Raw genomic sequence first — 143414 nt, 5'->3', positions numbered from 1 at the left:
ACACTATTTTTGTTCTGCAGCTTTTTGATGGTGTTTGGGGCCCACCCTGATAATCTCCCCATCACGGCATCCTTGATTTCTGAGAATCTAGAAGCAGATGCCTTTGGCGGCTGCTATTGGCTTGGCCAGGAGAGGGAGGACTGCATAAGTCCAGACAGTGGGAACCCAGAGTCCCTCCAGAGGACAGGAGCATCCTTCCCTGCTCCCACCCCTATTCCCGCTCCACTGCCTCAGGCCTCTGAGGTAAGAGGGGCCCTCAGCATAGTATAGTCTGACCTTGGAACTTCATGCAATTTTGAGAACTTGCAGGATGGAAGCCAGTTCTTCGCGTTAATTGCAGTCTGTCCTGGGCCAGATCCTTGGGGTGGGGTGGGGGGTTTCATCACCTCCGCCTGAAGTTTAAGGAAACTGGGTGAAGCTGGTAGGCTTAGGTCTAGCTGTGTCCCCTGGGATGGGTGTTCTCATATAATCTGAGGCTGGACTCTCCATTGCTTCCACACACAGCAACCCCCTCCACCTGCCCCCTGCCTGTGTGTGACTGGGTGGGCTCTGAACTTGGTGGCACACTTGGCACTGTTCTTGAATGGCTTCATAATGTGTTAGCAGCCCATGTGGCAGAGATTCGTGAATGAGTGGAGGGTGGGAAGGGCTAGGGGTTCCCTAGGATCTACCTGCCACCCACAAGTGTCCTTGATTCCTGCTTTAATCAAACATATTACACTATTTTTCTGCATCCGTTTGCATGGGCATCCATGTATGTTTGAACACAGAAACCATGCTTTCTCTCTGTATCTATTAGAAGGACCACCTCTTATCTTCTAAGGCTGAGGAACGGCCAGGCCAAGCTTCTCCCCAAGCTTCTCCGTGTGTCAAGTTACACCCAGGGCTGTGCCAAGCAACAGCTGCCCTGCGAGAGAAGCCCTCCTGGTGTGGCCCTCCACCTGCTGTGAGTGAATGGCCTTCCAAACTCAGGTTTCCGTAGCTGGCCACAGATCCTGCCTGCCTTTCCTGTGTATCTGAGGCTGGCGTGGCGCCGGGTCCTGGCTTGCAGGGATGGACCGAAACCATCCCTCCCTGGAGAAGCCTGCAGCCAGGTGGGGAGGCAGAGCTGCTAACAACAGTACAGTGGCTTGTTCCTAAGAACTGGAAGGGGAAGTGGAGCCCGCTAGGTGGAGTCAGGGGGGGAGGGGAGGCAGGGCAGGGAGGGTTGAAGGAGGTGCTGATGAGATGCGGACTTAACTGGAATTGAGGGGGGAGCCCTGAAACATTGCATGACGGCCAGGCACCTGCCCCCTGCTTGCCTCTCTTTGGGTTCTGCAGCGTCCCAGAGACCTTGGAAGGTATGCATAAGAGCAGTTCCAAGAGTCTCCTTTCTGGCGAGAGAAGACCTGATTCAGATGTTGGTTGTGATTCTGTGATTAGATTATTATAATAGTGTTTGATACAGTGTCTGATTCCTTTTTTTTTTTTTCCTTTGGTTGTTCGAAGCAAAGGTTCTCTGTGTAGCCTCGGCTGTCCTGGAACTCACTCTGAAGGCCAGGCTGGTCTTGAACTCACAAAGATCTGCTTGCTTCTGCCTCCGGAGTGCTGGGATTAAAGGCCTGAGCTCCCATCGCCTGGCTAGTATCTGATTCTAAGATGCTGTGTACCACAATCATGGAGAACACAAGATGCATTAAGATGAGGCAGGTGAGAGCACTGGCTGTTCTTCCAGAGGACCTGGCTTCAGTTCCCAGCACCCACATCCAACAGCTCACAGCTGCCTGTGACTCCAGCTCCTGGGAATCCAGGGCCCTATTCTGATCTCTGTTGGAACCTGCATGTGTGTGTGTGAATGGGCACACGTACACATGAATTAAAAAGATGCATTGAGATTTCACGAAGACTGTGATATGTCTTGGGCAGAGATGGGCGGACGCATCTTAGAGTCAGGGAATCAGGGATTCTCTTTGTAGGCAACACAAATACAGTTCCATGCAACCATTCTTCAAGTGTAGCTCAATAGCACCCCTGGGTAACCCCTAAGACTGAGGAAGTCTGCAAGCCAAAGCCATTTTCAGGGGTGAAAATTTGGTTGGTAGTGTATGCTTAGCATGCAAGGGGGCCTTGAAGTCCACCCCTAGCACTGAATAAGCCAGGTGTGACCCCGTGAGCCCCGGGATACCTGTGACACCTATGACCCCAGTACTTGGGAGGATCAGAAGGTCGAGGTCATTCTCTTCTACTTAGTAAGCTTGAGGTCAACCTAGGATACATGAGACCCTGTCTAAAAACAAAACCATGTCAGGCGGTGGTGGCGCATGCCTTTAATCTCGGCACTCAAGAAAGAGGCAGAGGCAGGAAGATCACTGTGAGTTCGAGGCCAGCCTGGTCTACAGAGTTAGATGCAGGACAGCCAGGATTTGTACACAGAGAAACTCTGTCTCAAAAGACCAAAAAACAAAAACTGGGTTTTTTTTAATGATTGATTGGTATTTATTTATTTATTTTTTGGTTTTTCGAGACAGGGTTTCTCTGTGGCTTTGGAGCCTGTCCTGGAACTAGCTCTGTAGACCAGGCTGGTCTCAAACTCACAGAGATACGCCTGCCTCAGCCTCCCGAGTACTGGGATTAAAGGCGTGTGCCACCATCGCCCAGCTGATTGATTTGTTTTTATTTTATGTGCATTGGTTGTTTGCCTACATGTCTGTTAGTGTGAGGATGTTGGCTCCTCTGGAACGGGAGTTGCAGACAGCTGTGAGCTGCCATGTGGATTCTGGGAATTGAACTGAGGTTTTTGGAAGAGCAGTCAGTGCTCTTAACTGCTGAGTCATCTCTCCAACCCCCCAAACCATTTCTATAATGCTGCAAAGGCCATATTGGCATGGTGTTTTCTTCCTCTCACTGGGACGCAGTGAGGGTTCCTAGGCCCTTACAGTTACCACGTGCAGAAGCGAGAGAGAGATTCTCTACCAAGTAAGCTTTTCATAACTGTAGAACAGTGATAAACTTCTCAACAAACACTTTGTTTGGGGGAAAACACAGCTGCTTTTTTTCCATAAAATAAATGCTATCATAGCACTGTGTGGTGGGTTCATTTTTAAGTGAATTAAGAGTTATTTCTGAAAAGTTTGGTTTCAGACAAAAGCAGTCTAATAAGGAATGCCCTTCAGGGGGGTGATGAATGGAGGTGTACAAAGGGGTCCTGAGAATATCCTTAAGCAGCTGGTCTATGGCATCATCCCAAGCCAGCCTGGCAGACTGTTGAAAATTCATGTGGGAACATTAGCATCAGCCTTGAACGGGGAGCATGACAGGAGTTGGGATGGCTTCAGGCCATTTGCTTACTCTCTCTCTCTCTCTCTGATCCTCCACGACCTCCTCTGCACAGGGGACAACAACACAGACACTTCAGGGGCTCCTAGAGGACCGAAGACAGGCTGGGGGAGGGGCGGGAATGGCGACTTCTGAGCCACTGATTCTGTGCAAACAGGAAGTACTTCCCTGCAGTCTATTGGCTCCCTACAATACCCTGGGTACCAGGAGCCTGAGGGAAGCCACAGCAAATAGTAGATGTTTTCTCCTGCTTCCTACTGCCTGGACCTGGTCCCACCCCAGCACCCGACCTATACCTGAGCAGGTGAGCAGGGGACACTGCCTTGGTGCATAACACCGGGTGCCATGCTGGAAACAGTCCTCTGCTCTCTGGGCTTCCGATGTCTGTGAACACTCAGTGCCGTGCATACACAGGCGCAGAAGGGTAAGCTCAGCCAGGAGGCTGTACGGAAGGAACACTGACTTGGAGCCTGAGCCTGGTGCAGCAGGGGGTTAGTAGCCACAGGCAAGTCTTTACTTTCTCCCAAGCCTCCATCTGCCCAGACCCAGGATTCAGGCTTCCCGAGAGACCTCACCTGGGTTCCCAAGGCTTCTATCAGGAAGGTGTCCATAGACTGAGCCTAGGTTGTTGCTTGGCTCCACCTGGAAAATAGGACAAGGGTGTTAGCCAATGCTCCTGAGCTGTGCCATCTGGCACCGTGTGGCACCACCCCAAGGCTAACACAGGAACCTTATCTGGCCAGTCCTGCCCAGATCTCCCCAAACCTGGCAGGTCAGGCTAGGAGTGTGAGCGTGCAGCTCACATGCACACCCTGCCTTTGTTTATGTCAGGGCCCCTCACCGACTTCAAAAAGGAGTAAGAGCCAAAGACCTGCAGACAGCTGTTTGGCTCCGGCCTCTGTGGAGAGCCTGTCTCTAAGGACCTGCTGGAAAGGGACAGGAGGCTTCCTGGGCTCAGGGATGGGGATGCTCTCTAGAGTCACAAGGGCCAGACCTACATTGTAAAGGTTGTGTTCTGAGGCTTGTGGTCTCCAAGGGCTGAGATCAGGCTCCGTCCTGGATGAGAAGCCTGGACTAGTCACCTCAGTGGGTGCATGCCACTCTGCATGTATCCTATGTAAGCATGCAAGTGTTTGAAATGATATTCCCAGCTAAATTTCCCTAAGGGTGAGATCAAATTATAAAGCGTAGCTAGGATACTTTCTTCTGGTGGCTCACGCCCCATCCCCCACTCCCACCCTGCCTGTATCTTCCTTGTACTACATGGATACAGATACCAACAGTAGTAGAAGGTCCCTGAATCCAGTCAACTATCATCAATTCATGCTAGCCTTTACCCTGGGTATCCTCTGGGGCCTGCATTCTGTCCAGGGCCTCTCCAGGTGAAGAGCCCTGAAGTGGGGCTTAGAGGGTCCCCAGGGCTCAGCCCGATGGCCATATGGTGATGGCCGTATGGTGATGGTGGCCGTATGGTGATGGCCGTATGGTAATGGTGGCCGTATGGTGATGATGGCCTTATGGTGATGGCCGTATGGTAATGGTGGCCGTATGGTGATGATGGCCTTATGGTGATGGCCGTATGGTAATGGTGGCCGTATGGTGATGATGGCCGTATGGAGATAGCCGTATGGTGGCCATATGGTGATGGCCGTATGGTAATGGTGGCCGTATGGTGATGATGGCCTTATGGTGATGGCCATATGGTAATGGTGGCCGTATGGTGATGATGGCCGTATGGAGATAGCCGTATGGTGGCCATATGGTGATGGCCGTATGGTGATAGCTGCATGGTGATGGCCGTATGGTGATGATGGCCGTATGGTGATGATGGCCGTATGGTGATAGCTGTATGGTGATAGCCATATGGTGATGGCCGTATGGTGATGGCCGTATGGTAATGGTGGCCGTATGGTGATGGCCATATGGTGATGATGGCCGTATGGTAATCCCACTTTTGAAGGAGGAGACTGAGACAAGGCGAGTGTATGAATAGGAGAGGCGTGGCCAGCTTCTTCAGGGCTCTGGTGATCACTCTCTGGTTGCCTCTTGTACTGCAGTGTCCCGTGCCCACTGTGGCCTATGAGAGCCTCTAAGGACGGCTCAGACAGGAGCAGGATACCCCGCCTCTGTCCTCCCTCCAGAGTCCGACTTCAGTCAACCTACCACAAGGACAGAGATGATGAAGGTTCTGGCAGCAAAGCTCTTTAAAGCAGCTCAGGTGACGCCAGGCAGATCACTCCCGGTGATCTACTGGTCCTGAAACCCAAGTCCCTAACTCCCATCCCTGGTGCCCCTGTAAAAAACGGGGTGTGGCAGCACAGTGATCTCAGTGCTAGGGGGACAGAGACAAGAGGGTCTTTAGAGCTTGCTGCGGCTAACCTGAACCCAGGTCCCCTGTCCCTCCTTCCCCGTCCTGGTCTCAAAACAAAATGTAGGATGAGTCCAACAAAGTTGTTCAGTGAATAAGAGCACTTGCTGCCAAGCCCGAGAACATGGGTTCAATCCCTGGGATCCACAGATGAAAGGACAGAACCAGCTCCCACAGATTGTCCTCTGATTTCCGCATGCGTACTGACTGTGGCAAGTACACAGACACGGTGGGAGAAGGGTAAAGAACTGTAATTTTTTTTTTCTGAAAAGGGACAGCTCTTGAGGATTGACGCCCAAGTTTGATCTTTAGCTCCACATGCATCCACATATAGATGAACACAGCCCCCCCCCCCCTCCCCAGGTACCCTCTCCTGCCGGTACACAGCAGAGAACACCACAGCCCCTGCCTTCTCTCCTTCCTTCAGACTTCGAGATTCAGTTTTTCCAAACCCTCATGGCCTCACCATCCTTTTTATCAACTCCTGTACTGGTGGTTGGGTGATTTTTTTTCTAACTTCCTCCTTCTCTTTCCAGTTGATTTAACTTTCCATGCTCCAGGCCAAGTTACACACAAGCCACTCCCTCTCAGTCACCAGGCTTCACTGAGGGCTGTGACTTCTCTCCTACACACAGAGTCCCTTGCCCCACCCCTCCCTTACTTTGTCAAGAGGACCGCAGTTGGCATGGGTGTCCCCACTCCCTGGCATGGGTGGATTATGCCCCTTCAAATTCACAGCTGTAAGTCTTGTCCTCAAATTCTCAGGGTATGACTGCACCGAAGAAGTCTCTAAAGGTCACGTGGGTGGGGTCCTAATCCTATAGGAGTCTTTATCAATAGATTAGGTTGCAGGCACCCAGAGGTTGGAGAGACAGCAATGAGGTGGCCTTCTGCAAGGCCAGGAGAGAGGGCTCAGTGGACAGCCGTCCTGATTTCACCTTGACCTCAACTGTCCTGCCTCCAGGGCTGAGAGACAATAGCTTAAACTGTTTAAGCTACCTGGTCTGGTGTACCCTGTCACAGCTACCAGCCCTGATCCACGTACTGCCTTGAGCCCACCCTGCTGCCTATGGCGACTTGTCAGAACTACATGAGGGTTCACTGGGCTCCATGATGCTGAGGTCCCACAGTCTATGTCAAGACCCCTTTGCTGCTCTAAGGTGGGCCTTCCTGTCGTGCTTGTGTGCTTGGGCCACAGTCTACTGTGTCTGCTCTCTCTCTCATTCTCACTCTAAGTTTTATGTTGCATTGGTGTTTTGCCATAGGTGTTAGGTCCCCTGGAACTGGAGTTACAGTAAGCTGTCATGTGGGTGCTGGGAATTGAACCCGCCTCTTCTGGAGGAGCAGTCTGTGCTCTTAACCCCCGAGTCCTCTCTCCAGCCCCTGGTGTCTTCAAGAGAAGGCTCAGTTGATTCTGCTCCCAAATAGCCGGTACGAATGGTGCTTGTTAACACACGATGCACAAAATGGTATCTCTGCTCCATAAATGCGGATGCAAAGAACAGTCACCTCTGTGAATCCTCAACTAGATTCTTTGAAAGTTGTTCCTGAATGGTAAATTGTTCCTTGCGTTTGCTGCTGAGTTCCACATGGTGTGAAGTCAGTCTCCAGGTTCCTACCCAGTGACTTCTCCCCTTCTTGGAAGTCAAGCTGTTCCATAGTTCCCCACAGGCTGAATCAAGATAGTCGGAATGTGGTGTGTGGCTCGGTTGGTAGAGTCCTCGTGGTACAAGCATAGGACCTGAGTTCAGATCCCCAACACACATGTAAAAGGTCATTGCAGCAGTCTGTGCCTGCAGTCTTAGCTTTGGGGAGGTAGACACAGAAGGATCCCTGGGGCCATTGGAAGCCGTGATGCCCAGGCTCACGGAGAGACCCTGTCTCAAAAAGTTAGGTAGAGTACGGTTGATGAAGACATAACATTGACTTCTGGTCTCCACGACACATGTGCACATAAATACACACAGGCAAACATGCTCTGGAGAACAGCTCTTTGTAGCATCCTTATAAGGAAGAGCTGAGATGTTCTTGAGACTGTGGCTCCTCTCAGCTCCAGCAGTGCACCCCTCCCCCATCACCCAAACTGCCTCACCTGAGCAGACTGGTGTGGTCCAGTTCTTGACCACAGCCTCTGGGAGAGAATAAGGGGTGGCTGCCGCAGGGCTGTGTGGTTACCTGTGGAGTGAGGAAAGAGTTGCTCTCAGTGGAAGCGACACTCGGCTTGCTTCATGAATGTTTTCAGCTCTTGCTGCCCCCTAAAGAAGTGGAAATTAGAAGATCTGAGCGCCACCCCAGCCAATGCTCACTCACCCGGACTGAACAAATAGGTTACAGCTACATCAAAACCAGAGTGATAAATGGGCGTAATGTATGGTTTATGTTAAAAAGAGATTCTGGCTGGGCATGATGGTGTGGCTGAGGGTACAGAGCCAGGTGCGCAGCTGTGCATTTGAGGCCAGCCTGGTCTACACGGTGAGTTACAGGCCAGTTAGGGCTCCATCAGGAGACCCCGTCTCCAAAAAAGCCTTTTGTTAAGCAAAACAAACATCAGTTCAAAATTCTAGGGAAAAGCATGTTTCTCCTGGGTCCTAACACTACCCGTAGGTGACGATTTGTCTGAAGACCTGAAAGGTTGTCCTAGCAATCTGACTTAAAAACGCGAATGATGTCCCATGGAGTGGTTTTTTCCTAGCAAGTCCATCACAGAGGCCTAACCGAGACACAAAACAAAAAGGCATTGAAGTCTCAGTGTCCATCACAGTAGACAGGCCAGGCGAGAGAGTCCCTGGCCGGAGGGGTTTTCTGCCTTGGCAATATTCCCACCTGCTGCCCAATGCTTGAGGGGACTTAGGTTTCTGTTCTGTGTTTACATGAATGGCTGGTAACTCCCCTACCAAGCAAGCTTCCTTTTCACTCTCCCGAGAGGCTAGAAGCTGATCCTTACAGATACCTGCTATGTCAGCTCTGCTCCTGGCCTTGTCCTCTCTTGAGGAAGTTGTGTGAACCTGGTGGACGAAATAATCACACACCTGATCTTGCCCAGTGGATGGAAGTTCCCAGCCAACCAACTGACCAAGGAACCCTTAAATTTGTTTTTTTTTTTTTTGTTTTTTTGAGACAGGGTTTCTCTGTGGTTTTGGAGTCTGTCCTGGAACTAGCTCTTGTAGACCAGGCTGGTCTCGAACTCACAGAGATCCGCCTGCCTCTGCCTCCCGAGTGCTGGGATTAAAGGCCTGCGCCACCACCGCCCGGCGGAACCCTTAAATTTGGACCTGAAGAAAAGACAGAGTCAGGGTAGAGGTAGGAGAGCTGGGACCAGGACATTTCAGGCAGGAGGAGCAGTGGCCATGCAAGGGCCTGAAACCAGATGCTGAGGGTGGGGGGGAGGAGTACCGGTGGTTGGATGAAAAAGGACAGCATGAACCAGGAACCAGCTGAGTCTGGACTTGTGGCTTGCAGCCTCAGGTGGATCATGTGCTTGCTGTCAACCCAGGGACCACAGGGAAGTCATCCAGAAAGGACAACTGGGGGCTCTGAGGATGTGAATGAGAAATGTTCCCCCCTAGGCTCATGCGTGTGAAAACTTGGTCCCTGGGAAGTAATGAATGTTTCAGAACATGGAGCCTTACTGGAAGATCAGGTCACTGGGGCCGGGCTTGGAGAAGTCAGAGCCAAATCCACTCCAGTTTTCTCTCTCTTTCTCCCTCCCTCCTTCCCCTCCCCTCCCCACCACTTTCTGCATGTGCTCTGCCATTGCAGACTCTCGCTTTGGAACCATAAGTCCAAATAAACCATTCCTTAAGTCACTTTTGGTCAGACTGAAGTGACTGGGGACCTGAGGGGTGATTTATCAGAGCAACAGAAGAGCAAATAACACAGAAGAATATGTAGCTGGGGCATAACTGCCTGTCACTGAGATGACAGTTTGAACCCTTCTTGAGAAGCTGGGTGGAGGCCACAGTTGCAGCTGAGGAAGCTGCTGGCTTGTGAGAGATCACAACTCTAGGTTGTAGGCGGCACCTTGGGCAGATCCAGGGCAGGAGAACTTCTGCAGGAGGAAGGACGAATACTCTAATTATAGGCTCTGATGACACCACCCATGGTTCTGAGGAAGTCCGGTCTTGAAGGGCAGTAGCCCATTGAGAGGTTATTGGACCTCATCCCGTGAGTTCTGTATCAGGGGGCAGGGGAGGAAAAACAAGCAGAGGAAGAGCCCACCCAAGCTAAAGGGATGGAGTGCTTCAAGATGGAGCCAGAAGCCCCAGGAAGATCTGCCGGACTAAGCCCTATGGAGCTCTGGGTTGGCTGTGGACCAGATGTTGCTGCAGATGCAATGGAAGTTACTAGCAGAAACTGTGCGCATGGCAATGTCTTTGCCATTATGAAATGCACAGAAACTGAAAAAGGGACCCTGGAATTCTAAGAGCTTGGTTCTTCTCCCTCCCCCTGTGTTCAGAACAGCGTGTGCATCTGTTGCGACTGGGTTTGGTTGGGAGTGAAGCAAAGACGTAAATTTCACTTAGAAAGGATGTTCAGAGTGGGTGACTCCGCTGGTAATGTTGACCGTCAACTTGACGGGCTCCACCATCACTGAGGACACCAACCTCCCGGCAGATTTTCAGGTGATTTCCAGACTGGGTGAATGGAGGTGAGAAGACACACCCTAACTATGAATGGCACTATCCCGTGGGTGCTCCAGTCACCTCCATCCCCAAGTGTTCACATCCTCCTACCCATCGTCTTAGCGACTACTGACTGTGCCCACTGACCAGACCTTTGCCAGCCCTTCCCTGCTGCCCCACATCTGTTGCTAAAGAGGATGAGAATGGACATGGTCGACCCCTGGTTGCCTCCGCCTCGTCACACTGAAATATTAATGAGAAGTGCTAGCATTGCAGAGGAAGGAAGATGATTTAGGTTTCAGATTCCTGAGAATCAAGAAGGCCCATGAGGGGATTGCCCCAGGCCCCAGGCTTTAGCAGAAACACAGTCCACACTCCTGCAGGGGGATGCGGGGACACTCAGGTTTGGAGACAGGGCGGTAGGAAGTGAAATTCTTTTTTTTATCTGTTGGTTTCTACATCCAGAAGAGATGCCTCTGGCCTGAATGAGGTGTGCGAAAGAGACCAGAGGATTTCAGAGTTGGGAAGACATTAAATACTCATTAGAGAAAATGAGAAAGTGGGTGGAAGAGAGGAGGGGTGGAGCCACAGGGCAGCTCCAGACAGACGCTGTGGGAGTCACATGAGGAGTCTGGCATGCTAGGAAGTGGGCTGCGTGGTGAGGTCATGATGGCTCAGCAGGTTATGGCCCTTGCCACCACGTCAGATGACCTGAGTTTAATTCCTAGGACCTACGTGGTGGAAGGAAAGCACTGGCTTCCACAAGTTGTTCTCTGAGCTCCCATATGGGCACTGTGGCACGTGTGCATGCCCAAGTATCTGTGTGCACACCCGCAAAAATAAATAAATGTAAAACACTTAAATTTTGCTTAAAGGAAAAAGAGAGTTTGAGCTTGGGCAGGGAATTCTGAGTTGAGACATGGGAGGACCTGGTGCCCAGGATGGAGAAGTTGGCTCATGGGAAGAGCCAGTTGCTAATGGATGGAGGTCATGTGGCCAAGAAGAGGAGGTGGGGGGCTAGAGAAATCACAGCGCTGCGTGGGCCATCCGTGTGGGTAGGTATTTACTGCAGGACGGGGCAGAATGTAGGTGGGAAAAGAGTGTAAGAAAGGAAGTTAATCATGTATTCACAGATGTGCCCATCTAGGGGTCTTTTTTTTTTTCCATCTAGGGGTCTTACAAGGTTGAAATGGCAGAATAGTTAGCAATTAGCTGCTTAGCAACAAAGACCCTCCCCTCCACAGTATCCCAGCAAGTCGTCTTTCCCTAGCTTTCCTTCCCTGATCCAGCTAGCTCAGGGCTCATGGGACCACCCGCCTGTTCCTCATTGTTCCTATTCAAGACCTCCAGCATGCAGATGTACACCTCAATCCTAGTCTGGCATTTGGGGCACATGCTTGAGAGCATCTGAATCCAGTTCTGGAGCCTAACCTTAAGAAATATGCGGCCTGTTGTGTGGTTTCCTCTGCTGAGTGGAGATGACCATGGGACTCTCTACAGACCTGGAGCACGGCAAGTGTGTGCCTGGGCTGTGTGCTTGCACTCCCTGCTATCATTACAGCCGTCCCTCTGACCTCCTCCTACCCTCCCGGATACCCTGACTTTCTCTCAGAAAGCCCTTTATTACCCCCTCTCCCTTCAGTACCCACTGCCCTTGCTTGGCCGTCCCTTTCTTCCTACTCCTGTTCAGACCAACTGGGCCTTGTTCTCACAGCCAGAAGGGCTCCTGCTGACTGACTGACTGCTTTTCAGATGTAAAAATCCAGGGCTGGATCAGAGATAGGTGAATCTCTGTGAGTTTGAGGCCAGCCTGATATACATAGTGAGTGCCAGGCTGGCCTGGACTACATGGTGAATGCCAGGTCAATTGGGCCACATAATGAAACTCTGTCTCAAAATAACAAGACCAAAACTAGAAACATGCAGAAATTCAGACTCAGAGAGACTGTGCAACGTACCTGAACCTTCACAGCACTGAGCATATCATCAGGAGATCAAGACTGAGGGGCCTGGCTGTGATCTCACGATGACATCTTGAAAACATCAGGACCCAAACCTGGAGAAGGCATTCAGGCCTGGGGTGGTGTGGTTGAGGAATGGATCGTCAGAAAGAAGCTGCCTCTAGGGCTGAGTCACCCTGGCCCCTGGCTGACATGTAACAAGAGGAAGGTGGCTACCCAGGCTTCAGAGGCCACTCAGCCCTCTGCTCTCCCCAACCCATGAACCTATGGGTCCCACATGGCTTTGTAAGTGTCAGTACATACAGGGACCACCACAAGGTCCACCCCTTTCAGTGCCTGTGTAACCAGCCTCAGGGGTATGCGTGCTCTTAGTTGGGGTTGATCCCATAGGCTGTCATCTCAAAGTACAGGATGTGAGGGGAGGCGCTGAGAACCAGAAGCATAGGGTTCAGGGGCTCCTGTGGAAGCAGCAGATGCTGGCTGGAAGTGTCAAGCTGCCAGCAGGAGGTAGAGCTGGGAGTGAGGGTGGGGGATAGAGAGATGGGAGGGGAGAGAGAGGGCACAGCTCCTGGGTTCTAGAGGGGTGGGCTGAGCACAGTGGCCTCTCTTTCTCTTCACCTGAGTGATATGACATCAGAAGAAGCTTCCTAACTGTGGCAAGCCCTGACCACCTGCTACCTGCATGGAGACATTCTTATGCAGGAGACAGAAGACAGTGGGGAGGCAGAGGACAGCAAGTTCCTGTCTTAAGATCAAAGAGCATGTTTGGAAAAGCCAGAGAGGCACCATGTGTTCACGAAGGCCAGAAGACCATATCGGCTTCAGACCCCACTGGGGTTTCTACCTTCCGTGTTCTCACCTGTCACGGAGTTCTGAGTGGGGTCCTCTTAGAGAAAGATGCGGAACAGAGGTGAAGAGAGGCTTGGTGGGTAGAGGGAAGCTTTATCATGTGACACCATTGACAAAGTCTGGCCTCTTTCTGGACTTGCCTCCTTGCCTCCACCCACAGCCAGCAGCTCTTGAGCAGTCTGGCTTCCCTGAAGACTTTACTCTCTTACCCTACCGTGGCTGGATCTTCCCCAAGGTTCCAGGGCCATGAGGACTGGAAAATAGGCCACTGTGAATGGGGACCCAACCGAAACATCACAGCAGACTGAATGTGATCATTGCTCCTGATTCCCGGACACAGTTCCTGGGCCCTTGGAGCTGTTGAAGAGGGCAGTGAGGGCCTGTGGGACGCCCAGAAGCAGTAGCAGCCTATGTTGGAGGGCATCAAACCGCCGCCTCCCCTAGACGGTTGAGTCCCAGCCAATCTCTCAAGTTCACAAGAAAGCAAGTGGTGGGGGGTGCTCTCCTAGCCACAGAGCATGCTCAGGCTTTCTCTGGGAGCCTGCCCTTTTCCTCCTGAAGAGAGCAATGAGGTCAGCTTCTGCCCCAAGACGCTTGGTATGGAAGGCTGGAGCCAGACGGCGAGCCTTTATCCTCAACAGGCTTGCCTTCCTTTCACTCTGGCCTGAAACCATCTCCCCTTCCTTTACCAAACCTGCCTCAGATGGCATCTTCAGACTCCGGTGATGCTCTAGAGAATTTCCCCAACCTTCCTAACGCTATAGCCCTTTATACTGTAGTGCTCCTCCAACCGTAAAATGATTCCCATTGCTACCTCATAACTGTAATTTTGCTACTCCTACAAACTACCAGTCGATACATCCAGCAAGTATCTCTAGGGACACTCTGTGTCCCTGCCTTTGCAGGTCGCTGGCCCCAAGGAACTCACATCTTGATGGTAGAGATAGGTAAATACCGAGGTTTGGAACAAAACAACATGGTCAGACATTCCCTGAAGCAGATGTGGGCACAGGAGGGGAGGGGAAGGCTTTGCAAGGCAGGTGTCAAATCTAACCATCCAGAGAAATGCCGCCTTGACATTCCTCAACTCTAACTTAATGTAAAAGCCCATGCTGAGAAAAGTATGCAGAGACGTATGCAGACTGTTTATTTGGTGACCCTGTGTCTTGTACACTGGGACTTAATATCTCCCAGTGGGCTAATGAGGACATAAAGCCCCTTGAATACGATTAGTGTGGCCGTGGGTTGACAATAGCATGTGACCATCAGGGATTCAGGGCTTTCTATGGATGGAGTCGTGGCTTTTGGTGTGAGGGCTTCTGTTCTTGTTCATAGTGAGAGATGTTTTGGAAGTAGCTACTGAACACCTGATTTTTTGCAGCCTCAGGCTCCTGTCCAGTGGGTCTGGGCACGATTCTGGCCGCAGAAGAACTGGAAGGTTTTCATGGAAGGAGGCGAGATGGGAAGGAGGTCTCATGAGTAGGGTGCAGTGTACGGAAGGCCAGCAGGCAGACACGCCACACAGCTGGCCTGCACGCAGATGTGGGAGAATGAAAGAGAAAATTTCTTAATGCCTTGACTGAGAGAAGGGATTTGGTTCCTTCACCAAAGGCGTGTTTCATGGCTTTCCGTATCTTCCCACTTACACCGTTATCACCTCCGAGAATTTTAGAACACTTCATCAACCCCAGAAGAAACCGTATACGTTTTAGAGCCTCCCCAATTCCTTCTAAACCTGGCCCAGCTCTAGAAAACCGTGGCTCTATTCCAACAGTGAAATGACTAGACGTTGGATCTTGCAGGTTCTGTCTCAACAGCATCAACCCAGAGAGTACCAAGGCTTGGACCTCATTGGAAAAACCTATCCAACCCATTTTTCCTTTCTTCCTACCTTCCTCCCTCTCCCTCCCCCTCTTTCTTTCCTTTCTTCCTCCTCCAACTCCTCTTTCTTTCTTTAAGGCAGGGTCTTTGCCCTGACTGGCCTCAGACTTACTATGTAGACCAGGCTGGCCCCAAACTGTCCTCAACCCTCCCTCCTTGGATTTCAGGTGGGAGTCACCTTGCTCCTTGTTGTGGTCATTTTCTGACGCTGTCTCTTTTAAGCTCACACACTACCCAAATTGAACATCCCTGTTCCAAAATGTTTGGGACCAGAAGTGTTCTGGATTTTGGTACAGTTTTCAGATTGGGAAAAAATAAGAAAATTTTGTATATCCATTAATAATATAGCTTAAATTTGGAGCATGCCTTTAACTCCAGCACTTGGAGGCAGAGGTAGGTGGATCTCTTGAGTTTGAGGCCAGACTGTGTGTGTGTGTGTGTGTGTGTGTGTGTGTGTGTGTAAGAGAGAGAGAGAGAGAGAGAGAGAGAGAGAGAGAGAGAGAGAGAGAGAGAGAGAGAGAAGAGGGGGGGGTTGGTGCTTGGTTATGGGACCCAAGTCCAGAAAAAGGCCTTCCTTTGCTTTTTTTATACCTGATACACCCAGCCTGAAGGTAATTTTACCCACTGTTGTTAGGGAGCCATGTTTTGACTTCACTTGCCTTGCGTGCTGAAGGCTTCAGTGTGGAATCTTCTGCTGTGGCATTGTATTGGCATACTAAGCTTTTGAATTCTGGAACATTTTGACCTTTTGTGCTTTTGGATCAGGGATCATCAACCTATATTTTATTTTACTTTTTACATACTTTCTTTTCAGCTTTTTTAAATGTATTTTATGTGTATAGGTGCTTTGCCTGTATCTCTGTCTATGCACCATATGCATGCAATGGCCTCAGAGGCCAGAAGAGGGTGTCGGATCACCTGGGACTAGAGATAGAGATGGTGGTGAGCCTCCATGTAGTTTCTTTCTGAGCATTAAACCCAGGTCTTCTGGAAGAGCAGCCAATGCTCTTAACTTCTGAGCTGTCTCTCAAACCCCTGATTTTACTATTATTTATTTATTTGTTTTCACATTTTTTTATTTTTTATATGTATGAATGTGCACCCCCTGAGTGCATGGGATAGCTGTGAGCTACCATGTGGATGCTGGGAACTGAACCCAAGTCCTCTGCAAGAGCAACAAGCCATCTCTCTAGCTCTGGACTTTACCCTTATTTTATTTTTAAATGTGTGTGTGTGTGTGTGTGTGTGTGTGTGTGTGTGTGTGTGTGTTTATCTGTGTGTCTGTGTATGGGTATGCACATATGAGTGCAGTGCCCTCAAAGGCCAGAAGAGGGTGTCATATCCTCTGGAGGTGGAATTCCAGGCTTCTGGGAGCTGGTCTCTATGGGTGCTGGGAATGGAACTGCAGTCCTCTGCAAGAGCAACAAGTGTTTTAAGTACTGAGAATCTCTCCAGACCCTCTACCTGTACTGTATTTCACCACATCCACACTGTACTGTTTCTGAGCTACTGAGTTCCTATCCCTTAGGACAGGATCCTGAGTTTATCTAGACCTGCAAAGATTCTAGTTATAAGCTCATTCCTTTTCCATCCTTTCTTATAGGAAGACCTAACCATCTCTCCTTGAACCCTTCTCTCTCTCTCTCTCTCTCTCTCTCTCTCTCTCTCTCTCTCACACACACACACACACACACACACACACACACACACCCTGGCTGACATGAAACTGGCTATGTAGACCATACTTATAGAGCTCTGAGCTCTATCTGCTTCTGCTTGAGATTAAAGTATGTGTTCTGTGCCCTGTGTTTACTATCTCTTTAGAAAGGAGGCTAAGTTCGTTCTCCTTTTTCTTCTTCCAGCTGGAATAAGGCTATAAATGCCACAGTTTTTGTAGCCGCTCTGAGTCATGGCATGGCTTTGTAAATAAAAACCATACCACTCAGGGGAACAAGAGACAAAAGACTGGGTCCCTGTCACCTAAGGGTGACATTTAATCTTGGGTTTCCTACCTCTGGGCTATTGTTTTTGTTTTTTTAATTATTGTTATTAAAATCAACTTCCTTGAATTATAACAGACAGAAAATGAAAAATCGCCTATTTGGGTGTGCATGTCTCATGATGTTTAAAGTCTAAAGGTCAGCTACAGTGTTGTTCCTCAGGAACTGTCCACCTTTTTGAGACCAGATCTCTTAGTGGCCTGGAGCTCATCAATTACATTAGACTGGCTGGCTGGCCAGAAAACTCCAAAGATCTACCCATGTCTGCCTCCCTTGGCACACACCAATGTACCTGACTTTTTATGTGGGCTCTGAAGATCAAACTCAGGTCTTCATGTGTGTGCTGTGTGCTGGCTAGTTTTAAGTCAATTTGACACACACTAGACTCATTTGGAAAGAAGGAACTTCAATTGAAAAAATGTCCCTAGCAGACTGGCCTGTGGTGCATCTTCTTGATTAGTCGTTGTTGTGGAAGGACCCAACTCACTGTGGGTAGTGCTATTCCCTAGGCTGGTGGTCCTGGAAGTTATAAGAAAGCAGGCTGAGCAAGCCACAAGGAGTGAGCCAATAAGAAGCACTCTTCCATGGCCTCTTCTCCAGTTCCTATTTCAAGGTTCCTGCCCAAGTTGAGTTCCTGCCCTGACTTCCCTCAGGGATGAACTATGATGTGGAAATGAAACCAAAATAAATCCCTTCCTCCTCAAGTTGCTTTTGGTTATGACATCTCACCACAGTCATAGAAGCCATGACTATGACATGCTGCAAGAAATTTCCCCGCTGAACCATCTCTCCAACTCTGAAAAGCACCCATTTAAAGTGTTCAGTTTAATGAAGTTTGAGAGATGTTCATCCCATTTAACTAGTACCTCAAGATACAGGATGTCCCCAACCCTCCCTAAAATTCTTTGCATCCTTCATAGTCAGTCGCTACTCCCTAGGTAACAACCGTCAATTCACTTCCTGCCTTACAGATTCATTCCAACAGCACGCATGTGCGCTCACATGTGTATGTACACATATGAGTACAGATGCCTGCAGAGTCCAGAAAGGAATATCGGATCCCTGGGAGCAGTTATGAACTGCCCACTGTGGGTACGGGGAGCTGAACTCAGGTCCTCTGCATGATGGAGGAAGGTCACTGGTTAAAAAATAAAGAAACTGCTTGGCTGGCCCTCATAGGTTAAAACATAGGTGGGAGGAGTAAACAGAACAGAATGTTGGGAGGAAGAGGAAGTGAGCTCAGGCAGAGACGCCATGCTCCCCTCGACCAGCCAGATGCACACGATGAAGCTCCAACCCAGGATGGATGTAGGCTAGAATCTCCCTGGTAAGCCACCTCGGGGGCTACAGCAGATTATTAGAAATGGGCTAGTCCAGGTGCAAGAGTTAGCCTAGAAGAGGCTAGATAGAAATGGGCCAAGCAGTGTTTAAAAGAATACAGTTTGTGTGTTGTTATTTCGGGTAAAGCTAGCCGTGCGGGCGGCCAGGGTGCTGGGGACGCAGCCCCACCGCTCTGATTACTACATCTGCAAGCACAGTATGTGATTTTAACTGTTGAATCATCTTCCCAAGGCCGCCTCTGAGCTGATTTTACCTGAGGAAGAACTAGATGGGCTACCTTGCTGAAGTCAACATTTTTCAGAGCTCTTTATTTATGACTGATGGTGAGAGAGCTAAATAGAGACATTGTCTACACAGCTCGGCGCCTAAGCAGATCTGGTGTTTGCTTAAATCCCCATGCTTTCTTGGAGAATCTTTGATTTTCCAACCCCTAACCCCCATCCCCCATGCTTTAGGTCAGTTCCCTGGGGAACAGATCTGGAGTGAAGTTCACAGACATGAAGGTTTGTTAGAGAGGCCCCAGTGTGTTAAGGTGCCTGGATTGGGACGGCTACAACAGAGACTGCCCACCCCACAGGGAATTCTGTTGCTAGAGTGACCTCAGAGTTGCTCAGGATCTTAGTATGTCCAAATAGACCTGTCTCCAGATATAGGCTACCCCGAGTGCAGGTAGACCTTAGGTTAGGTAGCCTTTTCCACTAGCCAACAATTCCCAGGGAAAAGTCAAGAGCCATTGTAGGCAGATACATTGGTTTTCTGGCCGCCCGGATGCAAATAATCATACAGAAACTGTATTAATTACAACACTGCTTGGTCAATGACTTAGACATATTTCTGGCTAACTCTTGTATCTTAAATGAACCTATTTCTATTAATCTATGTATTATTATAAGATTGTCGCCTGCCGGTAGGCGTCTTTCTCCTTAGGCAGCTTTTTACCCTCTGTGAAAACAAAAGAAGAACCTCTTTTCCAAAGCAACATATCCTTAGACCCAAATTTTGAAGTCATGATACCTTTAAAATATATATGTTGGTTTAGCTTAGCAACCTGTACAATGAAATGTCTCTCTGTACTTAGTTCATTCACAGTCAAAAAATTCAAAGAAAACACAATAATATACATAATCGAGACTGTCTGTGTATTTTCCATCTTTATGTGGCTTATTTTATTATCTTTACTCCTTTAATCTATGATGTCTGTATTTTGTCTCTGTCTGACTTTGTTTTATTCTTTAAATTTTTTATAACTGTCTATACTATTTTTCTTCTCTCTCTCAAGCCTACGTACATTTTTAAAAACACACTGTGACCTGTTCAGAGGTTTACTTCTGTCTGAATCTGCCTTTATTGCAGATCTGTAATCATTTTCTGAAAAGGAGTGCTTTTAAAATGGTAAGCAGCTTGGGCGCAGTGGCCCTGGATGCTGGCTCTGCCTCTTTCAGCCTTCCAATATGACAGAACTACCTTCACTATCAGCTCTGGGACCTGCAGGTGGGAACCATGCTCACCACCTCAACTCTGGTAACCAGTTGGCTCATGCTGCCACCAAGTAACTTGCAGCATATTGCCCACAAACCCCATTTAAGTGCTCTACTTCCTGAAAGAGCCAAAACTGTTTGTGCAACTAGCATGAACCAGGAAGCCTTAAAGGAGCTGTACAGTTTTTGTTGCTACCACTGAGTCAGGAAGCCTTCTCTTAAAAGAATCGTGCTTCTGTTTGTTTCTAGCAAACAGAGCCCATCTGAGAAAATGCTGCTACCATGAAGCTGTGCTTAACTCTGTTTCTTTTGTGTCTAGAATTTCTTCCCAAGCTCTTTCAGGTTTTATGTGGATCTAGTTGGCCCATGTTGGTGTACCATTGTATAGACGGAGACTGCTCATTCATCTCCCAGCCACTCAGACCTGAATAAGAAACTATATTAATTACAACACCATTTGGCCAATAGCTCAGGCATATTTCTAACTAACTCTTATATCTTAAATTATCCATTTCTTTTAATTTGTGTGTCACCACAAGTCTGTGGCCTACCAGTATGGTTCCAGCTGGCGACTGATGTCTTTCTCCTTCAGCAGTTACATGATATCCCTTTACTCCACCTACTCTCTCTCTATATCTCTGTACGGATTTCCTGCCTGGCTTTACTCTACTAAGCCTTTGGTCAAAACAGCTTCTTTAATAACCAATGGTAATAAAACATATTCATAGCATACAGAGGGGAATCCCACATCAAGCCATAAGTCACCAAAGCGCACAGCAGCCGAGAAAATGAGTGTTATGGCTATGGTGGGAATCTAGGGGGTTCATCCTAGCAGCTGTGACACAGTGTGTGCTGGTGAGTGTCCTCAGAATCATTTAGATGTGTGGGAGCTGTGTGCATCCATCAGTCATCATTCCTCACTGTGTTCCACACCTGCCCCGGCAACCAGGCATCTATGGTGAGTCTCCATGGATTTGTGAGTCATACCCCTTCACTATGCACCTTGGGGAGAAAGCCCGCTGGGGAGATGCATGGTTCCCCATGGGTCAGAGGTCCCCTCTTGGGGACCAGCATTGCCTGGCCTCCTCTATGTCTGTTGTGTGCTCTTTGCTACCCTCTCCCCACATCACCCACACCTGAGAGGCTAAGGGTTCTGATTTCTTTTTCACCCTCATTTGTCCAGTAAGCTGGCCTTAGTTAGGCCTAAGTTTCTCCAGCTGTCATTCCTGACATTTTTCCCAAAGGTGACTGTCCCTGCCTCCTTGTCTTGGTCCTTTCTTATTTTAAGCATCATTCACGATGCCTTCCCTGGACCTAATTAAAGCCTGTGACATTTCACTTCCTTCTGAGTCACATTTTTCCATCCACTGTGTCTAAGATTCTGCCTTACTTTCCCTACTTTGTCTGAGGTTCAGCACTACCCAGTGGTGATTTGAAAGAAAGTGCTCCCCCCCCAGGAGAGTGGCACTATTAAGAGGTGTGGCCTTGTTGGAGTAGGTATGGTCTTGTTGGAGTAGGTATGGTTTTGTTGGAGGAAGTGTGTCACTGTGGGGGTAGGCTTTGAGGTTTCAAATATGTTCTGGATATCTCCCAGTATCTCAGTCCACTTCCTGTTGCGTTCTGATCAAGATGTAGACATCACCATGTCTTCCTGCATGCCACCATGCTCCCTGCCGTGATGATAATGGACTGAACCTCTGAACTGTAAGACAGCCACCCCAATTAAATGTTTTCTTTTGTAAGAGTTGCCATGGTTGTGGTCTCTCTTCACAGCAATAAAAACCCTCACTAAGACACCCAGCATGTGGTCTCACAGGGGTGCCTCCAGTCAACAGTGTTACCTCTGACTAGTTAGAGGGATGGCTCCCCAGTGATTACTGTCCCTGGAACATTGACATTCATATGACCTGGGTATGGTGACACACCCAAATCCAGACTTAAAAAATGAAGGAATGCTCAAGGGAGGGTATTCATGTTACTTTAAGAATTATTTTAGGGGCTGGAGAATAGGGCTAAGGCCTCAAGAGCACTGACTTCTCCTGAGGACCAGGGTTCAATTCCCAGCACCCACATGGCAGCTCACAACTGTCTGAAACTCCAGATCTACCACTCTCACACAGACATACATACAGATGAAAGCACCAATAAAAATATTTAAAATAATTATTTTATTATTTTATATGTACGCATGTGTGCCTTAATATATTAGTGGATCAGGTTTTCATCCACAAACAGGAAGTGGGAAAGGGGGAGATAAGAGAAAGTAGGGTGAGGTTATCAACACTCAGGTCTGGACACATTTCCTCCAGCAAAGCTCCACCTCCCACAGGTTTCATAGCCTCTCCAAACATTGCCACCAACTGGGGATGAGGTATTCAAACACACCAGCCTGTAAGAGGACATTTCTTACTCAGACAATCACCAGGACCTTTAATACGTTTGTAGCGAAGCGAATATACTTTGTATCATGATGTACAAAGACAAATAGTAACGCAGTTCAGACTCGCAGCCTATTCTCCTGTATTAGCTTTGAGATCTGCCCGCAGATACTGGCATTCATCTAATCGATCTGACCTGCAGGCTCTGGGAGTCTGTGGTTTCCATGTCACCGGCTTCAATCAACATTAGTTCCTCCAGAGTTTGCGGTGACATGCTGGCACTGGGCTGTGGGGCTTCTGCAGCTCTGTCAGGTTCTCTAAGGAGAAGCACAAATGCTGTCCTGAGTTAGGGGACTGGCCTCCAAGTCTCTCCTGGATGTGCCAAACAACTCTTCCAATTCATGATTCTTATGACAGCATGGGGTGTACCCTTGCCCAGAGGTCTTCTCAAACCCCACTGTACTATTGCTTATATTGTCTTTCCTGGCCGCAGAGGAGGCTGAGAATCTTGCATGTGTTTATTGCCAATGCCTACTTTTGTTTTCTTCAGTGAGATCCTTTTTTTGTTCGCAAGAGGCTTTTCAAGCCATGTCCCTGTTATACTCATGACAGCGGAACCCCGCAGGTCAAGTGAGGCAGGGGGAAATCCACTTAGATGTCTGTATTCTGGTGCCTACCTCCCACTTACCATTTATTATTTATGACTTGAAGTAAATGTCTTCCTCTCTGATGTTTCCAGTTTATTCATTCGTGCAACGCACAGCTCGGTAGGTTTTTGTGGATGTACAATGTATGAATCACCGCCTGATGTCAAGAAGAAACCCTGTACCCAGCAGCTGCCATTCTCCTCACCCCTTTCCCATCAGCCCCTGCAAACAGGAATTTGTGTCAGTAGTCTCTGTGGGTTATCTTTTCTGGGCATTATGGAAAGATAGACTGTACAGTACATGGTCTTTTGTATCTGGCTGCTTTCACTTGGCATGGGGTTTCAAGGTTCAACACCTCACAGCAGGTAGCTGTAGCCCATCACTTTGGTCCATTGATGACCCTTTCTTTGTAGATAACACTTGGTTAACACATTCGTTAGCGGATAGATTTGGGTGGTTTTTAGTGAATCCTCGACTGGATTGTACACACATTTTGTTATTTATGGTCCTCAACCTGTGGGTTGTGACCCTTTTGTCAAACTTCTATCTCAAAAAATATTTATGCTATGATTCATAACAGTAGCAAAATTACAGTTATGAGCTAGCAGTGAAAATAATTTTAGGTTGGGTGTCTCCACAACATAAGGGACTGTATTAAGGGATCACAGCATTAGGAAGGTTGGAACCACTGCTGTTCAGAACCCTGTCCCATACAAAATGGACCTGATGGGTCATAAGGTGACCTGTATGCTTAAGTTGTTGACTGTCTAACTGCTCTCCATAACCAACACTGAGCTGCATTCTTGTTGGCAATGACTTTCAGTCTTTAGTGCCCAGGTCCTTATCTTTATGATCCTAGGCATACTGGGAAAGACAGAGAATTCACCTTTATATTCTTCGAAGTCTTGAAAATTTAAATTATACTACTTACTTATTTTTTTTATTATTATTTGCTTGTGTTTTGGTTTTCTTTTGAAACAAATCTCATGTAGTCCAGATTGGCCTCAAACTCCTTATGTAGCCAAGCCTCTGATTTATGTTTCCCGATGTGCCATGGGGTCAAAGTTTTTTTTTCATTTGCTTATTGGTCATTTATATAAAAAGATACCAACCTTCAATTTCAAGTCATGAACACTTAAAATTTTTTCTATGAGTTTTATAAGTCATTGATCTAGTTCGAGTTACTTTTTGTATAGGATATGAGGTAGGGACCTAAATTTATTCTTTTTCTGTTTGTTTGTTTGCTAGATTTATTTTTGAGACATGTCTCATGTGACCCAGGCTTGCCTAGAACTTGCTGTGTAACTGAGGATGACCTTGAACCTCTGGTTCACCTGCTTCTCCTGAGTGCTGAAATTACAGCACACACACACACACACACACACACAGACAGACACACACACACCTGGTCTTCCAGGTGTCCCAGCAGCATTTGTTGAATACACTGTTCTTTCTCCTATTGAATTATCTTTATAGTCATGACAAAAGTCACTTGACAATGTGCCAGGGTTTATTTCTGGACTTTCAGTTTTAATCTGTCCACCCAGATGGTAATTTTGACACCAGAACCACACTGGCTTGATTACTATCGCTTTGTAGTGATGACGCTGCTCTTCCATATGGGAAATAGAAAGTGCATTTACTACTTGCCTTGGAGGAAGAGGTGGCAGGTGGTTCTTAAAGTGTAGTCCCTGGACCTGCAGCATCAGCATCAACTAGAGCAGTGGTTTCAAACCTGTGGGTTGCAGCCCCACAGGGGATCACCTATCAGATATCCTGCTTGTCAGATATTTGTATCACGAATCAGAACAGTCGCAAAATTACAGTTATGAAGTAGCAAGGAAAATCATTATACAGTTGGGGGGGGGTGTCACCCACAACATGAGGAGCTGCAGCGGTAGGAAAGTTGAGAACCATTGCTCTAGACACTGGTCAGAAATGCCCTCTCTCAGGCAGTGCCCCAAGCTTGCTCCACTAAAAACTGGGCCTGTGGCCCAGCAGTCGGCATCCTAACAGGCTCTCAAGGGATGCTGCTGGGTGCTAAGGCCTGGCATTCATTGCATTGCATCTGCACTGTCTTGATGTCCACGGAGACAACCGCAAACACATATGGTTATTGATTGAGCACTGGGGTTGTAGTCAATCCAAACACACTCAATTTCAAAGTTAATGTGGAACAAGAATAAAAAATACCTCATTCATGATTCTCACATTGATTTTTCACATACGTACAGGATTAAGTAAAACGCACCATTAAAATTGATTTCAGGTTCCAGGGAGATGGCTCAGTGGTTTAATGCAATTACCAGACAAGCACGAACACCTGAATCCACATCCCTAGATCCCACATGTTTTAGTTCGCTTTCTCTGTTGCTGTGATAAAATATTCTAACCAAAAGCAGCTTAGGGAAGAAAAGGGCTTATTTAGTTATACTTCCGTGTTACAGTCCACTGAGGGATGTCATGGCAGGAACTCAAGCAGAAGCTTGAAGTAGAAACCGTGGAGGTATACTGTCTGCGGTGGATACTTGCTGGATCAGTCTCTGGCTCACTGGCAAGTGGTGGTGTGCACCTATAATTCCAGCGCTCAGGAGGCAGAAGCAGGCAGAGCTCTGTGAGTTCGAGGCCAGCCTGGCCCACATAGAGAGTTCCAAGCCAGCTAGGACTCCACAGTGAGATATTCTTTCAAAACAAACAAAAACAAACAACCCCTCCAAAAAATTGGGTGGGGGTGCTTGCTGGAAAGATGGCTCAGTGGTTAAGAGTGCTAGCTACTCCTGCAGAAGATTTAATTCCCAGTACCTACACAGTTGCTCACAACTGTCCATGACTCCAGTTCCCAGGGATCTGACACCCTTTCCTGGCCTCCAAGGAGCCCTGGCGTGCACGTGGCGCACAGACATATATTCAGGCCAAACAGCTATACATATAAAATAAGTTTTAAAAAAGAAAGAAAAAATCAAAACCAAAAAACCCCTGATCCCTGTGTGAGGCATGCACTAAGGTCTCAGGGCATCAGCAGCTCAATTTCCTGAAATAGAGACTACACTGAGAACAAGGGGTGGGTGGATGGGGGGGGGGCTGCAGGCAGGTCCTTCCCAGTTTACACTGGTTCGGAACAGTGGTCAGGGCCATTGTTTGTATTTAACTTTGGAGTTTAACTTCTCCCCGAGGGATCTGATGTCACACAGAACCTGGGCTAGTTCTCATTTTCAGACAAGGAAAAGCCATCAACGCAATGCACGCAATGCACAGAGCAGAGCCTCGAGTCAGGGCTTCTGATTCCTGTGGGCGGATCCTGACAGGCTGGGGACTCTCCCTCCAGCCAGCTGTCAAAATCCACAGTAGCACAGACCTGTAAACCCAACTTGGTGACCGTGGAGTGAGTGCTCCAAGATCAACATTTGCAGTGGCTGAAGTACACTTCATGGTTTATGGAGCTATTTCCCACTCCTTAGTGTGTCTGAGCCGACCTGCCTCTCATCAAACCTACCTGATGGTGGAGTAATCTCAAAGCCATCAGAGTCTTATCCTGTAACACTGACCAAACATGGTACAGCTGGGGCTAGCCCCGGGCCTCCTAACTGACATGTTGGTTTTCTATATATGTGCTGCGTGGTCAGGCTGATGGAAGAGGACATAGTGGGCCTGGAGGAAGAGGCCAATGAAGAGGAGAGAAATGAGCCTATCATTTCCTGGATACTTACTACGCTGTAGGCCCTGTGTGTACACCACCTGTTTAAAAGCATCAATATCCATCCACATTTAGGAACTAAGAGCAGGAGGGGGAGCAAGATGTCACAGTGGGCAAAGGAGCTTTTCTGCCAGACTTGCTGATCTGAGTTAAAACCCTGGAACCCACGTGGTAGAATGAAAGAACCGGCTTCTGCCAGCTGCCCTCTGATGTCCACACACATGTCGTGGAACATGAACACTCACACATGCACACACAAATAAATAAATGTAAAAAATAAAAATAATAAAGGGATGCTGGAAACCTCGATCCTGGGTCCGTTGGGGTGACTGCAGAGAATGTTCCAGGCCTGTCAAAGCAGGGGTGGGAGGATGGTAGCTAAGAAGAGATAAGGGAGGGAATCGTTATGTCTCCCAGACACCTCATGAGGTATGTCTTAAGTCCTGAAGGTCCCGTCCATCTGTCCTGGTGCCTCAGCATCCAAGGTAGGACAGAGGAGTCCCAAAGATGCAGGGGTAAGACCTCCTTAAAGCCATGAGTAGGTTCTGGGGCCCTAGCATCAAGACCAAGGAGGGATGATAGGTATAGATTAGACTGGCCAAGTGCTGGGCTTGAAGGCAGGCCCCACTACATATAGCTACAACCAAGTTTCTTTTCTTTTAATCTTTTTTCTTCTTCTTCTCCTTTTTTGTTTTTTGTTTTTCAAGACAAGGTTTCTCTGTATAAAAGCCCTGGCTGTTCTGGAACTCATTCTGTAGAATAGGCTGACTTTGAACTCACAGAGATCTGCCTGCCTCTGCCTCCAGAATGCTGGGATTAAAGACACAAATGAGCCACCACCAACCGGCTACACTCATGTTCCTTAAAGTACTATATAAGTTAGCTTTTTATTTAATCTTAACATTAAATTTATTTACTCTGTGTATGTGTGTGTGTTGTTTGACTGGGCATCCAAGAAAATCATAACTCCCAGAGTCCCTCACAACCAAGTAGGTCCATATGACTAATTCTGGATGTGAGCGTAAGCAGAGATAACTGGGCTAAACTACTTCCGGGCCTGGCACCCCAAAGGCCTCCCTGAAGTGCTGCTGCTGCTCTCTTGGCGTCCTCTTAAAGGATGTTGCAGACTGGTGGAGGCTGGAGGGTTTGCTGACATCCCTAGAGAGAAGCTAGACGGTTTCTGAATGTCTGAGTGGGGGCTCCCTCTTCCAGGCTGAACTGCATCCTGGAAGTGGATGAGTGACCATAGTACAAAGCACCCTGCCTGGACCGACTGGATCTCTGAAGTCCTCTGCCTCTGTCCTCCACTTGCTGGGGTGAGGCTGCCGAGGGCTTCTTACCTGTAACCCGACATACCTGTGCAGTTGGAAAGGGACAGAATGACCTTCAATAGGGCCTTTACTGGGTAGGAAGTCGTCGTGGTCCACGGGACCACGACAAGCCCGCTAGCATCATTGGACAGGTGCCCTGTAACCCTCGCAGCCATCACCCCCTTGCGTCTTCTGGGTTTAGCTTTGCCCTGCTGCACTAGAAGCTGGAAGGAATGGAGGAGGCCCTGGGGCTGCCCTTCACTCTCCTAGCCGCTCCACTACCGGTTCCCCTGGCAGCCTCCTGTATAGTAGGAGTTCACCCGCATGTTTTTGTGGAGGAGGATTTGAAGGAGGGATTTGAGTTTTTCCCTAGAGACGCCAGAGAGACAGTTTTGTCTCTGCACAACAGGCTCGCCCAGCTCCTCATATAAACTGTTTCTGTGGTTACCTGTCTTCTGGGATGTTTGCAGTGGGTGGGCATGGCAGGTGCGATCTGCCAGGGTATGCCGGGAGTTGATGAAGGAGCTACCGTGCCCCTCCCTGGCACCCAGAAGGCCAGCTGTCCCTAGTATGGGAGATGTCAACCAAGCCCCCCTCCTCACCAGGAAACTGAAACCACACTGAATGTCAAGGGAGGCAAAGCCCCAAAGAAAGATCCTGGCCCTCCTCACTGTCTGTTTTATAGGTGGGGAAACTGAGACTGAGAGAATGAATCTAAGGGTTTTCTTGGCAAGACCATTGAATGAGTTGGGAGAACTTCAACGGGAATCCAGGTCCTTCTGCCTCCAGGCCAGGCTCTTCTCTTTAACGAGGCGCGGGAAGGTGGGTGATAGGTGCACACAGGACTGGCGTGGAGAGGGAGGGAGGAGGGCCTGGCGGGCGGCCCAGAAGGTGCTGGGGTGCCTAGGGCGACTCAGGCCTCTTTTCCACTTCCCTGGCCACCAGGGCCGCACTTCCTGCCAAGAACTGTGGGGGCGGGGGGCGCTGGAGTAAAGCCGGCCCCTCCGGGCGCCGCCTCTCGGCCTCTCCCACACCCGCAGGCTAGAGGCCAAGGGTGAGGGAGGTGGGACCAGCGCTCGGCCCCTCCCCTACACCAGAGTCCCGTGGGACTGACACCCAGCCGGGAATCTGCGAGCGGTCAGGGTGGTGAGAACCAGGGGTCGCGAACCGAGGGTCCAGCAGTGGGTGTGTCACAGGACGGGGGCGTGGTCGGATTGCAGCCGGGGAGGGGCTAAATCTGAGGGCGTGGTTGCGGCGTGGGGGGCGGATCCTTAGGAAACTTGAGTGTCCGCCCCCGCCGTGTGCCCCGCCCCGGCCTCCGCCTCCGGGTCCCGCCTTCTCGTCCCTTCCTTCCCGGGCTGGCGGCGGCTGCGGGTGGTGGACCTGCGGATCGGCGGCGGTAGCCCACACCTCGCTCCCTCCTGAGCCGGCGGATCCTTTTGTCTCTTCGAGCGGCGAAGGTCGCAGGGCCGACCCAGCGGCTGCGGGCGCACGGACGCCCGAGCTCCCAGTCACTTCCCTGGCCTCAGCCGCCGCCGAACTTGGTCTCGAGAAGCCGGCGGACCGCGTCCAGTGCCGGAGCCGGTAGGAAAGGGGCTACTGTGGGGCCGCGGGGCTGCGTGGAGGGAGCGTGTGTGCAACTGCTCGTTGCGACCCAGCTGTGTGAGTGCGCGGGTGTGTGCGCACCGGTGCTGATGGTGCCTGTTTCTCTGCGTGTTGGACTTGCAGCAGACCGCGGACCATGGCGTGGCTCTAGAATGGCGTGTCCTCGTGGGGATCGGTGTGCTCGGTGGGATGTACACTTTTCAGACTGCGTTGGTGAAATTGTGTGTCGGGGTGCAGTTGCCGGTGGGGACTAGTACAGGGCAAGTATGGAGGGGGAGCCGCTGTGCGCAGCGTGGGAGTGGAGGGGTGGGCGTAGGCGGTCAGGCCCCCGCAAGCTGAGCCCCCGGTTGTTGTCGCTCGGCGCAGTGCGTAGCTCAGGAACATGATGGTACGGTTAGGACCCGACCTGCACAGTGCCTGCCTCATGGGTAGCGGGAATTAATCCTTCCCCACGGGGGTGGGGGGAGGCCCACAGGGTCCACGTGGGACGCTTGTGGGCTTCTAAAAGGGATGGGGACCCACGCGGTAGTGACCAGCCCTGGGACAGTGGGAAAGATCAACCCAGCCCTGGCCTTGCCGTTACCAGCCCTGAGACCTGAGCCAGACACGCCACCTTCTTGGGTCGCAGTTGGCGTCTCTATCTTATGGGTACGGTCCCTCTGGAGCTGTCCTTTATGGAGCTGAGAACGCACTATGTGCAGTTCTTGACACAGAGTCTTGCACACAGTAGGTGCTCTTCACTGGATTCTCATCTCTTTAAAAAGAAATTTGTTTTGTCTATATTGTGGATGACGCTCTCATTTCCTCCTCTGCTGTGGTTTGTGCCTCCTTCCTGGCTCTAACTTGACAGTGAAAGCTTGGGAGATTCGAGAAAGTTTAGGCGGCTGGGTGCGCTGCCTTCTGTCCTTACCGCGGGCTGCGTGGCACGGCCTTCGCGGGTGTGGAAGCCCGCCGTGCAAGGCACCACCCAGCGTCTGCGAAGGGTTCCAAAAGCCTGCGACTACAGACTGGAGCCCTTTTGTTCAACAAGTGCCTGGAGGGATGTCGCTCTTGGAATTCGAGTCGCTGTGTGAAAGTGGCGGTCTCCGTAGACACGCAGTCTATGGTTCCTGGAGCCTTCCTCCCCGCCTGGTCATTGGGGAGGCCACCCTCTGTTCTCCGAGCCACTACCGAGTCCCCCCCACCCCCCAAGAGGAGGGTATTTGCCAGGACTCCAAACCCTGTTAGACACCGCCCCCCACCCCCAAGCCCCAACTGTCTCTGCTCCCATGCAGTCATCCCGATGCAGGAGGCCGAGGTCCGCGAGGCGCCCCTTCTTCCAGTTCCACTCCTTGATTAAAAAAAAGAAAAGAAAAAGATATATTTAATAGTATTAAAACATGGTTTAAAAAACGCACTGCCTGGATATGCATACTGTTCTCTACTCAGCCCATTGCCTTTCAACATTTGCTCTGTGCCAGTCCGAGCTGCCGCGGCCCTGCCAAGTCCCTTGATGGCTTTCCTTCGCTGCCTTCTTCTTCTTAGTACCCTTCCCAGTTTAAAAACAGCCTTTTAGCAAGGGAGGAACAGAACCTTTTGGTGTCAGGGACTCTCAAAACGGAGCTCTGGTGGGGACTGGGCTGGGCTGGGGATGCCTGCCACCTGCCCTTGTATGGGATGCTCCTAGGTGCTCTCACAGAAGACCTAGCAGGCACTGAGACACGGAAACATAAACCTCTGGTTTGGGTCCTTTGGTTTGTCTCCAGAATCCTGAGGTCTTTGAGATGATGGCCATCCAGGGATGTCAAGCTCGTTTATCATCCTGATTTGATGTCGGGGACTTTAGAAAGCCACCTGTTCTGAGCCTTAGCAAATTATTTTATATCCTAAAGAGAAAATGGCTTTTGACTGGAATCTTATCTCCCCCAAATCAGATTTAATAATCATTTAAAAAAATCAGTCTGACTTTCTCGGCTCAAAAGACAGACCCAAAAGCTGTCTTGTTTTGTTTTGCTTTCCTGGTTAAAGCCAGCCCTTTGTCTCAAGCAAACCAGTATTTTGGCCTTCGATCTATTTCTGTTTCACTTTTGAAAGCGCCTGTAATTACGGAGCTCTTGAGGTTTTATTGGATAATGTGCCAATGGGAAGGCCCAGGGGCTGTGCCTCTCCCTGTCTCTCAGGATGTAGTGCCACTGCCTAACGTGGATTCCTTTGAGCCCTGCTTTTACAGTGTTTCCTAGGTGAAACATAACTGTCAATGTGTCTTAACAGGTCAGAAGCCATGTCTTTGAGAATGGATGTCTGGAGGCTGTTGGCTTGTGAGAGATCGGAGCAGGTGGACAACCCAGATGAACAGGGGTTTGCCCAAACTCTGGCTAGATGCTTGCTTATGACCAACAGTGTGGGGGAGAGAGAGACAGAGAGACACACACACACACAAACACACACACACACACACACACACACACACACACACACAGAGACAGAGACAGAGATAGAATGGAGAACTTGAAGGAATTGTTTTAGATGTAGACCCAGTCCCCCTCTCTGGCCACAAGGCTGTGCAGAATTAGAAATTCCCATGGAGAAAGAAGGTCCAGGGCCTCTTGCTAGGTTAGCTCCATCCTTACCCAGAGACGCTGTTTTCTTTTGTTAGGTGGTAGACCTGTTTCTCTTAGGCTTTTTGAACTCAGCACTCAGGATCCACATCCAGTTCCACACTGGCTAGGCAGCAGGATGCTTTCTGTGGCTTCCTCTCAAACTTCCTCTCAGACTCTGTATTGCCCCTGATAAATGGTGGGACTCTGGGTGTACCTGTAATCCAATGATAATCCCAGGCTGTCCCAGGGAGCCTCGGTGTTTCCTTGGGATTGAAGGTTAAGCTATTTGGCAACTTGGTTCTTTACCTAGGTTAGGATCTGGTTTGTACTGGGTCCCAAGCCAGGCTTGTTTGGTGTGAGGGATGCTTTCAGTTTACGAGTTGCTGGCCCAGGCTTGATGGGGATTATGTATGTTTTTGGAGTTTGTCAGGATCTGATGTAATCGTGCTAGGGAAGGGAGGGCCCATTTGGAGTTAGGATGAGCCGACACTTGGAGCTTTTAGTTGTGCTCTGCTTTGCCCCCCTCCCGCTCAAACCTACAGTCGTTTGGGGCTACTTTGGGGTGTCTGTGTGTCTTTAATTCTCACATTGTTCTTGTAGTGAGATCCTTTTAAGTTGGGTTCTTAATCTGTGGAGGATGTAATTACATATGGAGGTATCAGGATGGGCTGAGGGGCTAATCCCTTAGTGCCCCTTGTTCTACGTAAGAGGAGAACAACATTCACTTCAAAACCACCTACTAGTGGGGCTGATTGTAATATATAACTGCAGATAATATAGTTTGACAGGTAAGATGTTTCTTTAGTGCTGATGAGCAAGGCGTGAGCTTAAAGAAATTACACACACACACACACACACACACACACACACACACGTTAGAGAGCCCTATCTTGACCATGTTGGTTCAAGTAAAAATGAATTTCCAAGGCAAAGCTTTACACCTCGGCATTTATGAACCATGACTAACTGAACCCTCTCTTCTCCCAGGCTTTCCCGGCTCACTGTCTCCCGCCAGCCTGAGGGTAGGAGGCGGCGCTGCTGGGAGCTCTTTTCTTTACCTTAATGACCCTGGCGCAACGCTCGCCAGCCTAGTGGTTCTGCTTTCCTGGTACCCTATTTGTTTCTTTGTGGTGTTTTGGGTGCAGCCTAAGTTGGCAAGCAGCCAGGAGCCTGGAGGTGGAGGTGCCAGTTCAGCTCTACCTCTTTCCATTCCGCAGTCTTCTCCAGGAGCCGGCAAGGGGCCTCTGACTAGGAAAGCGCAAGACTGGTTACCACAGCTCCGTGAAGATTCCCATGATCCTAAAGAAAAGGAAGAAAGGGAGTGGGGCTGTAGCTCTGCAGTAAAGCTCTTGCCTGCCTTGCCTGACGCTCTAGGCTCCACCCCCAGGATTGCCAATTAAATTTAAAATGGAAGAAGGCCTGGGTCAGGGGGTAGGGGAATTCAACTTGCACAGCCTTCATGGATTTTGCTTCAGTATCCTCGGGTCTCTGTTGAAACCCTTCCTTGCTCTAAGTCTGCCTCAGCCGAGGCTGAGTCCCTCAGTATGAGTAGCTTAGGCAGTGCACCTGCCGAATCCCCTAAACTGGTAGGTGACACACATCTATGTCAATCCATGTTCCGGGATAGGATATAGGGTTCATGATACCCATCCCAGCTGGTCCAAAACTGTGTTGAGCCCACATCTTTTACGTATCATAACTAGACAATCTTCTCTCCTCAGCTGTGGAAGCTCTGTGTCGCAGGTAGGGATGAGGGCTCTTTTCTGTCCCTCATTGCTCTTGGTGAATCTTCAAAGTGAATCTGGACTGCCTGCCTCTTCCCCTCAGCCAGAGTCACCTCCTCCCTTGTACCGTGCCTTCTGGTGGTCTCGCTACGGCATTGCCACAAGCAGCTCTATGTAGGGGTGCACATTCAGGCATCTTGCTCCCCCAATCAGGTTTGTCCTCTTACAGAGTAAGTGCTATTTCCCATGCCTCCTGCGAGCCTCTTCCAGTCAGGGTCTGGGAAGGCTTAAGCTGAGAATGGGGTGGGCAAGTCATCAAAAAGCCTTTGGAGGTCAAGGGACCCATGTAGGAGAGCCTCTGCCTAGGAGAGGAGCAAGGGAGCTTTTGGGGGGTCGGGTGGGGATGCCTTCTAAGTGGGAGATGTGGGGAGAGTAGAGGGACTGGGTGGTTGCTAACCTCTCTCTCTCCTCCAGAATTCTGTAACTACGAGATTCCTACCTCTGCAATGCTGTACTATAACTCAAATAAAGTTATGGCCCTTTTAAGTGTACAGCTCAATGATATTTCTCTCAGTCTACAGTTACATAACCACCACCATCATCTGGCAAAGGCTCCTGAGTCTTTTCCGAGTGAGACTTCATGCCCATGGGCAGTGACTCCCTGGCCCAAGCTCCATCCACACAGCCTCTTGTCACCAGATTCCCTTGCTTTTCCTTTTCTCCCTTCTTCGTCTTCCTAGGTTTGAACCAAGGGAGCTCTTCCTCGGGGTCATTTTGGAGTCTTCCAGGTAGAAGTGACTTGAACCGGGCGCTTGTCCATCTCATTTCTACATGGCGAGCTCTCTTATTGGCTTCCCTGGCCTGTACCTGGCATAGTCCTGGTCCCTAAGCTGGACTCCGAGGACACGTGCCGGACTGACTACAGTTCTTTCATCTAATATCTAGTAGACGAGTGCACAGCGGAGTGTTGGAATTTGGGGTACAGGGTATATGTGCCTGAGATGCTGTGGGGGCCTTGCTGCAATTACCGTCTCCTTCATGAGGAACCTGGGAAGCAAATGGCATCAAACCCGTCTCTTAGAGATAAGAGCAAAATAAAGAGCCTCAGACTGTCTGTGTCCCGAAAGGTGAAGACCCAGAGCTAAGCCAGGCCTTGTCCCCTGCTTTGGTTGTCATTATCTGCCTGGTGTGACCTGGCCTGGGCTGTCTTCTTGTACGGCTCGTCATCATTTCCTAAGCTAAGGTAGCACCTTCCGGGGCGTGAGTGGTACACAATGTGTCTTCGTTTGCCTCCATGTCTGGTCCAGCTGGCAGCAGTAGCTGGACTGTGGCCATGTAGAGGGTTCTCTTGGGACGTAAGTGGCGAGGGTGGGCATCCTTGGGCGGGGGAGTGCTGGAGTATTGAGGTGTGCTCCAATGCTTTCCACATTTCAGAAGGAACACTCTCCTTGCACTTGCGGGTACTAAGGAAGCCAGCAGAGAAAGGTGCCCTGTTTGACCAGGCACACCAGCAGAGGCATGAATTGACACAGACACCCATGCTAGCAGTGCTCAGACCTGAGACCTCCAGACACACCGTCAGGTCCCAGGCTGCTGCTTTCCCATTGATACGGGCAACTCTCATGGTAGACAATGAGGATGTCTTGTTTCCTTCCATTTGTAAAACAGCTTGGGAGAAGACAGGGACCTCTGGCCCAGCCACAGCGTGTGCTTTCTGATGTATTGTCTGGGAGGGTTCTGGGCCCACCTGGACCTTCAGAAGAAAGGTGGCAAGTCTGTGGTCACTGTCGCTGGTTAAGCCTCCTTGGATGGCAGCACCTCTGTGCCGTTAGATATTTTTCTTCCAAATTCATGTTGTGTGTGTGTGTGTGTGTGTGTGTGTGTGTGTGTGTGTGTGTAAAGGCTACTGGAAGGGAGCCGGGAATGTCTGGGTTTGGAGTTTGGAAGACCATTTTGGGTCTTCTTGATCTCGTGGCTTCTGAAATCCCCCCTTCTTGGGTTTCCTCTTGCATCTACAGGGTCGCTAATATTGGGGCTTCCAATATTCCAGATGACTCTGCAAGTTGCTTCTCATGCTCAATGAGGCTGGGCCTCCTGCCCCTTGCCCGGGAGTCTTGGAAAGCCTGTGTTGATGTGTTTTCAGGCCGAGGAGGTTTGCTTGCAGTGCTCACAGTCAGACCCAGAGCGGTGTGCTCACGAATCATACCATGCTCCTTCTCAGTGAGAGAATGCTCTGCGCTCTGCTTTCTGTCTGCAAAGGGTGGTGCTGCCTGGAAGCAGAACCAATGGCAGTCCTCACCCCTCCCTGTCACTCCCACCCACCCTTCCCGTTTGCTTCCCTGTACATAATTTTTGGAGGGAACTGAGAACCTCTTAAAGATCGGTCATTTCCAGCACCATGCAGGGTTGTTTTTCATTTGTTTGTTTTCCTGTTTACTGTTACTATTGTTAATAAATGCTGTCCTGGGGCTGGAGAGGTGGCTCAGCAGTTGGGAGCACTGACTGCTCATCCAGAGGACCCGGTTCAATGCCCAACACCCACATGACATCTCACAACTGCCTGTAACTCTAAGATCTGACACCCTCAACACATACATGCAGCCAAAAACACAATGAACATAACTATAAATAAATAAAAAAATAGATGCTGTCCAGCCTGGGGTCCAAGCAGGGTTTTCCCCCACACTCTTGCCCAAGTGTAGCTGGGTAGAGATGTCGTTTGTTAAAAACCCCTCCACAGTGTCTGCGTGGGTCGTGTGCTTGGTGGCTCAGCCTGGATAGGGGCACAGCCATGGCTTCCAGGTGCGGTATGTGACCTGCAGCTGCTGCCTTGGCATTTTTAGCTAGTGAAGTTAGAAGCTAGCCCGTCTGGAAGACAGCCATGTCAGAACTCTGGCCTGCCTTCATCCTGGAGTCTTAGACAAAGACTCGCTATCCTCTGTTCCCAATGCTATTCTCTTGCTGAATCTGACATAGTGTGGCCTGATGGTCCCCTGACCCCACTGTCAGGTGAGATCCTGGAGTTTGGAGATGTCAGTGAGAATGGGACAGATGAAATAAAAGCACAGGTGAGGGGTTCAGGGCCTCTCAGTCAGGAGACCCCACAATATAGGGGTTCCTTGCACCAGGAGCTCCCTCCCATAGCTTGTCTTGGGGAAGTTACTGGCTTTCTAGGAAAACCATGTCACTAGGGTCATCACTGTCCTCACCACCAGACATTACCATCACTGCTCATAGTTGTTACCACCACCTACTGCCACCATCAGACCCACCGTTATCATTACTACCATCACGACAGTCATCCGTGTTATTATCCCCAGTCACTGTCACCACCACCACCATTGTTGTAGTCACCACCACCACCACTACCACCATCATCATTGTGGTCACCACCGCCACCACCACCACCACCACCACCACCATTGTCGTAGTCACTACCACCACCACCACCACTACCATCATCGTTGTGGTCACCACCACCACCACCACCACCACCACCACCACCACCACCACCACCACCACATCACCGCCACCACCATCACCACCACCATCACCACCACCATCACCACCACCACCACCACATCACCACCGCCACCACCATCACCACCACCATCACCACCACCATCACCACCACCATCACCACCACCACATCACCACCACCATCACCACCACCATCACCACCACCATCACCACCACATTACCACCGCCACCACCATCACCACCACCACCACCACATCACCACTGCCACCACCACCACCATCACCATCACCACCACCATCACCACCACCATCACCACCACCATCACCACCACCACCACCACATCACCGCCACCACCATCACCACCACCATCACCACCACCATCACCACCACCACATCACCACCACCATCACCACCACCATCACCACCACCATCACCACCACCATCACCACCACCACATCACCACCACCACATCACCACCACCATCACCACCACCATCACCACCACCATCACCACCACCATCACCACCACCACCACCACATCACCACCGCCACCACCATCACCACCACCACCACTACCATCATCATTGTGGTCACCATCACCACCACCACCTGTATTTACCATCACCACCACATCACCACCACCGCCACCACATCACCACCACCGCCACCACCACCACCACCACCATCACCACCACCACTACCATCATCGTTGTCGTCACCATTATCACCACCACCACTACCATCATCGTTGTGGTCACCACTATCACCACCACCACTACCATCATCGTTGTGGTCACCAGTATCACCACCATCACCATCACCATTATTGTCATAATCATCACCTAGTCTCGGCATTGACTCAGCCTTTGGGCCATGCTCATGCCTTGTGGTTACTGGTAGTAATTATGAGGGACCTTGCATAGGATGACTGTAGGCATAGGTATCTCGAATGGATGTGTGGTGGAATATTATTCTGAGACTGGCTCCAGAATTACTGATCAGGAAGCTTCTGGAAAAAAAAATCCATCCATTTTTTTCAGGCCAGTATTGTTTGGCTTGTGTGTTCTCTATGCCCCTCTGGAGAGCCCAGCTGTACTGGTTAGGCACTGTTTGCCCACCTGTCCCGAGGCAGTGGGCCTCTGAAGCTGGAACCCTGTGGATTCCTCCTGGTTGGCATTCCCTTACTGGAATAGAGCCAGGAGCACGATGGATGCCCAGATGTGTGCTGGAGCATCCCCCACTTGCTCAACTATAGGATGGTGATTGCATTGAATTATTTAAAATCTCCACAGCTTGCCTGAGGGGTTGTTCTGCAGGCTTGCGTGGCCAGGCCAGTGCACTAGTGGCATTTCCTATGTGTGTCACTGATGGGTGTGTGTTTGTTCTGGGCATTTGTTAAAACTGTGACATAGCGGTCTGGGAGCCATCGAAACTTATGGGTTGCTGAGATGACCCCTGTCCGGCTAATGTCTGGCTTTGACTTGGCATAGGAAGCTTTCCTCTCTAGATTTCAGTCTCCTCATTTGTCAAATGGGAGTTTATGGCTGGATAAGTTCCAAATACCCCGTCAGCTCCACAGTTCAGGAAAAAAAATGGTTTAAAAAAATGTAAACATGTGTGGTAAGACATATCCAGTGAAGAGCGTACTGAGAAATTTATGTAGCTAGACTGACTGCAGAAAGAAAGAAAGAACAAATTAACGAAGAACCTCCTAGAAAATGCAGACACCTTGGCACCCGCTATGTTGAGCTGCGGCACAGCAGAAAGTGATACTGGGAGGGGACCCACGAGTGGGGCACAGGCAAGACAGAAGCAGGAGTGGGGGGTGTGGAAGCCGGGGAGCTGAGCTCTGAGGCTTTTCTCTGCTGGTGCCACCATCCAGCTTTTGCTCTTAGCTCCGTGGCAGGTGGGATAACAAGGCAGGGCTCCTGGGCAGGAGGTGGATGGCAGCCTTGCCCACAGTGGGAGGCCACCAGAGGTTTGCATGTAAGCTCAACCCTTGGGCTCTGGACTCAGTGCCTTATTTAGAAGCTGTGTGCTCTTCCCACTGGATGCTTTAGCAAGGAAAGCCACTGGCCAGGATGCGGTCCTCCTCATTCTAATGACGGGTTTTCATACTTGGGAGAGTCTATGCTGATGATCTAAGAGACTGGGAGGCGGTGCTTCTTATTGTGATTAATTGTTAATTAGGGACATGGCAGCTCCATGAAGTATTGCAGAGGACAAGTAATCATACTACTTTTCAGACCAAAGTATATTTAGTGATGTAAAACTCTGACCAGATTTTGCTTCAAATTCATCTTGTGAGAGAACTCCTAAGAATTCCTTTAATATTAGCGCACAGTCGGATAGTAGGAGTTAGTTCCTGGAGTAGAACACCGGGAGTTTAAGCGTTTCCTAAGTATGGGGTTGGGAACCAAAATATGCAGTTATACAGATAGCTTCATTTTACTTATGTTTGAGAGGGAAAAGCCAGAGGAGGCCCATGGGAAGGAGGTGCTAAACTGAGAAGAACAGGCATTGAGTATGGCTGGGAGCTGAGTGGACATGTCTTCCCTGCTCCTCTGTGTTTCTGCGTAGTCTGAGTTTTCCGAAAGTCTGTGACTTTTGTAATTAGAAAGAAAAGCAGGCTGGAGAGATGGCTCAACAGTGAAGAGCACTGACCTGGGTTCTGTTCCCAGCACCCACATAGTGGCTCCCAACCATCTGTAACTTCAGGTCCAGGGTGTCTGGTGCCCTCTTTTGTCCTCCACGGGCAGAGACATACACTCAGGTAAACACTCATTCACATAAAATAAATAAATCTAAAAAAGAAAGAGAAAGAAAAGGAAAGAAGTAAGTAAGGAAGAATGAATAAAAGAAAGGAAAGAAAGAAAGAAAGAAAGAAAGAAAGAAAGACAGGCGCCATATGTTGTGACCCATGCTTGTAATTCCATCTCTTAGGTGGAGGCAGGAGGGTCAGTAGTTCAAGGCCAGCCTCAGTGTCAGTGAGTTTGAGGACAAACTGAATCTTGTCTAAGAAACAAAATATCACCACCACCAACAGCAAAAAAAATGAAAGGAGGAAGGAAGGAAGGAAGGAAGGCTGGTTGGCTTTTAAAGGAGCCTTGACACAAGTCTTCCTTGCTCATCTCTTCCGTGGCTTACTCTCTTTAATTTGTTTACCCGACTTCCTCCTTATCCCCAGACTGTCTGGAACCCGCACGGTCCATACTTGTGGCTGTGTGAATTAATGGAAATGTATCATAAATACACCATTAGAATTTGCTAACTCAATCTAAACTCAATACGGAGTAAAATGCATTAGCTGGATATAAGGGGCAATGTCCAGAGTCCTCCAAGAAATCGGTCTTGTCCCTGCAGCCGAGTGCAGTCTGTTCCTGATCCACACTTCTCCACTCCTGCCTTGTTTGTTTGGATTTGAGCATTCGCTTGTCTCTTGATCTGAAGAAGGCTTCCAGCTCCTCATGCTTTTATATGGAGCATTAATTAAAAAAAAACTTACTTATTTTGTGTGTGCATCTCTGTGTGTGCAGTGTGTGTGTGTGTGTGTGTGTGTGTGTGTGTATGTGTGCAGTTTTGGAGGTTAGAGGACAACCTGCCAGGGCCAGTTCTTTCCTTCCACCATGTGGGTCCAAGGCATCAAACTCAGGCCGCTGGACTTGGCAGCAGGCACCTTTATCTGCTGAGCCATCTTGACAGCCCTCACTTGGGGTATTTTGAAGCCCTGGTGCCAGGGGTCCCAGTTCACTTTTTGCTGTCCTTACTTCTTCAGATACTGTCTCTCGTCCATCTGCTCATCAGACTGGCTGATGTGCCCAGTTTCCCTTTCAAGAGTAACCTTTCCCTTATGATCTGGAGGTGGGACCTGCTGGCATCCTGCCTTGGGAACCAGAGGGCTCCCCGTGAGAATTCTTCATTTTCTCCTTTGACTGAGATGGTGCAGGCTGCTGCTGACTGGTGCGGGGCCATCTCAACCTTAGTTTGGGTCAGGCCAGACTTTTGGTGGCGTCCCTCCAAAGGCTGTTATTCCCTGATGTTTCTCAGTAGTTCAGCCTGCCAGGGTCAGGCTGTTGAATCAGCAGTGGAAAGTTAAGGAGATGAGGCCTCCATGAGAGAAATGGGCTAATATAAAAATTAACTTTAGGGTGAATGAGGGAGAGAGGTGCTGGGAGCTGGGCTGCCTCCAGGCAAGTAGCGTTGCTGTGGCGTGTGGGAAACCCAGGGTTGCCTGTGCGGCCAGTCAGTGGCTACTTATTGTTTCTTGGATTAGATGTGTTTCAAAGCACAGTTTGAAGGCCTCGTCTCTGTATTTATGATACGGAGAAAGAAAACTGCACTTGTCAGCAATATTCCACTTCAAGACCTTCGCTGTAAGGAAACCAATTTAAAAAAAAAGAAAGAAACTGAAAAAAGAACAGGGCTCTGGTGTTCAGAAATCGCTCTTCCTCATGCTGGGTCCTCTGGCAATTCCAGCACCAAGGCAGGAAGTCTGCCTGCCCATCACTGAAGACAGGTATGTTTCTATGGCAACCAGGTAGCGACTGTGGTTTCCTGGGTACCCCAATCATCCCAGAAACGGAAGAAGCCCCACCTTAGGCATGTGCGTGAATTAACTTTCTCTAGGCAGAGGCGATCTGTTCATTTTACTCGCAGTGTGGTTTCTGACGTCACTTTGCTTTCAGTTCTCCTCTGTTTAATTATTGATAGCTCCCTTCTCTGCCAGGAACACTTGAATGCACTGAGACCATCTATCCAATACAACACACCTTTGGAACCTTTTGCTAGAGCTAGGAAGCTTGTTTAGTGAGAAGGATGAGTTCCCTGTAGATCCCAGCAAATGAGTTCAACCATTACGGGCTGTGAGCCCAGCCTTGAGCCAGGGCCCAGTATACTATAGGAGCTGGGCTGCTGAGCCTCTGTTATGACCGTCGTCCCTACATTCCCAGTGTTCTTCCATTAAATACCCGAGAGAATATCCTTAAAAGGCCAGGCGTGGTGGCACACACACACACACCCCTTTAAACCCAGTACCTGGGAGGCAGAAATGGTGGCTCTCTGGTGACTTCAAGGTCACTCTAGTTCTGTCTAGTGAGTTTTAGGACAGCCAGAACTACATGGCGACAGCCTGTCTCCAAACAAACAAAATGTCTTGGAAGACAGAGAGGGGCCAGCAGATGGCTTAGTTAGTAAGGACAATTGCTACCAACCTTGACAACCTGAGTTCCATCCCTGGGCTTGCATGGTGGAAGGAGAGAATTCACTCTACAGTTAGGTATGACTTCTACAGGCAGTAAATAAATAAATGTAAAATTAAAAAAACAGAGGTGGAGAGGTTTATTAGGGTTCACTATTTCAGAGGTTTGTGTGACTAGTCACTTGGCCCTGTGGTGTGACACAGGAAGTGTTGTGGTTGGGGGGAAACAAAGGGAGAGGAAGATGCCAGGGTCCCATTGTTCCTTTTGGGGACATGCCCTTGATGACCTACCTGACTTCCTTCCACTAGGCCCCACCTCTTGACGGGTTCACCGAAGCCTGCAGTGTTGCCATGATTGGGTTTTATCAACCTGACCCAAACCTAGATAAGGCTGGAAGGAGGAAATCTTAATGGAGAAAACGTCTCCATTGGATTAGCCTGTGTGCACGTCTGTGGGCATCTTTTCTGGAGTAATGATTGGTATGAGAGGGCATGCCCACAGTGGGCAGTGCCGCCTCTATGCAGGTGCTCCTGGGCTGTATAAGGAAGCAAACTGAGCATGTCAATGAACAGCGCTCCTCCACACCGTCTGCTTCAGTTCCTGCCTCCAGGTTCCAACCCTGTTCCCTCAGTGATGGACTGTGATCTTAGCATTCCAAGATGAAGTAAACCCTTTCCTCCCTAAGTTGCTTAATGTCCCGGATTTTATCACAGCAATAGAAACCTTAATTAAGACGGAAATGGGTACCGGGCTGGTGGGGTATTTCTGTGACCAACCTGATCACATGTTTTGGGGGAGGATTTGGGTTGAAAAGGCCATTGAGTGCTCAAATTTTAACGGGCTGTTCTCTGGGAGCTTATGTAGTTTCAGAGGGAAGTAAAGACTATCAGGGCTGTATCAGTCATATTTTGAGTTAGAGTCTGTGGTTCTGGCCAGCTGTGATGAACGAGACCAGAACCACTCAAGTGAAACCTTTGCGCAGCTGAGACAATCAATACTGGTTATCTGGGGCTGAAGAGTCAGCCGTGATTAAGAAGAGACCAGCATCATTGAGGAGAAGTCTTCCGGGAAGTGTTTTCCTCAGAGTAAACATATAGAAGCTGGCGTGCAGATAGGCCAAGGCTGTACCTCATGCTTGTGGATGAACTTCATAATGTTTAGGAGTCTTCCATGTGGTACAAGTTTTGAAGGCATGAAGGGGTCGTGGAGAGCAGCTGAGGTCTGGCCCTGTGAGAGGCCAGGGGAGGCCACTGGTGCGGTGCAGCCTTAGTTGCAATAGAAACCTCAGGATTGAGAAGATCATGGAGAGAGAAGTTGATGCTTGGCAGCATGTGGCAGGGTCAGAGTTCCTGAAGAGAGTCTGTTGGTGAAGCTGCAGCCTGGTTGCACTGGAGACCCCAGCATTTTGAAGATGCTAGTACCGTGGGGTGACCGCCAAAGGGCAGCCACAGGTGTCGAGTGGAGCCAGCCTGAGCTGTGAGGTGAGAACTATGTTCTGTGCTGGGCAGAGCCGAAGAGGTGGAACTGCACAGGCCTAGAAGATGACGAGTGAGTCCCAGAAGTCTGATAGTGAACATTTTTGGACTTTGATTTCAATGTAACTGTGTCCTGCTTTCTTCCTCTTAGAGTAAGAAATTATTGAACTTTTTATTTTACAGGAACAAAATAGGGTGTTTTGAAGAGACTGGAATTTTAAAGTATTGGAAAATCTAAAGGCTGTGGAGCTTTTAAAGTTAAGCATTTTTTTTATTGCTATATCAATAGCCGATCTTGGGGACAAACGAGAAAGGAAAGGTTGTAGTTATAGTGATGTGTCTATTTGTCAAGCTGGACGCAGCTGAGGGAATCTTGAGAAAATGCCTCTTTAACAGTGGCCTGTAGGCCAGGCGTGGTGGCACAAGCTTTTTATCCCGGCACTTGGGAGGCAGAGACAGGAAGAGCTCTGTCGTTGGAGGCCAGCCTGATTTCCAAATAATTCCTAGGGTAGACAGAGCTACACAATGAGATGCTTTTTGTTGTTGTTGTTGTTGTTGTTGTTTTGGTTTTTCGAGACAGGGTTTCTCTGTGGCTTTGGAGCCTGTCCTGGAACTAGCTCTGTAGACCAGACCAGGCTGGTCTCGAACTCACAGAGATCCGCCTGCCTCTGCCTCCCGAGTGCTGGGATTAAAGGCGTGCGCCAGGTTGTTGTTGTTGTTTTTTAAAGTGACCTATAAGCAAGTCTGTGGGTGGGGACATTTTCTTGATTAATGGTTTCTGTGGGTGAAGCCTCCCTTGGATTATACCATAAAGCAGACAGAGCAAGCTGCTGTTTCAGTTCTTGCCTTGGCTTCCATTGAAGATGGGCTGTGACCTGTCAGCTAAAATAAACTCTTTCCTCCCCAGATTGCTTTGATCTGGGGGTTTAACCACAGCAATAGAAAAATTAACGAAGTATATGGCCTTTGGGGATACTTAGTCTGAGCCATCATAGCCAGGGGGCTCTATGAAGATGATAGGCTCTTGGCTCCCTGCCGACCTGTGGGTGGAGAGGGAGTACATGCCTTGCTGGGATGATCTAGCAGCTGTGTGGTGGGTCTGTTGTGATTCCTAGGCATCTCCTGTGTATTATCTGTCTGCTTGCTTATGGTTATTTTATATATACTCGGCAGTTCATGCCTACCCTGGGGAGCCCCCTTCACAAAATTTCTCCATATCATCTTCTTCTTCTTCTTCTTCTTCTTCTTCTTCTTCTTCTTCTTCTTCTTCTTCTTCTTCTTCTTCTTCTTCTTCTTCTTCTTCTTCTTATTATTATTATTATTATTATTATTATTATTATTATTATTATAGTGTAGTGTCTGTGCTACTAGGTGTACTACGGTCCTGTAGCACCTGAACTATGTGTACTACACCTGTAGCTGAGAAAGGGGCTGGAGATTTAAATACATACACACACAGAGACAGAGACAAGGAGACATGGGTCATCCTTGAATTCCCCAAGAATGCCCCCTTTATTGAGTTCCAGGGGAGCTTATATATGGATCCTTAACTGATAGCCACGCCCCAGCCAAACCCACCAGAAAACACTCCCCTGCCATCAGGAACTCCTGAGAGTCTCATGCTCAGAGCAGCTGCAAGCACAGGAAAACAAGTTGTTTACTCTGGCAGGCAAGGGGGTCACAGGAAATTCAGGGTCTGAGGGTCTACAGTCCCCAACATTATAGTTTTATTTATTTTCTGTGCATCTGTGCATGTGTATGAGTGCATGTATAAAGGTCAAAGGACCTGCAAGAGGGTTCCTTCCTTCCACAATATGGGCTCTTAGGGTTGAACTCAGGTCATTAGGTTTTATGCATGGAATCATCTCGTTGCAACCCCCTCCCCCAACATGAATTTCTAAAGGCAGACATGAATGATCAGCTGTGCAATGATTGGCTGGGCTCTTGCAATGCTCAGGTCTCTTCCAATACTGGCATTTCCCTTTCTTCTTTCATCCTAGCTGGGCTTTAGAATCTTCCAGTCCATGGGATCAACATCCTTAGCCTCTGTGGTAGAATCTGAGGTGGGTACCTCCCTCTGCCCATGTAGGCAAAGGCTGCTTGTTTGTTTCCGGCTACCCAGACTTGAAATAATCACACAGAAACTATATTAATTAAAATACTGCTTGGTCTATTAGCTCGGGCTTCTTCTTAACTAATTCTTACTTCTTAAATTAACCCATTCCTATTATTTTTGTGTTTTACCATGAGGTTCATGGCTTATTGGTAAGGTCCTGGGCATCTGTTTCCTTCGGCAGTTACATGGCATCTCCTCGACTCTGCCTACTCTCTCAGAGATGTACCTCTGTTTGGATTTTACTCTCAGAGATGTATCTCTGTTTGGATTTTCCTCCTGGCTTTACTCTGTTAAGTCATTGGCCAAAAGCAACTTCTTTATTAACCAATGGCAATAAAGCATATTCACAGCACACAGAGGGAAGCCTACATCATGCCCACGGGATGCTGCTACACTTCTGTAGCACAATTAATAAAAACCCAGAGACAGAAATTGGGGATCAACCTGAAGGTCAGAGCCATTGGCTCTTACCTCTACCTCAGTCTGAAATGGTGATTCTGCCTCCAGGAATCTAAAGTAGTGATATTTCATCTGTAGCTCGTCTGAAGTTCAGAGAGTAAAACAGCCACACTGATCAGCCTTACAGACCAGGCAGTGGTGACACATACCTTTAATCCTAGTAACCACCCTAGTTTACCATGGAAACCAGGTGGCATTAGTGCACGCCTTTAATCCCAGAGGAATATAAGACAGGAGTAGGCAGGTCTCTGACACAGTCTCATTCTGAGATTCCTGGAGGCAGGATCGCCATTTCGGACTGCGTTAGAGGTAGGAGCCAGTGGCTGGCTGGCTGTTTTGCTTTTCTGAACTTCAGGCAAGCATTATTTATTAAAATACAAATGAAATATTACTACATTTCCTCTTTTTGTCTAAAAATAAAAAAGAAGGCTATAACTAATATAAGAAAAACTATATACAATAAGTACAATGACTATATACAATGTATACAGGCAATAAACATCAACAATATCTAGTTCATTTGCATTTGACAAATTCAGAGAAAATATTCCATATATAACCTGTCTCATTAGGTATGTTTTCAAGATCAAACAAAGATATATTTTAGATAGACAGATCATCTTCAAACACTTCAGAGATCTACAGAATATGGCATTTAAGATGTTTTAATAACATAGTCTTATGTGATACTAGAGAAATGACCCAGCAGTTAAGAGCACTTGTTGCTCTTATAGAGGGCCTGAGTTTGATCCCCAGCATCTACACGGTGTCTCACAAACACCTGGAACTCCCAGGCACTCATGTGGTACATATTCAAACATATAAAATAAATCATAATTTTATAAATGCACAATTCTGTCATTTTTAGTGTACACACAAAGTATATTGATACAAATTGATACTGTCTGCTTTTGCTGTATGTCCATCACTCCAGAAAGACATCTGGTAGGCATCATCAGTCCAGTCTCTCTTGCCCTAGGCCTGCAAACCCATCACATATGTTCTGTTTGCATGGATTTGCCAGCTCTGGACATTGCAAGTAAACAGAACCATCAAACATGTAGCCTTTTGTGTCCAGCTACTTTTATTGAATATGCTTTGGTGCTTCTTGTGGGCATGTAGTACCACATGCAGAGGTGCTCTGTGGCTTTACATGGCACTGTAATAGTCCACTGCAGGGGTGTGTGTGTGTGTGTGTGTGTGTGTGTGTGTGTGTGTGTGTGTATCCCTGGATGATGACTTTGACCTGTAAGGTAAAATAAACTCTTTCTTCCCCAAATTGCTTTGATCCAGTTATTTAACCACGACAATAGAAACCTAACTAAGACTAGTATATGGGTCTTTGGGAATATTTAGTCCTAACCATCATGGCCACAGGCTCTATGAAGATGATAGGCTCTTGGCTTCCTGCTGACCTGTGGGAGGATATATGTGCACACACACACACACACACACCTTTCTCTCCTTTGGATTGTTGATGAACATTTGGGCTGTTTTCACTTTGGGACATTTGCTTACAAGTCTCCATGTGAACATAGGTTTTGTTTCTCCTAGGCATATAGTGAAATTCACTTTCATAGAGTGTGACCCAGGGAGGCGGACGGAAGGTGATCTTTGAGGCTATTGGCTGCCTGCAAGCCTCAGTTTGTGGGGTTGCAAGTGCAGAAAGCCCTTCTGCACAATATTGGGAAACAAAGCCTGCCCTTAGCCACCCCCAGCCAGGGAAGCCTAGACAGTTTAGCTAGGAGACATTCAGGGTCAGTGGAAAGGACTCCTGGTTCCAAAGAAAGCCCCCAAATCCCAAGGGCTTTCAGAGCATCTATCTTATCCTTCCTGGAAAGCTGATATAATTTCTGGAAGTTGGGTGGCCTTTTTGTGACTTTATGACTGATGATCCTGGATCAAGACCAGCAAAACAGATAAACAAAGTAGGTCTTTGCTGGCCTCTTCCACTCTGAGTGTTGTAGTGTAATATAGAGAAAACCCCTTTTCTGTCTACGCCACTGTTTGTAACCAAATGTGTTCTTCCTGGATTGCATGCTCAATGCAGGGTGTTTCATTTCCAGGTCCCAGATAGATCACTGCTGCTAGGCACGTATCGTGGCCGGCTTGGGAGACTTTCTGGTCCCTTCTGTTATTTCCCTCCCCTTAGCAGGCTAGACTGTCGGTTGGTCACCAGGGTGAGGGGTTCCCCCAGACCGACATAAAGGACTTTGATAATCACCATTTTGCTGCTTTGTGCTTTCGTACATAGTGTTCCTTCTGCTGGGAACACCATTCCCCCTCCACCTATCTGTACCTGGCAGTTGGCTATGCATCCTTCTGGTGCTGTGCTGAGGAATGGCTCAGTGGGCAAGATCACTTGCTCAGACATCCGAGTTTGAATCCCCAGCAAAGTTAGACATGGTTTGTAACCCCAGTGCTGGAGGCTAAGCAGTAACAGGGGGATCTCAGGAGTTAGCTGGCTGCTAGGTTCAGTGAGAGACCCTGACTGGAGAGAATAAGGCCGCATGTAATGGAACTGGATGCTAGACCTCTTTGGCCTCTCTGTATGGACGGGGGTGTGTGGATCCGAACACACACATTCTAATAGACCACACAGGCAGACACTCGTGCACACAGATACAAATTTAACAAGATCCAATGCCAAAGGCCATGTCACCTTCTTCCTGGAGTGTCCTGTGTAGCTTTTAATCAAAATGGTGGAATGGCATCTTCTAAAGAAACTGACTTTCTTCCCAGTTGATGGAGTCCCCAGAAGTCCCCAGAGAGCAGGGCCCAAACAGGCCCTCTTCTTCTCTCTGCACCTAGTCTTGCTCTGGTCTTCATTCAGCCTGGGATGGAAGGAGCTGAGGCAGAGGGAGGCTGAGACTATTGCAGACGCTGATGTGTTAGGTACACACACACACACACACACACACACACACACACTCACACACACGCACACCTGCTACCATGTGCCCATACTCCAAAGCGCCCTGCTTTAGCAGCCATGAACTACAGCAGCAGTGACAGAGTCCACTGTCTGAGCTTCTTGTGTGCTAGCCTGGGCAATGGTACCTGTTCATCACACAAATAGGAGTGCCTACCGCATGCCTGGGCTCCTTCCAGGCCTTTGGTTCTCACCAGTGGAGAAGCATCCTTCTCTTCTCTGAACGTCACTGTGGCTCCTTCAGAGACACCCTGGGTGTTGGCTCCTGTCTTCTTATCTTTTGTTCCTCAGTAGGCTCCAAGAACATGGTCTAAAGGATGGACTTCAGGGGCCAGCGAGATGGCTCTCTGGGGAAAGATCCTGCCTCTAAGCCTGATGTCCTGAGTTCAAACCCCAGGACCCACATGGTGAAGGGAGAGAACTGACTCCTGCAAGTTGTCACCTGAGCACCACACGTGTGCCATAGCATGCATGCAAGCACACACATGCAATAAATAAATAAATCATATATAGATATCCCCTGTAGCGCCTGCACTACGGGATGGTACGTGGAGCTAGGCTGGAGATTTAAAAACACATGCACACAGATAGAGACACGGGGACACGGGTCATCCTTGAAACAAGAATGCCAAGAATGCCCACTTTATTGTGTTCAGGTACAGCGTATATAGTGCTCTGGGATTTTTTTAGCTGCAGCCACCAGAACCCACTCCCCTGTCTCGTGCTCAGAGCAGCTGCAAACACAGGAAAACAAGTTAACGCAGATGAGGGCAGCTCCGAGCATCTGCAATCAAGTTGCTTACAGGAAATTCAGGGTCTGGGGGTCCACAGCCCCCTACAATTCCCCAAAGGTTGAACATCAGCAAACTAATAGCCGCCTCAGGAAAAGGAAAGAATATTGAGCACAATGAGCAAGTCCCATTGTTGCATCATGGCCTTTGAAAAGGACCAGCTACATCTTGCTGGTTTGGGGGTTGGGGTGTCTGGTGCTGTAGATTCACTGGTCCCTGTCTTTAGGGGTGAAACCTAAAGATGTTGTTATGTAAAATCCAATTAAAATAAAAATTAAATGCAAATACTGATTCATTGTAATGTTAATTTTGAGCCCTGGATCAATCAGAGGCTGTGGAAATGCCAAAGTTGTTAAGGCTGTGGTTGCCATGGTGACGGTGCTGCACAGACGGGGGGGGGGGGGGGGGGGCTGTGCAGAGCCCTTCTGGGGGATTGCTGTCTGCTGACCTCTGCAGGGCAGGGTAGGGCTCTGCAATTTGGCCTGGGTGTCAGGAGACCTTGTGAACATGCTCTCAAGACTCGGTTCACCTAGAACTACCTGGTTTTCTTGGGAGAGAAAGTCACCCTTTCTGCCTCAGTTTCCCGTGCTTTAGAAGTAGCCACCCGGCAGTTTGAGTACCAGAAGCCATCGAACTTACTAGGAAATTATGGTGTTTATTGGTTCTGAATATGCCCCTTAAAGTCCTTAGCTCAGAGGAGGGCAGGGACAGACCCTGCCATCCTGTCCAGCTACCCTTGATGACAATGGCAGTGTTTCTGTTCTATGGTCCATGGGCAGATCTCTACGAGAGGTGGCTGCTTCTGTGGGCCTCGCTGGGTTTTGACTCCCAGTGCCCCTTGCCAAGCATGAGGACCTGAGTTTGGTTTCCATAATCCATGTAAAAAAGCTGGATATAGTGGTTTGTGTGTGCAATCCCAGCCCTGGGGAGGCTGAGACAGGTAGACTCCTCTGGGCTTGATAGCCAGCCAGCTCAGCCACTTGTTGAGTTCCAGGCCAGCAACAGATCCCGCCTCACGAAACAAACTGGATGGTACCTGAGGAATGACTCCTGAGGTTGACCTCTGACCCCTCCACATGCATAACTAGTACATGCACACCCTTGTGTACCTGCACGCTCCACAAAAATATTGGGGTTCGGAAGGTGACTTGTCTGTGTTTCCTGGGCTTCATGGTGGCAGTGCCAGAGTAGGCATGGGGTCCCAGGCTTTGGTAGGCAGCGATGTCTGCTGCTATACCGCTTTACCTGCCTCTGTATCACTAACACACACGCTCTCCTATTCTTCCTGTCCTTAGAGTGAGTCTGCGGAGATGTTCGTTTTAGTGTCACGTAGATTGGCTTGGCGTGGAACAGTGCTGGATCCAAGACGATCTTGGTGTGTTTGAGGGAGTGGGTCTGCTGTGGCTTCCCGCCGCAGCCTGTGCCTTTAAGATGCGTGGCGCACAGCTGCAAGCACATACTAAACACCTGCCTGGGGTGGACCTGGCTCCCAGCCTTTATCAGAGGCCTGCTTTTTCTGCCTCAGCTGGGGCTAATTAGTGCCTCTACCGGCTGGCATTGGGTCCACTTACTGGCTGTGTGAAACCGGCCTGGTCTTTCTCCATGCTCCGTGAGGCCGTTGGGAAATGAAACAGCTGTTGGGGGACTTTTAAATTGTGTGGGAAATAGACTGCGGTTCTGATATCTAACCGGCACAGCCTCTGAACTGTCGTCTTCAGTGCGGCTGTCTTTCAGGGCCCTGGTACTAAAGAATGGATGGCGGTCCCCAGAGTGCTGTGCTGTGTCCCCCGCACACAGCGACTAGAGTCCACAGGGCCCTCATGAGAATGAAACTGGGAGATTACAGGTTCCACAGGGAGCTTTGCTCGCAGTCTGGCTTGTGGTTGTCAGGGTTAATTAACAAAGCTGTCTTTCCTCTGAGTTTCTCCTCCATGTGGGTGCATGTGGTGGGGGTGGTGGGGTCTTCCTACCCAAAGGCAGTGGCCAAGAGGCTATGAATAGATGCACCCAGCTTGCCGGGTGGAAAGTGACTTGGGTGTGTGTTAAAGGAGACTGGCATGTCACCCTCGGGTTGTGACAGGAAATGGCAGAACCCTGTGATAGGACCTGCTTTGAAAAATCTTAATGGCCCCTCTTTGGAGGTGGGATTAGGGACAAGGCTGGGAATTAGCCACATGAGAGTTTACGCTGGCCTGCCTTCATCCATATTGCTGCCCTGATCTTACCCCTCACCTGTGAAGGTAGGCGTGTTGGCTGGTTTTATGTCAGCTGACACAAGTTAAAGTCATCTGAGAGGAGGAAACTTCGATTAAGAAAATGCTTCTATAAGATCAGGCTGCAGACAAGCCTGTAAGGCATTTTCTTAATTAGTGATAAATGGGGAGGGCCCAGCCCATGTGGATGATGCCATCTCTGGGCTGGTGGTCCCCAGGTTTCTGTAAGAAAGCAGGCTGAGCAAGCCACAGGGAGCAAGCCAGTAAGCAGTACCTGCATCAGCTCCTGCCTCCAGGTTCCTGCCCTGCTTGAGTTCCTGTCCTGACTTCCTCCTATGATGGATCACCAAGTGGAAGCCTACACTGAATAAACCCTCTCCTCCCCGAGTTTCTTTGGTCGTGATGTTTCATCACAGAAGCAGTAACCCTAAGACAGCAGGTGAGGCCATCTTGGCCAGAGCTCCAGGTTAGGGTAAACTGGCCTCCTGCCTGTTAGCTGAGTACTAGCCCAGGAGGAGCTTCCACTGAGCCTCCCTGGTACTTGTTTCTCTCTCTCCAGCCTTAGTAAGGAAACGATACTCTTGTGATTGCTCCCTTTTGAGCAGAATTTCGACCACGCACACACACACCCCAACCCTGTGTGTTAGAATTGGCCAGCACTTGCTAACAGATGCCTGAGGCTGCTAGCATGGGCGGCTGGCCATCACAGCCTCTCCTCCCATGTCCACCCTGTCTCCCAAGGAGTTGGACAGCCGCCATTCACCAGATGTACACCCCTCCCGTCAGGCCCCCAGCTTTTGGTCAATTCATGCCCTTCTTCACAGAAAGAGTACCTCGGCCTGGGGGACTCCCTCCATGAACCTGTGGTCCCTATACTGCAGAGGAGGAGGGAGGGAGAGAAGGAGGGAGGGAGAGAGGGAAGTACAAGCACCTCTTAGCAGCAGTAACCCATTCTGTGGCCTCCCTGTGACCTCACACTCTGTACACCGCACTTGGAATCTCGCCTCACCTGCCACTCCAATGACGTGCAGCCGGAGTTGAGCTGAAGGAACGCTTCTCAGTGCTCAGCTGGAGCTAAGTGATTCCAAACGCGCATTCTATAGCGCTTAGTCCTGCTAGGGCAGACTTGGCAGTGCCATCCCTGGGGTCATTGGCTCTCTGGAGTGACCTGTGGGAGGCCCAGGTACTTCTCTCTGTTCCTACAGAGTGGAGAGTGTGTTGGAGTTGGACCTCTCTTTGTTTCCTGAGTTCCCAGTCAAGATGCATCTCTGAGCCTCAGTTTCCCCATGTGTGAATCATATTGACTTGCTTGGAGTGTCGTGGGGGATTCTATGAGCTTTCTTTTTTTATCATGCTCATGTGAGTTCCTTATTTCGGTAGCACTGGAGAGGGGTTGATTTTTTTTTCTAATTTTTATTTTTAAGCCCAGGACAGATCCAGTTTGTCAGAGTCATCTGTGGGTGTTGGTAGCCTTACCTTCAGCAGGACTTGAATTTGGCCAAGAGCCCTGGCTTATTCCCGCGGAGAACGGAGTTATTTAGAGCCAAACTGTGGGGGGCTTAATTCTCTGGGAAGCATTTGCTGCAGACAGCAAAGACGTTAATGACTTGCTATATATGTCTTCACAGGGGAGTGATTTGTGGCCAACGCCAGACCCATAACTTCCCATTTCCCGAAGCTTCATTTTTAATGGCCCCTTAGATTTAGGAAGTGTGAAGGACTTGAGCTGATGGGGTTTTGGAACAGGACTGCTGTGGGGGGAGCTGGTCCTGTGGGACACTGAGGGGTAACCACAGAAGACATCACTATCTCTTCAGGAATGGTCCGCAGTGGGCAATTGATGGCCAGAAACCTATATTATGGAAAAGGACCCAGAGACCGGGGAGGTTCAATGATTTGACCAGGTTAACAGCTCCCAGGTGACAGGACGGTGACACCTGTGACCCTCAGTCTGAAACAGAGCTTCATGCAGGGCAGCTGTGACGTTTGTGTTCCAGCGTGATGGCTTGTTCACATGCCAGCTTGCCTGGGCTAAGGGGTGTCTAGGTAGATAGTAATGTGTCATTTCTGTGTGTTGCTCTAGAGAGCAGCTCAGGAGCCAGCAGATAGAGCAGAGGCATTTGGATCAACAGATTCCTCAGAGTGAGTGAGTATGGTGTCTAAATAGACACACTAACCAAATGTATTGGTTATTTGTCTTGTTGATATGACAATATAATTTACAAAAGTGTTTACTTGGGTTCGCAGTTTGAGGGTACAATCCTTCATCGTGGGGATTCAGGACCTTGAATGGGCTGGTTACGTTGCATCCAATCAGGAGGCAGAAAGAGAAGCAGTGTGGGATGCTGGGCTGGTACTCAGCTCGCTTTTCATGTTTTGTCCGGGTCCACATTCCAGCCAACGGGATGCTGCTGCTCACATCGGGGTGGGCCTTCCCATCGGGGTGTAGTCACTCTGGAAACGCCCTCTAGATACACCCCGAGTATACCACCAGTCTCCATGGTGATTCTAAGAAGTTGACAATGAAGATTAATTATCACCCAGCGGGGAGAGTGGACATCATCGCTCCTCTTTGGACACCAAGGTCCTGGTTCTTGAGTCTCTGTTTCCCCTGAGCTCCAGTTTGTGGGCAGCAGGTTGTGGGACCTCTCAGCCTCCGTAGCCATGCAGACCTCATCCTCTTGCTGTAGGTCTCTAGCTTACAGCCCCTGGATCCTTGAAAGCCCTCACCGGTCACAGCCGGATTTGAGTTACTTTCCAACCCACACCTTCTCCATTCAGGATGTTTGGTCATGGGACAGGGAAGTGTTGTTGGGGACCTAATTATGAAAATCAATTGGCTTCTGCCGTCCTGGGGCTCGGGGTGTGACATGGACTTTGGGGGAGCACACTCAGCCTCTTACACATGAAAGTGATAGTTTGCCTAAATAAGCGGCAGGTAGCATTAACCCTAGAGAAAGGTACCTGTCTTGTTCTCTCTAGGAATTAGCTCCCTGCCCACCCCTGTTACCTGTTGAGACAGTTTCCTCCAAGCTCAGGATCTGCCCGTCTCTATGTGTGGAAATGCAGAGTCCCCAGACCATGCCTGGCTTTGCCAGCCAGTAGCTGCTGGCGGCTGAGCAGTTTACACCTTCAGTGTAGATTCTCAGCCCTCTCAGCAACTCCTGGAAACTCCCCTCTTCCCTGTGACAACCCTCGCTGTCATAGCTTGGGACAAGGGCTGTCCCCACCAGCGCTGTTCTCTAGCCCTGTGTGAGGCACACAGTCCTCAGACCGCTCTTTGGAGATTTGCCTGCAGGCCGCAAAGTGCAGTCCCCTCTCTGGGACTGGCTGGCATCTTTGTGCTACACTTGGGGTTCTGGCCACTTTCCCAGGAGTCCCTGGCTGCCTGCTGTTAGCTGAACACACAGCCTCCTGCCTTTGGAGCCTTGCCTCCTTGCCTCTGCCCTCTGATCTTGGAGACTTTTTTTTTTCTCTTCTATCCCAGAAGAAGAAAGGGTACCATCTCCAAGCACAGGACTGGATTCTTTCTTTAGTGTTCTTGTCACCTGGAGCCGCTGAGAAGTGTTAGCTTATAGGATAGATGAAGTCAGTGTGGTTCTCGGGGGCGGGAGATGTATTCTCGGGGAGCGGGCCGGGGCTTTCCCTTAGAAGCAGTAGCATCCAGGCCCTAAGATAGCTCTGGTGTGTGCATCAGTCTGGGTGCTCTGTCTGTCTGGGTAGTTCACTGGCCTCCACTAGGGCTCCAGCACACTCCTCTGCTCCCTTTCTCCTCCCAAGGAAGTCTTTTTAGTCATCTATGAACCTGGAAATATGGCCATGGGATGGTGTTATCACACTGACTCTCAGCCCCCAGCTGAGCTGACTGTCCCTACTGGGCTTTGGCAGGGAGGGGAGCCCTTGTCCCTGATACCATTTCACAGGGTTGGATCTGCTATGCGGGTCCCTAGACTGCCGGCCCCCCGAGGCTCTGCTTTCCCTCAGGCTTGTGAAGGGCTCACAGAAGGAGCTGCTTACTGTCTGTCTTTCAGCTGCTCTGAATGGGGGCTGCTGGGGCTGCAGAGGACCAGGGCATTTGAATGGGCTCACTGGCTCTGGCCCTCCAGAGTGTGTGTTTTATTCATGTTCCGGAAAGGTTTAATTAATACAACCCTTAGCCCAAGCTGGCGCTGTAACTCAGTTGGGAGAAAGCTTGCCTGGCATGCCTGGAGCCCTGCATTTAACTCTTGGCACTGCAGAAGCCAGCTGGGGTGGTGTGAATCTATAGTTATATTCCAGCACTCAGAGGTAGAGGCAGGATGAAGTTCAAGGATATCCTTGGTTACATAGAGACTTCAGGGATAACCTGGGCTATATGAACCCCTGTCTCTGCTGAAGTTTGGAGACCACTAAGCAGGACAATCTCCAGGCCCTTCCACCTCTCACCCATTGCTCTGGAAACCTGTGTCTCTTCTTTTACACCTTCTGGTGTTTCCAAGACGTCATAGGTTAGGCTGGGCGGCCTTGGGTCTGTGACAACCCTGACAGCCATGTAAGATAGTCAACAAGCAGAGTACTTGGTATGTGGGAAGAACCTGTGACAGGGAGATTAGCCTCTGTCCCTCACATGGCCTCCCCACACGTCCCAGGCGGAAGACACTCTGTAGAGGGGCAGGCAAAAGCCACACTCCTGCTCCAGGGCGGTGGCCAGGCCTTGGGCTGCCATTATCACTGACCCTCTGCCCTCGGCCTTGTAGATAAGGGCTACCCTAAGAGGGGATGAACACGGCTTTGGGAAAGAGTGACACATGGGTCCCCTCTGAAGCTACATGGAGGTGGCAGATGCTGGGAGCAGGATGCTGCCATGTTCCCTGGTCACTAGGAAGGACACCAAGAAGAAACCTATGATGTTTCCATCTCACTGACAAGACCTGAGGTAAACTCAGCTCAGTGCCAAGTGAGCAGCTTCCTCAACAGAGCCGGTGTGGGAAGGCTGGGTTCAGAAGCCTTTAGTCAGGGGGGTTTACTCTGTCAAGTGCTTGTCAGTTCTCTAAGGACAGACACGGGGCACCTCAGTCAGGGCTGTGAGGGGATTGTAGAGTCACAGCCTGAGGGGTTCCTGGGACATTGATTGAGCTGGGCCATGCCTGAGGCCTACTGCAAGAGGCCCACCCTGCTTGGCCTCTGCCCCTGTTTTTCCCCAGCCCTCTGAGCCCTGTGGATGATAGACAGAATTTTCTCATTTTAAAAGTGATTGATTCCTCTGGACTCTAGAGGGTTGGACCGTAAATCAGGTGGCCAAAAGTCATGGTCGGGCCTTTCTACCTGAGCTCAGGGGTAGAGTTTAGTGTCTTTCTCACCCCTGTTCCTGTTGGCCTAAGTTGCAGGTCCAGCCACTGCTGGAGCATGACTTTTCACACCTGCCCACACCTCTAGGTCAGGGACTTCCTGTTCGTCACCTGGCCACACACCCAGAGTGGGAGCTCCCTGTGTTCCACGTCTTCACTGCTCAAGGCTCAGGATCTCACCTCTGCCCCTGCTATCCGGTTTGAGCTGGAATTCCTTAGCACTCACTCTCAAAGACCCTGCGTTCTGGAGGTCAACCTGGCCATTTTGGTTTTGATTTGGTTTTATTTATTCTTTGACACAGTGTCTTATGGGTCACTCTGGGCTGGCCTGGGACTTGCTATATTGATAGACAATGCTAGCCATGAACTCACAAGATCTGTCTGTCTCCTTGTCACTAGTTCTGAGTGAAAAGATCTGATCTGACACTATGCTCAGCCTTGGTTTTGATATTTGAAGAAAAAAAATTACAAAATTTTGTTTTGGTTTTTTGCTTTCTCTGCTTAGCCCTGGCTGTCCTGGAACTAGCTCTGTAGACCAGGCTGGCCTCGAACCCACAGATGTCCACCTGCCTCTGTCTCCCAAGTGCTGGGATTCAAGGCGTGCCCCACCACACCTGGTTTGAAGAAAAATTTAATTCAGTTCTTACATACAAATTTTGGTAAGACTAGAAAATGCAGAAAAGCAAATTAAAAGACAATATAAAGACCCTTTTCTCCATGGCCAGCGAGTTGGCTCAGCAGGGTAAAGGCACTTCTGTATTACCTGTGACAACCTGAGCGTGTCCCTAGGATATGCATGGTGGAGAGAACTGACTCCTGTATGCTGACTTCACACATGTGCTTTGGTGTGAATCCCCCCAGACACATAAACATGCACACACACCACACACACATACAGTTCTGACAAGTCTTCACAATTCTCCCGACTGTCTTGGTTGTACCCTGACTAGCATGCTGTTTAGCTTTTCTCTCCATTTGTTTCTGTCCATGAAAGGAGTTCCTCTGTCTGGAAGCAGAGCACACAGTCCAGAGGCCTCCAACGGCGCCCGGCTGGGAAGGGGTCAAACTATCTTATTCTCGCCCAGGCTCCGTGGACACCCGAACATATGATAAATCAGTGTGTGTGTGCTTCAGCTAAAACCCGAGCCTGCTTGCCCTTTATTCTGGTGGAGTGTCCTGCGGAGACCAGTACTATCACAGAGTAGACTCCCTGCCTCCCTCGTGCCTTGCCCTATGCCTGGGGAGGAGCGTGGGCCACACCCACATGACTGTATCTTCTCTCCACACACGTGCAGAACCGTAAGTGAGACGCAGCGTCTGCACGTTAGATGTACCTGTATACCACTCTTCCTGTCAGATTGTCTTTTGCCCAGACAGAGCATTCAGTGATGTTTCTGTCTTGTCCATGTTGACCCTGTGGTCCAGGGTTGGGGGGGGGGGGGCATGTGGTAGACAGTGCTTTGCAAACATCGGTTCCTCTTCTCCCTTTGTCGTCTGCATTTGGGTTGGTTCAGTAGCTGTGATGAACATCTAATTCTCATGCATGGGAGACTGCCTCCCTCTGCCTCCCTGTGTCTGCACCCTTGTGTGGTCTTCATCTGGTGTGGCCCGGCCTTAATGGTTTGAGTCTAGAAAATAAAATACTGTGGGGAACAGGTATCACTGATACCAGGGTCTAAGGCTGGGGCCATCATGCTGGGTCTTTATTTCTTTTAAAATTTCTTTGTAAAACTGGGATGGAGCCCAGGACCTCATGCATGCTGCACAAGACCTCTGTGTTGAGCTATATCTCCAGCTCCTCTTATTTTCTCTGGGATTGATTGCCCTGGAGGAAGCCAAATGCCCTGTAGAAGAACCTCATGTAGAGTCCCTGCCTGTGGGAGGACCCATCAGAGGATGAGCTCAGGGCTGGCATTAGAGCAAGGCTTGGACCCCGCCCCCTCCCTGCACTTGACCTACACGGCTGTGGTTCCAGGGTCTGCTGCAAAGCTCCAAGTGCAGGCAGGACCTCAAGAAGGCCCAGCTGTGTCCCCACAGCACCATGGGGGCTGCCCTCTGGCAACCAGTGATTTGCAGCTGAACGGCTTAATCTGCATTAAGGTGTTGCTGAGCATCCTTGGGCTTGGGGGACAGATTTGCTATTTTTAGCAGGGAGTGTGATAAATCCTTTTAGTCTACACAGTGGAAGAGAGGGGTTGTTTATTGCGAAGAGTGGCAACTATCACGACGACTCTTCTATGAGACCCTGCCTATGCCACCCCACTTATATGAGATGTTCCAGGTGGACCAAGGTGGACCTGTTGGAATTTCTGTCCAAATGCTGAAATGCTGTTCAGATCTCCGACCAGACTCGTTAATTTATATTTCCTCCTGGGACCCCATGAAACTTCAAGTCTCTGATTTGGGGGCCAGAGGAGAAACTGAGCCAAGAATAGTGTAGCCCGGGCCTTCCTGTGTAGGCTCCTCATCTTTGCGAGTCTCGTCTCTAGCTGTCCTTACACGGCTGCAGTGATGAGCTTCAGGGACAACACAGCAATACAGTGTAAGCTCCAGATGTCGTGTGTCACCCCAGGATGGTTCGAACCCGGCCCCGACAATGACAAATGACAGTGGAGTCATCGGGACCCTTGTGCCTTGCCAGAGAGAGTGAGAAGCAGTGCAGCTGCCTTGAGAAGCCCTTTCATGACTCCTCAGATGATCGCACAGAGCTGACAGATGACTCCATGGTTCTACCTCTAGGCAAACAGTAGAAAAGTGTGTGCACACAGACACGGATGTTCACAGCAGCCTCATTCCTAAGAGGTCCCAAAGCGGGAACAGCCCAGGTGTCCACCAGGCTAAATGGATAAACAAAATGAGGTAGAGCCACACAGTGGAATATCACACAGCCACAAAAAGAAAGGAGACGCCGACTCATGCTTCCACGTGAGGGAATCCTGGAGATATTATATTCGGCAAAAGAAGCCAGACACAGATGACGGTATATTGTGTTACTTAAATGGAACTTCTGGGATATACAAATCTAAAGACACCAAAAAATAGAATATATTTTGGGGGCGGGGAGAAGGGGAACCAGAAGTGACTGCTGATCTTCCTTTTGAGACAACAAAAGAATGTTCCTGGGGTTAGACAGCTGTGGTAGCATACTACCCGTGAGTCAGCTGGACACCGTTGGGTTGGATAGCATCTAACAGTAAAGAACAAGTCACTTACTATACATGTACAGTGGCTGGGGCTCAGGTCTCCACACAGAAGCCAGGCAGATGCAGTGGTCACCTTAATCCCAGAACTCGGCAGGCACAGGAAAGTGCTCCCTAGGACAGTCAAGTTGGACAGCTGAACCTGCCCACACGGGTGAGCTCCAAGCTCAACCCTGCCTCTGTGAATGACGTGGAGAGTGACTGAGGACACTGCATGTTGACTTTGGGCCTCCAGACATACATCCGGACATATATATCACACATGTGCACGTGTGGGAAGAAGAGGAGGCGGAGGAGCAGGAGCAGGTCACCTTAGCAGTACCACCACAACCGTGCAGACATGAGCAGACAGCACTTTGACAGGCAATGGGGAGTCCCATAAGGGAGATGAACTGGGGGATGTTATCCTAGCTATGAAGAGGAATGCATCAGGCAGGTATAGCTGTTAGTTTTACAGGGTTATAAATGAGCTTGCTTGAGCTATCTTTTAGCCTTGCCTTTCACATCTGTAAAGTGGGATTACTCCCACTTTGTCGAGCTACTATAGGCCTGGAGGCTGAAGATGGATGCCCCAACGTTGCAAAGAAACTTTGGGTGACTGTCCAGGCAGTCAGCTGTCTCTGTCATTTCTGGAGGTTTTGGAAGTCATTTGCGATGCACTTTGTTTATTTAAGCAATACTTTAAACTTATGTTGTCTTTGATGGAGTTGAAGATTAGATAGTTACAGTTGCAGTTTTTCTTAGATATGCTAGAAAGTAAGTTAGGTATATAAAATTTTGGATTTACTAAGATAGGATAGACTGTGGAGTATTTTCTTTAAATTTACCAGACACAAATGAATTGGAATTCAGTACACTGTGAACGTAATCTTTACTTGATAATTGTATACAGTCTTACTATGTTAATGTGAAAAATTTTCATTTTCGTTTAGAAAGACAAAAGGGGAAATGTTGGGGTCTATTATGTTCAGGTGTGTGACTTTTGTTTATGTTGCATTTGTTTAACTCTGTGAAGCTGTGACTCTTTGCCTGTCTAAAACACCTGATGGTCCTAATAAAGAGCCGAATGGCCAATAGCGAGGCAGGAGCAAAGGTAGGCGGGGCTGGCAGACAGAGAGAATAAATAGAAGGAGAAATGAGGAAGAGAGGAAGCAATGAGAAAACAAGAAGACATTAGGGGCTCGCTCCCCAGCCAGCCAGCCAGCCAGCCAGCCACCCCGCCACCCAGCCACCCCGCCAGCCATGGAGTAAGAGTGAAAGCAAGATATACAGAAGAAAAGGAAGAAGTCCAGAGGCCAAAGGTAGTCGGGGATAATTTAAGAAAAGCTGGCTAGAAATTAGCCAAGCAAAAGGCATTCATAGCAAAGACTAAACCTCCGTGTGTGATTTATTTGGGGACTGGGAGTCGGGCCCCCAAAAGAGTATGACATCACACGACATAGGGCTGAAGACTTTCTGGGGTGATATAGTATGTGTCTCCCTGCTCTGGTAGGTGTCACAGAGTGGTGGTGACTCTGATGATTGTCCGTTGCTTGTGCCCAGCACGGGACTGAGTACCAGGTGTGCGTGAGGAAGGTGGAACAGTGGCCAGACCCCCACCTGTACCCAGAGTCAGCTTGCAGGACCCTTTGACCCAGCCTGCTTGGAGCTGTGGTCACAGAGAGCTTGTCTCGCTCCCACGAGTCTCACTTGAAGCAGCTCAGTCAATCAGTGCTGTCTCTGCCTGATAAGGGACAAGAAAGTGGTTCCACAGCAGAGCCCCAGGCAGCCAGAGAACCGCAGCAGGGGGCAGGGCCAATATTGGCTCATAGGTGAGGTAACAGCACAGAGAATACAAAAAGCTTGCTGAATGCCTCCTGCATGCCTCCTCCTGTCACCCGAGGATGTATTAGCACATATAATTGTCCAGGCAACTCTAGGACATGCTGAAGCAGCCGCCAGTGAGTGATGGGCTGTCTGTGTCAAGTTCTTTAGAAGCACTGCACAGGAAAGACAGTGTGCAAACGAGGGCACAGTTGCGATACGCTGTGACCTGGGGACAGGGCACTGAGTGCTAAAAGCTGTGTCTCATACGGGTTTCTGTATCTTGAAATCTTTGTGGAACAAAATGGTTTTTTGAGACAGAGTCTAGCTATGTAGCCCTGGCTTGCCTGAAACTCACTACATAGAGCAGGCTGGCCTCAGAGTCCCAGAGATCGGCCTCTGCCTCTCTGGTGCTGGGATTAAAGGCGTGTGTCACCACTGCCCTGTCTCTGTGTTTTAAGGGAAATCAGGCCTTAGATCAAGTAGTTCTCAATCTTCCTAACGCTACAACCCTTTAATACAGTTCCTCATGTGGTAGTGACCCGCCCCTGTGATTATTTTCACTGCTATTTCATACTTGTAATTTTGCTGCTGTTGTAAGTCATAATGTAGATATCTGACCTGCAGGGTTTCTCATACGTGACCCCCATGAAGGGGTTGTTCGACCCCCAGGTTGAGAACTCAGGTCTCAGAATCTGCTTGCTCACCCTGTGCACGACGGAGCTTAGCAACAGGTCCTGAGGAGCAGTCCCTGGGGCTCACAAGCCTCCTGAGGTGACTAACTGTTTGTCCTTCCTGCTGTTGGAGCATCAGAGGCCCTGGGGCTTCTGCCAGGTTTTAAGAGGGGAGCAGTTTCCTTTGTCTCATGATGTGGGGTGTTCTTGGTTAAGCCCAGATAAAGATGTTTTTCTTGGTACTACAAAACCAAAAAAGTTTTTGTGTTTTTGCATTTGTGTGTGTATGTTTGTGCCTTAGATAGGGTTACTATTGCTGTGGTGAAACACCATGATCAAAAGCAACGTGGGCTGGAAAGGGTTTGGCTTACATATCTTGAATCCTGGCTCCTTGAGGGAACCTCAAATAGGAACTCAAATCAGGCAGGAACCTAAAGACAGCTGATGTAGAGGCCGTGGAGGGAGTTGCTTACTGGCTTTCTCCCACGGCTTGCTCAGCTGCTTCTCTGTAGAACCCAAGCACCACCCATCTTGGGCTGGGCCTTTCACCTTGATCACTAATTGAGAAAATGCCCTACAGGCTTGCCTGTGGCTAGATCTTGTGGCAGCAATTTCTCAACTAAGGCTCCCTCCTCTGGGATGACTCTACAGATGGTGACAAGTTGACATAAAACTAGCCAGCGCATCGTGTGTGTGTGTGTGTGTGTGTGTGTGTGTGTGTGTGTGTGTGTGTGTTCCCACAGTCACATACAGTGACTTCCTACCACCCTTCTCTTTTCCTTGCTGATATTTGGGAATGAAATGGGGAGTGGCTAACCCTCTCCCCTCCAAGCTCCTTCCTGAAGCCCGTCAGGGAACCGTGGCTACAGCTGAGCACTTAACCAACTGAGGGGGATTGTAGAATTTCCTAGTCTCTGTGAGCCAGATGTCCTGACGTGAACAGGAGGGAACAAATGTTCTTGTGCTGACTGTCCTCAGTGTAGCTTGGGACCCAGGCCATGGAAGATGAGGCAGGACATCGTAGACTCTGGGCTAGAAGTTGTGACAAGGACTTAAGCCTAGTGTTTCCAGAAGGTGCTAGGGGAATGTTCCAGTTGTTAACGTGCTTTGCATACCAGGTGACTCAGAATGCCCTTTACCATGGCAGAGGGTGGCTCGGAGGTCAGCAGCAGCGGGCACTGGCTTACTCCCTTGGTATAGGAGAATAAGGTGTGGAGGGGACTGAGCTGGGGACACAGTCTAGATGGAATGGATCAAGTCTCACACAGGCCAGAGCGCTGCCCCCCCCACACACACACACTCTAACTTCCTACAGTGATGGCCTTTCAGATGCTGGCTCACCTCTCACCAGGTCCTTATCTCCCTGTCCCCACATTCTATGTGGTCCCCGACCCCTGGAAAATCAGAGCTCTCCTGATCATTCCACCCCTGTCCCAGGCCTGGACTTACTCCTCTGGGTTAAGCCGTCCCACTTTTTCCTCTCCTAGCACAGCATCTGGTCTAGATTCTAGACTTGGCATCGATGTGCAATAGATTGGAATAAATTATATGACCTGTTGCAGCAAGCCAAGGATCTCTTCACATACTAAGGACAGGTTCTCTAGGGGTCCTGCTTCAAACAAGCTGTCCTGGGCAGTGTCTCCAACAACCCCCAGGTCCAGATTTGTAATAGAAGTCATGGCAGAGACCACTGGGTACCATGGGGTTCCTTGGGTTCGGACTTGGCCATGATGAAGTTGGGAGGTTCGGGAGGGGAGGGGAGTGTCTTGAAGCAGAAATTCTTCCTGACATGTGGACCCTTCCAAAGCCTCAAGGAGTGGAGCTGAGGGTCCCTTATTATTGCATCCCGCAGTTGGAAGGGGTTGTGTAGGATTAGAGACAGTTTGTTCATTGCTAAGAAACATCGAGAACTTGGCATAGATTGAGTGAGCGCTGGCTGGGGTGGGGCCTCATATTGGAGCCTCTACATGATCTGGGCAGGTCTGCTTTGCCGTCAGTCAAGACTGGCCAGCCCCAGCTCCTGGACACAGTCCAAACAAGACTTAATCCTTAGTCTTCTTGGCTTAGCCAACGGGAAAGGGCATGTGTATATGACAGGACCCAGAACAGAGTCACCAGCGTGGAGTACAGGGAAGCTTCCCACTGAAGAAGGCTCTGGACTGCTCAGGACATCACCATGTTGACATGGGAGGAGTTCAGCTGACTGTGTTCCAGGCACAAGGAACAATATGTGCTAGTGTGCCAGGGCCTAGTGTGCTGGGACCTTGAGATTGGCTCAAGGCATGCCTTTTTGTGAGCACCATCAATCTCTTCTCAGGTTTTGTTTGGTCTCCCTCCCCAACTTTCCGAGTGAGGGGAGGTACAGTTCGTTCCTGCTGCCATGCAAAAGTCTGTGTTCTGAGGGTGGAATCCAAGGCTGTGTGGTCAGAGGTTTTCCCCACCCTCCTCTTTGAGTCAGGCCGTGCTGTGGAAGTGAAGTGAGGTGGGCCGCCTTGCCTTTGAAGGCTGGCCTGAGGCTCAGCGTGGAAATCGGTGCCCTGCCACGCTGAGGCAAGAACTGCCCTTCGTGTAGCCACGAGTGTGGGAGTGGCTCTGCTTCCCGCCCTCGGCTCCTCTGCACCCTGGAAGCCACTGTGACCACGTGTCTGTATGGAGCCAGCCATACTGAAGCCAGTGTGATCAGGCTGGTTGTGCCGTCCTGGTATCGAAATGACTGCAGTCGTGGTTGCTAAACATTCGTGCGTACCTTTTCTGGGGCCACAGACTTCCCTGTGACCCGAGGAGTTCAGGAAGCCACCCCTGGGCTGTGTGGGCTGCCAGGTTTCACTACTGGCCTTCTTAGGTAAATCTGCACTTCCCCTCTGCCTACTAGGCAGGCACAGCTCAGCTCTGCTTTGCCCTCTGCAGTTGAGAAATCTTGCTATCTTCAAAGTGGGCAGGCTGCTGAGGCAAGGGGCCCCAAGTGTCTGACTGGGCTGGATGCCGCAACTTGAGAACAGTTCAAACGGACCTCAGCTAAAGTCAGTTTAATACTGAAGTGCTGACTTCCTCAGGATGCTACCTCTCCGGCTGGGAACCCCATGAGGCAGGAGGATTGCCTTTCTGTAGTGATCGGGACAGCTGTCGTCTCTAGTCAAAGCAAGGACCAGTGTTGGACCGGAGAAAGAAAGAAGGGAAGAAAGGAAGTGGGGGAGGAAGAGGTGGAGGAGGGAGAGTAACAGGAGAGGGAGGAGGAGCAGGAGGAGGAGGAAGAGAAGGAAGAGTGTGGGGCGAGGGTGTCTTTTCTCAAAGAAGATCTGAGAATTTTAAGATTTTGACTATATCTCTGTTTGTGGGTGTATGCGCACATTTGTGAATGTGTGTGCGCATTTGTGAGTGTAGGTGCTTACCGAGGCCAGAGCTATTAGATTTCTCTAGAACTGGGGTTACAGGCAGTTATGAGCTGCCTGATAGGGGTGCCAGGAACCAAACTTGGGTCTTCTGCAAAATAAATGTTGCAGGTAGGGTTTCTATTGCCGTGACCTTGACAGCTCTTATAAAGGAAACCGTTTGTCTCATTGGGGCTGGTTTACAGTTCCGAGGTTTAGTCCATTGGTGTCATGGCGAGAAGTAAGGCAGCGTGCAGGCAGATATGGCTTTGGAGAGGGTATCTGAAAGTTCTCCATTTTGATCCGAAGGCCACAGGAGGTGGGTGAACTGTCACACTGGGCATGGCTTGAGCGTATCTGAGAGTCAAAGCCTGCGCCCACAGTGACACACTTCCTCCACATCTGTCAATAGTACCACTCCCCCCGGAGGCCATTCTCTCTCAAAGCACCCCAAGCATAAGTGCTTATAACTGTTGAGCTATCTTTCCAGTCCTATTTTATTTTTTAATTATATGTGCGTGGGGGGGGGGGGGGGGATGCGCACACATGCAGTTGAGTGCAGTGCCCTCAGAGGCCCAGAGGAGGACGTAAGATCCCTTGGAACTGGAGTTACAGGCAGAGCTTATGAGCTGCCTGCGGTGGGTTCTGGGAACCTGCATCAGGGCCTCTGCAGGAGCAGCCCGTGCTCATACCTGCTGAGCAGTGACAGTTTTAAAAGGAGAGCGTTTGCTCCCTGGCCACCTTTTGTCTTCCCTGCCAGAGACTTCCCTTTCCTCTAGCACACCTAACCCAGCTTCACACAGAGGCCCATCCTGCCCTCGTAACACCCTCAAGTTATGTATCCCCCTTCTTCTACCCTTTGACTGAAAGGCCCATCCTCCTGTCATGGCTTTCTTCGAGGGTCAAGACAACCTGGTGGCAATTCAGAACAACATGCGAAGAACTGACGGCACCTATTCCTGCCCCGAGATGCTAAGTGGGTTTTTAAGCTTCCGCTGTCTTTGGCCACAGACAAGCCTATGCCTAAAGCTGGGTCTGCAGGGTCAGCTGGAGCTGTATTGAACTAAAGTTGAAGGACAGAAGTGAACCCAGTTCTCACAAAGGTTCTTTTGTTTGTTTTGTTTTGTTTTGATTTTGACATGGATATCTAGCGACAAAATCCTCCTGCTGCTCCCTGGAGGGATTAACTGAGAGGTGGGGATTAGGGGGGAGGCTGGAGCAGGAGGAAGAATGGTCTATCTTCAGGGCTGAGCTCACGGTTGTCCGTGCTCTTCCTCAGCACATGGTTTCTGTGCAAGGCTTTCCCCACCGTGGTCCTCTTGGAGACCTGCACTGCTCTGCTTATGGGCACACTGAACTGGTTCTCCAAAGGGAGGCTGTGTGGTGCATCCTGCAAGGAGCATCCTGCATCTAGATAGCATCCTGCAAGGAACGTCTGCATGGGGCATCCTGCATCTAGATAGCATCCTGCATCTAGATAGCATCCTGCATCTAGATAGCATCCTGCATCTAGATAGCATCCTGCATCTAGATAGCATCCTGCATCTAGATAGCATCCTGCATCTAGATAGCATCCTGCATCTAGATAGCATCCTGCATCTAGATAGCATCCTGCATCTAGATAGCATCCTGCATCTAGATAGCATCCTGCATCTAGATAGCATCCTGCATCTAGATAGCATCCTGCATCTAGATAGCATCCTGCATCTAGATAGCATCCTGCATCTAGATAGCATCCTGCATCTAGATAGCATCCTGCAAGGTGCGTCTGCATGGGGCATCCTACATCTAGATAGCATACTGCAAGGTGCATCTTGCTTGGAGGATCCTATGTGGAACTGAGAGCCGATTGTTTTTTTAACTAGTTGAGCTGTGTAGGACCTTGATGAAACTTCCCCCTTTGAAAGCTAAACCAAATGCAGACCGGGCGGCTAAGCCACATGGATGACTGAATGTCACTGTGAACCTTGTGGCTTTCATCTCCCAGGCTCCTGTTCCTGCACAGAGCACCAGGGACATAGTCTTTGATGTTGACCCAGGCATAGCCATCTTGGAACAAGCTAAGCTGTCACAGAGGGGGTGATGATAACTCTGAACCAGGACTAATTATGTAACAGAGCCTGGATCTCAGGCCCCACCTGGTCAGACCGTTTGGCGGTATGGGAACCCAAAGTGCTACCAGGTGCCTTGGGATTAGCCTGGGGCCTTTTATTCAGGAAGTGAGAAAGGGCACACATCTGCTCAGTGGAGCAAAAGCAAGCTGAGTTCCTGAAGTTGCCCCGTCATTGTCTTGGTGGAATTGTGGAATAGCTTCTTGGATGTCATTCTTTCAGGCCCTGAAATGGAGCCCTGTGCAAAGAAATGAGAAAAGTGACCCGGGCATCCACAGCCCCCACTGTACCATCTGGTGGCTCAGGAATCTTTTATAATGAAATGAAGAAGGAGGCTTCTCACACTGCACATTGTATGCTCTCTCTCTCTCTCTCGCTCTCGTTCTCTCACATGTGTGCATGTTCATACACGTGCTCGCACACACACACACACACACACACACAACCAAAAGCAACAGCCTCTGGGAATGTTTTGCTATGTTTTGGAGTCTTTTCTGTATACCCTGGGTACATAGATGATATATTTAGCCAAAGCACGAGGGATAATTTGGAAATAAATGAAAGTTTGAGTCTGTGGGCACATCTGACAGTGTCTGGGCCTGTGTGACAGCCAAAGCTTGTATGTAATGCCTTGGTGTCCTTGGGTCTCTGGATTCTTCCAGAACAGGCCTGGCACCCGCCTGGCTGTCTTTGTCCCTTTTATAGGGAGGTGGGTCAGAAGAGTAGTGCGGATCGGTAATGTGGACAGAAAGGCCAACTGTAGCTCATGCCACGCCAGAAGGCCCTGAGGACATGGCAGGAGAAACTTTAACCCCAGGAGGAGGTAGAAGGGGTCAGACCCGGCCTGCTTCAGGCTCTTGAAGCCCACAGGCCTATTCAGGGCTGGCTCTGGATCCCTGGGGAGGCGGTTCCTCATCACCAAATTTGAACATGTCTGCCTGTTTCCACCTCCACCCCAAAGTGGTGCCAATTCTGTCCTCTTGGCCACTTCAGCAAAAACAAACCTCCGAGGAGCTTGGAGTCGACCCGTATCAGGAGCCAGTCAGGGTGTGAACGGGCTGTACAATTGGGCAACTAGCCAATTGCCTCAGACTGGAACCAGTGGTATGTCCTTGTGTTGGCAAATGCTAGCTAGCGTGGAAGGCCTGGGCAGGTTTCCACCCTGACACGAGATAACAGCAGCACTCAGTCGTGCCCCCCCCCTTCTGCTTTTCTGTTTTTATTGCAGCCCTCATCCTACTCCCTAAAACAGCCCAGCCTCCTCCCCTCCCTCCTCCCTGCTCCCTCCTCCCTCCTTCTGGTGGGGCTCAGGCCCTCATGCAGATGGGAGAGTTTAAACACATGTTCTCCCGCTCTCTGCACCCCACCCACCTTTGGCTTGCAGAATGCTGCAAGCTGTTTATCCTCCTCAGAGGAACACTGCAGCAGTAAACACTCAGAAGTCTCCCAAACACTCACTCACCCTTCTGGGCGCTGCTGGCAGTAGACGCCACTCGGGTGAGTTCGGCCCTCGTGGGTAGTGCAGGTGCCACCCGGGGAAAAGGATGATGCCTGCTCCTCGGATCTGGGCACTGGACGAGTGTCCTCCAGGACTTTGTATCTCCTTGTTTTGTCACGCAGCTGTGTTGGGCCCGTAGTGGAAGTGGGACCCGGAAGACATGAATCATAAGGGTTTCATGAGTGAAACGTGCCTCTCTTTGCTTTACTGTGGTCTCCATCACATTACCCTCCACTCCAAGCTCGGGTCCCAAGTGTGGACCAAAGGGTGGTGGAGACGGTGGCAGGGCGGAGGAAACCCGGTTTAAAACCTCTGTGCCAGGGCCAGAGGGATGGCTCAGCAGTTAAAAGCTAGGCTCACAACCAAAATGATAAGAACTCTATGTCCACTGACCAACTAACTCTTCTTTCGAAGTGGCTCCTATCACTCGGGGCTTCCAGGATGTGATTGCAAGGGGTGGGGTGCCATCCCCAAGGGGATACACCTGCTTTTGCAGGCTCCCCCAGACTCTCCCGAACCTTCTGCTGGGCCCTATCTTCCCAGGTATGAGCACATGTCTGTCATCTGACTTCTTATCCTGCACTTAGGGGAGAAGGCCCGGAATCCCCCAGACCTCCTTTGTGGTATCAGACTCCACCAGGCACCTGAACCCCAACATGGACACATCAACTTACCATCTAATCCCCGGGTTCCTCCTCTCTCCGCCTTCACCTGCATCACACCTACGCCTCTTCATCTCCAGAATTCACACAACCCAAGGCTCGGCGCAGTAGACCATTTCAGACCCTTTTTGAAAGTAGTCACGTGGCCAGGGAGGGAAGGGCAGTGTTAGGACCACCTCAGAGCCTGGCACGCAGGTATGTGTTCCTTAGTGCCTTGATTCGGTTACTAGATGCCTGCCGTAAGCCTCGCCTGTGCTGGGGATGGAAAAAGGAAGGCTAAAGATTAAGAGCCAGCGAGACAGACTTGGAGCCAGCAATTTTATACACTCTAAGCAGCAACATTGTGTTTCTTTTTAAAGTCATCTGGTTTTGGCCGTCTCCCAGGAAATCGGATGTGTGTGGTGTGATGTGGCTCACGCCTGTTTGGTCTAGTAGCCCAGCATCTTTGCCAAAAGCTCACTGTAAAGTCCCCAGCAGCTGGACCACAGAGGTACATGAAGGGCCTACCCAAATTTCAGGCAAATGAAGGAATCTGTTTCAGCACTGATTAACTCCCGCTGAGAGCAGCCCGGCTGATGGACGCTCGGTCGGTCGCCCTCTAATGTTTCCTTTGTATTTTGCTGTTCCAGCACCCAGGAATTTTCTTGGCTCCCATGATGCTGCAGGCCATCGCAATGGGTGTTACTGAATTTCTTCCCAATATTACTGTGTCAGAATGGAATGCAAATCTTAAAAAAGAAATTTTATCATGGTTTTCCACTACTCTAAAAGCAATAACAAGCCAGGCATGATGTGACTCATATCTATAATTCTGGTCCTTGGGCAGCTGAGACAGGAAGATTGCCATGAATTCTAGGCCAGCCTAGCCTAGAATGCTTGACCTCCATCCTTTAAAAAGGAAAAGGTAGGCCTTGGGATGTGGCGAATGCTTGCCTTGCGTGCACAAGGCTCTGGATTTGAACCTCAGCCCCTCATGTACCAGGCTTGGTGGCACATCCCTGTAATCCCAGAGCTTGGAAGGTGGAGGATCAGAAATGCAAAGTCTGAAAAAAAAAAGAATAAGGTTGGACTCCATTTCATGCTGTATAAAAGAACTCAAAATATACCCCAAACCTACATATAATAAGTAAAACTAGAACACTCTTAGGAGGTAAATGAACCCAGGTTTGACCTTGAATTGAGCCATCAATGCTTACGTGGAAAAGAACAACATCCAAAGAAAACACAGGCAAATAGCTGTGCTTCAAAGGACGTCATCGTGAAGGCAAAGAGGAAGAGCCAGGCTGCTGAGGCTCAAGGATGCTGGACTTGTATCTGGACTATGCAGGGAGCTCTTAGATGGAATCGCAAAAGACCCTCACAAAAACGTGGGCTTTTGTCTTTGCACTGGCAAGATGTTTATAAAAGCTGCTTAAAGAAGAACGTGTGGCCACGGGGGCTTAAGGTGTCTGGTCACATTGCTCTTGCAGTCAGAAGGGGGGGAGAGAATGGGGGGCGTGCTGGTGCTCAGTTCACTTTCTGCTTTTATACAATCTAAAATCCTAGCCTATAGATGGTGCTCCCCACAGTTACGGTGGGTATTCCCACTCCAGTTAAGTCAACCTCACAGGTATTCCTCCCTCAAGGTTGTTTTCTATGTGGTTCTAGAACCTATCAAGTTGACAGTCGTTAGCCATTACAGGACCCGAGAAGACATTGCTCAAAGAATATATATATATATGAGATAGGATATGCAGGGGTGTGACACCAGTACCCATAGTTAGCTGCCATGAGAGACATGCAGTCTAAAGCCACCAGGGCCCGCCCACATCCACTAACAGCCTGAGAACAAAGTTGGGCAAATGCAAGTGTAGGATGTGTGGACGTCAGAACCCTTGTCCACTGCTAAAAGAAATGCCAAGGGAATGGTGCCATCTCAAAAGATGGCAGATCGTGTCATTCCATTTCTGTGAAATTTCCGGACCAAGGAACTCCAGAGTATGGACATTCGTGGTTACTTAAGATGGCGTTGGGGGGGAAACAGGAACTGAGTGGTAATAGGTATAAGATTTTATTGTGCAAATTCTAATTGGTCTTGATAATGAAAACCCAGAGTCAGATATTAGAGGGTGAAAGCTGAAAGATCAGAAAGCAAAGCAGCTGGTCACTAATTCTTACCTCTACAAAATCCCCAGACCGAATGGGGTATCCTGCTGTCTCTACAAAACCTCAGCCTGAATCCTGAGCTCCTGTCTCTCTCTCTTATATTCTCTCCATTCGGCCATATCATTCTCCTGAGTGCTGGGATTAAAGGTGTGTGCCACCACTCCTGGCCTCGATGGCTAACTAGTGGCTTAGCTCTGCACTCTGATCTTCAGACAAGCTTTATTTGTCAGAGCACAAACAAAATATCACCACAGGGGTTCTTCTTACAACACATTTTATTTGGTGTGTGTGCGCATTGTCACACATATGGAGGTCAGGACAACTCTGCTTGTGACCATGTAAGTCCCTGTGGAACTGAGCTGTGGTTTCTGGCCTGGTATGCTAAGCACATTCACTCACCAAGCCGTCTCTCTAGGGCAGATGTGAATTTTCTTAGGAGGGAGACTAACATGTTCTACCATAGACTGTGGTAATGACCTCACACCTCTGAAGCTGCTACATCCTTCCCATATGTGAACTGTGTGCTCTGTGTGTTATCTCTCGGTGGAGAGCTGGGTTAGTTGCACCGTGCACCAGGCAAAAATCAGTTTCCGGAAGAAGGGTTAATTTTGGCTCTCAGTGCGAGAGGGCACAATCCCGTCACTGTGGGGAAGGCATGGCGGTGGGGACCCGAGGCAGCCACAGTCAGGAAGCAGATGAGTGCTGCTGCTCGCGGGCAGTCACCTTTTCATTCACTCTGGGACTCAAGCTCGATCAGTGGTTCTCAACCTGTGAGTTGCGACCCCTCTGAGATTGAGCAGCCCTTTCACAGGGGTCACCTAAGACCGTCAAAAAAAAAAAAAACAACACAGAAATTTACAGTATGATTCATAACAGTATCAAAGATACAGTTGTGAAGTAGCGATGGAAATAATTTTAGGGTTGGGGGTCACCACACCACGAGGAACTTTATTCAAGGGTCGCAGTATTAGGAGGATTGAGAACCACGGCTCTAGGTCATGGGATGGTACAGCCCACATTTGGGGTGAGGCACCCCTTTTCAGTAAAACCTCTTTGGAAGCAGCCACCTAGACACGTGCCCAGGGGTGTGTCTCCTAGGCAGTTCTAAACTCAGTCAAGTTGACGGTGAAGATTGACTAACACAGGAGATGGTTGAGAACCTTCAAGGACTTAGCACAGGAGCTCCGTTTCCACTCATCCTTTTCTTTCCTCAGCTCACACTCCAGCTGGAAGAGATTTCCTTCCGTGTCTGCCCTTCAGCCTGCCCAGGACCTTCCTTTCTTCCCTCAGAAGGAACCTTGTGTCCATGCTCATCTTGCTACAGTGTTACACCCCAGTCCTAGATCTCTTTAGCGTTCCTCGTGGGCTGCTCTCCCAATGGGGCTTGTGTGGAGATCCGAACTAGTTGTCCTTGGGACTGGGTGACTGCATCGCCGTTAGCAGTCGAGGCTTTGCAAGCTGGGGCGAGATCCAGGCCTGTAAACTTCTTCGGCAGCTGCAGCCATCCCCAAAGTTCATCTCTGGGTGTCTGAGCATCAGGAGAACCCCAGCAACTGGTAGGCGCTGGGAGGAAGGAGCTTCACCTAGTGTTTCACCAGCAGGTGTCAATCATTAGGGCCTTCTGTGCTTCATAGCAGAGAGAAAATCTGCATCCCGGCCAGCTAGGGTGCTCTTTAATAGTGAATCCTGTTCCTTACATGTGACACTAACAGAGTCATCGGAGTGGGTTGGATCCTTTAGTAATTTTTGATTTGCACTGGTCAATGAGAAAGCAAACTTTGAAAGGGTATGTCAGCTATCTGAAAAAGTGGGTTGGGCATTGGTTGACCAGTCTGAGCAATGTAGAAACCAATCTCAATCAATCAAATCAATCAATCGATTAATCAATCATGGTGGCAGAGAAGAGCCAGTGCTACCCAGTCCAACAATAGTATCTTTGTATTCAAGGTCAAGGTGGAATGGAAGGGAAGACCAAGACCAGGCCAACATTGGCAGGTAACAGCCACCTGGCCAAATTCCCAAACCCCTGGCTTTTCTCTTTCTCATGTGCCTATTTCCCCATGTTTCCTTATTTTGTACCTTTTTCTGCCTTGGGAGCTGAGTGACATGTGGCCCGTGTGTCATCTGGCCAGAAGGCTATGTATGGCAGATGTCGCTGAGTAACCCTGCAGGGCTGCCAAAGGGAGGACCCCCAAGGTTCAGTACCCTCGGGATCCTCTCTGGTTCAAACATCCGTGATGACGTGTCTTCTAAAACACGCTAGCAAGAGCGGAGATGCCTCCATATCTTTATTAGATCAGCCAGCAAGAAGCCAGTGTTCTAAACATCACGATGCTGCTTCCTTCCCGCTCCCCATGTCTCCTCCCCACTCCTCTGAGCTATTCGCAGAACAATGTTATTTACCCCCGTTTGTTTTCTCCGCCTGATGTTTGGAGAAGAAAATCAAGAGATCGTGCTTTCCCTCCTTCCTCACCCCATTCCCAGCATTGCTAACAATAAGACTATCTTCCTATGAAACAGCAGCCTTCTCTGTGCAGAAAAAGGTGTGTCTTGGCAGGAGAGAGGAATTATAAAGGAGGCATAGGAGAAAGCTGTTCACTTGTGCAGGACCCTGGCTGTGGCCTAGGGCCCTGTTGCTCCTGGACAGACTCTGAAACGTACTGAAGCCTCACCCTGCCTGGAGACTCCCTCCAAATTTACACCTGACCCACCTTGATGCCTTGTGGTTAGGCATCCCTGAGAAGGGGCCTCCTTTTCCTTAGAAGAAGAGTAAATGCTAGATATGAGGAGCATGTGCAGGCCCCGTTTGTAGCCTGAAACATGGCTACCACTGCTGAATGCCAATGGCCTCAGTTTGGTCAGTAGAAAATGGGTGTATAGTACCAGCAGGGTGTTGATACAGCCCTGTTTCTTCATGGAGAACGGGGGGGGGGGGGGGGGGGGAATTGACAGTGAAGGAGACTATCCTTGGAATTTCCTAGTAACCATGGAGTAGTCTCATGGTGAACAGCTGTGTGCAGGTGTCATGGGGAGGTGGGAGGAGCCTCAGTGCTCTCTGGATGTATGATCGGCAGGGCTGGCTGGGTCCACCAGGCAGGCAGTTCTTAAGTAGAGAATGAGAAGGTGAAAAGTGCTGGCTTTGTTCCCAGAGAAAGTGTCTTTAGGTGTCTGGCTCATGGCCTCTCTCTCCCCGTTTCTCCCATGTATCTGTGGGCATTCTTTACTGCCCTTGGCTTACTCACCAGCAGGATGGGGCCAGCAGACACCTCATGATGCCAGGCTTTGCCTTGAGTTGGTAGATCCCTCACTGCAAAGGCATGCCATGAGCAGATATGAGTCCTACCATCTTGGAGCCTACCCAGACGGTCAGCTGGGTAGGCTAAAGTGGCCTCCACTTAGACTACTACTCAGGACCAGGAAGGCTGACTGTTGGGGACTGCCCTAGGGCACAGCGCACTGGCACAGCATGGTGCCGGGACCAGGAAGGCTGACTGTGGGGGACTGTCCCAGAGCACAGCACACTGGAACAGCATGGTGCCGGGACCAGGAAGGCTGACTGTGGGGGACGTCCCAGAGCACAGCACACTGGCACAGCATGGTGCCAGGACCAGCAAGGCTGACTGTGAGGGACTGTCCCAGGGCCCAGCACACTGGCACAGCATGGTGCCAGGACCAGCAAGGCTGACTGTGAGGGACTGCCCCAGGGCACAGCACACTGGCACAGCATGGTGCCAGGACCAGGGAGGCTGACTGTTAGGGACTGCCCCAGGGCACAGCGCACTGGAACAGCATGGTGCCAGGACCAGGAAGGTTGACTGTGGGGGACGTCCCAGGGCCCAGCACACTGGCACAGCATGGTGCCAGGACCAGCAAGGCTGACTGTGAGGGACTGCCCCAGGGCACAGCACACTGCACAGCATGGTGCCAGGACCAGCAAGGCTGACTGTGAGGGACTGTCCCAGGGCACAGCACACTGCACAGCATGGTGCTTCAAGGTTTTCCACAGGCCCTTAATGGTAATCAGTTCACAGGGAGACCTTGGTTAGTGACAGAACAGGGGTTAGCCAGAGAGGTGGTGGAAACCAACTGGCTTTCAGTTTGGGTCTACCGTATAGTGAAGAAGCCACCAAGGCATAAAACTCCCTTCCTTCCTTCCTTCCTTCCTTCCTTCCTTCCTTCCTTCCTTCCTTCCTTTCTTCCTTTCCTCCTTCCCTACCTTTTTGTTTGTCTTTTTTCTTTCTTCACGGGGTGTCATGTAGCCCAGACTGGCTTTGAATTCTCTGTGTAGCTAAAGATGGCTTTGAACCTCTGACCCACCGACCTCTACTGCCTGACTGCTAGGAGTACAGACGTGGATCGGCACACCTGGTGCTGGAGGGTGGGTGAGCCCTGAGCATTCTGCCCACTGAGCTACACTCCCCTGGCCTTTTCCTAGAATCTCAATCTGTGTTCCTAATGGCCTTCATATAATTGGAAGGGAGGAATTCCAGAGAAAGTTCTGGAATATCCCATCCTCAGACTGGACCCGTCCTGCCTTCAAACTTGAGTGATTATTGGAGTTAGTGCTGGGATCAGACAGGGAGGACCCAGTATTCCAGGTTATCAGCCAGGACATATGGGGACAAGAAGATGGTAGCAAGCAAAGCCTTTAATGCCAGAGTCCTGGTTCCCCAAGAGGCCAAGCCTCGAGTTCCTTGGTGTCTGTTTCCGTGGACACACACACAGGATGGGTGAAAGGCTAGAGAAGGAGAGAATGGGGCAGGGGGCTTTTCCGTCATGCCCCTGCCTCTGGCTTGCAGCTTTTGTTCATTGTGGAGGTGACCATGATGGAGGAGCCTGCTCTGTGTCCAGCCCTGAACGTTCAGAACTGCTGCTCGCTATGCAGCCTGAGTGGAAACAGTCAGTCCCTTCGCTTGTCTGCAGGGGTCAGCGGGCTTCGCCCTTGTATGAAGATGGTTTCTTTACAGCGGGTTTCCTGCCCCTTCCCCAACCCAGACTCTGAAGCTGCTGGCTGCCTGACGTCTGTTGGCCAGGCCACCAAGGGATAAGGAGGTTTGAGCCAGGGCTTGGGCATATTTATGGTGGTCTGTCTTACAGGGTATGAGTCAGAGGGCTCCTGGGCAGGGAGGGGCTTCAGGGCCCTGTGCATCATGGGGAAACCAGGGGAGCTGGTTTCCCAGTGTCACACAGCCCTTCTGTGTTTTTTTGTTTGTTTGTTTGTTTTTTTTGGTTTTTTGTTTGTTTGTTTTATTTGTTTAATTCCAACACAGTATTTCTGAAGAGTGCTTTGGTATGTTGGGCCTTTTACTTTTCCAAATGTAATATCGAGAGTTGTGGGCCCCTTTGCAGTCTGACCCCTCTGTGGTCATGTGACATCATGGCAAGGGAAGTGTTTAGGACTTGGAGTGATCTGTCGATGGATGAGTGGGCAGAAGTCTTGGGGTTACCCTCTAGCCCCCTTACGTCAGCTACTCTGATGACTCTGAGATTCCGTTAGCCTTGCTTAGGAGTTTCTGGAATGGGTTCCTCGGGAACTGTATTAACACATTGCCACCTGCACCCCCTGCTGTGGCTTTCCAGTACAGAGCAGCAGAGGGCTTGGGGGGCAGGGTGCTAGGGACAGAAGAGTTGGGGGGCAGGATGTGGAGAAGCAGTGTGCTGAGGAGGAGGGTACAAAGTTAATCCTCCCAGACTTATGAAGTGTCCCGATTGGAGCCCAAATCCTTCATTTAAGAATATTTTATTTTAACTGGGTTTGGTAGCACACACTTTTTATCTCATCCATCCCAAGGCCAGCCTGGTCTACAAAACAAGTACCAGGAAAGACAAGACTACACAGAAAAACCCTGTCTGAAAAAGCAAAACAAAAAATATTTTGCTATTTTTTTAAGTTATGAGTTATGTGCATGCATTTGTGTGTGTGTGTGTGTGTGTGTGTGTTGTACACATGAGTACAGTGTCCTCAGAGGCCAGAAGAAAGTTTCAGATCCGCTGGAGCTGAACTTGCACACAGTTGCAAGCTCCCTAGCATGGTCACTGGGAATTGAACTTGGGTTCTCTTGAAGAACCGTTCCCACTCCCAACCACTGAGCAATCCTCCAGCCCTGGGAATCTTTATTTGGAAGGTGCTCGGGTCATCTCTGAGGTCAGTTGCAGCTTGGACACCCTTGGCCAGGTCAAAGGACTTGTTTACTCTCCATGTTGCCCCTCGGGGCTGTGGCTAATGAATTCCTACTTCTGGACCTTGATCCTCTTGTCTGTTAAACAGATTGTCACCCCTTTCCTGTTTGCTGTCTGTTGGGGTCACCTAGGGTGTACGGAACATATAATGCCTCAAGGCTGGCTCCCTGTGTGACCTGGGTGAGTGATATCTATACTGGGCTTATGAAATGATGGGCAGGACCCGGTGACTCAGGGTGCCAGGATGTGGGAAAGTTTCCTGGGGAAGATGCCAGGCCAGGGTCACAGGGCAGGCCCTCTGGAGGAGTGAGGAGACTGCATTAGATCCTCAAGGGTGCCTCGCCTAGAAGTGGATCCTCTGTCCTTTCTGAGAACAGGCTCCCAGCACCCAAGATGAAGAGGGCACAGAGCAGAGCCATGAACTGTATCCTGCTTGGGGTACATCCTAGCAAGTGTGGGGGTTGGACCTGGGGCTCACAGTCTGGCCCCTACCAAGGTGACTTTCTGAGCATGAAGGAGTGGCTTCAAGCTAGTTACACGGGGATTAGGCCCTCCTGGGTGTTTTGGGATGTCAGGGAAGGGAGGGGATGATGGTAGCCCAGTTGCTGGAATGTTGTGGTCCAGAGGTAAAGGCTGGGGCTTTGTGGGCTTACTCAGGAGGCCGATGGGTAAGTTCCAGGAAAATGCCTGGTGAGGTGGATTACTGGTGGGACTCCTTTCCACTGTAAAAAAAAAAAAAAAAAAAAAAAAAAGTCCTTGCTCCATGCCTCCTCAACCCCCATGCTGCGTCACCCCCATGCCTCCTCACCACCCCATGTCACCTCACCCCCCCCATACCGCCTCACCTAAGTGACTCCTCTTCTCACATCCTTTCCTCCTCAGAGAGGAACCAAGCCCCCAGCACCTGTTACTGCCTTCTCGGTGATTCTCTGACATCACCCAGATGCCACCAGATAGGCAGCATATGGCCTGATTCCACTGAACATAACTTGAAAAAGACCCCAAGCCCCAGCCGCAGGGTGGCAGGGATTTCTTGGTGCCTTAGCCTTCCATGCTGAGTTCTGGAATTTAGTCAGCCAGCTTGTCTACACAGGGAGGAATGAGGTCTCCAGGAGTCTGGGTTCTCTGGCTCCTGTCCAATGTGGGGTCCTCAGACATCAGGGCTCTTGGTCATCTCAGTGGGTCCTGGGGTAGGATGGCCCTGCTGTGAGCCCCATCAGGTAGGATAGAGCTGACAGAGTTGGTGTGTGTGTGTGTGTGTGTGTGTGTGTGTGTGTGTGTGTGAATATCTGCTGTTGGAACAGGCAGCACAGAACCAGGTGAAGATAAGTAAATCTTCCCCTCAAGGGGCTCTTTCTGGGGGCCGAATCCCAGGGTGGCTGCCCCTTTACTGTCTGGTGGGTATGATTGTCTTCAGCCCCTGTGTTTGCCTTCTCTTAGCTGCTGACTAACCCAAGTTCTCACTGTAGCTAACTGTGGGTCCTCACCTGGACTTCCCACTGTGGGCAAAGGGGCCTTTCTGTGCTCTCTTCATGAGTGAGCGAGACTCATGATGATTTGGTGCACGGTTGGTCCAGCAGCCAGGTCAGGATCTCTGCGTTCTGAATTCCTTTCCTCTCCCTGGCTCTGTGTATGTTTTCTCTTGCTGGGTGTGTTCTGTGTTCTGAGAGCCTCTCATCGAGCTCAGGCTAGACTTGCATATAGACCAGGATAGATACCAAATGATAAAGGTACTCATTGCCTGGGTCTAGAAAAGGACTCACAGCTTTCCATGGCCTGGCATACGAACAGCTATTCCCAGGGGTCATCTGAGATGTCCTACGCCTGATCTTACCATGCCTGGCCCTTTTGTGATTGGTTTCTCCCCCATAGTCTACTATGTGTCTTTGCCCCACTCAGCCTCAGCAGCTCTCATAGAAACAACGTCAGGGGCTCTGCACCTCGTGCCCCAGCTCTGAGAACCTTCACCAAGTGCTGTGACCGCTCTGGCTAACCTACATCTGGAGCGCTCGCAACTCCAGGATCCCAGTTTCATGCGCCCTGCAGGCTGGCAGCCCTGGGTATTCATAGTCCCGAGCATCCTGCATTGGGGTGCCCACAGCTTTAGGCTCCTATGGCCCCCTGCCTCAACAGCCTGCGTGTCTCAAGTCTCAGATGCCTTTTACCTCATATGTATGAACAGCCCATGCATCGTGGTACCCACAGCCCCCAGTCTTAAGCATATTCCTAAGCACCCCCACCCCCAGTTTTCCCAATAGCACATAGCATCTCCAACCCTGCAAATCCTGCCCCATGGCACCCACAACCCTAGACTCCCACACTTCCTTATCCTGAAAGCTCCAAGTGTCCTCTACTCCAGAACTTGTCCTCCCAACAGCCCTGTGTCCAGAGCCCTAAGCTTCCTGAAACTCATGTCCTGACAACCCTGAGTATTCTGACCCCAAGTTATAAGAGCCGTGGGCATCCTGTCCCCATGTGCCCACAGTCCCAGGCTCCCTATACTACATGGTGCCCTGACTTCTTGCTTCTTCACCAAACCTAGCTTGATGTGATTTTCCGGCATACCTGTCTTAGAGCAGAGCCTCCAGCTCAGGGGAAAATACCCACAATTGGGGTGCCTGATCTAAAGTCAGGGCAGCCTTGACTTTATCTACATATGCCCAGGAGTTTGCTAGGATGGGAGCAGCCAGTGCTAGGTTGGTGCAGGGTCCTTCTGTGTGGGAGGATAAGGCTGTTTGCTGGTACTAAGAGAGGGTGTGGGAGCCACACAGTGATTGACTGGTAAGGACCTGGCAGAGGAAGCCAGGAGAGGGAATGAACGGTGCCCCTGAGGCACGGGAAGGAGACATTTCTGAAGGAGAGTTCTAATTGCTTCTCTGATATGCTGTCATCTGAAGGGTCTATGTCTGAACACACTGACCTCCTCCTGACAGTTAGATGCGGAACTATATGGGATGTGAGCAGCTGGCATGGGGTTCTGGGAAAGGCATTTTATTAGCATTTTCAAACTAAACTTAAATATTCTTATTGTAAAAACTTCATGAGTATCCAGAAGGAACTTGAAAAGTAAAACACTAATAACCACTACAAGCTCGCATGCAGATTTAGATGTAAATGTTAGACTTGGCCAAAATTGCCATATAAGTGCCAGAGAAGTCACGGAGCCCCATGGTGCCTGGGCAGGTCCCACAGAAGACCTTGGAATTGATGTCACAGTGAACCCTGTGGTGAAGGGGAGGGGCTGGCAAAAGCTGTGACAATTGTCATTGCTAACCAAACAGTAAGCTGAGCTTTGACACTTATCTGTACTCACCACCACCACCACCACTGGCCACCACCTACCCCCTACCCCCACTCCCCACCCCCACCTCTACCCCTGCAGGAGTCCTCAACCCTCTAGGCATGCCTGTTTCCTTTCCTGGAACTTGGGTCACATTCTTTTTGGTTGGCATGCCTCCTGAACCGTGGCCAATATTTAGCCACCCTCCTTGAAGTCTTCATCCTGTGCCAAGGGTTCCTTGGACCTTGTGGCCTTGACCATCCATGGTCGCATGGGCTGGGGCTAAAGGTCAGTGTGTGCACGGGGACCCTGACAGGAGCCTGTTTACTGAGCCGCTGTGCTTCCTGCGCCCGCAGCTCCAAAATGACATTTCAGGAATTGAATTACCGACATTTCAGTACTTGCAGAATCCAGGAATAGATTATTTGATTATATCTGTTGGAAGTCATCCCCACAACCGACTTTGGTTTCTCAGCCAACAGCTAAACCGAGTGAGGAGGGGGAGACAGCAGGGGAAGGCCCTCATTATGTGGCTCTCCCAAACGCACATCTCACAAGCTGGCAGCAGCTGGTGGCTTGCCCCCGGTCTGGAAAAACCCCTGAACTCCGCTGCACCAGGCTGGACCCAGACTGTCACTGCATCGCAACAGGTACAACATTACCGGGCCAGTGTGTGTTACACTGCTGGGCCCACACAGACTAAAAATGCCATTTTGATGGTAGCTGCAGCAGCCAGAGGCACCTCTCTCTCTTGCTTTTTGGAACTAGGAAGAAGTGGGCCATTTAGGTCTGCTGTGTAAAGTCAAGATCTGTGGCCTGATTTCTGTGACAAATCTTCCAGGAGTTGTCGGTCTTGGGGCTCCCATCTTTCAGGGCCCAACAGCTATTGAGGAAATCTCTGGTTTTCCTTGGGCTCAAGGTATCTACAGAGTATATGGAAGTCCCAGGAGGCGCTTCTGGGTCCTGCAACAATGTCTCGGTTTGGCGCTCTTATCCCAGCAACAATGTTTCTCTTTGGAACTATAACCAGCTTGAGATGGGAACATAGACACTTGGTGCTGCTATGTTGGGGCGCTGGCTTTCTGGTTGCTTCATAAATGGAACCCATTGGAAACACTCGTGAACACTTGTCCTGGGTCAAGAGCAAGTTCGTGAGTACCAGAAGAATGTAACTCTCTCCCCAGGGCTCCCAACACCCAAGCTCATCTCTGGCAGGGCCTGATGGTAGCCTAAGTACAGTGGGGGAATAAGCTTTGTCCCTTGGAAGCCGTCACCGTTTGCCTATTAATCAAATAATAATTAATAGCTCCTCCGGGGAAAGCTGAAATGAGCTAGAAGGAGGCACAGACTCAACCAGGCAAGAGCTCGTTATTCAAAGAGGTCAACTTAGAGTTTTAAGAAAAGGAGGCCTGTCCTCATTAGGCCACCCCCAGCGTGTCCTTGAAATGTGCTACTTCTTGACATCCTGGAAAGAAAGAAAAAAAAAAACCAACTCTCATTGTGCAGGTGTCTACCTGGGCCACTTATCTTCTAGAAACGACCGGGTTAGGCCTTTGGAGTGGTGGGGCTCAAATAGGATGCTGGCATCCGGCCACCTCGCCTTTTGTAGAGCCCTGGGAGCTGCATAGCAAACCCAGGTCCCCTTCCTGTTTTTATCCCTCAATGTCCTCTTCCTTTCAACCCAGGGAACTGCCTTCCTGGCCGCCTCACTTCAGCTCCTTCCAATCTGTTTCCCATCATTCCTAGAGCAGGCACGGTGCCTTTATGGTGGAGGAGGGGACAGGCAGGCAGTTGGGTCACCGGCTGTGCCTGCGGGTGGATGTGAGGAAGTGGCTGAGGGAGATTTGGGGAGTCAGATGTCTTAACCTAGGCTATCCAGTGACTTTGTCCCCAGCTGTGAGAGCCTTAATTCCTCATAGTTCATCCAGGAATTCCCAACTGGGTACAGGCAGGAAGAGGTGCCGAGCCACAGGGAGAGACAGGTATAGGGCACATTCTGTTTTGTCTCATGCTTGCCAACCCCAGAGCTTGGCACCTCAGAACTGAGTGGCACCTGTGAGGTAGCTTTTGGTCAAGGCTACTCTGTAAAGTCTGGATACTCAGGGCAGGTTCCAGTCAGTGAGGTGAACACTGGCCATGACCTCTTGTAAGACTAAGGAACGTGAAGCGTGGTTGAAAACTCCCAGCATGCTTTTCTTTGTTCTGTGGTGCCCTGCCTCTGGGAATACCCAGTATCGATGATGTTGGGGAAGACTTGTACTCAGGTTCTGTCTCTGCGCCCTCCAGCCAGCTGGCCTCCATCTCCTGCCTCAGTTTCCTCATCTAGAAAGGAAAGCGGGCTATCTTAGGTCACACAAATGGGACCTGCCCCTGAACTGTGACTTTGCTGTATCTAAGGCAGAAGGAGCCAGCATGCAGTAGAGGTGGATGTGTGGGCAGGGGAGTGAGCAATAGAAACACAGCCATAGGAGTGGGAGGGACCTAGTAAATGACATGCTTTTAGCAGTGGGGTGGCCGGGGGGGGGGGCTGTCCTGCTCTTGTGCTAAGGTGGGGTGTGAGGGTCATGTGAGGCTGGCTGGCTCTTCACTTGGAGGAGAAGCTGGTCTAAATGCATCAGCATCTTAGAAGGGATCGTAGCCCTTGAGCCATGTGGATGGTCCAGCGGGAGTCCACATCTGTCTTGCAATCTTGACCCAATTCCCAGGATTCCCCGGGAGCTCTTCTTACTGCATCATTTACCCTGTCACTTTGTGGTTCTCTGTCCTCTGAACTTGGCTCCACCTGGGCTCAGAGGCCTGGATAGAAACTGACTTGGTTGTTGCACAGGAGGGAGACTGTATGGGCTCTGTAGCCCCACGTCGAGTGGCTATCTTAAGGTATGGCCTCACCCGAGGGCCCTGCCTTGAGGTCCCAGAAAGCTAAACCTTATTGCAGTACAAGATCAGAGGGCAGGGGGTGGGACTTCCATGTTCTTTCCCCATGGGCAGCCCCCCTGAGCCTTCCTGTTTCAATTCCATGCATCTGGAGGCCACCTCTCCAGTCCCCTCCTCCTCTCCTGGAGGGCTCACCAGGGCCAGTGCACCTCTCTCCTGGATGGCAGTGGTGAGAAGACAGGGCAAGCATGGGCCCTTGTAGGTCCGAGTTTCTCTGCTGCCCACCCCCCCAATACCAATCCCTGCCCTTCCTTTCCCATGATCTTTAAAGATGAAAAGATGCGCACAATGCTTCCTTTGGGAACCTTGCTGCCACTGTCCACCATGCAGTGAGGTGGACCAATCTCTCAGCTAGTCCAGTTTGGGCTTTACCTCTGATCAGTCTTCCACTGGAGAGAGATCCAAACCATCACCTTCCCGTGGGCTGAAGCACAGCAGGGGAGCTGTGTGGTACCTTAGCTCTGTGGAGTTGAGATTGGAGAGGAGCCTATGAGAGACAATCTACTGGAGTCTAGCGAGTCTACCAGCACATATTGAGCACCTACTGCATGCATCCTTCAGCCATTCACTCAGCGCTTATTCTGTGTGGATGGTGTATCCAGGTTGGTGGGTTCAATACTGAGTGAGCTTTGATCCCTCAGGGGGCTCCCAGGTGAGAGGTAGGTGATTGAGCAGGTGGGTATGATACAGGGTGACAAGTACAGTCACCAAGGCAGAGCTCAGTAATAGATGCCACATGCCACCCAGGACCGCTATCGTGGGCAGTCTTCCGTCCCACCCAACTGGATATCAGCATGGTCCCCTCGCTCCTGCACACCTGTGTTGTCCTTCAGGCGGCTACCACTTATGGTGGCTACAAAGAGCCTCTCCTGTTCCCCACCTAAGGACTGAACTCCGGGTGTATTCGGAGTCACTTGTCCCAGTTCCGTGATCCAGTAGCCATGGCTCCCTGCCCTTTTCTGACTCCATCATGCCAGTGATCCTAAGGAAAGCAAGCCAGTGCTGGGCAGCCTCCTTCCCTAGGCCTCTGCCTGCCCTCGAACCAGTGCAGCATCAAGAGGCTTTGAGTGGTGCAGTCCGTGACAGGTGAGGGCAGCAAGTCCCAGAGGTGATTGTGGGTAATCAGAAGCTGATAATGGATGCCCGGAAGGAGATGAGGGCACTGATTCCAGGAATGTCATGAGTGGGGGTGGATCCCTAGACATTGGATGGGGATCCGATGGGGAAACTGAGGCATGAGGTTGCAGGAGGGGCGGTACAAGGCTGGGGCCCCAGGAGGCTCTCTGCCTCTGACACCCATGCCTCCTGTCCGTGAATAAGGCATGAGGAGGGGGAGGGGCCTGCGCTGTCATCCTCATTGTCTGACTCCATAATAGAAAAATTAAAATTTAAAGTGTTGGAAAGTGACGAGTGACAGAAACGTTCCTAGAAACTGGAGATGGTGCGGCCAAGTGGCTCTCGGCGAAGATGACATCAGACACCCGCGTCCCCGGGAGGGGGTTTTCAATGTTTCAGTATTTGAAGCCAAGGACACACATGGCAGCCTTTGTTCTTTGAGCCCCTGGAAGGGGTGGGGGCTCTGTTCTCACCACCAGCCTCAGGAAGCAGCTTCATCTCACTGTGGTCCCTATGCTTTGTGATACAGGCGGCCTCAGCAGCCCTGGCCAAGCTCACCAGTGCTCCTCCAGGAATCCATGCCATCCTGTGCTGGGGAAAGAGCCTTTCCAGTTTGTCTCTAGGTTCTTAGCCTGAAGCCAATACTTTGGACCCCAGGGTCCTTGGGAACTTTGACTCCAGTCCCACTTCCTTCCTGGGGTGACTGCAGGGTTGGCAGGGTGATGGATTTTGGCTACAGGGTTCTGGTTGGTGTTTTTTGTTGCTTTAGTGCTTGGAGACAGTGTCTTGCTCCATAGCCAAAGCCGGCTTTAACTCTGCCCCTGTCTAAGCCTAAGCAGTGTCAGGAGGGTAGATGTGTGCCATTATGTCAAGGACAAGGTCTGGTTTCCTACATGGGCTCTAGGAAAATCTAGAATCTAGCCAAATCCCTAGTCCCCACCCACTCCCAGGAGCTCAGAGTAACCTGGCTGGGCCTGCCCAGGGCAAGCACTTGTCTTCCGCTGGCCTGCTGGGCTCCAAATGCTCTGGGCTCCCTCCTGAAGAGTGTTCCAAGTCCTCCCCCCTTGAGTCAAGCTGAGTCCTCAGGTCAGTGGGGCAGAGTGCCAGAGCCCCAGGGACAACGGGCTGCACAAAACACTTACTTTAATTAGAAGAATTATATAAAACAGATCAGAAAGTTGGCAAAAAATATAGGACACACACAAAAAGTCACTGAGGGCCACCTCCTGACCCAGCCATGCATTTGCCCCACCCTCTGGTGTGACTGTTTGCTTTCTCACAGTATTGGCATGCACACTGGAAAGGCCACGCATGGTCAGCTTTCTTGAAGTCTGAGGATTATGGGAGGGAGACACTGTTTTTCTCTGGGATGAGATACAACCTGTCCGCCTGGATGGAGGCAGTGGGTGGAGTCCCATGTGTAGACACTGGTGTACCGGGTTCACAAATGTTAAATAATATTAAATATTACAGAGTGAAGCCCTATCTGTAGACACTGGTGTACCGGGTTCACAAATGTTAAGTAATATTAAATATTGCACAGAGTGAGGTTCTGAGTGAACAGAAGAGCTGAGGTGGCTTTCTGCGAGGGGCAGGTGTGAGGTCCAGAAAGGAATTAAGAGAGCGATGTTGGGCAGACATCTGAACCTGATGGCATCGAGGCTTGCCCCCCCCCAAATCTGGAATCCTCTTGATTATTGGCTCTTACTGTTGTGTAAGCTGTACCCCAGGTAGAGTCTGAAGTTCTGTGTGGTGTGGGCGTCTAGGACTTCAGCACACAGAGCCGATACAATGCTGGATTGAGGAACAGAGAGGGAAACAAGCAGATGACCATGTAGTGGGGAGGGGGGCGGGGAGTCCACAGGCCACGGAAGGTTGGACAGAGTTCTGGGACTGAAGGTGCTAAGCCCTCCTTCCCAATGAGCTGTTTATGAAGATGAATACTTGACTATAAAGAGGAGGGGGAGGGAGGGAGGGAGAGGGAGAGAGAGGGACTTTTTTTCCTATTTATTTATTTATTAAAGATTTCTGTCTCTTCCCCGCCACCGCCTCCCATATCCCTTCCCCTTCCGCAATCAACTCCCCCTCTCTCAGCAGCCTGAAGAGCAGACCAGGTTCCCTGCCCTGTGGGAAGTCCAAGGACCTCCCACCTGAGAGAGAGGGACCTTATTGTTTCAGCAGGAGTGGTAACTGAGGCGGCTGCCCTGTCCAAGGTCTTCAGTGTGGGTGCTTACTCTTGCAGACCTGTGACATCGTCCATTATCTTTTGCTTAAAGCCTGCCTTTTCATCTAGTAACATTGCAACCCTCCAGAGAATTCACTAGACAAAGGAGCCTGGGGTGGATTTGAGGGTACTTGGGAGCTTCGCTCCTGTCAGAGCTGAGGAGTGGCGGGGTGTCTGTGTATGGGAGAGGCAGAGGGCGTGGATCCAACCTTCACCTCAACGCCCTTTGAGACACTGAGGCAATGTATGCGGTTAGGGAAGGACACGGATGATACAATGACATTTTTTTTTTTTTTTGTGGTGTGGCTGTTGGGGACAGATAAAATACGGAAGTGGAAATCAGCCCTGGATGTGAGCCCTAGATCTTCCTCTTAGCAGCTGCCTGACCTTGGTCAAGTTATTCAATTTCCAGACTTTGCTTTCTTCATAGGACTGGACAGGGTCACACCCTCCCACTGAGTCAGAGGGACGGCAGGCTGAAGTCACTCTATACAGAGTTCCTGAGCACCGAGGCACCAAACAGGGGCTGACTCCTGGTCTGCCTTGTTTTGTATTTTGAGGGGAAAAAATGAGAATCAATTGGAAAACCAGCAATTAATAAAATAATTTAGGAGAGTAATTGGGGAGGTGATAAATATTCATATATGCTAAACCACTTATTAGCATGAATTTAAAAGATTCCGTTCTCCTGCTAAGATTGTGTTGGGTGGTGGTTACAGAGCAGGGCACTTTTGTCAAAACTAAATGAATTTTAGTTCATTTCACTTAGAAATGATGAAATTTATTGTAGGTAAAATAAACTTGATTTTCTTTTTTTTAAAGACCTTTTCTTAGCCTGGTATAGTGGCACATACCTGTAACCTGTAATGAGGAAGCTGAGGCAGGAAGATGGTAAGTTCTAGACTAGAATTAGTCCCAGTCTTAAAAAAAAAATTTCTTTTTAATGCAAGCAGCCTGAATGGAAATGTCAGGGTCTAATATTAAGGGGAAGCATATCTGATCTCGATGAAGAAAAAGACAGCTAATTTTTAAAAGAATTTTTAAAATTCTTTTTAATTGTGTGTACATGTGTGTCTGTGTGTGGAAACAGGTGTACCTCACATGGATGCAGAGTCCTTGGAGGTCAGAGGCCTCGGGTCCTCGAGAGCTGGAGTTAGAGGCAACTGTGGACTGCTAGCATGGGTCCCCGAAACCAAACTGTGGCCCTCTGCTAGAGCAGCCCATGTCCTTAACCACTGAGCCACCTCCCCAGCCCTGACATCTAATGTTGTGTTAGTACTTTCCCTTGTGATAGCTCAATGTGCTTCTGGGTGGGCGGTAACACACACCTTTAATCCCAGCACATGGGAGGCAGAGGCCGATGGAGCCCTGAGTTCGAGGGCAGCCTGCTCAAAGAGCGAGTTCTAGAACAGCCAGGGCTACACAGATAAACCCTGTCTCGAAAAAATAAATTAAAAAAAAATATATATATATATATTTAAAGATTTACTTTCTCCGGGCGGTGGTGGCGCACGCCTTTAATCCCAGCACTCCGGAGGCAGAGGCAGGCGGATCTCTGTGAGTTCGAGGCCAGCCTGGTCTACAAGAGCTGGTTCCAGGACAGGAACCAAAAGCTACGGAGAAACCCTGTCTCGAAAAATCAAAAAAAAAAAAAAAAAAAGATTTACTTTCCTCATTGCAAAGTTAGTCCCAGGCCCCATGGCCTCTGTCTCTTGAATTCCATAGCATATACATTTTTCTTAATGCTTACCATACTCAGAGCACACACACACAAACTTTAGCCTGTTTAACCTAAACATGTCATCAACTGTGTGTTTCTGTTTTATCAGAAGTATCCTTTGTGGCCCAATTTCGAAGAACTGGCAGGGTTCCTACTCTGAGGATGTACTGTAATTTATTTAACCCACACCCTGCTGTTCACAATTTAGGCTGTACCCTTCTAGAAGGTTCTCCCGAGGAGGCAGTGAGAAGCACAGGCTGTGCCTCACAAATGGTGGGTGGAGGGTAGCTAAGTAGAGCTGCAGCAAGAATGCAAGTGACCCCGTTTGCCGGCCCTGTGAGGACGTTTTAATGTCCCTCTCCATTGACTTTATGTTTAGAGACGCTTGTCATGAGCTAGCATTTGCTTCTGGGCTATGTACGCCCTGACACAGCTCACAGGCCACCTGCTAGTGTCCCAGTATCGGCAGCACAGTCTTGAGACCCAGGACTCTGTCTTTTTATGTGTTCTGAGTCACCTTGTATGATTTTTCCACCCTCTCGGCTGGCCCTACATCAGCCCTTCAGAACTACTCTAGTGCCTGCTTTCCTGGTGGCTTCCTCCATCCTTTCCCGCTGATGTAATGCAGTACTTCCAGAAGATTCCTGGAAAAGCCTCAACTCAGGAGGCCGGAGTGTAAGCAACTCCTTGTGACCTCCACACACCTGGCTTGCATCTACCTTTCCTATTCTAGGTCATGGCTGAGCACCCCCAGGCCAATGTGGCGGGACATGGAAGTGGCCATCTGGCCACGGGGACTCACTAGTCTGAGGATCTACCAGTCCAGAGTGAAAAGTAAGCCTGTGGCACATGTGAGGATCACAGCTAGCTGCCGAGGGCACAGCTAGCTGCTGAGGGGGCAGGAGAAGACCCTGGGGTCACAGCTGGAAGGAAGGCAAGATGCATACTTTATGCTGAGCGCATTTCCTCTGCAACATAATGACAGACCTGTGACCTGGAGTGAACCAAGAAGGGGGGCAGGGTGGTACTAGCACTTGGGGGTGCCTTTGCAGGATTCCAGCTGTGGGCGGTTTGGATCATAGCAGGATGCTAAGTGTGGCCTCCTCAATAGCATTCTCTGGCATGCTTCGGTGTGGGGGTGCTGTTCTGGATGCTCAGGGGGAGTGGTGAAGGCAGCGTGGGATTTCTCTGTCTCGATGGTGGACATTTGGAAGACATGGGGACTTCAGAGAGACTTGGCTGTGGCCTTAGTCCTCCTGTATCTGCAAAGAAGGCTTAAAATTACAACTCAGTGGTGCAGAGCTTGCTAGCACACGTGAGGTCCTAGGTTCAATACCCAGTATTAAAATTACATAATAGTAATAATAAATACATAAAGAGAACGTTTTCTAGACAGGGTCTCATTATGTAGCCCTGGCTGGCTTTGAACTTGCTCTGCAGACCAGGTTGTCTCTATGTCCAAAGTATTGGAACCAAAGGCACAAGCCCTCATGCCCAGCCTTGTAAACAGAACTTCTGATGGCAAGTTCCAAAAGTGCTTGGACTTGGACATGGCTCGGCCCTCCCAGTCCTTACGCCCCTTTCCAGAGCTATCAGGGCAGTAGACACCACCACCCTGATTCTCCCCATGGACCTTCACGGAACTGCAGTGTGCAGGCAGGAGCAACCCTGCCGTTTCCCAGTGACCACTGCTTCTTCCTCCTCCTCCCTGTTCTAAACTCTCATCACATCCCTTGTTTCTCCAAAACATTATGAAGATGAATAAAAAGGGACTTGCAAGAGAAAAGGCATTTGGGACCCAGTGGCCCCGGGAGGTGAGTGCTGCTGCTGCTGCTGCTGCTGCTGCTGCTAGTGGGACCCTTGAGCTTGACAGACTTGGGGGACACAACAGACAGGGCTCCCTTCTGAGCTGTGGATGAAACAGTTCGGATTCTACAAACGATGACTGATCTTTCCTCAGTGGCAGCTGAGCGGGGCTCAGTTGATGGCCTGCCTTGCTGTTGGACATCTGTTCATGGATGCCAGGTAGCTTTGTCTGGACCACATCAGCAGCTTCAGCCTCCACCTTTATGATGTGGTACCACTTATCAGATTGGCCCAGGATGGGAGGCCGGGAAGCTATTAAAATTCCAGAAGCGTCAGTGGGCTAAGAAGACGAGACAGGAAGGAGAGGGAACGTGATAGGGCTAACGGCAGACCTTGCGCTGTGCTTTTAACATGTAGTTGCTTGTTCACGGGAAGACAGGAGCAAGAAAAATGCAAGAATGCCTGGGATGTAAGGGGATGCTCAGAACCAGCACTCATTCTCAGCACAGCTGCCCAGGGTGACTGCAGCCCTGAGCAAGAAACAGGAGCCCCTGGTGCCATCCCCCTCTACCCCACCCCCCCAGAATAGGCATGCCCTCCTGATTGTGAGGGTGGACCTGCTGGCCCAAGTCTCCCTGGAGGTTCAGTCAGAAGGGATGCTGAACTCGGCAAAGCCCTGTGCATTTTTCTCATTGTACATATGCTATGAATCAGGCTGGCTGTAAGTCTACCTGTTCTGCCCTTTTGTGATGGTGGCTATGGTTTAAAAACTCCAGCTGTCATTCAGCGAGCTGGGCAATTGGCTTTGCTGACATTGGAGACACCCCAGGCCTATGCTCTGAGGATGGGGAGATGTGTGGGTGGATGGATGGAAAAGCCATGTGTGTGTCCTGAGATCTTGAGGGTTTGAGGTCTGGAGTGAACAGGGAGGACCTGCTGGGCCAGGGCAGTGAGAGAGCTTTGTTCTTTTGTCTGTGAGTTGAGGAACTCCTGGACTTTATGTCTAGCTGTTCCTGCTGGGGCGAGCCTGTAGGCGCTGGGCCAAAGGCTTACCGACTGTGGTCTGTTCTGGACCAGGGAGCTGAGTGCTGACCACAACTGCGCCCCACTGAGTGCTGCGGGTCACAAGCCCCAGCCTCCCCAGGGGATGCAGCCTCCTGGTTGGGTGGAGCATTTCCTGGAAAGCTTCTGCCAGGACTGCCGCACCCCACACCCACCTCCCCCATATTAACAGTCACTTGCTGGCTCTTATTCAAGACTTTGTGTGTTACCTGCTCTGAGAAGCTTTCCTTGACGCTAGGTTAGGTTGGAGCTCCCTCTGTGGCGTCTGTCACTCACCTACCCAGGACCCGTAGGGTTCCTCTCAACCTCTTGGAGCTGTTGCTTCAAGGAACAGGAATCATCCTTGTTTCCTGTTGCATCCCAGACGTTTATGACAAATCCTGACACACCGCTAGGAGCCCGGTTAAATGTGATGTGGATACGTGAAAGGAAGGGCAGATGGGTACCATCGCTCTGATGGAAGTTCACATATTGTGGTGTCTGCGATTGGGTCCCCAGGACAGAGGGCAGAGGCAGTCCCCAAGGCCTTGCAGGAGCAGAAAGGAACCCTCTGTGCGGGTTCTGTCTGAGCTGTCCAGGAGCCCCCTTTGGTGACTTCTAGGACATACAGGGACCTGATACACTGGCTGGGCGCCGTCTGAAGCTCTGAAAGAATTCCATGAGGACTGAACAGCGGGTGGCCTATCCAGGGCCTCGCAGTTCCTTCCTCCCATTGGGAGACTTTCATGGTTAGCTAGGCTGAGACAGTGTTAATGTGTTAGATGGGACTCAAGGGACCTGAACAACTTGAGCGTGTCCTGATGTCCTCTGTGGCAGCTCCTACACTGGTCCTCACTGCCACCAAGGTATGGTGGCACTGCAGTCCCCAGACAGACTGGTCTGTAGTGAAGATTGGTCCCACGGTTGAGTGTGATCCAGGTGCATTGTGGGAATGTGCATCCTGTCACAGTGTGGCCCGTTATGCTGTGCAGTTAATATGCCTCAGGAAGAGTCTGAAGTGACATGAATACGACTTGGTTTGTTTGTTTTCCTTTTAAAGGACTGGTCCCGTGTGATCTGAAGTATGATGTAGCAGTAAATTAAGGATAAGCAGATTGAAGCAATGAACTACCACTGTGTATCTACTAGAATGGCCACTGTCCAAACCTTTGGCTAAAACAGCTAGCAGTAGTCTCAAAACATTAAATACGTTCTTGCTCTATGATCCAATAGTCATCCTCACCCTTATTGCTACCCAAAGAGGATCAGATATATGCCCACAGGAAGCTCACACACGAGGATCCCAAGTCTAGCTGCTGTGACCTAAGTTGACCTTCCCAGCCACAGGATCCCACCATAACCTGCCATGTTGCCACAGTTCCCAAGCCACAGGGTCAAAGAACCATAGACTGAGCTTCTGAGACTGTTTCTGCCTCGGACACTGATTGTCTCGGGTGTTTTTGATGGAAAGTTGATTCCATCGTACCTTTGCCGCTGGAGTCTACCTACCGTCCTCAGGCAGCAGGTTGTGGGGTCCGCGCATGTCCAGGCGTCTCTGCTGCGACCCTGTTGGTCTTTTGGGCTTTGCAGTTCTTAGGGTGGGGCGAGCTGCTGTTTGTGTGTGGCTCATTCTGCAATCCCTTTCACCCTCACCCATGAGATGCCACAGATAGCCTCTGAACAGCCTCCCCCCATTGGTGAGAACAAGGAATGTCTTCACCCACGACCATGTTTCCCTCTGAGAGACAGGAAGCCACTCACTTCCATTGAAAGATGCTAAAATTAAAATACGTATGCATAGTTTATCCACGTGTGCACCCGTTTCTGCCCACGTGCATGCGAGCACACACATACACATGCCTTTATAATGGTAGCTCAAATGGCGTGTCTGCTTTAGACCCAGAACCTGAGGTTTGCCCCAGCCTGTAAGCCACACTTTTAGTCATGTGTGGTTGCAGACAACTATGGGCCTCCACGCTTGAGGGCGGGGACGGCTGGAAGATCCTTTCCTTCAGCCACATGCGTAAGTCGCTTCTCACACAAGGAGTGGACATGAGGCCAATGTGAGCCTGTGTGGCTGCTGCAGAAGACTCCTTGTGGAAGCTTAGGGACAGAGGGACAGGATACTCCTCCATGGGGATCAAGATGGGTGCAAGGCCCCAGCCCCAGGAGAAGCCCCGTTCCCTATGGAGTGTTCTCTAATACCCTCCCTGCTTCACTGCGAGGCAGAATTCCAACCTGTTCTGGACAGGTGAAGGAGGGACCTCCAGACTTAGGCACAGTTGCTCTCTGTGCCGGAAGGTGTGCTGGCTGCCAAACAGAGCCCTGTCCTCTGCAGTAGTACCTTCCAGCAGGGCTACAGTTGCTAGCCCCAGGCGGGTAAGAGATATCACCAGTGTCGAGTGGACAGTGAACCTCATGGTACAACAGGAATGGGGTAGGGGACAGGAGTTTGGGGCCTCTGTAGAGGGAACCTCAAGACCCATGTGAAAAAGAGTTCATTGAGAAGTTAGAGTGTGTTCTGGGTAGAGGAAATAGTCCCTGGCATGCCAGAACTTGGTGAGAAGAAAACCTCAAGACTCAGCTGTGGTTAAGGCCAGGAGGCCCGCTGGGTGACCTGAGCATGTGGATTGTTTTGTGAATGACCTCTTCTTTCCAGTACCTGCTGGTCCCCTGGGGTCCTGACCCAAGGCTGTTAGTGGTGTGTGGCTGCTGTTGTGATTGCTGGGTGGCCTCAGTTCCGTGTGCTTGTGTGGCTGGGAGCTGCTAAAATTACAATATATATGCATAGTTTATCCATATGTGCGCACATTTCCACCCACGCCCGCGCATGTGTATACACACACACATACACACATGCTTTTTTTAATGGTAGCTCTGGATTGGCAGGCCTGCTTTCAACTCAAACCCATTTCTGGAGATTTGCCCCAACCTGTAAGCTCCAGGCTTCTTTCCCGTATGGAAGGCCGTTGTGTGCTCTCAGCAGGCTCTGGATACAGTGATTCCGGGGAGCTGCCCCTATGGCTTGAGGCTGTCCTGAGTCAGGACTATGTTAGCTGAGTTGGGCTGTTTTAATTTGTGATACTGAATGCACACAGTGTGGACAGATCCTGGGGAGCTGTCAAGATGGCCATGGCCGAATCTACCCATGTCGGCATGGCTGAGCCGTGCCGCTAACAGAACTCTCATGCCTTTGGGGTGCCCGTGGTGAGCCGGCTGTTGCAGGAATGTGGAGGCTGCTCATTTGTGGGGAATGAATAATTTATTTCTGTTTTCGCATGGCTTACCCCTTCATCGCAGCCAGTATCCTGCAGGTTCCTGATTAAGGGGCTTTGCAGCCTTAATCCCCGTCTTTGTGATGTGTTTCCAGGCGGATGCTTCACAGGCAACACTTCAGGGGCGTCTTTTTGTCCTCTCTCTCTCTCTCTCTCTCTCTCTCTCTCTCTCTCTCTCTCTCTCTCTCTGTCTCCCTCTCTCTCCTTCACCTACCCAGAGACTTCAATCCCAATAATTCATCAGCTCTCTGCCTCTCAGGTAGGTTGTCTCCAGTGTTTGTATGTGAGAAGCTGGAAGCTGCTCATGACCACACACACCCCAGATGATGGTTGGCCATGGACCAGCTTTAGCCCCTGCCCAGATCACTCACCCGTCTCCTCTAAGGTCCCTCTGGCATGGGCCTGGGCATATGCCGTTCATCCTGCCCAGGTTACTATCCTGATTCTCCTCCAAGTCCATCATTCAAGAATCCACCGTGGCTGAAGACAGTCTGAATTCTAATATTCAAAACTGTTCTGAGCTGTCTGTTGATTCGTTGTTCAAAGTTTAGGAACGGTCTTCTCTAAGAGGCATTTGGAGACTTATGAGCCTAGGAACAAGATGCCACCCTTTGCCCACTCAACTCCAGGACAAGATCATGAACACCCAGGTGGCTGGCAGGCCCAGTAGCTGGCTTGGCCCTGGATAGGACCTGAAGGGACATTGTTTGCTGTGGATGGGCCTGACGCTGTGGTTCTGTATACTGCACACAGCAGGGTGCTGCTCCCAGCCTTTAGCATGAGTGTCCATGCATTGAGAGGGTGTTTGTGGGTTCATATTCTCTTGTGGTCTCGTGGCTACCTGAGGAAGGACAGGGAAGAGAGACCAGAGGAGGGACAGCGATCATCCAGGGCCACCGAGTGACATATCAAAGTCCAGGTTCAGCATGCTTTAGATTCCGTCCTTGTTGAAGGGGTCACCCCCACCTCACCTTCCACATTCCTGGTACTCTGAGAACCTGGGGTGGACTCAGGACAGCCACTCTAGGGACACTGTGGCCATTGTGCTCCTGAGTAGACTATAGTGATAATTTGTTCCAAGCCGAATACCCGCTCTCCATCCTCTCCTCCAATTTCATTGCTAATAAAGCTGCCTGCATGCCTAGCAGCAGCGCTCACAGAGGCCTGCAGCCCTGGCTCGTATGACAGGTGACCACTGAGTGACCGCAGGTGATGTCAAGTGCACGTTTTGGAAAGGGCACTCGTTCAGGTAGGAACCTTGATGTCGCTGACCAGCAGCAAATGGAAGCATCTGCCTCTCCCAGTAATTTTGTTTTTTTCATGCTACCACACCTGGCCATACTGGCCTCACCTGGGCACTCCTGGGTATATGGCCTGGCCACACCTGGCCATACTGGTCTTAATAGGGCCACTCCTGGTTATACATCTGGCCACACCTGGCCCTGTGAGTTGGTGCCAGGACTCTTTCTTTCCTCTTGGAATCCTCTGCACAATGGCAAAATGGCAGGGTTGGACCAGATGATGTCCTTTCTCTTTGCCTTACCCATGGAAGCCTTGGCTAAATGTCTGTGTTCATAGATGCCGTGGTCCCACAATGGAAGGAAGGGCAGACTACTTTTCCTTCCCATCCTCCTGAGACGCTAGGCTCTGGAGAGAGGTGTCCTGCTGAAGGCCTGTGTCCCCTCAGCTAAGATGGGAGAGCCAACGCCATCGGGAGCAATCACCCCACCTCCCCAGGCCCATCACTGTTCCCACCATGGCTGCCCGTTCAGTGTTGGCAAAGATTTTTGACAACCTCCATTCTAGAGTAGGCACCCCTTGAGAAGAATGCCAGAGTGGGTATCTTATCACTCCTGTCCAGGGTCAGCAGTATTAGGTAGCCATGGTAGGAGGTGACAGTGGCCCTGGCTGGGGAGGGGTCCCAGAAAGCCTGTTAGGAGAAATGGGCCACCTTTATTCCTACCCCATGGAAGGACATGAATGGGTGAGCATCCGTGTTTGGTCTCATAATGGTAGCATGTAGAGATGGTGCACTCCCATTCAACGAGACAGAGCCAGAAAGTCTCAATTCACTGCTACCCTGGGATCCACGGACCCTTTAATCTTTCCCTCTGGTGCCTGGCATTTTGTTTCTAGTTTTCAATTTCATGAATGCCAGTCACACTGGTGAGGGGCGTGCAAGCAGGAACCACCGTTAGGCACTGCATAGTCTTTGGAACTTGCGAATTTTTATTGTCAAATTCCCAGGCTGGGCATTGGCCAGGACTCTGCCTTGCTCAGGGTTGGGCTCAGCTCACTGCTGGACCCAGCTGTCCTCCCAGCCCCTTCCCCTTCTGTGAACCGGGCAGCCTGAGTGATCTCATCCAGATTTGGCTGCCACTGTGTGCCGTGGGATACAAGCTAACGACATCTGCATGACCTATGGTCTCCTTTATGACCCCGTTGCTTTATTATTTATTATTAATATTGCTACTGCTTTTTGTTTGTTTGAGACAGAGTCTTGCCATGAAGCTCAGACTGAGCCCAGACTAGCCTGGAACTTACAACCCTCCCACCGTAATTCCCAACGGTAGGGTCACAAAGTGTCTGCCATCATACCCTGCTGTAAGTCAGTTTCTTGAACGGTGAAATGAAAGAAATGTCTCTACAGAGAGAGGTCATTATCCGAATAGTATCTGAGGGTATTCTGTGAGTCACTGTGCTCATTACCTGGAGACCGTGGTTGGCAGAGTCACTTCCAAACCATAGTCACTCGGGAGTCATCAGAATCCCAAACTATCTATCTTGGGCTTCAGAGCCCACAATATTTTTTTTTCCCTCCCTAAGGGACTTTGCTTCCTAATTAAGTTGAGCTTCAGAATATATTAAGACAATTTGTCATCTCTTGAGCACACATCCGGTCTGTGGGAGCGGGCTGGAAAGGCCGTTTCCGGGTTCCCTGCAGGTCTTGAGGTAGCGCGATGCATGACCTGGGCAGGATTGTTTGGGGGCTGGGGAGAGACTTCTCTAGCTGAAGGCAGGAACAAGCAGTTCTCCAGGTCTGGGCCATCGAGAGGCCCCAGCCACAGAAACAGCCAAGGACTCTGAAGATTCTTAGGCTACAGCTGTAGAGCGGTGGGTGCAACTGGGATCTCTTATGGACCACGTATCCTGAGGACTGGCCCTGCACAGCACCCCCAGATCCTGGAGCACCCCTTGAATAAGAATAAGGAGACCCCCCCAAGAGCTTGTGTCTAGCAGCCTGCCTAGCATCAAGTTTATATCTGAGTGAACCTATTAGACTATGTACTTCTCAAAAATGAGGAGGTGGTCCTGGACCTAGTACACATGCTGGCTGGCCCTCAGCCTGCGTGCCCGGCGATGCTGGGGGTCCCCGAGGTACCATGTTTTTAGGGCTGTGCCCTGGATGGGAAGCTGCCTAGTTCTTGACATCAGCTAGATTGGCACACCTGCTCTGCACTGTCCGTCTGTGAGGGGTGATGGTGCGGCACTGGGAAGCCCTGTCTCTTGTGTCCTTTGTCCTCTAATGTAAAAAGGTAGAAAGACTTTGGCTTAGATTCCCTTTTTCTTTTGGCGGGTGTCTTAGTTAGGGTTGCCATTGCTGTGACAAAACACCATGACCAAAATTAACTTGGGGAGAAAAGAGTTTGTTTAGCTAACACTTCCACATTGTAGTCCATCACTAAAGGAAGTCAGGACAGGAACTCAAACAGGACAGGAACCTGGAGGCAGGAGCTGATGCAGAGGCCATGGAGGGGTGCTGCTTACTGGCTTGCTCCCTATGGCTTGCTCAGCCTGCTTTCTTATAGCACCCAGCACCAGCAGCCCAAAGATGACACTATCCACAATGGGCTGGACCTTCTACCATCAATCACTAATTAAGAAAATCCCTACAGCTGGATCTTAGAGTGGCGTTTTCTCAGTTAAGGTTCCCTCTTTCCAGATAACTCTAGCTTGTGTCAAGTTGACATAAACTAGCACCATGGGGCTTGGAGATACAGTTCCTATATCCTAAAAATTTCCACGTCTATATGTAAGTATAGGTAAAGGTAAAAAAAAAGTAAAGGTAGCATGCCTAGTTCAGTTGGTGGTGGTCTTTTCCCAAGTGTGTCCAGCCATTGCCATAGTCATTTTCAGAATACTTTCATCGCTCTAGAGGAAACCTAACACTTCAGGCTGCAGCCTTGTTCCCCAGCTCCAAGAACCGCTGACAGGGGCTGGTGATATGGCTTGGTGGGTAAAGGCACTTGCCTTTACCTGGAACCCACACGGTAGAAGGAGAAAACCAACTCCCAAAAGTTGTCCCCTTGACTTCCATATGCACACACACACACACACACACACACTACCTCAATAAATAATAAATAAATAATAAAATTTGTAAAAGAAAAGATAGTCTTTCGTGTCAGATAGTTTTGACGTCCTTATTAAACTGTATGTGTAGGGTCAGTTGGTTGACTTTTGAGGCATGGATGGAACCCTAGGCCTTGCTCATGCTAGGCAGGTGCTCTGTCTCTGTCCTGCATCGATAGCCCCAAATGTACGTGTTTATTTCTGGACTCTTGATTCCACTTCATTGCTGTGTCTTTCCGTTGGGAGGTGTGGGTAGATAGCTCAGATGGCTGTGCTGTGCAAGTGTAAGGACTGGGGTTCAGACCCTGGAACCGGCGTCAAATGTCAGGCGTGCATGGTGGCTCTGAAGGTCCAGATGGGATCACTGAGTCAGCCGGCTACCTTGACTGGCTGTACCAGTGAGCTCTGTGTCCAACTGAAAGCCCTTACCTCACCGAGCAAAGTGGAAAGTGACGAGGGAAGGTGCCTGACGTCAACCTTGGGCCTCCACATGCATGCGCCTTCACACACACAAACCACACGTATGAACACACTCTGCACACACAGAATATAAAGAAAATTGGGAGGCATGAGTAAGTACTCTCTTCTTTTTTATAACTATTTTTGGCTACTCCAGGACCTTTGCAATTCCATATGAATTTTAAAACCAGTTTTTCATTTTCTACAAAGAAGTAAACTAGGTAGGGGCTACTGACAGGAATTGTCTTAAGTCTGTGGATCAGTCGGGAGAAAGGCCGACTTACCATAAGTCTTCCAGTTTGTAAACCGAGAATGCATCCGGAGTTATTCAGATCTTCCTCGATACCTTTCAACAGTGTTTTTCCTCCCCCAGGCCTGGTGCTGCATAGATCTTTGGAGGCTGAAGCCAGAGGAGGGCTGTGAGCTTATGGCCAGTCTGGACTGGACGGCAGGACCTAGGCTAGTGTGGGTTATGTGGCAGAACTTGGTTTTTGTTTGTTTTTATTTTTTGTTTTTTAATGAAATTAAGTAAACAAGCAAAACAATGTCTTATTTCCAGAGCAGAATTTTTTGTTTTTGCATTTCTTATTGAGTATTTTTTCTTAGTATTTTTTGGGGGATAGGATGTCATTGTTTGGAATTATGTATTCTAATTATTATTGTCATAATTTCCACTGTTTGAATTTTGAATTGCAAATTTCTAAACACAGTTATTTTTATCTATTGATCTTGCCTCTAGCAGCCTTCTTGAAAAATGAAGCGGATTCATCAGAAGTGCTAATTACCAAATAATAGTATCAGAGAATGAAGTAGCGTGCCTCTTCCATCCTCATAATAGATATCTTTCATATTTGCATTTCTTTTCTTGCTTTATTGCCCTGCTGGGAACCATATGATTTGGACAGATACGGCTGAGGAGATGGCTCTGTGATTAGAGCACAAGGGACAGAGTTTGTATCCTCAAAACCCACGGAAATGCCAAGTGGGTGTGGCGGGCAACTTGTAATGCCAGCTGTCGGGGACCAGCTTCAACAGATATACCACTTGCCAGGGTAGGGGCATGGGGATTAGAAAAGTTAGTAAAAAGAATGGAGACGCCAGTAAAAATAGTAAAACAGAAACCTAGGATAGTACCGGGAAGGAGTTCCAGCGAATACTGAAATTCGCCCACATTTAATTTTCCATACACTTGGGCCGGGCGGTGGTGGCGCACGCCTGTAATCCCAGCACTAGGGAGGCAGAGGCAGGCGGATCTCTGTGAGTTCGAGACCAGCCTGGTCTACAAGAGCTAGTTCCAGGACAGGCTCCAAAACCACAGAGAAACCCTGTCTCGAAAAACCAAAAAAAAAAAAAAAAAAGAAAAAAAATTTTCCATACACTTTTATGCCTTAATAAAATAAAAGGCAAAAGACTGCTTTAACATGATGCCAAGGACAACTAGAACAGTTACTTGTGTCAATACTTGAGACACCAAGTCATTAATTCTTGAGAAAAGCGTTCTGTCGTTTAGACCGTGAACCCACCTACACCAGGTATCCTGAAGTCAAACCTCTAAATTCAAAAGAAGGAGCAGAAGTGTGCTTGAATTCTCTGACCTTTGATCAGGGTGGAATAGATCTACCTCCACGGGCCATCTTAACGTCCCAACACTAAATACACACACTAGGTCAAGCTCAAACTCTCTGACCTTCAGATAAGGTGGAAAAGGCTCGCATTTTGGGGCCTCCACAGCCAGCAAATGGAAAGCAGAGACAGGCGAGCTCTGGATTCAAGAAAGAGACCCTGCCTCGATGAGTAAGGTAGAGAGCAATAGAGGAAGACTGGGGACATCAGCCTTGGGCCTGCACACATGTGCATGTGTATACGCACGCACATGTATATGCACACACATGCACACGGGGAGAAAGAAAGAACAACCGAGAACAAAGAGGCACTACTGTCTGAGTCTTCATCCTAGGGGCCTCACTGCCCACTGTAATGTTAGCTGCAGTTTTTCTTTTCATAGCTGTCTTTCGTCAGATTGCAGGGGTTCCCTTTCGTCCTGTTATCCACATAGAGTGTCTTCGTCGTGTAAAGGCATTGGATATTGCCAAGTGCTTCTAGATCTGTCTGGGTGAGCACGTGCCCTTTGGTGGTTACTGCTATGATATACTACATCAGCGTATGTAGAGGTGCTTCAGGCAGGCTTGATTGGCATGGCACGATGCACATAACGTGTGCTCAGAACCAAGGCTGTAGTGAAGTCGCACAGTGCAACATGTCTCATAGATTATATGTTTGACTTTGATTTGTTTTTAGTCATTGCATTTGAGCCTCCAAACCTTCTTTTTTTTTTATTGCCAAATTTCTCAACCCTCACATTCAGTGGCTTTATATGAGTTTGTGACACACAGTTTAAGGGGCTGGGTATGAAGGTTTATCAGTGGATAAGAGTATTTGCCACCACGCCTGATAACCTGCATTTGATCCCTGGGATCCACATGGTTGGAGGCAGTAACCAGCTCTTCAAAGTTGGCCTCTGACCTTCACACACGCGCCTTGGCACACACGTGCTTCCACATATGGAGACACACACATATACAAACACACAAATTCAATTGCAAAAAAATTTTTGATTTTCAGATAGTAAATAACAAAGCTTGCACTCCTGGGACAGACATCACCGGGCATGGTGAATGATCCTTTTATATGTTGCTGCATTTGACAAGCAGTTTTGTGAAGGATTTTTGATGCCATATTCTTTTTTTTTTTGGTTTTTCGAGACAGGGTTTCTCTGTGGTTTTGGAGCCTGTCCTGGAACTAGCTCTGTAGACCAGGCTGGTCTCGAACTCACAGAGATCCGCCTGCCTCTGCCTCCCAAGTGCTGGGATTAAAGGCGTGCGCCACCACCGCCCGGCTTGATGCCATATTCTTAATGAGAACGGCTCAAGAATTTTATTTTCCCTTGAAGTCGGTCTCTGGTTCTGTGTCATGGTAGTGGCAATCTTTTTCAATGCGTTGAGAAGCATACCCTCTTTTCTGTCTTCTGAGGAGTTGGTAAAAAAATCTTCAGGGGCTGGAGAGATGGCTCAGTGGTTAAGAGCATTGCCTGCTCTTCCAAAGGTCCTGAGTTCAATTCCCAGCAACCACATGGTGGCTCACAACCATCTGAAATGAGATCTGATGCCCTCTTCTGGCCTGCAGGCAGACACACAGAATGTTGTATACATAATAAATAAATAAATATTAAAAAAAAAAAAACCTTCAGCTCTTTACAGTTCTGGCATGAAGCCATTTGGGTGTGGGCTTCTCATTGTGGGGAATTTTCTCATATTCAACCTCTTCATTCCTTGAGTCTGCTTGTGCCTTTTCTTTTTTCTTGACAAATGATATTAGCTCCTTTTCTCATTGCAGTGACCAAATACCTGACCAGAAGTGACTCAGGAGAGGACAGGCTTATCTGGGCTCAGTTTGAGGGGCTACAGTCCATCACAGTGGGGAAGGTGTGGCAGCAAAAGCATCAGGTGCTCGCTCACATCTGAACAGATCAAGAAGCAGAGAGCTGAGTGAGAAGAGGCTCCAGGCTCCAGCCTCATAAGCCCCCTCACCCCTAAAACTCTACACCCTCCCCAAACAGGCCACCAGCTTGGACCGTGTGTTCAAACACGTGATCCTATGTGGAAAGTGGGAGGGGGAGGTTGTGCTATCTGAATACTCCATCATCAAACAGTAATACGGGTCTTGCTTTGTAGCCTGAGCTGGCCATATTCACAGTCCTACCCCGAGTGCTGGGATGACCGGCCTGTGCCACCACACACTCAGCTAACTGTGTCCCTTTTCGGTTGGCCTAAACTTCCCAAACCCTTCCAGAGTTGTTATCATTGAGTTTTTCCTATGTGCTGTGTGTGTGTGTATGTGTGTACACTAATTCACATAATTTTAACTTAAAAACTTACAATTAGGAGGTGTCATTATCGCATCAAGAACTGGAATAACAGGTTGGGGCCACCCACTGGGGACAAGACTCTGAGCTGGCCAGAGGGTCTCCTTGCCTTCTCTGCCTGTCCCCTTTCCCTCCATCTGTCCCCGCTCTGTGGACCTAGATAGATGGGTCAGGCTTGGCCACAGCCGGCCTTAGGTCTGCCAGGCACAAAATGCTGGGCTCCCACAGAAAAGGGGAAGTGTGGAAAACTCCCTGCGAGAGACTGGGCTCTGGTGCGGCAGCCCTGCCCTGCTCCACAGCGGCTCCACACAAGGCTCCTTCCTGCCCGATGCCTGTGCATCCCGGGCTCTGCGTGACTCACCCATCTCTCCTTCAGAGGAAGAGACAGTCGCAGACAGAATCAGGATCCACCAGACGTAGCTCCTCATAATTATTCCCTCCTAATGACTTCTCCTCGAGTCTGTCTCCAGCAATGACTGCAGTCTTTATCTCTCACTGGAAAGCCAGGGAGCCCCTGTGGCTGAATGATAGGGCCAGGAAGAAATTTGCAATTCAAGTTAATGGAGCGTTCACAAGCAGCCTTGAGGGTCTCTGGAATGGAGGGCTCTGCTGCAAGGAAACATGGGATCCGAGCTGGCTGGAAGGGATGGTAGGGGCAGAATGGGGGATCTTCCTCGGAAATTCTTCTCACTTCCCTAGTCTTGTTAGTTATAGCGGAACAGAAGACACAGTCGAACACTGTGTCTTTAAGAGTTTCGTTATCCTGTAGGGACCTTTGTTCAGGTACAGGCAGATCCTTGACTTCCCCCAGCAAAAAATTTCAGCACAAGGCAGCATAGAAAGAGACTTGGAGTTTATTGAAAAGAGTTTTTGTTTGAGACAGGTTCTTGTGTATCCCAGACCGGCTCTGAGCTTGTGATCTTCCTGCCCCGCCCCCTTGTCAAATGGTGAGATTATGGCTGTGTGCCACCATGTCTGGTTTTATGATGCTGGAAACCGAATTGAGGACCTCATGTCCAGTAGAGAAACCCTCTCCCTGAGAGGGAAATTTTGAATGTGGATTTACAGGCAGCGGTGGCTTTAATCCCAGCACTCAGGAAGCGGAGGCAGGTGGATCTCTGTGAGTTCAAGGCCAGCCTCGTCTACAGAACAAGTTCCAGGACAGCCAAAGCTACACAGAAAAGCCCTGTCTTGCATCCGCCCCCCCCTGCAAACAAACAAACAAACAAAAAACAATTAAAAAGAACAAGAGTTGCTACAAGGAGAAGCAGGGCTGTGGAGGTGGCTAGGAAGATAGAGTGTTTGCTGTACAATCATAGAGACTGCCTTTGAGTTCCCAGAACACATAAGAAAAGCTCAATGCAGTCGTGAGCGTGTGCAGTCCTAGCTTTTCTACGAGGAGACGGGAGAACCCCAAAGTTCACAGGCCAGTGAGCCTGGCCTAGTATGTAGGTTCTATCTCAAGTAAGGTGGAAGGCCTGGGCCAACACCTGAGTTTCTCCTCTGACTATGCACACGTGCACCGTGGCACAAATGTGCCCATATTCACGTGTGTGAATGTACACACACATACATATGCTAAATAAATAAGTCAGAACGGCAGCCTGATGGGTCACAAAGGTGGCTTGGGCCACCAGGATGTTTCATTGGAAGCAACACTTAATGATCTTGTCTGGGAGATTTCCAGAAACTAAAGAGGAGCCAGGCCATGCTCCGGGTCATACAAACTCAGGCCTTGGCTGTGGATCATTGCTGTGTAAACGAAATAGCCTTTCTCTGTTGGCACCCTCCACAGTGAGTGTTCTCTGTTCTTGAATTCTTGATTCTCAGCAGGACAGCAGCTTCAGCCAGGCTACTAGTGAAGTGCCATCCCTTCTGGGTGGCTCCTTGGCCTTTGTGGCTGAGGTCGTTCACTGACTAGGCCTATGAGAAAGAACTTCCCCTAGGACTTCCCTGACCCAGCAGGCTCCCTTTAAGCTTGGGAACCTCCCTAGAGGACAGCAATGGCTGATACAAAGTGCACTCTTGGGTTGGGAGTCGTCCTCTTTAGTGAGCTGTGATTGGCATGTGGTCCCTTGGTGGTCACGTAGAGCTATTCCCAGAAGGCTGGCTATGGTGGGCTTTTGTCGCTGAACAACCAAGGTCCCTGCAGCTGACTGAGAGCCAAATGCTTTATTAGTCAAGGCTCTTGAGAACTGTGGTTCTCAGCCTTCCTACACTGTGACCCTTTAATACGGTTCCTCAGGTTGTGGCGACCCCCACCACCATAAAATCATTTTGTCGTTACTTCAGAACTGTAATCTTGCTACTGCTGGGAATCATAAGGTAAACACTGATATGCAGGCTATCTGATAGGCGACCCCTGTGAAAGGGTCATTCACCAATCCCAGGGGTCGTGACCCACAGGTTGAGAACCACTGCTCTAGAGGCCTGGCTCTGATAGAGTAGATACATTTCACCAAGATGGCTTTAGACTGGCTTACACCATAGGACAGTGTAGTCCAACAGTGGCTGGCTATACACTGAGAGCCCTTTCTGCTCAGGACACTGACCTGGATGTGTTAACAGTCTCAGTCTGGTCCTGAAGGTATGGAGGTTCCTAGAGAGCTGCTGGCCTTCAGTATGTCCGGGGGCCAAAAGCCTGGGCTCTGATGAGTGAGGGATGGAGACAGCATCGGAACCAGGGTACACACACTCGCCAGCGAGGAGGGCAGGCAGGCAGGAATAGACTGCCCTTGTGTCCGTGATGCCCACTCCCGGGGAGGGTCTCAGCCCCTTGAGTCAGTCTGCCAGAAAACACACTTATAGACTCACCCACCCAAAGGTGTGTGTTGCCCACAGATCCAGTCAAGCTGACAACCAAGATTAGATATCACAGACACTAATGGTGCAGTGTCTCAGGAGCTGAGAGGTGGCAGGCTGAGAGAGGGGGACCACCCCTCACATATCCACACCCCTAAAAGGAGGTGGGGTGCTTGTTCGCTGCATCCTATAGTAACTTTTTTAAAAATTAAAACAATCTTTTAAGACTCATTTTTTAATTTTTATGTGTATATAGATATAAGTATGTATTATGAGTGTATGTATGTATGTGAACCTGAGTGCAGGTGCCTGTGGAATCCTAAAGAGGGCGTCAGACCCCCCCCCCCTGGAGCTGGAGTTGCAGGCATTTGTGAGCTGTCTGTCATGGCTGCTAGGAACAGAGCTCAGCCCTCTGCAAGGGCAGTATATACACTCCTAACCACTGAGCACTCTCCAGCCTGAATCTGTAAACTTTTTTGGTTAACATCTAAAGTATTTGGTTTTCTCAAAGTGGGTTTCTCAAGGTCATCATCACACACATGTGCCATTGTTCATTGTTCTCATGTGTTCCCCTTTGCCCTCTCTCTGCCTCCCGCCCCCTCCAGCTGGTTCCCTTCCTTCTCTTGCTTAGCGCTTTCTGTTTTCATGTCCTGTGTACCCTGACATGTACCCCACTTCTTCCCTTTCATGTCCTGTGTATCCTGACGTGTACCCCACTTCTTCCCTTTCATGTCCTGTGTACCCTGATGTGTACCTCACTTCTTCCCTTTCATGTCCTGTGTATCCTGACACGTACCCCTCTTCTTCCCTTTCATGTCCTGTGTATCCTGACGCGTACCCCACTTCTTCCCTTTCATGTCCTGTGTATCCTGACACGTACCCCACTTCTTCCCTTTCATGTCATGTGTATCCTGACACGTACCCCACTTCTTCCCTTTCATGTCCTGTGTATCCTGACACGTACCCCACTTCTTCCCTTTCATGTCCTGTGTATCCTGACACGTACCCCACTTCTTCCCTTTCATGTCCTGTGTATCCTGACATGTACCCCTCTTCTTCCCTTTCATGTCCTGTGTATCCTGACGTGTACCCCACTTCTTCCCTTTCATGTCCTGTGTATCCTGACGTGTACCCCACTTCTTCCCTTTCATATCATGTGTATCCTGACACGTACCCCACTTCTTCCCTTTCATGTCCTGTGTATCCTGACACGTACCCCACTTCTTCCCTTTCATGTCCTGTGTATCCTGACGTGTACCCCACTTCTTCCCTTTCATGTCCTGTGTATCCTGATGTGTACCCCACTTCTTCCCTTTCATATCCTGTGTATCCTGACATGTACCCCACTTCTTCCCTTTCATATCCTGTGTATCCTGACATATACCCCACTTCTTCCCTTTCATGTCCTGTAGGGATAAGTCCCGCCCCTTGGGGGGCGTGTTCGCCTCGGGCTAATGTCTGCCTATAAATTTGGCGAGCATGCTCCTAGCTCCTTCTTCTGCTTTCCTGGTCTCCGCGGGAACGGTGGTTCTGTAAGTCTATTTCTACATTAAAACTATATATATTTTTACAATCTGTCTGCATTCGTTTACGCCGCTACATTTTGGCGCCCAACGTGGGGCTTGAACCCACGACCCTGAGATTAAGAGTCTCATGCTCTACCGACTGAGCTAGCCAGGCAGGCAGCTGGGGTGTTGGGGACGCATTCCTGCCGCACATATTACTACAATGTCCTATGTATCCTGACATGTACCCCACCTCTTCCCTTTCATGTCCTGTGTATCCTGACATGTACCCCACTTCTTCCCTTCCTTGGATCCGTTTCCCTCTTGGGCTCCCCTTTCTAGTCATACTCATACATACATACACCCCATCACCACCAGCACCACGTGCGCGCGCACATGCACACACCTTTCTGAACATGACTTTTCCTCTAGCAATAATTTCTAGTTCTTTCCATTTTTGTGCAAGTATCATGATTGTGTGAGCTCATAGCTGCATGCCCTGTTCCCTTGGTTAACGGCAGTGAATGCAGGAAGTGGGGGTCTGGGCTGAGGATTTGCATTTTGGGTGTTCCACTTAGCCACGAATGACACGGGCATGTCCCAGAGACACTCCCTCCTCAGTAATACCCTGGGAGCCTGGCTCTCGGCCAAGGTTATGGGGAAGGCAGAATGAGGAAATCGTGACTGGCTGTACACCTGCCTGGTAAGGTCTGCTGCAGCCACCACGCTGTGGGTTCCGATGACCTTTCATGGGGTTCCCCTTTTCTGCCATCAGCCTGGTCTTGACCCCCTGAGTGTCAGTCAAATCAGGACTCTTGGAACTCACTGGGGCTGGGGTCTTTGAAACACCTTGAGAAAGCATGGACAGGTGGAGCACAAGAGATGATGAGGTCAATGAAGCTAGCCCGTATTCAACACAGTAGACATGCTTCCAGGCCCACCCATGAACCCATGAGCTTTACATGGCTCAGAGCGTGAACGCTAGTGTAAGCTGTGGACGGGACAGTATCTCATTCTGGTGTAGGGTGTGGGCCAGATGTGCCCAGGGGACTGGAGAGACAGCTCATTGCTTAAGAGCCCTTCTATCCTTTGACTGACCCAAGTGCAGTTCCAGCCCTGTTGGGAGGCTGTAACTCCTGCTCTGGGGGAAATCTGATGCCCCCTAGTGGCCTCCACAGGCACCTGCACTAATGAGTATATTCCCACACTAATGTGCACGTATCTGGTGGGGAAGTGTGTGGCTTTTCTAGTCCAGATCTTGAATTGTAGGGCTGAGTCTGAGGTCAGGGCTATTCCTTTGTAAAGCATGGAGTACTAGGCGCCTGCAGTGTCTGGCTGGGCATTGACGCAAGAGAATGAAGCCGACATATTCCTGACTGTGTGGTGTCCAGTCAGCTGGGCTGGGTGGGAGGAGGGCAGACGCACAGTCGCCCCCCACCCCCCAGTTCCCACCTCCATCTGCAAAGCAAGGGAACCCCCAGTCCTTCAGACACCGAGGTAGACCGGAACTTGGTACAGGAAGCACATAGGAACGGGATCATTGCTGCGGATAGACAGACCATGGACCTAGAGGGGAAACTGAGATTGGGCTATAGCCAGGAAGAGAAGCTGTGCTCAGGTGACAGGATTTTCCAGGTCCCATCCTGGCTGTCCCTTGGCTATTGAGTCAGTTAGCAGCTTCTCTAAGGCCCCTTTTTCTCCACTCAAGGAAATGGATGTGACGCTGGGTCTCCCTCCTTGGTCTGTCCTGAGGACCTCAGGGGACAAGGACAGATTTCAGTGAGGTACTATTCAGGAACGTTCCCATAATACTGTTCACTTGGGAGGGGACACCAATCCCCAGACGGGGAAGAACAAGGTGGCCTACAGAGCTGGCCCTCTACAGGGGCTTTGGTTGTTGGGCGTCCTGGAAGGCAGAGTGACTCTTGATGCTAATGGGGTGTTTCCTTACCCCGGATGGTGAGGGCTTGTATGCTGTCTGAGTTGGGATGTATTGGTTTTGTTTTTTGTTTTAATGCGCATTGGTGATTTGCCTGCATGTAGGTCTGTGTGAGAGTGTCAGGTATTGGAATCACAGACAGTTGTGAGCTGCCATTGTGGGTGCTGGGAATTGAACCCCGAGTTCTCCGTTAAGAGCAGTCAATGCTCTTGACTGCCAAGCCATCTCTCCAGTCCCAGGTTGTATTTTTATTCAATGTGCACATTAGAATATTTTCTGTGTACCCTGCACTGAGACAGAGGCCTGACTGGGGCAACTGGGACTTTGAGGAGGAAGCCTGGGTAAGCCCAGGTGGGGGCCAGATATGGATGCTCCTTTGTGCCTCCCAAACCCAGCCTGGATGTTCAACCAAGCCTCCTAATGACCAGCAGGGACAGAAAGCAGGGTACCACACACAACCGCATCTCTGATGGTCCAGAGTCACCCAGTTGAGTTATAATTAATATTTTGAGCCAGGTTTGTATACTGGGGAGCCATGGTCATAGCGGTGCTCACACTGGTTTTGGATAATGTAACCCCAGCTGGGCGGCGGAAAGGCAGCATCTCAGAGGCTTCTGTTAATGGGAGAATGCACACATCCTCAGCCGTGCTTGGGTACAAGTGGAGGGAACAGTGTGGGTTCATCCAGATGTCAGTGTCCCACGTGACCTATGGTCTTCTCTTCCAGGGGCATGGTCTAGCAGCCCAGTGAAGCCTGTGCATCAGCCCCCAGCAGTTCTGACCTGTGCTCACTCTTGGCCTCCACTTGGCCCTAGGTAAGTGACCCTGAGGCCAGTGGGCCTGCAGATGGTTAGGGCTGTGGGTAGGAGGGGTGGCTCTTGTAGAAACTGTGTGGGGACAATCTACCCAGCACTCTCAGGGGGCAAGTCGGGAAACTGAGGCTGGGAGGCAAGAAGAACCCTTTTGGGTTCCGGGTTTAGCTCTCTTCTTAGTCTCTGAGAGCATCATGTGTGCCTGTGTTTGCGCCTGTGAGCTTGTCCAGGGAGCAGAGTTGAGAGCTCCGTATAAAAGTAAGGACGGAGAACAGAGGCTTCTCTCTCCTGACGTTCTTCTTATCTTCCCTTCCCTTTGCACCCTATATGCCAAGTCTTCCATCTCCCTTGCCTTCCCCCAGGCCATTCCTAGGAAAGGGAACAGCACCCAGAAGGAACGGGTTAGGGCACCTTGAAATTATCCTCCGAATGAACCAGGCCTTAACTGTGTGGCCAGCGCCACCACCTTTGTTTGAGAGGTCGTGTGTATCGAGGGACAATGTCAAGTGGTACTTCCATGTGGCTCTGGTAGATACAGCTCCCCAGGAACTTGGGCTGCCAGCTCCCAGCAGACCTGGGTGTGGCTGGGTTCCCCCTCCCCCAGACACCCAAGCTCCCCTAGCATCAGGCACAGGGTGTCCTTGGGACTTCCTGTGGGTGGAGTAACTTTTCCTGCCTTCATCTCCTGCCGCCTATCACTTGCTCCCCCACATCCCCTGTACACTCTGTCCGAAGGAAATACTCAGAAAGGAGCCTCTGCCTTGGGAAGGCGGGTCTGTGGGTCCTCTCGATAGACATAATGGCATGTGGAGGGCAGAGAAGCAGTTGCCTGAATCTGCATGACTGAGCACCATCTATGTAGATGCTCCCAGCCCCAGGGTCTTTGACTCCAGTTGCCACAAGCACACAGGGACATGGCCTGGGAACTGATGTCTGGATGCTGAGACAGACACAGAAGTCAGACGAATGGGAGTTAGAGCCCGTGGGATCTCTTCTCATCCCGAGGCCCCTTGGTATTTGATGCATACACCCCTGCACTCAGTGAGGAGGGTCTGGGTTAGGTGGTTAGTTCTAAGGTGATGTCAGAACTTTGCCATGGTGTCAGGGGATACCCAGTGGGAAGACACCTTCCTCACCGCCCAGAGGATGGACAGACACCTCCTCCATTCCCATTCTGTGGAGGAAATCCTGTACAACAGGCCTGGGGCACAGCCTCCCCATTGGCTGCCCACCCTGGCAGGCAGCACACACACACACAGGCTCACCGTTTATTGAGAATATGTTCTGTCCCCAGTGAACTTGCGGGCTGTGACCTCCAATGACAAAGGAAAGCAGAGTTAAAATTGGGACCTTAAACTCATTTTAATATGGAGAGAGGAAAAAAATTAAGTTGGAAAGAGAGTTAGGGCGAGAGGCTGCGTGTTGAGGCTTCCCTTTTGGATAAAATCTTCTACTTGGGCCTCAAGAGATGTGACTGTGAAGGTTTGGGAGCAAAGGCCCAGCAGCAGCTGTCAAAATGGATATAGAAGCCGTGGAAGGACCTGTGTGGCTGGAGAGGATGAAATGGGTCACATGGATAGGAGTGGGGCCAGGTACGAGTCACAGACTCAATGAGGAGAGGGGATGCAGCCCATGGCTTGAAGCTCACCGTAGAACGACAGCCCTAGGTGTAGATCGTGACCTCTTACAGGTTTCAAAGATCAGCGCTGCTCACAGCGGCCTGTGTGGCTGGCAGCAGCATCTAGAACACCAATTCTCAACCTGTGGGGTCGCGACCCCCTTGGAGTCGGATGTTTGGCATCCTGCATATCAGATATTGACATTACGATCCATAACAGTAGTAAACTTACAGTTATGAAGTAGCAATGAAAATAATTTTATGTCTGGGGGGTCATTACAACATGAGGAACTGTATTAAAGGGGTGCAGCACTAGGAAGGTGGAGAACCACTAGTGTAGGAGATGGTAGGAGAATGGCTGGACTATAGGAGCAGGTCACTAGGCTGGTCTCTTCCGTGATGATCCCTACCTCAGGTGACATTGCAGATCACCGTGACCTTCCTGGGGTGAACCCCACCCATGGGGACCCTCACAGTCACAGGGTAGAGTATAGAGAAGGGAAATCTTTCCTGTGTTGAGAGTTGCAGCTTATTTTTAGGACAACAATGACTTGGCAGTATCAATTCCTCTGGGTGTCGTCTCCAGCTTTGCTGGGGAAGATCGTGCCTACAGAGTAGTGTGAGCAGTTGTGAGAACACACACACCGACGGTGCACTTTGGACCCTATGATGGAATTCTCGAAGGGATGTAAACCACTGTCCGAGGGGCGGGGGTGCTGTATCTACTTTAGAACAGGTTTGATGTGAGCTGGTGTCCTAGGCCTCCAGTAAGCAAGGCCAGCCTGGCTCTTGGCCAGTTGGAGAACAATTCAACCTCCAGTCACCTGGGCTCAGTGACCCTATTAAGACAGAACAAGGTGCACTGTGGCAGACCTGTATACCAAATGGCTGGATTTTCCCAGAGCTGAGCCAGTCAGACACCTCCCACCTACATCCTGGCCTCTCCAGGTGGGGTCCACATCCATCCTTCCCCTGGCTCACCCTGGGCACGTGTCCCTGAGTTCCTGGGGTGACCCAGGTTTCACATCCCTCTCTAGCTAATCTTTTGAATGGTCTTGGACCTCTACAACACAGTATGTCAAATTTCAGACTGGAAATACTGAGAACACAGGAGACACTTAAATGTTTGCTTGGTGGCAATTGCCGGGATCTCCAGGGTGCCCACCCTCTGGCTAGAGTTAAGACTATGGCTCAGAGAGGACAGGCTGGGGTAGAGCTCAGTTGGCAGAGTGTTTGTGCAGCAAGTGTGAAGCTACGTGGGTTCCATCCCTTCTGATCTGGCACAGACCTGTAATCCTAGCACTCCAGAGGTGGAGGCAGGAGGATCAGAAATTCAAGATCATCCTCAACTCCATAGCTCGTTGGAGGCCTATCTGGGAAAAATGAGATCCTGTTTCAAAGAAGAGGCAGGGGCCGGGGTGGGGGTGGGCAGGCTGGACATTCCATACATGGGTAACAGGCACAGAAGTTTGAGTGGGTGAGGACCCCCATCAGTGGCTGGATCTTCTGGGACCTAAAGGAGTACCCAGGCAGCCTGTTCCCTCCCTCCGTCCCTCCCTGACTTCCTTCCTCCACAGTGAAACAATTACTGTGGCCTTCCTGTGTTTGGTTGTATGTTAATTGGTCATAAGATCTGTCCCAGCTGTGCCCTGGGGAACTGGAACCCAGCCTTGTGCCCTGGGGGTGGAGGCAGGGCAGTTGGTTCATCTTGAAACTCAACCTCTGTGTTGCCACCCTCTGCCCACCACCTGCCTGGATATGACCTGGCAGGACAGGCGCCAGCTCCACACAGGAGAGGGCCCAGGTCTCTCCAGTGCATCTCCCGGCTCTGCCCTTGGGTTTCATATACTAGGTATTCAGTTAAAGCCGGCGATGGTGGCACACGCCTTTAATCCCAGCACTCGGGAGGCAGAGGCAGGCGGATCTCTGTGAGTTCGAGACCAGCCTGGTCTACAAGAGCTAGTTCCAGGACAGGAACCAAAAGCTACAGAAAAACCCTGTCTCAAAAAAACCAAAAAAAAAAAAAAAGCCTGTTGCTGGGCCTTCACAGTCAGGTTCGGGCATGGCTCCCAGGTTCCTTGCAGAACCTGTGGCTTCTGGCCCTGTGATATCTGAAGGAAAAAAAAAATGGGGAGGACATGACTGCTCCTGGATGTGGTGGGGGAGGTTTATCGTAAGTATGAGGAAGAAGATAGCCAGAGGAGGGACATCTGGGAGAGTCCAAATTGAAAGTGACCCCAGTCATTTGAGAAGTGGGTGGGGAGGGGAGAGCCAGACCAGGAGGCCAGGAGGTAAAGGGTTGACCACAAAAGGACGGGGAACCAAAACGGCGGATTAAATAAGGAAGGCCAGCCAGCCTCTGGGCTGGAGAAGTTGAGGGTAGGGGGCGGGGCCCTGTGACAGGAAGCGACTGCAGGCTGCTGGAAGTACCTGATGGCCAGGTCTACTTCCATATGTTAAATAGGTACCTCAGCAGTTACTTTCTCAGGGTTTCCAACAGTATCAAGACTCAAAGTAGCCAAAGATGGCTTTTCTGAGCTGCCCACACGGTTTCTCATGTCTTCCTAACTGGGGGTCACGATTACGGCTGCTGGGGTCCCTGAGGGCTGCAGGCACAGCTCATTCCTCCACCTAGTGTTATCTGCAAGAAGTGGGGCGGGGGTGGGAAGTAATGATGTATTAATGAGCATGGCTTATTTCCTCCCTGAGACATTAGGCGTGAGTCAAACAGCTCCTGAGGTGGTTCCCCGGAGGTTTTCTTCTGAGCTTAAAAAAATCAAACAAAAACCCAAGTTTGTGAAGTGGGTAGGGGAGCTATGCTTACCGCCCCCAGTCTACAAGCTCCGTTGGGGACCACCTATCACCGGGGTCCCATGCCCTGAGGACAGAACCACGTGTTAACACACAGCCTTAACATTTAAGGTGACATTTCTTCTTTGTTAGCTTCTACCCAGGGCGTGTTATTAGTGAATGGTCAAAGCCCATTCACTTGAGGTGTATGAATTCAGACTGCTCCAGTTCGCTGGGGCGCTAGGAGTTGGGAATCTAGATGTCACTCAGGCGGGGGCCTGGGAGGAATGTAGCTTTCTTCTGTCAGCGGGGAGCAGTGAACCTCCCGGACAGGAGGGACATGAGAAAGGGACATGGGAGTCTAGATGGGAAATCAGCTTCTCAGTACCTTAGAAACCTGCCCTGTGGACAGGGCACATTTTATAGCTGGGATCCAGATGCTCAGGGACAGAACTGGCCAGAAGCCTCTGGAGGGAAGAGTGTCAAGGGAAGCCTTCCCAGACCTTTCTGAGGCTGGCAATGATCAGGGTACCCGGGCTAATATGGGTATGTTAATCCGCCGTTACAAACAGCTATACATCCCAGTAGCTTTGTGTTTGTGGTTTTCACCCAGACCGTAAACTTGAACCAACCTCCAAGAAAGGAATCTAAAGGCCTTGGGTTTGATGGTATTTATTCCTCTCTTTCCCTCTCTTCCCCTCCTCCTCACTTTCCTCATTCATTCACTTATCCTTTCACATTGTTCTGCACTTTTCTAGACTGTTCTGTGTTTTCCTAGTATGTTCTAGACTGTTCCGTGTTGTTCTATGCCAATTCTGTTACTGTTGAGTAAATATTGTGAGTCATTGATCGCACCCCTTAGTGTGCCTGGAGAGGTAACAGGCCAGAGCAGACACAGAGACCTTTGGTCCCAAAACCTGTGCCTATGAGCTCCTGGAACTGAAGAGCTATGAGGGGCTCCTGCCCCCCACGAAAAAACTGAGTCTTACCCCATGCATGCCCCTAAGGTCGATGCACCCCAGATAACACATTCCACGTTCTCGCTTTCCTGCCATTTGCCTCTGAGCACACCGCGGCTCCCTCTGGGAATTCCTCTTCTACCAGTCAGCATTTCCCCATCTGTCCAAGATTCAGGTCATTCCCCTGGCATATCTTGGGGCCAAATCTATGCACTTTTGGTAATGGGAGAAACAGCAGAGGAAAGAGTGTGTGTGTGAATGAGTGAACTCATTCTTGTCCGAGTAGCGAGTTCCCAGGGGGAAATCCTACCCAGTCTGACCTGGTGCTCTGGGGACTCTTCCTGACAGTTGTGTCTCCTGGACTGTCACTGGGGCAAGGAGGGATGGGGACCTTTGGGTAGTCACTGTGTGAGGGGAGCGTGTGTGTGTGAGGCTTTGCGATGTGTACTAAGGGCCCTTATCCCTCACAATAGGGACCCATTCCTAAACAGTGGTCATTGGGGTTTCTAGCACACACCCTAACATTAGAGAAGGGGCTTTCTTCCTCCTGGAGCCCCACCGCTGTGCCAGGCAAACCCTTGACGCCTGGGCCCTGTACTAACCCTAACCTTAGCCAATGTGAGCCTCCACAGTCCCTGCCCTGTTTGCCTGGCTGCGTCCTTCCTTCCTTTCCCCTCATTTCCTCTCTGAAGTACACAAGTTAGAACATCAATGGCTCCACCCCAGGGATATGTCCAGATCATTGTGACCCCAGGCTCTCTGCCAGCATGGGACGCAGCTTTTAATGCCACTGCACTAGATGTGACCGGCAAGAGGAGCTTTTCCGGGCCTGTGGCTTCCCGCCTCGAGCTGCTCAGTACTCTGATGGAGCTTGCTGCCCAAGCCTGGGATTGACCCAGGCAAAGCCCAGCCATTTCCACCACCATTCTTTTGCCTGGCGTTTCAGTTTGTCTCGTCTCCTCATAGCTTCCACTTCCCTTCCTGTCATAGAAATAGTTACGCTGTAAACTCAACAGGCAGGGACCTCTGCTCTCAGTTGGGAGGATGGGAGTCAGTTGTTGAGCCAGCCAGGAGCAAATGGCTAGAAGGGACTGACCCAGTAACTAAGCCCGCATGCTCCACGGTGTTCTGGCACAGTGAACCGCAGTCCCCTTTAGAGAGGCTTGGTCAGGAGCCATGAGAGGTACTCTGCCCTGCTGGATGCTAGGCCTGGCTCAGCGCCCTGGGATTCCTTCTAGGCCCTCCCAGGAGTGTTTGGTACTGGCCACTGGCCAGGGAAGCCTAAGTCACTAGCTACATAGAACCAGTCCTGGAAGACCTGTCCCATTCCCTTGTCCCCTAGGGAAAGGGCTCTTGTTGGCCTCCAGCCTCAGAGCATCGTTGATATGAACTATCATCCCACCCATTCAGGAATGTGAGTCTTTCCACAGCAGATCCAGGATCCCCAAAGAACCTTCTGCACCAAGCCTGGTGTGCCGATCTGAGCCTGGGTGCCGGGCAGCAAGACAGAGAGGCCTCTGCTGGCTTCTTCCCACCAGAACTGACTACACAAGGCTTCCACCTGCAGAGGGGCTGGGGGGAGGAAACCAAGGTCTCTGCCCATCTCCAGCTTGCGGTCTTACACGCCCTTCAAAAGAGCACACCTCTCTCTTTTGGTAGTGGGAGAAACAGCAGAGGAGGGGAGTGTGGGGAGCATGTGGATGGGGACCTTTGGGTAGTCACTGTGTGAGGGGAGCATGTGTGTGTGAGGCTTTGCGATGTGTACTAAGGGCCCTTATCCCTCACAATAGGGACCCATTCCTAAACAGCTGTGCACCGCTGATCTCAGTGGACTGAGGAGGCTCTCAAGTTCAAGGCTGGTCTGGGCTGTGTAGAAAAGCTGTCAGGAGAAGCGAAGGAGAGAATAGGCTGGGGTTGGGGCTCTTGGTAGCATGCTTGCACAAAACAGATACAGTGGTGCATGGCTCTAATCCCAACCCTCGGGAAATGGAGGCAGGAGGCTCAGGAGTTCAGGTCCAGTTCAAGTCGAGCCTGGGATACCCGAGACCCTGTCTCAAAAACAAGGATTGTGGGGCGGGGCGATTCACAGAGTATTTATACTCAGTCCCTGGGAGTAAGACTGTGTCTATATGATGTGTTTGTTCCTGTGGCTCAGCCTTGAGCTTCCACTATGCAGTTGAGCATTGCTGGAGTCCTGAGCTTTTTTTGACTAGCTAATCCGCCAAGGTTTTTTTTCTATAAAGCTGGCCATTAGAAAGGAAAGTCAGGGGCTGGACATGCCTTACCTTCCGTGTCTTTCCAGCTCTCCCCATTGCCAGTTAGTTCCAGGTGTGACTGGGGTGGTCATATTCTTGGTTGTGTTCCACGTTAGTTAGCCAGATTCTGTCACTTCCTCACAGGACCGCTCTTAAATGCTGTAGAGCAGTATGCTCTCCCTAGATTTGGCCCTGGCGCTTACACACTGGTCTTTGCCTTCCCCTCTCCACTCCCCCCCCCCCCACCGCTGATAACTAAGTGCCCAGATGTCCCACTGGTCCCATGCAGAAGCAGTCCAACCACCACCCAGAGCTCCTTGGTTGATGATAAGCTCATGGGAAGGAGCAGGAAGCCTTACTTGGGACCCCATACCTGGGTTGTCCAATCGAAAGGACAGCCACATCTGACTAGTAAGCCATCTCCTAGTGACACATGCCTCTGAGTGTCTCCTCTGCTGTGTCTGTGCCAGCGAGTGGAGGTTTCTAGAAGACCAAACCAGAATGTGCCCTCTGTAACTGCATATCTGAAGAGGCCACTTTGTCATCCTTGTCCCTCACATTCCTGTGTCCCTAATCCTGGAGGTCACACCACGTGCTGGAGCGCTTGGGAGGGTGGGAAGAGTTCTTCATTCTCCTGGGTACCATGCTCTGTGAGCCTGGCACTGGAGGATGGAGATGGGGCGGGGGGATGCAGGGGGGAGCCTGACCCCAGGGTCCTTCTGGTCAGCTAGTCTAGACAAAACAGCACATAGTCATCTCGAGGTTCAGAGAACCCTGACTCAAAAAATGTGAGGTGGAGCTGAGGGGAGGGAAACAAAACCACAGCGAGGTAGAGAGGGATTGAAAAGCAAAAAAAAGTAAAAATCATCCCGGGAGCTGGAGAGAGCTCCATGGCTAAGAACAAGTTCTGCTCTTCCAGAGAACCCGAGTTCGGTTCCCGGCACTCATATGCTGCAGTTTTAAGCTGCCCGTAATTCGAGCTCCAGGGCTCTGACCTCATCTCCTGACCTCTCTGAGCATGTGTCCCACAGACATCCACAGACATCCACATGAATAGAAATAAAAAGTTATTTTTAAAAAGGAAAAATCACACCCTGATGTCAAGCTCTGTGCTCTGCACATGCTAATGGGGCAAACATGCATACGTGTGCGTGTGCATACATGTGCATGAATCCTAGAGGCTTCCCCAGGAAGCAGCCCCAATGCTGAAGAAATTCTCTGATACTGACAGGAAAGGGCACCGTGCTGGAGGACTGTCCATGCAAAGGCCCTGGGGCTGAAACATTCTTACTAGGGTCTAATGGGAAGAAAAGCAAACAAATGATGCCCTAAAAGTCAAGGTGATGAGAAAAGGTAGCAAGTCCCATCACAGTGCTGAGGACAGTGATTGTGGAGCCTGGGAAACCTGCCCCCCAGGGAGTGAGAGATGATGTTTGTGTCTGAGCGGCTGCTAGTAGGGGAGTAGGAGCTTCCTGGGAGGCTGGAGTGGGTGTGACTCAGGAGGAGAAGCCACCGCAGGGCCCTCTTCCTGTTATGGTGGCAGTTTCCTCTTGGGGGTTTCCTTTTGTTTTTCTCCACCTCTTCCTGTTCCCTAACTCATGTGGAGTCTTTTAGGTGGGAGAGTGCAGGGGAAGGGAGGTGGAGTCGCACAGGATGGGGCTTCCCATGCAGCCTTGCTAGCTGCCCCCTTTCTCTTTCTGACATTACACTTCCCCTCAGCTGTTTAAGGGTGACATTTATGTATCAGTTCGTGTGTGATGGTGGCCAAGTGTCGCAGTGTGTATGTGTAGGAGGGGACAACTTGGAGGATTCTGTTCTCTCCTTCCCACACGTAGGTTTCCTCAGGGTTGGTGGCTTGGGCCTTTACCCGAGGAGCCATCTTGCTAGCCTTGCCTCCCTTTTTCTTAGAATCACTGAGGCTTTGGGGGAGTGGAGAGTATGAGCCCCTGGGAAATGGTTCAAGGGTCAGGAAGAGTTTGCAGTGACAAGCCCTGGCCTGGAGCGGCTCCAGCTGAGACCTGGCTCTGTGACTCCGGTGGCAGGTTGGCTTTGCATCTGGGTACGCACAACACCCTGCCTCCCCTAGATCTCACGGGGGGTGACTATTGTCACTCAGAAGAGGCAGGGGCCTCTCTTACTATAGCCCTCTGCCTCCTGACTGGAGTCAGGCTTCAGGTCCCTTGCAGCTGACTTCCCTAAGAGGTCCCCACAAGCTAGGGCTGTGGACCTGATAAGGACTGAGATGCAAACATTATCTTTCACACATGGCATCAGCGAGTGAAAGCAGCACAGGACACCGTAGGGTGCTAATGGACAGGGAAAAGAATCTCTGTCTGGCGGCATTAGCTCCAGAGTCGTCAGTACCATCGCTTGGTGCTGCCCGGTACTGTCCACCAGAAGTGGACAGCTATATGCATATGTAATATGAGATTTTCCTACAACCACATGGAAAGAGGAAAGAAACGGGGATGAGCAATGTCCACAACCTGCTTGATTTAACCCATTCTATCCCAAACATGCCCAAATCCTACATATTTTACCCTGCAGGCCTGTATGAGTTTGGAACAGTGATTCTCAACCTTCCTAAGGCTATAACCCTTTAATATAGTTCCTTGTACTATGGTGACCCCCCCACCATAAAATTACTTTCAGTTGCTACTTCATAACTGTAGTTTTGCTACTGTTATGAATCATAATATAAATATCTGATGTGCAGAATGGTCTTAGGCGACCCCTGTAAGGTGTCATTACAGGGGTCCGACGCACAGGTTGATGGTTGAGACCCATTATGCTGTCTTGCCTGGTTTGGAGATAGAAACGGGTGTCACTCTGCTATCCTGTGCCCTCTAGTGTTCGTCAGGCCTCAGTGCATCTTCTGTTACCCTTATCAGGACAGCTGATTGCCACTCTGCAGAGAGCTGCAATACAGCAGGTGGGCCGCAGGCTGCTGGAGTCTCACCTCCCTATCTGGAGAAAAACAGGACATAGGTCCAAGTTGTTCTGGAAAATACAGTCACCCCCAAGACGGGGTCTCATCAACAGGAGGAACATTCATGCGGAAGATTTTGTACTCAATCCCCACCATCTTCCTCCAGCGTCTGTCGAGCAGCCCTGAGCTTTAGCGGGCTGACTGATGGGAGCACTTTCAGCAGTGGAGGGAACTGCCTCTCGTGTTTCCAGCCAGCGTTCAGCTGTGGCTAATGGGACACTGGAGCACTGGCTTCCCCAGGGCCTCTCTGGGCGATCAGCAGAACGACACCATCAGCAAGGCTTATTGACCTGCGTTTTCATAGGGCTCCCCGGCTGCTTGTTTACTTCCCTTTACTTCACAGTTCAGTGTGTTAAAGACAATAAGAGCGAGAGAGAGACACACACACACACACACACACACACACACACACACACACAGAGAGAGAGAGAGAGAGAGAGAGAGAGAGAGAGAGAGAGAGAGAGAGAGAGAGAGAGAGAGAAAAGCAGAACAGACAACAGAGACCCAGGGAGAGGGTGTAGGAACTGTTAGCTCCCTCCCCCAATTCCCATTACGGTGAAGTCAATTTGGACTCCGTGTCCTCCACGCTCTAAGAAGGCTGCTGTCTGTCTGCTAGAAGCCCTAGTAGAATATGAAGTGTTTTAAGAATGTGAAGTGTTCTTCCCGAGGACCCTCATCCCTCACCCCCTAAAAGATGAAAGCAGGGCTGTCTGATCAATGAAGCCTGGGTTCATCTGATGGCCGGGGCTAGGTGGGTCCTCCTTCTGGGAAGCATCCATAGTGATGCTCTGTCACTGCAGAAGGGTTTGTATTTTGCCAGGTATTTTCCCAGACAGCTGAACATCAATAAGGCTGGCTCGGTTGCTTAATGAAGAACAGAGGGTCATGGGGCGCGCGGCACCTAGCCCATTTAACATCCTCGGCTGCCGCCGCCTGAGTGCCTCCAAGAGAGCTAAAATGAGGTCTTTTGTATTAAATATTTTATCCAGGTCTTTGTTAGGCGCTGTGAATGAGTGCCAGGAAGTAAGTGTGAAGCTGCCAGCATTTGTGGGCTCCACTTAACCGTTTCGTGGAAGTGAGCATTAAGAGGCCATCTTGTGACGTGGCTATGGCAGCCACTTTGCTGGCCAGGAGCTTCAGCGGATACCAGCTAAGTGCACTTGGAAACTCACTGCCATTCAGGTTGTTGGCAGGGAAGGGGCCCAGGATCGAGTCCAGCCCAAAGGATGGAGCCTGGCTCTAGTCACAGTCCGCCTGACCACGGTCTGCCTTGTGTGGACAGGCATCTCCTGTCTTCCTCAGTGGGACAACCCCCAGCTGAGCCGAGTGAGACCGCTTGTGCTGGAATCTCTGTCCAGTCCTCCCTGGAGCCTCCCTCATCTCCCAGCATCCTCTTTGGCCTTCCGTTTTGACTCTTAATGCCATCTTCCTAGGTAAACCACCTAGTTCTCTGCCTAGGAATGTGCCGTGGAAGCCCAGGGCACTAGAGAGTGGGGGACTACAACCCGAGGTGACTCAAGATTCTCTTCAAGAGCCTGAAAGACTGGGAAACGCTGAGTCAGGCCCTGCCCACCCGCTGGAACATGGGCTTCTCTAGAGAGCTACCCAAAGCTGTCTTAGCAGCCCAAGGTTCCACGTGCCAGGAAGGAGGGGTGTGGGGCTCTTGCTGCAGGGAGTCTGCTCTCTTACCATCGCTTCGGCTCTCCAGCTATCTCATTCTCTGACTGTGTTCCTCTGTCCCAAGTCTCTGTACAGAACCCTTCTCCCCTTTGAGTCAGAGGGGTGTCACTGTCGCTGATCACACGTGAACTGAGGGTTTCTATGACTCAGGCTGGCTGGCTGCTGGACATGCATGCATCTCAGCAGCACTGGGCATCAGTGATGTGTGTTTGTCCATGTGGATACAGTGGGGCCTGGCAGGGTGGGAGGACTCTACTCTGTGAAGTCCTCCAGAGCTGGGGCTTTGTCTGGTGCCCTTCTTTACTGAAGTTACAGAAAGGGGCCAGTCTTACCCTCTCTTCCTTTGTATCCATACGGCTTATGCTGTCAGTCCTGGGTTCTTAAGACAGCCAGACTTCTTTTCATTGGTACCTCTTTCTTTGAAGAAATAGGGATGCAGGAGCAGAACTTAAAGCCATTATCTTCTCAGAGCTGGTCCTGAGGCCCAGACTGGTCCTCTTCCCTCTTCTACATCCCTGGAGCCTCGGAGCCTCAGGAATAGCCCTGATGCATGATTTGGAGGCTCTCGAGTGGTATCTTTGAGCCTTCATCTAGAGGGCCGCTTGGGCTCTACTGGGTTGCGAGCTTTGTTAAAGACCTTCCTGTCACCCAAAATAGGGTGTGTGTACCATATCCACAATAGCAAGAGTGTTCCAAACCAACACAAAGCCACCCCACCCGTTCTGCCAAGCAGCCTGACAGCGGGAAGATGATGAAGGGTGGGCAGAGGCACAGCGCTGAGGTCGGGAGCTGCTGCCTCTGGGATACTTGGGAAGGAGCCTGGAAATCAAGCATGTCCTCCAGCAAACGCCGAAGCTCTCTGCCTGGTGGCTTCCTCTCTGCAAACATTCGCAGAGCGGGTGCGAGGAGCTTGGCATTTTGGTAGCACCCGTAGGATGATAAATCACCGACACAGCAGTGGCGTGTGTTCAACGAGGCAAGGGGATGCTGAGCGCGTGAGCTGGAAACCAAGGGGCTGCGGCCAGGCTGTGTAGGGCACTGATCGGGAAGAGGAGCCACAGGCACTGGGCAGGCTGTGACAGAAGTGCAGCTAGGACCGCATTACCCTCCCTGGTGCCCACACAGTCCCATAGCCAGGCAAGCTAGAATGAGAGGTTCTGCAGCTCCCTGGGGGTCAGCGTCCTTGTTAGCAGGATGTATCTGATATGTGAAGTGTCTAGTGGACCCCAGTCCCGAGACAGACACATTGTAAGTCTCCCTGTGAGAATGGCTCAGTGGCCAGGGCCTTGTAGCCACACAGCTCCTCTGTGTCTAGGACCAGCTATCCCCAATATTAGTATCTGAGCAGGAGCTCCACCCCCAGCTCAGTCCAACCCTGCTTCCCTGCCTCTCACCTCCTATAGCCCCAACCTCTTCCCTGTTCTCTGGGGTCCCACTGCTAACCTTGTTTTGTACAGTTGTATCTCAAGCCTGAGGGCTTACTGAGGGCCCGCCATGAGAGTGCGTCCTGGCAGCCACCTTCTTGGGCCCTTTCCTCCGGATATTTCAGTTCCCTCCCTCCCTTCCAAATCCTATTCCTAGAGGACCCCTGGGCAGCTCCTTCTAAGACCTCTTATCCGACTCTGCTTAGGGATTCTTTAGAGCAGCCCTCTCCAAGTGCCCTGCCTTCCCATTGTCATCGGCCCTATTCTTATCCCCACTTCCCTGTTCCAGTGTGGCTTCAGTTTTATGTGCGTCTTGTTAATTGGGTTTCCAAAATGAATCACCCGCAATAAAACTAGGGCATTGCTGTCTCTTCCCAAAGAATCCCAACGTGCTCTTACTCCGACTGGTGGGGTGATTCAGAGCCCTGGGTAGTGGGCTCCCTGGAGGGCAGCCGGCTCCTCACCTGGGTGCTGACCTTAGACCTGCTGTGACCCCTCAGTGACAGTGACCACATCTGTCCTCCTGCAGCTGGAGAAGGTGGCCTCAGTGGGCTCCTGTGCAGATGTGGATGTAGCTTCTGGTCATCGGCCAGGGAGAGGTTGGCTGATTTAAGGTGGACCTGTAGGTGAAGCAGAAAGAGGGGGCTGTAAACCCCCAATCAAAGCGGGGCTGTGAGCCAGGAACTGAGTATAGAAAGAGAAAGAAAAGAATCTGGCACTCAGCCATCACAGGGAGAGGCTCTGTGTCACTTTACGAGGTCTTCCAGCACCCTACTTCTGCTTTTTTGTTTTGTTTTGTTTTGTTTTTGATAAAAGGTTTCTCTGCAAGCCCTAGCTGACCTTGAATCAGAGATCTGCTTGCTTCTGCCTCCTGGGTGCTGGGATTAAAGGTGTGAGCCACCACCACTTCCCCCTCACGTTCCCTGTCCTCACAGACAGGGGTGAGCCTAGACTGTCCTGTTCTGTCTGTCTGGAGGTTCTTAGACTTGACACCCCAGCCAAGGAACAGAGGCTGGGCTCCTGTGGTTTGTGTGTTTGTTCCTTGAATAGACAGTGTAAACGAAGGGGCCGGGTTGGAGAGATGGTTCTTGCTGTTCTTGAATAGACAGTGTAAACGAAGGGGCCAGGTTGGAGAGATGGTTCTTGCTGTTCTTGCAGAGGACCCCAATTCAGTTCAGTTTCTAATTCCTACCGCCAGTAGCCTTTAAGTTACCCGCCCACATGGGCGTGGCCTCTTATTTATGCCCCACACCGCCCCACTTCCAGAGTTCCCTACTACAAATACCAACAAAGTGGCTCACAACTTCTGTAACTCTAGTTCCAGGGGATCCGGCCTCCTAGTCTGGCTCCTGTAGGCACAAACGCCATATATATAGAAATACAACTAGCATACACATCAAATATTCTTAAAACATTGAAGAAGAAAAAAAAGAAAACGTGGACACAGTTTAGCATTCTTAAAATTGCAGATACAGCTAGGCATGGTGGCAAATACCTGTGACCCCTGGAGGGTGAGGAGTGTAAAAACTACTCAGCTACGTCGTGAGTTTGAAACCAGCCTGAGCTAGAGGAGACCCTAAATCAGAAAACATCAATAAATAAATTAAATTACAAAGGAGAACACAGCAAAAAACCGTTCAAGGTCCCTATCTATCCAGCCCTCTCTTATCTTCAGCCAATGTTCCCATTTCTAGTAAGTTCTTCCAGAGGTGGCCGACCCAGGTATGTCTGCCTTTGTTGCGTTCACAAATGGCAACATTTGTCACTTGCTCTCGTATATGTTCTCTCTTGGACAGGGTCTCAAGTAGCCCAGACTGGCCTTGAACTCCTGACCCTCCTGCCTGTACCCTCCAGTTCTGGAATTCCAGGTGTGTGCCACCAGTCAGCTCAAAAGACAACTATTTTTTAATAAGATACAATGGACATTTGAGATGTTTGTGGGCACCAGTTATCTGTATAGGCGAGGGTGTGTTTAGATAAGTCTTGTGTGTTTTCAAAGGCACTATCAAGGTGTCTGTGTTAGACAAGGAAGTTTAAAGGTATCATAGTCATATAGATAAGTAAAATAAAACATGTATATACAAAGCCAACAACCTGGGAGGGAGGTGAAGAAAGGAGACAGATGTGACGAACAATACTGAAGTGTGTGGGTCTCATCCCCCTTAACAGGATCCAGCACACATTGTTTGGGATTCATGAGCCTCGAAACAGGTCAGAGTGGTTTCCTTTGAGACTTGGGAAGGGGACACCTACCCACACTCATTCTTTATACGCCTCAAAACCGGCTGAGCCCTGCGCTTGTGTTACTGCCGAAGGAAGAAAGCACAATTGAGGAAGTGAAGTGAGAGCAGTGTTAATGTCCAGCGGCAAATTACCCCAGCATCTCACACGTAGGCCTCATGGGAGACTGAGTGGGAAAGGCTTTCCGATGGAGCACCGGCCTGGATGTCCACGGGGGCCTGTTTCAACTGTTAACATTCAGACCGACATTTCCCGATCGATGCTAATTCTAGATCCTCCCCACTAGAGCAATATCTCAGGCAGGATAAAGAGCGGGGACTCCCTACGGATTCCCAGGTGCCTCTCTCCTGGGGATAAAAACAACATGATGTTGGCTGGTGGCCTTTCCTGGTCGATGGTGGGCAGGGGGCATGGGGTCTGGGAGGATATGAAGCTGCCTCATCCTGCCAATGTTTCAAAGCTCTATTAAGAATATCCGAGTCCCCGTGAAACGCTACTCCACCCAGACAATCTGGGTAGGGATGGGGTTGATAAGCAGCATTGCTTTGAGAGTTAGGCGTGTTGGTAAGTGAAGAAAAGCTTCCAAAGGCCAGAGCCAGGCACCCGCTCTCAGCCATCATTAACCCTTCCCTGAGTTCACTTAGGATGGATGTCAGTCCGCCTATAAATGTAACCAAGCCGTGTTAGATGGGAACATGGGCCACCACTACCCACCTGTCCAAGCATCATTTACTATGTGGCATTAGCAGGTGTATCTGTGACATGAAATGCACGTGTGTGTGTGCGCGCGCACAGACACACACACACACACACACACACACACACACACACACACAATGCCCCAAGAGAAAATGTAGCCATTCAGAGCAAAGAGTCTGAGTTGGGTTCATGTTGCCCTTTTGCCCAAGCTCATAAGCAGAAGGGTTTGTCTTATTCCAGAGGATGGTTTTTCTTTCTTCCTGGAGTGTTCTCTTGTCCGGCATGTTGTGTAAAACCATTGTATACTTTCTGACCTGAGGCGTCCAAGACATGCTCAAAGTTGAAGTTTGCACAACTATGGTCTCGAATTCCTCCAGCCCATGGCACTGGACACACAGGAAACCTTGCTTAGCCAGCTTTGTGGTAGGATATGATAGGAAGCCGGACCTTGGGTCCCAGGCATCATCCACAGCTGACCTTGTGTCTTACAGGCTTAGTCTCCACTGCCAGCTGCCATGGGCAAGCAGAACAGCAAGCTGCGGCCTGAAGTCCTGCAGGACCTGCGGGAGCACACGGAGTTCACCGACCACGAGCTGCAGGAATGGTACAAGGGCTTCCTCAAGGACTGTCCCACCGGCCACCTGACGGTGGACGAATTCAAGAAGATCTACGCCAACTTCTTCCCCTACGGCGACGCCTCCAAGTTCGCCGAGCATGTCTTTCGCACCTTTGACACCAACAGCGACGGCACCATCGACTTCCGGGAGTTCATCATCGCGCTGAGTGTGACCTCTCGGGGCAAGCTGGAGCAGAAGCTCAAGTGGGCCTTCAGCATGTACGACCTGGACGGCAACGGTTACATCAGCCGCAGTGAGATGCTGGAGATTGTGCAGGTACTGGCATTGGCAGGGCCAGCTGGAGCACAGGCAGCCAGCTGCAGTGAGATGCTGGCGATAGATAGTTCAGGTACTGGCATTGGCAGGGCCAGCACCCCCATGCCCAGCCCTGTACTCTTTATGATCGTCATGATACCAGCTCACTCCTCAGCTCCCTTGCTCCCATGTACACTAAACGGCTGTAGGCCCTTGCAAAATATAATGATAAAAACCAAGCTTTCATCGATCACTTGCTGGACATCAGGCCCCCACTGAGCTCGTCAATCAGGCTTATCCTCCAATGCTATAAAAACAGGTCATTTTCTGCTTTTAATGAGATCTGAGGCTTAGATAAGTGATTGCTTAAGAATTTTCAGAGCAATTGGGGAAATGGCTCAGTGGGTAAGAGTGCTTGATGCCCAAGCATGAAGTCCAGAGTTCAAATCCCAGCACCCATGTAAAAGCCAGGAGTGGGTGAGCATGTCTGTAACCCTAAAACTAGGGGACAGGTGAGTCCTGTCCCAGAAGCTTGCTGCCCAGATTGCCTAAAAAATGGCAAGCTTTGGGTTCAGTCAAAGACAAAAGGGAACGAGGTGGACACCAGTATTTCCCCTCTGGCCTCTGCATGGGTGTCTTTGCACACAGATGTATAACTTACACACAATTTAGCTTTCTCTGTAGATCGGGGCCTCCTGTAGAACTCGGAGTGGGAAGTCCTGCGTGGCACCAACACTCATGCGCCCCCTGCATCCTTCTGCCTTGGTGCTTTAACTCATCTCTATGTCTGGGCCAGTGGGGTGGTTCTGTAGGGAAAGGTGCTTGCTGCCAAGCCTGGCAGCCCGAGTTCGATTCCCAGGACGCACACAGGGCAAGCGGTCCAGCTCCCACAAGCAGTCTCCGATCCCCCCCCCCCCACACACACACACGAGTAAATAAAGGAATAGATGAGTAAGGAAAAAGAAGTGTGCAGTGCTAGGCCCAGCAGGCACAGGTGCTAATAATACATTGTATTATTGGGGAATAAGAAAAAGCCTGCACCTCCAGTCATATTTCTTTTTCCAGAATATTTCCCATCTGCAGGTGCAGGACCCACAGGTGAGCCAGGCTTACTGCATTTGCCCCTGTGACCTCCCCAGGGCCTCAGCATTCCCAGCCCCCCAGATCCATTGTACCTTTCAAATACTATCCCCACCCACGCCTAGCCCAGGAGTCCTGTTACTCCACCATCCCAGCGGAGCTGTATCCTGTGCTCTTAAACACCACCTAACTTTTCCAACTCTTTGCCCAGCATCTTGTCTCTGTGGTTTGTTCTGATCGGAGAAGGGTCCCGCCACGGAGAGGGCGTGCTCGGCCCTGTCTGTGCCATCCTCCGCACTCCTGCACGCACTCATGAATGCTCCTTTGCAGGCCATCTACAAGATGGTGTCCTCCGTGATGAAGATGCCCGAAGACGAGTCCACACCGGAGAAGCGAACAGACAAGATCTTCAGACAGATGGACACAAACAATGACGGTAGGGACCTGGGGTGGGGGATGGCGAGCCCTGGATGTTTGGGTGCAACTGTTGCTGGCACAGATGTGTTTGGGATGTGCTCTCTGCGGCCCTGCCCCCTTCCTAAGCCTGTTGTGGCCCTTTCCCCTCCCACTTGATTCAGCTGTGCTGAAGGAAGACTGGACGTCTACCTTGCACCCGGTGCCCTCCCTATGGCTTTTATGACAATGGGCATGTCCCTAGCCCCTCTGAGCTGTAGGCTTCATGCATGTTGTCTTAGGTAGGCTCACTATTACTGTGATGAAACACTATGACCAAAAGCAACTGGGAAAGGAAAGGGTTTATTTCGCCCATAGCAGATCATCATGAAAGGAAGTCAGGACAGGAACTCAAGCAGGGCAGGAACCTGGAGGCAGAAACTGGTACAGAGGCCATGGAGGGGAGCTGCTTCCTGACTTGCTCCCCATGGCTTGCTCAGCCTACTTTCTTATAGAACCCAGGACCACCAGTGTAGGGGATGGCACCACCCACAATGAGCTGGGCCCTCCCCCATCAATCACTAATTAAGAAAATGACCTGCTGGCCAGGCATGGTGGCACACCTTTAATCCCAGCACATGGGAGGCAAAGGCAGAGACAGGCAGATCTCTGAGTTTGAGGCCAGCCTGGTCCATAAAGTGAGTTCCAGGACAGCCAAAGCTACACAGAGAAATCCTGTCTTGAGAAAAAAAAAAAGCCCTACAAATTTGCTTATAGACAGATCTAATGGAGGCATTTTCTCAATTGAGGCTCCCTCTTCTCTGATAGCTAGAGCTTGTATCAAGCGGACATGGAATTAGCTAGCCCACATGTTAACCGAGAGAGTGGTTTTACTATTTCCACAAGTATATTTAGGGAGGAGAGGCAAGGATACTGATGGTCTGAGAGGTGAGAGACTCAGAGGGCTTTTGTGTCCTGGGATCCTGCGGAGCTGGCCAGGCTTCTTGCTATAACCCTGAGATGCAAGGCACCCCAGGCACTCATGGGGGTCATCAGGCATGGAAGCCTAATCTGTCTGTGGCCATAGCACCGAGGACTTTGAGGTCCTACCATGGCTGCAAAAAGGCAGGTCTTGCCGGGTGGTGGTGACGCACACCTTTAATCCCAGCACTTGGGAGGCAGAGGCAGGCGGATCTCTGTGAGTTCGAGGCCAGCCTGGTCTAAAGAGCTAGTTCCAGGACAGGCTCCAAAGCCACAGAGAAACCCTGTCTCGAAAACTCAAAAAAAAAAAAAAAGTGGGGAGCAGTCCATGAGGAGATGGCTTATGTCCTCCTTTGCCTTGACTGTTTCTTGTAGGACCCCAGCAAGGGTGAGGTATCTGCTCACGGTGCGCTGATTCGGCCTGTCTGTGGCTTTGTAGAGCCACGACTGATTGGCTTTTGTTCCACCAAGAAATGCAACATTAAGGGAAAAAAAGGCTCCCTGGGTTGTGCTGAGATTCAGGGTACGCTAATGCACAGGAAAGTGCCGTGCCGGGCCTCGAGTGCTCTGCACAGGTGAGCTGAGGCCGGCACTCAGCAGGACACGAGGTTGCCGTGGAACTGCAGACAGCAGAAAGCTTTTCAGACTGCGAGGAAATGCTTTCACAACACACTCACACACAAAGCAGACAGCCTCTGGGCTGGTCTCAAAAAACATGCTTCATTCTCTTGTCTATCATGGCTCCAAGGCTTTGATTCTGACACACCATATTGAGGCTTGGCCTTCCTCTCCGCGAAATGGGGAGAACCCCACTTGCGTGGGTATGAGGCTAAAGCAGCACCATGCCAATGGCTCACTTCGCGTGGATGGCACACTCTAATAAAAAGCTGTGGCTGTTGTTCCTGATTGTCAAGGCCAGGAATCTCACCAGCTTCAGAGGGGACGGTGGACAGTGGGGACTGTATGTGTCCCAGTTGTTTATGTTTCCCTATGGAAGCCACTGGACAGAGAAATCATTCCTGTTAGCCGGTGGCCAGTTGCTAATGCTCTAGAAGGGAGGAGGCGGGGCTACAGGAAGCTGGGTCCAGATAGGAGGGCAGCAAAGGTCTCCTCCCCTGGAACTGAACAGAGTCTGCAGTAGGAGGCACTGTGATGGTTAGCTTTAACTGCCAACTCAACAACAGGCCTTTCTTTTTTTCTTGATTTTTCAAGACAGGGTTTCTCTGTAGCTTTTGGAACCTGTCCTGGAACTAGCTCTTGTAGACCAGACCAGACCAGACCAGGCTGGCCTTGACCACACAGAGATCCACCAGCCTCTGCCTCCTGGAGTGCTAGGATTAAAGGCGCGCACCACCACCACCACCACCACCACCCGGATTTTTTGAAGGTTATTTGTTTGGTTGGTTTTTGGTTTTTCAAGACAGGGTTTCTTTGTGTTATGGCCTAGCTGTCCTGGAACTCACTCTGTAGACCAGGCTGGCCTCGAACTCACAGAGATCCGCCTGCCTCTGCCTCCCGAGAGCTGAGATTAAAGGCATGCGCCACCACCGCCTGGCCAGAAGAGAATCTTTTTTGTTTGTCTTTTAGAGACAAAAATTTCTGTGTTGTTCTGGCTGTCCTGGATCTCACTCTATAGACCAGACTGGCCTTGAGCTCCGAGATCTGCCTGCCCCTGCCAGAATTAAAGGCGCGTGCCACGACCTCCCAGCTCAGAAGAGAGTCTTAATGAAGAATTAAGATCAGAGGTTCTCTTCACTGGGTGGTGGTGCACGCCTTTAATCCCAGCACTAGGGAGGCAGAGGCAGGTGGATCTCTGTGAGTTCGAGGCCAGCCTGACCTACAGAGGACAGCTAAGGCTACACTGAGAAACCCTATCTTGAAAAAACAAAAAAAAAAAAAAAATTAGTGGGTCTCAACCCCTTTGGGAATCAAATGGCCCTTTCACAGGGGTCACCTAAGACCATCAGATGTTTACATTACAATTCATAACAGTTATGAAGTAGCAACAAAAATACTTTTATAGGCCGGGCGGTGGTGGCGCACGCCTTTAATCCCAGCACTCGGGAGGCAGAGGCAGGTGGATCTCTGTGAGTTCGAGACCAGCCTGGTCTACAAGAGCTAGTTCCAAGACAGGCTCCAAAACTACAGAGAAACCCTGTCTCGAAAAACCAAAAAAAAAAAAAAAATACTTTTATGGTTGGGGGTCCACAAAGTGAGGAACCATATTAAAAGTCACAGTGTCAAGAAGGTTGAGAACCGCCCTGCTCTAGATCTGGTCAGCCTGTGGGCATGCCTGTTGGGATTGTCTTGATGGTTAATTGAGATGGGAAGGCCCATCACCACTCTGTAGGCGGGAGGGATGGGGCTGGACCGTGAGGTGAAAGGAGACAGCAGGCAGCCAAGCACCCATGCTCTCTGTCCTGTGAGGCCTTAAAGTGACTGACTCCCTGCAGTGATGGGCTGTGACCTAAACCAAGGAAACCCTCCTCTCCTAAGTTGCTTTTGGTCAGGAAATCCCCTCTCCCCACCAAAACACAGGGTTTATCTATGTAGCCCTGGCTGCCCTGGAACTCACTCTGTAACCAGGCTGGCCTCGAACTCAGAGACCCACCTGTCTCTATCTCTGCCTCCCGAGTGCTTAAACTAAAGGCATGTGTCACCACCCCTGAATTGGTCAGGGGATTTTAGCCTAGGAACAGAAATGGAATTTGATCAGCACTCATGGTTTGTCCTCAGCCGCCCCAGTGCCTGACTCTCCAGGCCTCCAGGTGGGGCTGGCAGCTTCATTCAGACCCAGAGTTCATTACCAAACCTGATGATTTGAGCTCGACCCCCAGGACCTACATTTTCATGGTGCAAGGAGAACCGAGTCCTGCAAGTTTTCCTCGGAGCACATGTATGCCTCAGAGGACATGTCTGCTCACACACAGTAAATGTGTGTACTCATGTAAAAAGAATTGCAAGTGCCCTAGAAGTGGATGGAGAGTGGACATTGTCCATCTTCCAGAAGGGTCCAGATGGACCTGAAGTCCTATCCCCTTTAGACGCTCAAAAAACAGAGCACGGGCTAATCCTCTTTCTCCCGCTCTGACCCCCAGGCAAGCTATCTCTGGAAGAATTCATCAAAGGTGCCAAGAGTGACCCGTCTATCGTCCGGTTGCTGCAGTGCGACCCCAGCAGCGCTAGCCAGTTCTAAGGGGAATGGGCTTTGGGACAGTTGCGGAGAAACACAGGCTTGTCCTGCCATCTTCAGCTTTGCTTGCAAAAGTGGATTCCTCCGTGATCTCTGATCTCTCCTGCTCTCCCGGGACCTGGGTCCAGGCAGCACATCACACCCGCCTGGCCTGGCCAACTCGGCTCCCCCCACACCTGACCAGTTAATTATCCCTCCTGTCCAGTCCAGGCTGGTTACTTCCAAGGGTTCAAGTGTTCTTGGCTGTCTGGTACCTCCCTGCCCACAACGGGCCTGGAGGCTATCGCGGATACCAGGCTGGACTTTTCAGAGTCTTACACGATCCCAGGTGACTTTGTGGGCTGGGTGGGGATGAAGAAGATGGGGAGTAGACAGGCAAGCCCTTCCAGTGCATGGCTCCACCTCCCTCGTTCATTTTCTCTGACCAAAGTCGCTTGCACGTATATACCGTGGTCTCCTTCCTTTGAGTTACGTGTACGGTGAAGTGGACTGTAATGTGTAGGCCCTGTATTTAATGCCTCTGACTGCCTTTGAAGCATGGTCCCCTGTGGCCTGTGTCCCCCCCCCCCAAGTCTGGCTGTGCTGTGGTATTTATGCATTCTTGATTTGCCTGATTCCACAGGAGATACATGCATGCCCAGGGCTATGAACATCTGCCCTCCGTGCTGCGAATACAGATATCTGTGTGTGCTCCGTCCTTCCTGTTGATTGGTCTGGCATATTAAAGTGATCAAATAAACCAAGGCCTGCACGTTTCCTATTTTGCCGTGAGCACCCTGTCATGGTTCTTCTCTCCAATTTTTAGCAAAAATGGGTCCTTGGCATCCAGCTGTTGATGAACACGGCCCCTGGGGCACCCCGTAGTCACCACTGTGTCTATACATCTTTGCCTGTTTGGCAGTATCTGCCCAATGCCAAGAAAGACCTGTGGAAATAAAGGACGGCTGTTCTTGGCAGGTCTGACTTCTGACTGTGGCATGCTGCCTCCCTCGCTTCCTCCCCCCTCTGATTTAATCATCATCAAGGTAGCAGGGACGCTACGTCCAAGAGAGCAGGTGCGGCTCAGGGACGTCAGAGCTACTGTGAGGAGGCAGACCTGGGCTCTCAGCCTCATCTGGTGCCATCCCTATGTCTGCCATGGGGATGTTCGCCTCTTGTGCCCAGAACCCATTGAGAGCCAGTCGCTGCCTCCTTCCGTGTCCCCCACTGTCTTAGCCAGGGTCACTATTGATGTGATAAAGCCCGATGGCCAAAAGCAACTCGTGGAGAGACGGTTGAGTTCAGCCACAGCGACACATCATAGTCCAGCAGCCAACACCGTGTTGGCAGGAACTCAAGCAAGAGTAGCATGTGCTCTTCATGGCTGAGCCTTCTCAACACCCCAGGCCTGCCTAGGACCCTTTTCCATGGTGTGGCACCTCCACCTCAATCACTACTCAAGAAAATGCCCCGCAGACTTGCCTGCGTGCCAATCTGATGGAGTTTTTTTTTTGGTAGTTTTTGTTGTTTGGTTTCGGATTGCCGGGGGGGGGGGGGGGCTGTTTTGTTTTTTTGAGGTGTGTTATCACTGTCGGCTTGAGTGGCCTGGAGCTTATGAAGCTGACCTCAGACTCACAGATCCACCTATGGAGGTTTTCTCAGTTAGGGCTCCCTCTACCCAGATGATGCCTGGCTATGTCAAGTGGACCAAAACACCCAAACCAGCACAATTGACTCCTTATCAACTTGACACAAATACATCACTATTAAACTACAAGCTTTCATATTTTAATTCCCAAAACCTTATGTTAATATCAGTATCACTGTATAAAACACATTTCAGCATTTAAAGTCCCAATAATCCTTAAAACTTTTAACACTTTAAATGTCCAAGTTCTCTTTAAAAATCCCAAATCTCTGGCATAAGAACAGACAGGCGGACCAATGGAACTGAATAGAAGACCCAGATATCAATCTACACATCTTTGAACACCTGATCTTTAATAAAGAAGCAAAAAATATCAAATGGAAAAAAGAAAGCATATTTAACAAGTGGTGTGGCATAACTGGATATCAACATGTAGAAAAATGAAAATAGACCCATATCTATCACCATGCACAAAACTCAAGTCCAAATGCATCAAAGACCTCAGCATAAAGCCAGCCACACTGAACTTTATAGAAGACAAAGTAGGAAGTACACTTGAATGCATTGGCACAGGGAACTACTGCCTAAATAGAACCCCAGCAGCACAGACACTGAGAGAAACAATTAATAAATGGGACTTCCTGAAACTGAGAAACTTCTGTAAAGCAAAGGACACGGTCAACAAGACAAAACGACAGCCTACAGAATGGGAAAAGATCTTCACTAACCCCACATCAGACAGAGGTCTGATCTCCAAAATATACAAAGAACAAGAAATTAGACACTGAAAGATCACACAATCCAATAAAAAAAAAATGGAGTACAGACCTAAACAGAGAACTCTCAACAGAGAAATCTAAAATGGCTAAAAGACACTTAAGGAAATGTTCAACATCCTTAGTCATCAGAGAAATGCAAATCAAAACAACTCTGAGATTCCAACTTATACCTGTAAGAATGGCCAAGATCAAAAACAACTTATGCTGGAGAGGTTGTGGGGAATAGGGAAAAGGGAACACTTCTGCATTGCTGGTGGGAATGCAAGCTGATACAACCCCATTGGATGTTAGTGTGGCGATTTCTCAGAAAATTAGGAAACAACCTTCCTCATGACCCAGTAATACCATTTTTGGGTATATACCCAAAGGATGCTCAATCGTGACACAAGGACATGTGCTCAACTATGTTCATAGCAGCTTTGTTTGTCATAGCCAGAATTGGGAAACAACCTAGATGCCCCTCAACCGAAGAATGAATAAGGAAAATGTGATACATTTACACAATGGAGTACTACACCGCAGAAAATGACAGCTTGATTTTGCAGGAAAATGGATGGAGCTAGAAAACATTTTGAGTGAGGTAACCCAGACCCAGAAAGACAATTATCACATGTACTCACTCATAGGTGGTTTTTAAACATAAAGCAAAGAAAGCCAGCCTACAAACCATAATCCCAGAGAACTTAGACAACAATACGGACACTAAAAGTGACTTACATAGATATAATCTACATGGGAAGTAGAAAGTATAAAAAGACAAGATCTCCTGAGCAAATTGGGAGCATGGGGACCTTGGGGGAGGTTTGAAGAGGGGGAGGGGAGAGGCAGGGAGAGGAGCAGCGAAAAATGTAGAGCTCAATAAATATCAATTTAAAAAAAAACCCAAATCTTTTAGCATAGGTTCCTACATAAGTCAAAAACAAGTTAAATACTTTCTCACTCAAGAGGGAAGAAGAGCCACAATTAAATCAAAGTAAAACCCCAGTCCAGAAGTGTAAATACCTCAATATCTATTATCTGGAACTTACAATCTTCTGGACTCCAAAGGGCTTAAGTGGCTCTAATTCTGGCACCATAGCACACAAACAGCACCTCTCATGGACTCAGGCTGGGTCCACCCTGCATCTGCCACTGTCCTTGACAGATCTAAAATCTAGTGTGCCAAAAGAGCACACTGTAGACAGAGGTTCCTGTCCCACGTGGTCCCACAGCCATTTAATCACAAAGAAACACATAGAGGCTTATATTCATTATAAAACTGGTCTGTTAGCTCAGGCTTATTATTAACAAGCTCTTACACTTAAATTAGCCCATAATTCTTATCTATTTTTAGCCACATGAGGCATTTTCATCTTGCTTCCTCTGCTATCTAATTCTCCTTGTCTGGTCACCCCACATATACTTCCTGCCTAGCTACTGACCAATCAGTGTTTTATTAACCCAGCACAAGCAACAAATCTTTACAGGGTACAAGAGCGTTGTCCCACAGCAGTCCTCTGCAATGAGGCTGCCCCTCTACCAATGAATGATCTCTTGGCTTCTCTTCAGGAACTCCAACCCTGCTATGTGGTGCCGAGCCTCAGTTTCTCTCTATGGTGCCTTCAACCCTGCAGTTTCCTGCAGCCCAAATCACTACCATATGGAAAACATATTACCAAGGTCAGCAGCCAGCCTGAGATGCACATGGCCTTCCCCACACTGGACCCAGCTTCTACATGCTCGACCCCAAGGAAACACTTCCCGGCAGAGTTCACCTCAGCAATGCTGGCTTCTTCTAAATCAGAGCTGGGCAGTGTTGTCCCAGGGAAGCAGCAGTTTGCCTCAGAGGTGCTGGTGTCTAGTTAACTGTAGCTGGTCCTGCAATCCCTTCTCACCAGAACCACGGGTTCTGAACACAAAGCAGTATCCCACAAACGGCCTCTTAGGGTCTTCGCTTCCCTCTGAAGCATCCTAAACCAGGCCTTATTAATCTCTCTACACTCCCAGAGAACTCCCATTAAGCTTTGAGTACTCCATGGATTCTTCCAACACTTTCACAATCTCCCCCCAACCAATGTGGTCAGGTCTATCATAGCAATACCCCCACCATAACCAAAAGCTACTCGGGGAGGAAAGGGTTCATTTCTTCTTGTGGTTTATAATCCATCATGTCAGGAATTAATGGGAACAGGAACCTGGAGGTGGAGACCCTGAAGGAATGCTGCTTACTGGCTTGCTCCTTTTGGCTTATTCATTTTGCCTTCTTACACCATCTATGACTGCCAGTCTAGGGATGGCACCACCCACAGTGGGCTGAGCACTCCCACATCAATCATTAAGCAAAAATATGGCTCACATAAACACCTACAGACAATCTGATGAAAGCATTTCCTCAGCTAATGTCCACTCTTCCCAAACAACCCCAACTTGTGCCAAGTTGACAAAAAAAAAAAATCCATAGTCAATGTGATAGATGAGAAAGCTGAACAGAGGATGGAGCGATGGGTAGAGGTTAATCCGTTCATTCGCTAACCGGCTGTAACCGGCTGTGTGTAGTCGATGCAGTGAAGGTGACAGAGGAGACAAGACCACCCCGATATCTTCAGCCCTGTCATTCAGCAACCCAGAGCCAACAGTGTGATTCCAGTTCAAGCTTGAAGGCACGGCAAGACCAGTGTCCATCTTGATTAAATTCTACACACACACACACCACACACCCACATCACACACACACATACACACACACACACACACCACACACACACACACATACACACACACACACCACACACACACACACACACCACACACACACACATACACCACACATACACCACACACACACACACACACACCACACACACCACACACACACACACACCACACACACACACCACACACACACACCACACACACACACCACACACACACACACACCACACCACACCCGCACACCAGTATAGTGATATATGTCTAGTCCCAGTACTTCGAAACCTAAGGCAGGAGAATTGCCAGAAGTTAGAGGGCAGGTTAGTCATATAAGGGCCAGGCCATCCAAGGCTACTTACTTGCTGACTCCATGAATAAGACCTTATATGGAGTGGGTGGAACAAGGGGGAAATAAACCAAGAAGGAAGAAACTGGCTACAGCTCCTTGTATACAAATGCAGAGTATGAGGATCCTAGTAGACACTGCCCCATCGGGAACTCATTCAATCAGTGTGGTTCCTCAGGTAAGCAGGCTGCTGCTGCCTAGAACGAAGCGGGAAGTAGGCCCAAAAGATGATGCCAAGAAGCCCAGCCCAGCAGAGAGGAAGACCCAGAATGAACCTTGAATTCTCATCCAAGTTTTCTGCACGGCAGGGATCCCCTAACAGGCTCTTCAGTCTGGGTGCAAACACTTGTGGGGTGGGGGGTACCACCTCAGAAAGGCCTCTGGGCCCCCAGAACTTCTGCTGTCCTGTGCAGGCATCTGGGGAGGGATAAGGGTCTAGTGGCTGTTGAATTAAAAAAAAAAGAGAGAGAGAGAGAGAAAGGACATGACTGGTCCTAGGTGTCATAGATAAAATGGAGACATAGCTGAGTGGGAACATCTGGGAGAGTGGATGACCCCGAAGGGAAGGGTAAGGGGAGAGAGGAGGGGGGAACTAAGTGCATCAGTCAGAAGGCCCCAAGACAGAAGAAGGGAACACAAAAGACAAACAGGTAAGCAACATGGTTTGATTATACAGGGTAGCAGCTGGGGGGGGGGGACGCAGCAGCGCCTCTGGGCTGGAGAAGTCTAGGATAGCAGGCGGAGTATGCCAACCAGGAGGACCCTGAAACAGATAGTAGACCCTGAGGGAAGCTGGGAGAACCTGGCAGCCAGGTCCGCTTTGATATGTTAAGTAGGCACCTCAGCCCTTTGTCCCAGGTTGTGCGGCTTCCTTTACACAGCGGAGGGACCTGTGATTTTCCTTGCCAAGCAAGGTTTCCTGTGTCCCTACTCAAAAGCACCGCAGTGCCAACGAGAGCTTCAGTTTTCTGCGAGCTCCGCGTGTGATGAGCTGTGAACGAGTCACGTGACTGTTCTCCTCGGGAGCTGTGTGTTCTGAGAACTGAAGTACTGCGCAGCCCACGGACATCCTGGGGCAGATGAGGTGCCCAGAGGCAGGGCCCGACCTCAAGCTCTCAAGAGCGGGACTGAGGGATAGCTAGTGGTTGCCAGGCCCATCTCCACAAGACTCTGACTTCTACAGGGGTGTGGCTGTAAAGAGAGCATTGGGTACTGCAGATGGGAGTGGGTAGGAGGTATGGGGGGTTATGCAGAGAAGAGAGCCTAGGTGGGCTCTGACTCTGGCTCACAGTCATTTACCTGAAACAGCTGCACTGTGACACACAAATCTCTCGACCCCACCCTCAAGGTACTTTGGGATATGTAGGCCAGATCTGCATGCAGGGTGTCTCGTGGTGTGGGCACAGGGATACCTCAGGAAGCCACCACAGCCGCAGGCATTACTCACTGAAGGGACAGGCAAAGAGATAGAGAAAAGGAGTCTGAAGAGGACCCGCTGGTCTGTCCCTGGAGCCTGAGGTAGCGGTGAAGGTTGGGCGACTCTGGAAAAGTGCTCGGAACAAGTCGGGCCTGGAACCTTTTTTCAGAGTAGAGCTCAGCCCCTCGCTATCTAGCTACATCTTAAACACTAGGTGCTGCTGCCCCCTGGTGGCTATGACCCGGAAGACTGCCCAGGGCTGCACAGCTATCGGAAACCTGGTCCTAGAGCCTGGCCACTTTCTGTTTCCCATGCCCTCTGACTGATAGAGATGCTGAGGCCCATGGGAGCACCTAACTTGTAGTAGTCAGAAGCCAAGGCCAGGATCCTGGTGCTCAAGACTCACAACCACAAATAAGGTCTTTGAATAGGGTCCAGACATTATCTTAGATTTTATTTGCTAAATATGGCCCTTCCTGCCAATACACCCAGAGATGAACATGCAGAGCTGCCAAGACAGGCCACACCACAGGCAGCCCAGGGCTTACTACATGGGCCACCTAGTAGAGGCACACTCCTACCCAGACTTTCAGCCCAGCGTTTTTTGCCTTCTCCCAAACAGAGTACCTTGGCTATCAAGTATGGATGCCCAGCAGGCTGCACCTTAGAAACACTTAAGGTCAGCTAGGCAGTGGTGGCATATGCCTCTGATCCCCATACATAGAAGGCAGAGGCAAGAGGATCTGAGTTCGAGGAAAGTCTGGTTCCAGAGCAAGTTCCAAGACAGTGAGGGCTGTATAGGGAAACTCTGT

At 50.1% G+C, this 143414-nt stretch overlaps 1 protein-coding gene across 1 annotated transcript; it reads left to right on the top strand.

Annotated features, from left to right (window-relative positions):
- Positions 1–28922: 28922 nt before the first annotated feature.
- Positions 28923–136484, top strand: Hpcal1 (hippocalcin like 1). Its single transcript, XM_075984060.1, has 5 exons — positions 28923–29428; positions 112487–112574; positions 129718–130119; positions 131509–131614; positions 135651–136484. Exons 3-5 carry the CDS (start codon positions 129742–129744, stop codon positions 135746–135748), a joined length of 582 nt encoding a protein of 193 aa, XP_075840175.1. The 5' UTR covers positions 28923–29428; positions 112487–112574; positions 129718–129741; the 3' UTR covers positions 135749–136484.
- Positions 136485–143414: the final 6930 nt, after the last annotated feature.

This window comes from Microtus pennsylvanicus, chromosome 8 (genome assembly GCF_037038515.1).
Source record: "Microtus pennsylvanicus isolate mMicPen1 chromosome 8, mMicPen1.hap1, whole genome shotgun sequence".
In the NCBI taxonomy this organism is placed as follows: Eukaryota; Metazoa; Chordata; class Mammalia; order Rodentia; family Cricetidae; genus Microtus; species Microtus pennsylvanicus.
Note: the sequence above shows the minus strand (reverse complement) of the source record. Positions and strands in the feature narration are given on the sequence as shown.

What these genes read in the sequence shown, in the direction of transcription:
- Hpcal1 (XM_075984060.1), top strand. Translation starts at nt 129,742, where the DNA reads ATGGGCAAGCAGAACAGCAAGCTGCGGCCTGAAGTCCTGCAGGACCTG. An exon ending in AGATGCTGGAGATTGTGCAG is followed by an intron (nt 130,120 to 131,508) that starts GTACTGGCATTG and finishes GCTCCTTTGCAG; the next exon opens with GCCATCTACAAGATGGTGTC. An exon ending in GATGGACACAAACAATGACG is followed by an intron (nt 131,615 to 135,650) that starts GTAGGGACCTGG and finishes TCTGACCCCCAG; the next exon opens with GCAAGCTATCTCTGGAAGAA.